The following is a 144,179-nucleotide window of genomic DNA, read 5'->3' on the forward strand; positions in this document are numbered from 1 at the left end:
CCCAACACTGTCACAGCAGTGAAATACAACATCAACCCTTTGGGTGACAGCGTCATATGCCATTGACCATGTATAAAATAAGTATTTTTGTTTATTTAGGAAAAGAGGGCACACAATGCCCAGGAGAGGTCACGTACTGGTGGCGGTGTCCCTACCCAGGCATTCCTCACCAGAATGGAGGGGGATGCCTTAATTATAGCAGGAGAGGAGGAGGACGCACCGTGGCAGATGGCAAGGCTGGTGGACCTGGGCATGAGAGTGAGTGATCCAGAATGTGGTGTAACACTTCATTATCATTATGGGTGGGGTGGGTGCCTAGGTGGTGAGGCTGCGCTACTGTACCAATGATTTGGTGAATGTCAAATGCACTGATTGTTGCCCTCAATTGTAACATCACCCAGATGTAACCATACTGGAGACGCAAACTTGTGCTTAAGTCTGGATTGATGATGAAACTGACAACAATGCTTTTCCCAACAGGTGAAACACAGCATGTGCCAGGAAGCGTTTCCGTTGCCCGACCATCCACCTCTGAGGAGGGTGCCTCAGTGGGTGCACAGTCACATCATCGCGACACACCATGTACCACAGCAGATACTGAGACTTCAGTTGGAATGACTGTGTCTAGGGAATCAATGTCACATACTGGTATGAGCACAGCACAGTTGGTGGGCCAGCCACCAGAGACAGAATCGGCCGATGCATCACACACTCGAAGGAGAGTGGGATGCCAGGCTAGTGCAGAGCTGCAAGCGGATGACGTACCTCTGAGATCATCCTTTCGTTGGGCGTTGTTGCAGGTGCAGAATGCGGTCCATGGAAGTCTGACGGAGTTGCATAGTACATAGTTAGTTAACTCAAGTTGTCTCAAATGTGAAGCCACACACTTGGGTCGCGTCCCTCATGATGTGATGGATTGGTTCGTTGCATTGTCTCACCCCTTAAAGGTTAGAGATTTTGCACCGTCAGATCCTCACAATGATTAATGTCATAAAGCAGTTTGAAAGTTGTGAAGATTTATCATTTCAATTGAAAAGCATTCCTATTAGAGAATCCCTTGTTTCTCTAGCACTTAGAGCCAAGTTACATTCAGCTTCCTCTCTATGGTCATCATTAGACTGATGCCCATCTTCCTCAACAGAAACGTCATCATCATCATCTGATGACACATCGCGTTGACATTGATCATCCTCTAGGGCATCTCCATGTTCAATCGCCAGGTTATGCAAGGCACAGCCGACGACAATGATTCTTGAAACCCTCGCCGGTGCGTACTGCAGTGATCCACTAGAGTGGTCAAGACACCTAAATCTCATCTTTAGGAGGCCTATAGTTTGCTCGATTGTCACTCTGGTGGCCGCATGGCTCCCATTGTATCGTTCCTCCGCCTCACCCCTTGGGTTCCTCACTGGTGTCATGAGCCATGTGTTCAGAGGATAACCCCTGTCGCCAAGTATCCATCCCTCCATTCTGTGTGGACTGAAAATTGCAGGCACCTGTGAGTTGTGGAGAATGAAAGAATCATGACAACTACCAGGGTAATGTGCACACACCTGCGTGATTCGCTTCCGATGATCATAGACGAGCTGAACGTTCATTGAATGGAATCCCTTGTGGTTCATGAATGCCCCACGACTGTCCAGCTGGTACTCTAAGGGCCACGCAAGTACAGTCTATTATGCCCTGTACCATTGGGAAGCCAGATATAATGCTGAAGCCTCTGGCTCTCTCAGCCCGAGTGGTGTTGTCCATCTTGAACGTGATGAAATGGTTAGCACGTTGAAACAATGCATCAGTCACAACCTTTATGCAACGGTGCTCTGCTGATTGTGAGACACCGCACAAGTCTGCAGCTGAGGCTTGGAAGGAGCCAGACACATAGAAGTTAAGAGTTATTGTAACCTTTAGAGCGACTGGCATTGGATGGCCACCGAGACAGTTTGATGCAACATCCAATGCCAGCATCTCACAGAGATGCGACTGTCTCCTGTGACAGCCGCAGTCTTCTTCTGCACTGGCGTTCTGACAGCTGCAGGTAGTTCAGACGCGTTCGGTATGCCCTTACTACTGGGTAGGCACGTCTCCTGACATTTGGTTGCTCCCGGGCGACTCTGCGAACTACTCTCCCTCCAGCAGCATGAGGATGCAATGCTGCAGCTTGCTGTACATTCCCCTGACCATTTGTACTTCTGTCACTCATTGAATCATTGTCCTCCTCGTCTGATGATCCACCTCCAAAGTGAACAATTGCCATTGTCGAACAGCAGAACAAATGCTTTGACCACAATAGCTTCCAGCTTCGGTGACTGGCTCACTTCAGGTACTTCCTTTCAGGCAATAACTAATATTAGATGGGTGCCAATCAGCAGTGCATAACATTCAGATTAAACCTTCTGCACAACCTGCAAGTTACACCCCTTGTTAGGGCACACAAATAACATCAGCATTAATAAAGTTCAATAAATACATTTTTGCCTCCAACTCCCTCATGATTCAACGCCTGCCGCCCTTTTGAACCTGCCGGGTTCCTGACACGCCCCACGACCCGATTAACGGCCATAAAATCAGATACGTAGTGTAAATTCTCTGTCAATTGGATTCTGAAATACCTCAAGTACTTCTCAATTGATGTTATTCAGGCAGCAAGCGCAAACTCTATCGCGCCCGACTTCCCACGCTGGTTAAATTGCGTCAGCACGTAATGACGCCGGGGACCCGGCCCGACGTCATCACACGCCATTTTTCCCTCCGCATGACCCCAACAGGACCAGATTCTTACTGGTAAAATTCCGGCCGTAATCTTTTACGTGGCACCTTATCAAATGCCTTCTGGAAATCCAAATACACTACATCTACCGGTTCCCCTTTATCAACCCTGCTTGTTATATCCTCAAAGAACTTTAGCAAACACTGTCAAACATGATTTCCCTTTCACAAATCCATGTTAACTTTGTTTGATTGCGTTAAGCTTTTCTAAATGTCCTACTTCTTCCTTAATAATGGACTCTAGCATTTTCCCAACGACCGATGTTAGGCTGACCGGCCTATAGTTTCCTGCTTTTTGTCTCCCTCCCTTCTTGAACAGGGGCGTCACATTAATGGTTTTCCAATCCACTGGGACCCTCCCAGAATCCAGTGAGTTCTGGAATATTTTGACCAATGCCTCCACTATCTCTGCAGTCACTTCCTTTAAAACCCTTGGATGTAGGCCATCAGGTCCTGGCAATTGTCTGCCTTTAGTGCCACTAGTTTGTCAAATACTTTGTCCCTCATGATACAGACTGTTACAAGATCCTTCCTCCCATTAGCTCTGATATCTGTAGGATATTTATAGTGTCCTCCAGCGTAAAGACCGGTGCAAAATATTGGTTTAAATTATCTGCCATTTCCCTGGAGGACGTGGTGTCACATGACCAGGGAGTTGTGGCTGTTGCCTGACAGAGTGAGAGGTGTTTAGATATGGCTCGTGCAGTAACTGTATGTATATGTTCTAGTTAAGTTATAATAAAAACCCACGTTTTCTTTGGATATTACCTGTAAGACTCACAGGCCTACGATAGTTCACACATCAAAAGAACAAGTAATATTACATTTCCCACATGCAATTTAAAATTTGATACACTCAGATTAGGGCAGGAAAGGAGTAGATAAGTCCCCCACACCCTCTCCTGTACCCTGGTCTCATTTCCGTCAGGCAAGGAAGTTAAAATTGAGGCCTCTGCTGCTTCTCACACTGTTTAAAACTGGTATTAGGTAGATTCAATTATTAATTTCTTTTAAAAATTGCAAACAATGAAATTACTTAGTAATTTATTGCTGGCTTTAACTCAGCTATGCAAGACTTCAATACAAAACATACATTACTAAATAAATCATGAGAAGTATATAATTTCACATTGTGGCAACAATTCATCACAATCATCGGCTTTCTTTAGTTTTCTAACATTAATTATTGGTGCACATATTTATGTCTGACAATGCAGAAAATGTGCTTTTATCTTAAAAACTCAGTTCATTTAACAATGATTTATTAGCAAATGTACACACGACACGGTCTGAAAGTTAAAATACAATTTTTCAGATGTGTACATCTATATATTCAAACAAACCAGAATATACAGCATTCATTTGTTCACATTTTTTTTGCCTGTTTACCTGATCACTTTATTACAGCAAACAATGTTATTTAATTTTTACAGTTGCCAAAATATACAAAAAATAGACTGAACAAAAGTGTTCACATTAAATATGATAACAACTGTACATGGTAAATGATGCTTGAAGACTCACGACAGCAACATTGACTGGAGATCTGGAACGAGACAAAAGAGGACAATTTTTGTGAAAAATCAATAGTTAAAAGGAATTTCAATGCAAAGGACAGTCACCACTGCATTGGAATTAGAATGTGGCTGGACAACAAATAATGATCAAAACTAGAGAGCAAGCTACAAAGCAATAATTTAATTGTGTTGCAGATGATGAAACAGAGACAAAGCCTGAATGGTTTATGATATCTGAATCCCAAGATACTATTACTGCATCTGTGTCAATCTCCAATATTCCATATAATGTAGATTGTATTCTTCAGTAATGCACATATTTTTTGTGGACAGTGGAGGTGCTGTGCTGCTGCTGGCTGTCTGAGAAGTATTAGTGTAGCAACGTGAAGGCCACCAACATGTGATGCTGAAACTTGAAGCATTCCCCACTGGCAGTTACTCCCGATGAGGCTCTGGTATGGAGAGGGGATTTAGCGGTGTTAGGGAGACAGGGCAGCTTTTTCAGAAGCCCAGACCTGACTCCAGAAAACTCCTCTCCAGAATCCCAATGGACCAAGCCATCTCCCATTCTATGGGGAGGGTGGGGATTGGGCTGGGGGGGGGCAAATTCATTCCCCTTCATGCTGTTTGAATGGATTCCTGTCAATCAAGCCCCTTTTCACTTATATTAATTCAGTGGGAGAAATTGTAAGCTTTGCGAGAAGTTAATTTTTTCTCTTGATATTGTACTGAATGACCGGAAGAAATCAATATGTGGTAGAAGATCTCCTGCAACATTAACTAAGGGGAGTAAGAGATTAATGGTTTTATAATGACAAGTGTTATGTAATGTCATGTACTATGCGTTAAATAAAATTGATCTGCAATAATCTTGATGGACCAAAAAAGATGGTTTCACTTTCTCAACTAAATAATGCAGTCCAACACTATTGCAGTACTAATGGAATGATGTATTACATTATTTTATGGAGTTTTTAAAAAGTGTTCTGGTGGTTCACATGAACATTAGAGATTCCATGGCACTATTCAACGAACAGGCAGCGTTTCTTCTGTTCTGGTCAACATTCACCCCTTAGCCAAGAGCACACCAAAAATGTTAACTGTTCATTCATTGGACTAGAGGGACATTGCTAGTGAATAGCTATGTTTGCTTAAATGGACTTCAATTCACACTTCCATTCCCCTGTTTCAAGCAAATACTCTTTCCCCTTCCCCATGCAAGCTTACATCCTTCTCCCCCTCTCCCTTCACTTCAGTCTCCTCCAAGCAGGTCCAAGTTATTATTCTTCTACTACCAGCTCCTCAATTTCATGCTTCCTCCCCCACCTCAAAGCACATTTCCCAGTTTCTCCCCTCCTCTATCCATTTCCCCATTCCTCCTGCTAATGGAAATGATTCTAGCCATTGCACACTATAGGCAGGAACTGCTGTTCTTGCTAGAATTCCTCCTTTCAGTAGGCAGCACCTGAATTCATTTCCAATAACACTCAGGTAGGAGCAGCACAATGGGGAGCAAGCCCAATGAAGTCACCAAATGCTGACATGCAAATCTGCATGCAGAATAAAGTGGGGATAAGATTTGGCAAGAGTAGATACAAAATCTGATCTACTAAATTCAGGGGGAAAAAAGTCCGAGAATATACATGCAAAGAGGATTATTTTGCCTCCATACAAACTGTCATTTAAAAGAGATGCAACAATAAATAAAAGGTTCCTCAAATTTGGATGATAATGTATTTGCCACAAAGTCCTGTGGAAATATACCTCATTATTTTCCTGGGAAACTATGCTCAGTAAAAATAATAGTTGATATGTGGAACTTAGCCCCATTTATGTGGAAGTGGTAGACTGAAATACCTTTAGGAATAGAATAGAGTAATTGCCCAATCAAACCTAATCATTTTCATCGATCAACACAATTATCTACCTTCTTACTATATCCCCTCAATCACCCCACTCTCCCATTTCTTGAAACACATCTTACTGTCTCAAACCAACTTTATACTATCCTTCTTAATGGTCTTCCCTTGTTCCACAACTCCATTATCTAGCTTGTGAAAAAATTCACTTCACTTACCTTCATATTCACAATTGTCTGATTTATTTTTTTAAAACTGTTCATTCCTGGTATTTGAGTCCTTTACTAATAAATAATTGTCAGCATCAAGTTTATCAATGACCTTCATAACTGTAAAAATTAAATAGTTGATTCTAAACCCTCTTTTCTAAAGAAAATAACCCCAGCTTCCTCAACCAAGGCTGGTTTCCTACAAAATTCTTGGAGGTAATCATTTACAAATTTACTGGGGTATCTAATGTTTTAGGTTAAGCAGTTTCATTTTGAGCTATAGATTTTCTTGGCAATAGGTTGAACAATAGTGAAAAGTCGAGGAGATTACTGTCTTCCAGATAGCCTTTTTAACAAGTTTTAGCCAGATTATAACAACCCGAATATTATAAAAGGTCCTGGCATGTCGCCTCAATAATAAACCTCCCCCCATCAAAGAGTGTACAGAGAGGGGGTCTTGGGTTTGAGATATAGAAGACTATATGAGACAATATATTTTCTAAATTATATACAAGTTTATTAAAGAACTGAACATGCAATTCACACTTTGATGGACACAACATTCGCAATGTTAATAGTTCTAGGAAAAAGAAAGTATAATCTTCTTCCTAATAGAGAATCCCAGTTTTAAGTCTAAACATTGTTACAGCAAAATATTTAAGATATCCATCAATATTTAAAGCAGCATTTACCTTAAATCCCCAAGTATAAAGCTAGAGTTGAGCAAGATACCTTTATCCTAATTAAGGGGAGAACGCCCCACATCAGCTGCACCTTTACCGTGAGAAAAGCTGGAATGATTCCAATGACTCTAAAGATCCACTGAGTGGTTCCAATATTTATAATGTTTCTAAGCTTCATAACTAATGTGTTTTTTAAACATATGGAGGAGGGGGGTTCCCCTCTTGCAACTAGGTTTGTCCTCTTCTATTTCCAAAATAAGACTGTATAACTGTCAATTTCTCATTGAAATCCACATTATTTCATTTTTAAGGAAAGGCTGAGCACGGATGGTGGTGGTCAGTATCCTTAAGGCTAGCAGGATGCTGAAGGTTGCACAATGGTACATTTCCTAGCTACACAATAGTGTTTTAAGATTATAACTCAGTTTCCCAGAATCAGTTAACAGGTGATTTAGGTGCATCCATAGAAAATAATGTCATCCATTGTTAGGTTGTGGTAAGTTACAATGATTACTTACAAGACTTGTACTATCAGTGCTTTACTGAAGTGAATATTTTCACGTTTTTCAGAGCAGGTTTCCTGTTTTTCCAGAGACTGCCTTTTGTGTTAGGGGTAAAGTTAACATGCCACAAGATGTTGGTGTCCTTGAATATGTCCTGGCATGTTTATGAGCCCCTTCTTCTCCATGGCAGATGAAGCTCTGCTTTTTATTTTTTTAAATCCCTAATTCATAGGAAAAGAACTCTCTTAACCTTATAACCCCTTATTATGGCCAGATTTCTTCACAAGTTAAGAGTTTTATCTCAATTACTCTATTTACATTGACAATATGCACACAAGAGGTTATTTTGTAAGTACAGTAACACTTTGTGAACAGGGAACAAATTGATGACATCTGCAATGGATTAAATATTCGTGCTTATGTGTTTAGTAGGCAAAATAAAATGATTGCTCAAAAAGTCTTGGATTTCAGAAGGTATTTCTTAGACAACCAAGGATTAATATCTAGCTGCATATAGTGAGCGCAAGTATTAATACAAGGGTATCTAATGAAGTTAAAGATTCAGTAAAAGCATACTTATACCAGTTTTATTGCCATGAAACACTTCCTATACATTCAAAGTCTCAACCTTTTGCTCTCCAATGAAAACATGTTCAATTATTTCAGTCTGTCCTGATAAGGTAATTTTAAATTCTGCCCCACTGATCCAGTTCCAATACATAAATGTATTTTTGATGGCCCAAATACATAAAATGGCATACAACATTCTAGAAGGGGCCTGACAAATTACGCAGGGTTAATGCATGTTTTTTGACTTGCTGCATCCTTTAGGTACTTAAATTAGTTTTGTTAACAAGCACATTGACTAGATACTTCCACAGAATGATCAGTATTTACAACTCAATCATATTCCCTTTCCTTTGATAATGCATTGTTTTGACATTTAAGGATACGGTTACATTGCAACTACTGAACACAGACCCATGACAGCCCCAAGAACCAGAAAGAGGGGCCATGGATGAAGCTAAGAGGGAAGGTGATTCCACAGATCAGGTACAACGTTCACACAGACCGGCTGCACAGAAGGATTTAAGCCTACATTGGAAACTGACAGGCATTTGGCCAGAAAATTAACTAAAAGACATAGGAAATGAACTGTTTTTGAACTTAGGCTTTCCAAATGTGTCAAAATAGCCTTTCTGGCCCTATACATTCCTATGTTCTCAAGTTATTATTGGAGTAAGATTAACTTTAATCTTTATGCATAGACAATTATTTTCTTCTCACTTTACCTTGTACTTCCTGCTGGATTTCATAACCACTTTCAGCAATCATCATCCACATTTCTTCTACTCACAGCTGGGGGAGGTTCAACCAAATAGCTGTATGATATTACCATCATTATCTAAAGTAGAAAACAAGGTTAGATGCGTTCAGTCAGTTCATTATCTTGTAAATCTTAACAGCACTGTATGCATAAAGATGATTAGGATGAATAGTACAGGTAAACTTGGCTTTCAAAAAAAAAAAAATTCATACAATGAGGGAGTTGCTGACAAGGCCAGCATTTATTGCCCTCGAGAAGGTGGTGGTGAGACACCCTTATTGAACCGCTGCAGTTCGTATGGTAAAGATAAGCTCACAGTGCTGTTAGATGGGGAGTTCCAGGATTCTGATCTAGCGACGGTGAAGGAAAGGCAATACATTTCCAAGTCAGAATGGTGCGTGACTTGGAGGAGAACTTGGAGGTGATGTTTCCATGCGTTCGCTGTCCTTGACCTTCTAAGTGGTAGAAGTCACAAGTTAGGGAGGCGATATCAAAGAAGAATTGGTGAGTTGCTGCAGTGTATCTAGTAGATGGTACATAGTGCAACCACACTGCATCAGTAGCGGATAGAATGAATGCTTAAGGTGGTGAACAGAGTGCCAATCTAACAGGGTGCTTTGTCCTGGATGGTGTTGGGGCTGCACCCATCCAGGCAAATGGACAAATGGTGCATCAAACGCCTGAGTTGTGTCTCATAGATGGTAGACATGCTTTGAGGAGTCAGGAAGGGAGTCACTTACCACAGAATATCCAGTCTCTGACCTGCTCTTGTAGGCAGTTAAGTTTCTGTTTAATGGTGACCTCCCCATCAGCCCTCCAACCCCATCCAGGATGTTGATCCTAGAGTATTTGACAATGGTTATGCTATTGAGTGTCAAGACTTTCTTGCTGAAGATGGTCATTGTCTGGCACTTGTGTGGCATGAATTGTTACTTGCCACTTATCAGCCCAAGCCTGAATATTGTCCAGATCTTCCTGCATGCAAGCATGGACTGCTTCATTATGAGAAGTTGTGAATGGAACAGAGCACTGTGCAATCATGAGTGAACATCCACACTTCTCACCTTATGTTGGAGGGAAGATCATTGGTGAAGCAGCTGAAGATGGTTGGGTCTAGGATACTACTCTGAGGAACTCCTACAGTGACGTCCTGGGACAGAGACGATTGATCTCCAACAACCACAACCATCTTCCTTTGTGCTAGGTACAACTCCAGCAATGGAGAGTTTTCCTGCTGGTACCCACTAACTTCAATTTTACAGGGGCTCCTTGATACCACACTGTCAAATGCTACCTTGCTGCAAAAAGGCAGTCACTCTCATCTCACCTCTGGAAATCAGCTCTTTTGTCCACATTTGGACCAAGGCTGTAATGATGTCTGGAGCTGGGCGGCACAGTGGCGCAGTGGTTAGCACCGCAGCCTCACAGCTCCAGGGACCCGGGTTCAATTCCGGGTACTGCCTGTGTGGAGTTTGCAAGTTCTCCCTGTGTCTGCGTGGGTTTTCTCTGGGTGCTCCGGTTTCCTCCCACAAGCCAAAAGACTTGCAGGTTGATAGGTAAATTGGCCATTATAAATTGTCACTAGTATAGGTAGGTGGTAGGGGAATATAGGGACAGGTGGGGATGTTTGGTAGGAATATGGGATTAGTGTAGGATTAGTATAAATGGGTGGTTGATGTTCGGCACAGACTCGGTGGGCTGAAGGGCCTGTTTCAGTGCTGTATCTCTAATCTAATCTAATCTAAGTCCTGGTGGAACTCAAATTGAGGAGCCATGAGTAGGTTATTGGTGATTAAGTGCCACTTGTCGACAACACCTTCCATCATTTTGCTGATGGTTGAGAGTAGACTGATGAGGTGGCAACTGGCCAGATTGGATTTATCTTTTTCGTGGACAGGATACTGGGCAAATTTCCGCTTTGTCAGGTAGATGCCAGTGTTGTCACTATACTGGAACAGCTTGGCTAGAGGTGTGGCTACATCGAAAGAAAAGTCTTCAGCTCTACAGCCAGGATGTTGTTGCGGCTGGATATCAGATGGAGTTGAACTGAATGGCTGTGTGATGGTGGGCACCTCAGGAGAAGGCCGAGATGGATCATCCACTTGGCATTTCTGGCTGACGATGGTTGCAAGCGCTTCAGCCTTGCCTTCTGAACTCACGTGCTGGGCTCTGCAATCATTGATGATGGGGATGTTCCCAGAGCCTCCTCCTCCCATTAGTTGTTTAATTGTCTACTACCATTCACAACTGGATGCATCAGGACTGCAGAGCTTTGATGTCATCCACTGGATGTGGGATTATTTAGCTCAGTCTATAGCATGCTGCTTCTATGGCTTAGCATGCATGTCGTCCTGTGCTGTAGCTACAACAGGTTGGCATCTCATTTTTTAGGTAAACATGGTGCTGCTCCTGGCATACTCTTCCACACTCCTCATTCAACCAGGATTGGTCCCCTGGCTTGATGGTAATATGAGAGATATGCCAGGCCATGAGGTTGCAGATGGTGGTGTAATACACTCTGCTACTACTGATATTTCACAGCGCCTCATGTATGTCCAGTTTTGAGCTGCTAGATCTGTTCTGAGTCTATGCCATTTAACATAGTTGTAGTGCTATGCAACACGATGGAGGATGTTCTCAGTACAAAGAGGGGATTTTGTCTCTACAAGGACTATGCGGTGATCACTGTTGCCAATGGTGTCATGGACAGATGCATCTGCGACAAGTAGATTGGGGAGGACGAGGTCAAGCAGGTTTTTCTCGTGTTGGTTTGCTCACCACCTGCAACAGGCCCAGCCTGGCAGCTATGTCCGTCAGGATTTATCCATCTTGGTCAGTAGTGGTGCTACTGAGCCATTCTTGGTGATGGACATGAAGACCCCTGATCAGAGCACATTTTGTGTCCTTGGAGTACCAATTCATTAGTTGAGGGAAGTGGTAATTAGGAGGTTTCCATGCTCTTAAATAAAAACAGAAAATGCTGAACTCAGCAGGTCAGAAAGCATCTGTGGAGACAGAAACAAAATTAATGTTTCATGTTGATGACCATTCACCAGAACTGGAAAAATTTAGAGATGCAATAAGTTTTAAGTACAGAGGTAGGAAAAGGGAATGGGGAGGTGGGGGAAGAGGGAGGAGAAAAGAACAAAAAGGAAGGTCTGTGATAGCATGGAAGGCAGGATTAGTTAAATGACAAAGGGAACTATGGTGCAAGGCAAAAGAAGATAATAATCAGAAAAGTAAAAAAAAAAATTGATCTAGACGAGGAGTAAATGTGAATAGCAGAACCAATAGCTGCCGTCTGAAAAAAATGAAGGAATAGGTTTTGATATGAAATTGTTGAGCACAATCTTGGATCCAGAAGGCTCTAAAGTGCCTAATTGCAAGATGAGGTGCAGTTGCTTGAGCTTACACTGAGCTTCACTGAAACAGTGTAGGAGGCCAAGGACAGTGGGGTCAGAACACAGTGGAGCAGAAAATTAAAACGACAGGTGACCAGAAGCTTGGTATCATACTTGCGGGCGGTACAGATGTTCCGCTAAGTGGTCACGCAATCTACATTTGGTCTCCCGAATGTAAGGCAACAAATATATTAAAATTGAAAATACAAGTAAATCGCTGTTTCACCTGGAAGGAGTGAGAAGGGAGGACGTAAAAGGGACAGACATTGCAACCCGTGTTTGTATGGCAAGGTGCCATGGGAAAGGGTGGGGGCATTTGGGGTGATTTAAGAGTGGAACAGAGTGCCACGGAGGAAAGGGTCCCTCCAGAATGCTGAAAGCGGAAGGAAGAGGAAGATGTGTGTCACGGTGGCACCACACTGGAAGTGCTGGAGGACGATCTTTGAATGTGGAGGCTAGTCGGTTGGAAGGAGAACCCTATCGTGGCTCTGGGAGGGATAAGAGCAGAAGTAGTGCGGGAAATGGAACAAACAGTCAATAGGCCTGTCAACCACGGTGGAAGGGAATCCTTCGTTGAGAAAAAAAAAAGACATATTAGAAGCACTGGTATAGAAGGCAGCATCGACAGAACAGATGCAATGGAAACGGAGAAACTGCGAGAATGGAATAGAGTTCTTACCATAAACTGGGTGGGAGGAAGTGTAGTCAAGGTAGTTGTGGAAGTCTGTGGGCTTATCTGGAGATAGGCTGAGAATTTGAGGAAGGGAAAAGTCAGAGATGGACCATATGAAGGCAAGGGAAGGATAGAAATTGGAAGCAAAGTTGATAAAAAGCTTCCAGTTCAGGGTAAGAGCAGGAAACGGCACCTATACAGTCATCAATGTGCCAGAAAAATAGAGGGTGGAGGGGACCTGAGTAGGAATGGAACAAAGAAGAAGGTTCCACATATCTGACGAAAAGGCAGGCATAGTTTAAAAGACTTTTAGGTCTAACCAGGACCCATATGCATTCCCATGACTGCATCTTTTATTTGGAGAAAGGTGAGTGGAATCAAAAGATGTTGTTCAGTGTGAGAACAAGTTCAGCCAAGTAAAAAAGGGGATGGCGGTGGATGGGGACTTGTTGGGCCTCTGTTCAAGGAAGAAGTGGAAAACTCTCAGGCAGTCCTGGTTGGGAGAATGGAGGTGTAGATGGTTTCCTTACCCATGTATGACTCCCTCCCAACTGTGTACCACTGTACCACCACCTTTGGTGGGTCTGTTCTGCCAGTGGGACAGGACATACCCAGGAATAGTTGATGGAGGAGTCTGAGACTTTGGCTGGAAAATATGATTGAGTATATGATTATGTCAAGCTATTGCTTGACTAGTCTGTGGGACAGCTCTCCCAATTTTAGCACAAATCCCCAGACGTTGGAGAGTTAGCTTACACACCCTTCAATCTTTTATAATAAACAGAAAAGTTGACAATGATGCATGCGAAGGAAATAGTTTATTTATCCTCTGACAAAATAACACAGGTCCTTTTAAAATTATCAATTTGTATTATGGATAGAAATGCATCCACAGGATTCTCCAATGGGTGGGGAAAGAAGCTGATCTATAATGGACCAGGAAGGTCGCAAGTTCTTTTATTTTGTATTGAGGGTGCAGTAGGGATTCAAAAATTAGCCTCATTACTCTGGACTGAAGGAAGAGGTTACAAAATCATCAGCCAGGGCTTCAAGCTCCCAGCAGCTATCCATTTAGCTCAGTTCAATTGAGAGGGGGCAGGATTACGTTTGGCTCCGATACTTCAGTCATGTTGCCTGACTATACAACGGCTTTGGAGCGGGATGCAGAGTCTATATATTATGATGCACAAGAGATTGGAGTTGAAAGAGACTGACTGGATGGACCAGAGGGACTTTTCCTGTCCATTATTGTTTGTATAACTATCAAGAATGATGAAATAGTCAATCTAAGGAAACTGCAGAATGTACGACTTGACAGACTATTTCCAACTTACAAGCCACAAATTACACCAAGTGCTAGAAACTGCAAAGTAATATTTATTTGAGATATATTAATTCCATTTTACTTACAGTCAGAAGTGTCAGAAGACCCATCATGACTCCTAACATTATGTAAAGGTTATTAATTAATCCTCCTGCCCACATGGGACCCAATATTGTGGCAATTCCTCCAATTGAACGACGAAATCCTTGACTGAATCCTGTAAAAGGAAAAGGAAGCACTTCAGAGCTAGACATCCATATATAGAAGTAATGCAAACCATACATTTCAGAGAAAGTCTGCATATTCTCACTTCATTGATCTTTGCTTAATGTTAGAAATATTAAAATTACGAGTCGAAACCGGTGTTTAAAATATCATAAAGCATGGTCTACTTATAATTAATTGACAAACCTTTTTCAGCCAAACTTCACACACAAACTACACTAAAAGTAGTGCTGCAAAAGGTTAGTGTCGTTAAAGGCTATGGGCCCTACAGAATACTTTAGGCTGTAAATTTATATTGACAGAAGCATGTGGGCTATGCAATTGCAGCCTCCAACTCGAGATATATTGGGGTGGGAGGGGCTAGGTGGTGGGGGGTGGGGGGAGAAACACGGGCTGAGAGTTTGGCCTCAACTCTGCCACAAAGAGAATTGTGACTGAAAATATCTTGAGGAGGAAATATAAAATCCACTACTCCTTAAAAACAGACAATAGCAGCACTGGAACAAGCAGACAAATTTGGAAAAAAGAACAAGAGGCGAATTAGGGAATTGAACCTTTATGTCCTTGTAACAGAAACCAGGAACATGTTTGGGTTGGGTGCCAGAGTTAAGTACATGCTTTGTGTAGGAAAGTTGCTACGGCAGCTCCTTGAAATCTGATATTGTGGGAAGTTTAATAATCTCACCAAGGAGGGCCATACATTTTCCCCTGGCCCTTCCTTCCAGTTTCTTAACACATATGGTACTCCTTCATTCATAACCCTTGTGGCACATGCCAAAGGCCCAGCAAGGCCTCGGGTCCCCCTTCTGGTCTCGTACGGAAAATCCTTGATCGGATCCCGGGAGAAGAAACTCCACATTGCGGCTACCATAGCACTGACACCCCCACCCCCCACCACCCCCTTCCTCCTCGCACTCCCTTCCCACCTCCCCTCTCCCTCCACGAAATCGCACAGTTTACTTGTTAGGGCCCCTGCTCAGCGATAGGAGCTAACAACCCCACTGCCTTGTGGACGTCTCGGGAGAGACCAAGGCCAAGGGAGTAAACCCTAACAGAAAATCCAGAGCAGAACCCCGAAGGCGTGTCACCTTTGGCATATTTCCGGCAGTTCCTGCAGCCAAACATTGTGCTGTGCACTCCTTTGGACCCCACTAGGAAGGCCGAGAGGGGGGTTTTGACGCTTGGGCAACTCACAACCTCCACCCATTCCTCCCAAGCATGCGCCATGGAGAGGTCACTCCATAGTCGCCTCACAGCGACCAAAACAACACGGAAGGCAGCAGTTACGGGTTATATGTCCAGCTCAATTGGCGTAGAGATTGGGTGCCACAAGTTGCCTTAGTCAGTGGGAGAGGTCATCGCATCTCACTGGACAGCTACCGCCCGCCTCAAACTGGGCAGCCCCCGGTCAGAAAGGTTCTGTTCCGCCACAGTCCACCTGCTTCACTGGGTGCTTGGAGCTCAGGGTCATTGCCCGAAAAGTGAACTGCAACACCGCACCAAAAAAAAAGGAAAGAAGGTTCCAGCCCTTTGTTTTGCAAGCTGGAACGTCAAAACTATGTGCCCTGGCCTGTCAGAAGACCTTACACAAATCAACGACTCTTGGAAGGCCGCCATCATTAACAACAAGCTCAGTAGACTCAAGGTGGACATTGCAGCACTTCAGGAGACACGCCTCCCTGCGAGCAGATCTCTAAGAGCAAAACTACACCTTCTACTGGCAGGGTTGGGATCCTGAAAAACCAAAACAGCATGGAGTGGGCTTCGCCATCAGAAACTCTTTGCTCAACATGATAGAGCAACCTTCAAATGGCTTGGAACGCATACTATTCATCCAACTGCTCACCGCCTCTGGTCCAGTACACCTACTCAGCATCTATGTTCCAATACTCTGCTCCCCACCTGAAGTTAAACACCAGTTCTACGAAGAATTCCAGAATATCATTAGTAGCATTCCGAATACTGAACATTTGTTCCTGCTGAAGGTCTTTAACGCCAGGGTTGGGGCCGACCATGATGCATGGCCCTCCTGCATTGGGCGCTATGGCATTGGAAGGATGAATGAGAATGGACAGAGTCTGCTGGAGTTGTGCACCTATCACAACCTCTGCATCACCAACTTGTTCTTTCATACTAAACCCTGTCACCAGGTTTCATGGAGACACCAAAGATCACGTCGTTGGCACCAGCTGGAACTCATCGTCACAAGGCGAGCCTCTATAAACAGTGTCCAAATCACACGCAGCTTCCAGTGCTGACTGCGACACCGACCACTCCCTGGTGTGCAGCAAAGTTAGACTCAGACCAAAGAAGCTCCAACACACCAAGCAGAACAGCCGCCCGCGCATCAACACAAACAGAATTTCTTATCCACAGCTGTTATATAAATTTCTAAATTCACTTGAAAAAACCCTTCAAAACACTCCTGCAGGGGATGCAGACACCAAGTGGACCCACATCAGAGACGCCATCAATGACTCAGCAACAACCACCTTTGGCAAACGTGAGAAGCAGAATAAAAGCAAAATACTGCGGATGCTGGAAATCTGAAATAAAAACAAGAACCACTCAGCAGGTCTGGCAGCATCTGTGGAAAGAGAAGCAGAGTTAACGTTTCGGGTCAGTGACCCTTCTTCGGAACGTAAGAAGCAGAATGCAGGTTTCAATCTCACTTTGAAGAGCTGGAACCTGTCATAGCCGCTAAGCGCAGTGCCAGAAGCGCTGCATAAAGAACAGCCATGCGTGGTGCAAATGACTACTGGCAACACCAATGCAGTCGTATTCAGCTGCCCTCCAACACCGGAAACATCAGAGGAATGTATGATGGCATTAAGAGAGCTTTTGGGCCAACCATCAAGATGATCGCCCCCCTCAAGTCTAAATCAGGGGAAACAATCACTGACCAATGCAAGCAAATAGACCACTGGGTGGAGCACTACCTAGAACTGTACTCCAGGGAAAATGTTGCCACTGATACTGCCCTCAATGCAGCCCAGTCTCTGCAAGTCATGGATGAGCTGGACGAACAGCCAACAAAATCGGAACTCATTGATGCCATTGATTCTCTAGCCAGTGGAAAAGTCCCTGGAAAGGACTGCACGACCCCTGAAATAATCAAGAGTGCCAAGTCTGCTATACTCAGCATTCCATGAACTGCTTTGCCTGTACTGGGATGAGGGAGCAGTACCACAGGACATGCGCGATGCCAATATCATCACCCTCTATAAGAACAAGGGTGACCACGGTGACTGCAACTACCGTGGAATCTCGCTGCTCAGCATAGTGGGGAAAGTCTTCGCTTGAGTCGTTTTAAACAGACTCCAGAAGCTGGCTGAGTGTGTCTATCCTGAAGCACAGTGCGGTTTTGAGCAGAGCAATCCATCATTGACATGCTGTTCTCCCTTCACCAGCTACAGAAGAAATGCCACGAACAGATGCCCCTCTACGTTGCTTTCACAGATCTCACCAAAGCCTTTGACCTAGTCAACAGACGTGGTCTCTTCAGACTACTAGCAAAGATCGGATGTCCACCAAAGCTAATAAGTATCATCACCTCATTCCATGACAATATGAAAGGCACAATTCAGCATAACGGTGCCTCATCAGATCCCTTTCCTATCCTGAGTGGCATGTAACAGGGCTGTGTTCTCGCACCTAAACTGTTTGGGATCTTTTTCTCCCTGCTGCTCTCACATGCATTCAAGTCTTCAGAAGAAGGAATTTTCCTCCACACAAAATCAGATGGCAGGTTGTTCAACCTTGCCAGTCTTAGAGCAAAGACCAAAGTACAGAAGGTCCTCACCAGGGAACTCCTCTTTGCTGACAATGCTGCATTAATATCCCACGCAGAAAAGTGCCTGCAGAGACTCATCGACAGGATTGCGGTTGCCTGCAATGAATATGGCCGAACCATCAGCCTCAAGAAAACGAACATCACGGGACAGGACGTCAGAAATGCTCCATCCATTAATATCGGCTTGGTTCAAGAGTTCACCTACCTAGGCTCAACTATCACCAGTAACCTGTCTCTTGATGCAGAAATCAACAAGCGCATGGGAAAGGCGTCTGCTGCTATGTCTAGACTGGCCAAGAGGGTGTGGGAAAATGGCGCACTGACACGGAACACAAAAGTCCAAGTGTTTCAAGCCTGTGTCCTCAGTACCTTGCTCTACGGCAGCGAGGCCTGGACAACGCATGTCAGCCAAGAGCGACATCTCATTCCATCTTCACTGTCTCCGGAAAATCCTTGGCATCTGGTGGCAGGACCGTATCTCCAACGCAGAAGTCCTCGAGGCGGCCAACATCCCCAGGATATACACCCTACTGAGCCAGCAGCGCTTGAGATGGCTTGGCCATGTGAGCCGCATGGAAGATGGCAGGATCCCCAAGGACGCATTGCAAGCTAGTCACTGGTATCAGACCCACCGGCCGTCCATGTCTCCGCTTTAAAGACGTCTGCAAACGCGACGTGAAGTCCTGTGACATTGACCACAAGTCGTGGGAGTCAGTTGCCGGTGATCGCCAGAGCTTGCGGACAGCTATAAAGGCGAGGCTAAAGAGTGGTGAGTCGAAGAGACTTAGCAGTTGGCAGGAAAAAAGACAGAAGCGCAAGGAGAGAACCAACTGTGTAACAGCCCCAACAACCAATTTTATCTGCAGCACCTGTGGAAGAGTCAGTCACTCTCGAATTGGCCTTTATAGCCACTCCAGGTGCTGCTCCACAAACCACTGACCACCCCTAGGCGCTTACCCATTGTCTCTCGAGACAAGAGGCCAAAGAAGAAGCAGAGGAGTCAGCAGAAAGCAAGAGAAAAAGTTAAAGTGAAATCTGATAGTGGAAAAATACAGCCCTGCAAGTCTGTTGCTGTCTCCTGGGCCTGCAGCTTCAAATTTCAGAGGATCTCAGGTGTCATCTTGTTGCAGCACTACGACAGGTTTAAGAACAGTTGACAGGACAAGGGCAGGCACAGCGGTAATAAGGTGCATTTGCTGTAAATATCCAACGTTTACAGACAATAAAACTACTGACATATCAGTGTATTGTTCATTGAATATGTAGTGTATTGTTCATTTGAGGCCACCGTACATGCTTGGTATAGTCGATAATAAAGTTGCAGTTTACAGCAACAATCCAGAAGGTCGTGCTGTGTGTTTCTTTCAGATATTTACAATGGATCTACAACGTGAGATCTTACAAAGGCAATGAGAATGGGATGTACATTTACTTTATAGCTAGGTATAACTTTGCACTTTCAGTCATGAACTCCATGTAATGCAGATGGTCAAATATGGACAGTGTTGGGGTTTGTGCACAGCAAGCCTTGTATTTTTGTGCAGCTAATACAGTACAGCCATTTTTGTCTCACACCAATGCAAGGGTAGTTTGGTCTGTCTAAACCTTAAAAGAAGAATTTATTGCAGGATTGTAGCACCCACGAAATGTGTATTTATTTCTTCCACCTGCCATTATTACTCTTGACAACGTCTGTGTGATTGAGTATCCAGGATAGCATTCCGGAAGCACAATCACGCACTATCGCTGCACTGACAATCAAGATGCCTATGGCTATGCCCAACCGATTAAATTTTGACGTGCACTCCGAGCCCTCATCTGTGTTCCCACGTTGGCAGAAGTGCCTACGACGATTCAAGGGTGCAATAGTGGGCTTTGTATTAAACGATGAGAAAAAAAGGCCTTATTTCTCCACTATAGAGGTGAAGAATTGGAAAATATTTTTGACACACTTATGCCAATACAAGACGACCAGGACTCAGCAAAAAATGCACTAACAACTTATTTCACACCCAAGACAATGCAATATACGCAACAATTATTTTCCAACAAACCAAGCAAGGAGCAAATGAGACAAGTGATCAATATTGCACATGATTGAGACAACTGGTAATCAAATGTGACTTTGATGACATCATACATGTCGAATGGGAAATCAAAACACAAATAATTGAAATAAAAACAAAGGGCTGGAAATACACAGCAGGTATAGCAGCATTTGTGGAGAGAGAAACGGTTAACTTTTCAGGTCTGTGACCTTCCATCAGAACTGACAAAGGTTAGAAATGTAATAGTATTTGAGCAAGTGAAAGGCGGGAGGGGGAGAAGGACAAAAGGGCAGGTCTGTGATAGAGCAGAGGGCAGGAGAGATTAAAAGACAAGGATGTCATGGAACAAAAGGGAAAGGGAGTAGTAATTGCCATAGTAAAAGACAAAAAGGAGACACACACACAGAAAAAGAGTGTTAACAGCAGAATAATGAACAGCTCTGTCCGACTAGCTCTCTAGTCAAATAGGTAGAAAAGCACTCGAGAAAGATGGAAAGCCGTCAGAGATGCTGGAGTTAACAAGATCACTATCCCTTTCAGAGTCCAGAGCTTCTGAGGTTGAGATTGCCAACACCAACGGCCAAACTTAAAGCTCAACTCTTGGGAGCAGTGTTCACCGCTCCGGTGTCAGACCTGCAAAGCAACAGCAAGCTCGCAAACAGGATCATGACTTATTCAAACAATACTTCCACTGTGGTGGTACGTATCTGCACCAGACAGTATGCCCTGTTAACAAGCAGTGTAAAGTTTGAGACAAACTCAACCATTTTGCTCACATTTGCCGCTCATCAGCAAAATCAACTGTTAAGACCAATACTACCAAAAGGGTAAGATAATGTAGCCAATATAAAGATAGAAAACTGTAATTATACTTTTATGTTCTCTTCCGGGCACAGCAACTAGTCATATATGACAGTGACCCATTGGTTGCTCTAAAGTGGATGATCTCAGATACAGGACCATATGTCAATATCATGGGAGATAAAACATTCAACAAACTTCAGGACTGCCCCATCCTTTGCAAACCAGGGAATACAAAAATCTTCCCCTACAACACTAACAAAGCACTGACAGTTCTTGGGAATTTTGAAATGCCAGTCACATTCAAAGACACTAGAATGAATGCTGTATTCTATGTCACATCTAGAAGTGACACACTCATCAGTTTCCACACAGCAACAGGTCTGCACATGACTGCAGTCATGTATGCAGTTCCTACGCGTACCAAAAACATTCTTGAACTGTAAGCTGACCGCTTCATGGTTATTGGCTAACTGAAGGGCAGGTGAGTGGCCTCAGCGAGCACCCAGAGGCTGACTTAGAACTGGTGCAGGCAGGGGAATCCAACTGCTGAATTAAAATTAAAATTTAATCCCAAGGTGCGTCCAGTTGTGTGTCAACGTAGAGAAATACTGTTCCATGTCAGAAAGCAGACAGAAAAGGTGCTTGCTTGACCTTGACATCACTGAGAATGTTAAGGATGAACCCATCCCTTAGGTCTCACCCAGACAAGTTGGCAGGAAACCCAACAGCAAGAACAAGATCAGAATCTGTGTCGCTATGCGGTCAACAAACCAAACAATATAACAAGAAAGATTGCATGAAAGCAAACACAAAGCAACCATAAAATTAAGAACTACACTACTACACTGCTAAAGTCAGGTGACAAAGTGCTTTTAAAACGTGATGGTTATGTTGGAAAGCAAACAACCCCCTAGGACATCCAGCCATTTGTTATGAACAACACAAAATGATCACTGACCACTGCGAAATGTGGTTCACAAATCATCACATGAAACATGCCATTCTTCAAAGTGTTGCAACACCATCTACAGGTGTGGAGCTCAGGAATAGGAAGGGTGCAGTCACGATGTTGGGGGTTTACTACAGGCCTCCCAACAGCCAGCGGGAGGTAGAGGAGCAGATATGTCGACAGATTTTGGAAAGATGTAAAGGTAACAGGGTTGTGGTGGTGGGTGATTTTAACTTCCCCTATATTGTCTGGGACTCACTTAGTGCTAGGGGCTTGGATGGGGCAGAATTTGTAAGGAGCATCCAGGAGGGCTTCTTGAAACAATACGTAGATAGTCCAACTAGGGATGGGGCCGTCCTGGACCTGGTATTGGGGAATGAGCCCAGCCAGGTGGTCGAAGTTTCAGTCGGGGAGCATTTCGGGAACAGTGACCATAATTCCATAAGTTTTAAGGTACTTGGGGATAAGGATAAGAATAGTCTTCGGGTGAAGGTGCTAAATTGGGGAAAGGCCAATTATAACAATATTAGGCAGGAACTGAAGAATTTAGATTGTGGGCGGCTGTTTGAGGGTAAATCAACATCTGACATGTGGGAGTCTTTCAAACGTCAGTTGATTAGAATCCAGGACCAGCATGTTCCTGTGAGGAAGAAGGATAAGTTTGGCAAGTTTCGGGAACCTTGGATAACGCGGGATATTGTGAGCCTCGTCAAAAAGAAAAAGGAAACATTCGTAAGGGCTGGAAGGCTAGGAACAGACGAATCCCTTGAGGAATATAAAGACAGCAGGAAGGAACTTAATCAAGGAGTCAGGAGGGCTAAAAGGGGTTATGAGAAGTCATTGGCAAACAGCATTAGGGAAAATCCCAAGGTTTTTTATATGTATATAAAGAGCAAGAGGGTAACCAGGGAAAGGGTAGGCCCACTCAAGGAAAGAGAAGGGAATCTATGTGTGGAGCCAGAGGAAATGGGCGAGGTACTAAATGAGTACTTTGCATCAGTATTCACCAAGGAGAAGGACTTGGTGGATGATGAGCCTAAGGAAGGGAGTGTAGATAGTCTCAGTCATCTCATTGTCAAAAAGGAGGTGGTGTTGGGTGTCTTGCAAAGCATTAAGGTAGATAAGTCCCCAGGGCCTGATGGGATCTACCCCAGAATACTGAAGGAGGCAAGGGAAGAAATTGCTGGGGCCTTGACAGAAATCTTTGCACCCTCATTGGCTACAGGTGAGGTCCCAGAGGACTGGAGAATAGCCAATGTTGTTCCTTTGTTTAAGAAGGGGAGCAAGGATGATCCAGGAAATTATAGGCCAGTGAGCCTTACGTCAGTGGTAGGGAAATTATTAGAGAGGATTCTTCGGGACAGGATTTACTCCCATTTGGAAATAAATGGACTTATTAGCGAGAGGCAGCATGGTTTTGTGAAGGGGAGGTCGTGTCTCACTAATTTGATTGAGTTTTTTGAGGAAGTGACGAAGATGATTGATGAAGGAAGGGCAGTGGATGTTATCTATATGGACTTCAGTAAAGCCTTTGACAAGGTCCCGCATGGCAGACTGATACAAAAGGTGAAGTCACACGGGATCAGAGGGGAGCTGGCAAGATGGATACAGAACTGGCTCGGTCATAGAAGACAGAGGGTAGCAGTGGAAGGGTGCTTTTCTGAATGGAGGGATGTGACTAGTGGTGTTCCGCAGGGATCAGTGCTGGGACCTTTGCTGTTTGTAGTATATATAAATGATTTGGAGGAAAATGTAGCTGGTCTGATTAGTAAGTTTGCGGATGACACAAAGGTTTGTGGAGTTGCGGACAGTGATGAGGATTGTCAGAGGATACAGATCGGTTGGAGACTTGGGCGGAGAAATGGCAGATGGAGTTTAATCCGGACAAATGTGAGGTAATGCATTTTGGAAGGTCTAATGCAGGTGGGAAGCATACAGTAAATGGCAGAACCCTTAGGAGTAATGACAGGCAGAGAGATCTGGGCGTACAGGTCCACAGATCACAAAGTGGCAACGCAGGTGGATAAGGTAGTCAAGAAGGCATACGGCATGCTTGCCTTCATCGGTCGGGGCATAGAGTATAAAAATTGGCAAGTCATGCTGCAGCTGTACAGAACTTTAGTTAGGCCACACTTAGAATATTGCATGCAATTCTGGTCGCCACACCACCAGAAGGACGTGGAGGTTTTGGAGAGGGTGCAGAAGAGGTTTACCAGGATGTTGCCTGGTCTGGAGGGCACTAGCTATGAGGAGAGGTTGGATAAACTCATTGTTTTCACTGGAACGACGGAGGTGAAGGGGCGACATGATAGAGGTTTACAAAGTTATAAGTGGCATGGACAGAGTGGATAGTCAGAAGCTTTTTCCCAGGGTGGAAGAGTCAGTTACTAGGGGACATAGGTTTAAGGTGAGAGGGGCAAAGTTTAGAGGGGATGTGCGAGGCAAATTCTTTACACAGAGGGTGGTGAGTGCCTGAAACTTGCTGCCGGGGGAGGTGGTGGAAGCAGGTACGATAGCGACGTTTAAGAGGCATCTTGACAAATACATGAATAGGATGGGAATAGAGGGATACGGACCCTGGAAGTGCAGAAGGTTTCAGTTTAGGCAGGCATCAAGATCGGCGCAGGGTTGGAGGGCCGAATGGCCTGTTCCTGTGCTGTACTGTTCTTTGTTCTTTGTTGCACCTGATCCAGATAAAGCTCGAGTTAAATGAGGCAACACCTGATGTTATGTGTCAATATCCTACTCGTAAGCGGAAATGTCCACCATACTTAAGTGACTATCTTACAGACTGAAGTAATGTCCAAACAGAACAATGTAAGCAAACCATCGAGACTCCCATTTACCAAGAAGGGGAGGGATGCCGTGTATTGTTCATTTGAGGCCACTGTACATGTTTGGTCTGGCATGCATAGTGTACCACTTGAGGGAGTCAATAATAAAGTTTCAGTTTACAGTAGCAATCCAGAGGTAGTGTTGTGTGTTTCTTCCAGATATTTATAATAGCATATCTGCAATGTGAGATCTTACACATGAACTTTAATCTCAAGTTAATCTGCTTGTTTTTTTGTGTTTGCAAGAATGCTTGGAGGTCGGTTTGTAACGAGGTACAGGAGTTTCTTCCACACTCTTACTGAACCACTGCTTCCTGAAACAGACCTTTTCCAAGCCTCTGAGTAGATTCTGGTGTAATCTTACCCTGTGTGTCTCATCATTTCCTCTTCCTCCTGCTTTTGTTCCACCTCTTTACAACGACACATATGCACAATACTGATACTGAACTGCACTGCAAGGGCTCCGTGACAGAAGAATGTGAAGCAAAAGGCTTCCCTGCCTGAAACTGCTGGAAGACAACTTCCAGGATCCTTTGTTACTTGCATAGCTGAGAAAACAATTTTCCAATTGCAGTTAAAGCCGATGTTTCAAACAAAATGTGTGGACATTCAAAGCCTGAACTCAACCACTTCCTGGTTTTGCAAGTCGTACAGGCAACTTACTCCATTTCTCTAACTTAAGTCAGGTAAAATTCTAGTGTAATTTTTTTAAATTTGTTCTCAGGATGCGGGTAATCTTGGAAAGTTGAATTTATCGCTTATCCCAAGTTGATCCGATATGATAATGGGCCTTTCCTTGAAATTCTGCAGTCTTTGTGGTGATGCTAGGTAGGAGTTCTAGGGTATTGACCGAGCAATGACGTAGAAATGGCAAGATACTTCTAACTTAGGATAACATGCAATTTGAAGGTGATGGTGATTCCATGGCACTGCTGCTCTTCTTGCTCAGAGGTTGCAGGAAAAGGAGTGGCTGTTGATGTAGCCTTGGTGAGTTGCTGCAAAGTATCCTGTAGATTAACCATGTTGCAGCCACAATATGCTAGTGATGGAGGGATGGATATTGAGTTTGGTAATGTGGGTGCCAAGTGAATTACTCTACCCTGGATGGCGTTGAATTTCATTAAAGTTGCTGCAGCTGTACCCAACCAAGCAAGTAAAGAGTTTTCAATCACAATCCTCCTGACTTGAGCTCTGTAGATATTAAGATAGGCTTTGAGGGGTCAGCAGTGAGTCACTTGTCACAGAGTACCCAGCTTCTACTCCACATTTACAGCCATGGTTTTGATATGGCTGGTTAAGCTTCTGGTAAATGGGTATCACCATGATGTATATGGTGGGGGACTCAATGATGGTGATACCATTGAAGGTTATGGGGTGTCACTGGGCTCTCTCTCTCATTCAAGACGCTCATAACTTATCACTTAGGTGCCACAAATGTTACTTGCCATATCAGGCCAGGCCCTGCTGTCAACTGGCATGGGCTACTGCATTGTTGGAGAAGTTGGGAATGTAGATGATCAGTTTGGAATCATCAGCGAACAGCCCTGCTCCTGATGATCTTCTTTGTCAGGTATGGCTTTCCTTGGTCTAATTAGTAAAACGACTGTGCAGTTTACAATTTCAAATTATATTGTTTGCATTGCAATCCTTCAAATACGTGCCTTAAACAACAGTGTTAAAAAGGATTTTGGAAATAACTGCTTAATAAAAATTATGTAAAATGCATAACAATTCCTCGTCCTGCATGCTAGAGCAAATTAGTTATGCTAAAAATTCTATGTAAAGCTGCATCGTAGATGGGACACATTAAAACCCACTTCCAATAGAAATACTTTTATCAAAAAAGTGGGGGTGGGGAAAGAAACCACACCCAACTGACCTTGTGTTTTCTCTGCTGTAACTTTTGAAAACAAAGATACTTGAGAAACGGCAACAAATGGCAACCCCAGAATTTGGAGAAACACACCTACCACAAACTCTGATAGCAAAATGGCAAAACTCCCTGCAAAGAAAAAAAGACAAGAGAATCACACTGTTAAAAACAGGAACTACTGAAATAAATGGACATTCATGGATAATTGGACACAAACTTTACTATTTATTGGTGTTTGGAGTACATTGTAAACAGTAGGTGAGAAGCTGGAGTTGTGGATGCATGAGCAAAAATATCGGTCTGGGAGCTGTGCCGCCAGAAGTGCAGCATGCAGGGATCATTGTCCTGATGACCCTGCTCCTATTCCGAGGGATGGATTCATTTGAATAATAGAGGCACTCATGAGAGCTACAGGGCAATGGAAATCTGGAGCAATGCCTCGCCAGTCACATCAGGGGACATGTACCTTTAAATAGTCATAATTGTGAAGCTTACCAACTATGTTCCACGGCAGTTACACTGAAAATTAGCACCTATATGCACTCATCAGGAATGTTTTAAATCAAAACAATTAGACAAAAATGGTTAGACATTTTTCATTAATTTATATAATGATACATGCAAAATCATCAGATACATTATTAAGGCTTATTCTGCGACCTACCTGATCGAATCACGTAGAACAGAAGCACTCATTTCATCTTGTTTGAGTTCACTTCAATTGTAAGGGCTATGCAAAATTAATTGATATGTAAATACTGTAGTTTCTAAATGTCAATTACCCAAGAATTAAATTTTTAACCTACTTGGAAGACTCAATGGGCATCTTAGAGAAATTACTTCTTTCTCTACCAGAAATTATACTTTGTACAAGAAATGTTTTATTCTAGAAAACCTAACGAAGGTCAAGTAATAAAAAAAAGACACAAATGCAATAGAATGGTTACCTTTTGGGTTTGCCAGGAATATTAAACACCAAATACAAGAAATGTTGCATATGATAAGACCCACTGCCAGGATTACTCGATCTGCAAACTTAGTGCTTAGCCACCTCACAACAAAGAATCCAACTATTACCTATAAAACAGAAAATTAAAATCTTCACAACGAAAAGAATTCTGAAGTGCTAATATAGTCTAATTTTAATTGCCACAAATAGACAATATCTATTTAGATTGTAATTTTGTTTCCTTTTCTCCCATCATTAGGTCATCTTCTGGAATTCCAAACAATGAGTACACAATAATGGGAATGTAGCCCATATTCAGATATGATTCTCAAAGTTTGTAACATCTGTTACTGCCACTACCAATAACTTTATTGAATTGTCTAATTTTAATTCAAAGTTGCTTAATGCAGTTGACTCTTACACGCCCTCTGAAATGGCCGAGCAAGCCACTCAGTTGTATCTAACCGCTACGAAGTCAATAAAAAGGAATAAAACCGGACGGACCACCCGGCATCGTCCTAGGCACCGGAAACGACAACAGCAAACCCAGTCCTGTCGATCGCCATTCCTTCACGGTCACTGGGTCAAAATCCTGGAACTCCCTTCCTAACAGCACTGTGGGTGTACCTACTCCACATGGACTGCAGCGGTTCAAGAAGGCAGCTCACCACCACCTTCTCAAGGGCAATTAGGGATGGGCAATAAATGCTGGCCTGGCCAGCGACGCCCACATCCCATGAAAGAATTTTTAAAAAATTCAAAGATCATATAAACCAAATATTTTTAAACACTACAGTGCCATTTTGCTGTGTTATCTATGTTGCTTAATTCAAATTAATGGATGATTTTTTTTTTAAGATAGAAAAATGATAGTATTGTTTCTTATTACAAGTATTTCTGTCTTTGAGTTCTTGTGTACAAGACTGCATGGTGTACATCATGGAGTCAAATAAATCTCTCAATCATGGCATCCAAGACTGCATTTAAAGTGCACCCAGTGATTTAAGAAGCTAGGGTGGTAGCATCTACATTGCCTACATATTTACATCAGTTCCAGGTAGGTTTAACAAGTGTTCTATTTGACAGAGTGTAGTTTCATAGTATAATACCATCTTTTCCAAGGAATAATTTCACTTCTCTTTACAGCCAGGTCACCTTGATATCAAGGTAGCATTTGACAGAGTATGGTATCAAGGAGCCCTAGCAAAACTGGAATCAATGGGAATCAGGGGAAAACTCTCTGCTGGTTAGAGGCATAAGTAGCACAAAGGAAGATAGTTGTGGTTGTTGGAGGTCAATCATTTCAGTCCCAGGACATCACTGCGGGAGTTGCTCAGGGTAGTGTCCTAGGCCCAACCATCTTCAGCTGCTTCATCAATGACCTTCCCTCCATCATAAGGTCAGAAATGGGGATATTCGATGATTGCACAATATTCAGCACCATCCACCACTCCTCAGATACTAAAGCAGCCCATGTTATTTGCAGCAAGATTTGGACAACATCCAGGCTTGGGCTGATAAGTGACAAGTAACATTTGCGCCACACAAGTGCCGGGCAATGACCATCTCAAACAAGAGAGAATCCAACCATCTCCCCTTGACATTCAATGACATTACCATCACTGAATTCCTCACTATCAACATAAGAACATAAGAACTAAGAGCAGGAGTAGGCAATTCAGTCCCTCGAGCCTGCTCCGCCATTCAATACCATCATGGCTGATCTCATCTCGGCCTCAACACCACTTTCCTGCCCTTTCTCCATAACCTTTCAACCCATGAATAATTAAAAATCTGTCTATCTCCTCCTTAGATTTATTCAATGTCCCGGCATCCACCTCACTCTGGGCTAGTGAATTCCACAGACTTACAACCCTTTGAGAGAAGTAATTTCTCCTCATCTGTTTTAAATCTGCTACCCCTTATCCTAAAACTATGACCTCTTGTTCTAGATTTCCCCACCAGAGGAAACATCCTCTCCATGTCTACTTTGTCAACGCCCTTAATCATCTTATATACCTCAATTAGATCTCCTCTCATTCTTCTAACCTCTAGAGAGTAAAGGCCTAAACTGCTCAATCTCTCTTCATAAGGCAAACCCCTCATCTCTGGAATCAATCTGGTGAACCTCCTCTGAACTGCCTTCAGTGCAACTACATCCCTCCTCAAGTAAGGGGACCAAAACTGTACGCAGTACTCCAGGTGAAATCTCACTAATGCCTTGTACAGTTGCAGCAACACTTCCCTACTTTTATACTCTATTCCTTTAGCAATAAATGCCAAAATTCCATTTGCCTTCCTTATTACCTGCTACACCAGCATACTAGTTTTCTGCGATTCATGCACGAAGACACCCAGATCCCTCTGCACCAAAGCATTCTGAAGTTTCTCTCCATTTAGATAACGATTTGCCTTTCTATTCTTCCGAATATCCAAAATGGATAACCTCACACTTAACCACGTTAAACTCCATCTGCCAAATTTTGGCCCTTTCACCTAACCTATCCATATCCATTTGTAAATTTCCTAATTGCAACTTACTATCTCACCTATTTTAGTGTCATCTGCAAATTTGGCTATAGTACCTTCTATCCCTGCATCCAAGTCATTTATAAAGATTGTAAATAATTGGGGCCCAGAGGACCGAACCCTGTGGCACCCCACTAGTTACATCCTGCCAACCAGAAAAGGACCCATTTATCCCGACTCTCTGTTTTCTGTTGGTTAGCCAATCCTCTATCCAAGCTAATAAATTTCCCCTAACCCCATGTGATCTTACCTTGTGTATTAACCTTTTGTGTGGTACCTTATCAAATGCCTTCTGGAAGTCCAGATATACTACATCTACAGAATCCTCATTATCCACTTTACTTGTTACATCTTCAAAGAACTCCAGCAAATTAGTCAAACACGACTTACCCTTCATAAAACCATGCTGACTCTGATGGATGGCGTTTTGACTTTCTAAATGTCCTGTTATTACTTCCTTAATAATGTATTCTAACAATTTCCCAATGACAGATGTTAAACTAACGGGTCTATAGTTTACTACTTTCTGCCTTTCTCCCTTTTTGAATAAGGGCGTTATATTAACTTTTTTTCAATCCACTGGAACCTTTCCCGCATCCAGGGAATTTTTGAATATTATAACCAATGGATCCACTATCTCTGCTGCCACTTCCTTTAAGACCCTAGGATGTAGGCCATCAGGCCCTGGGGACTTGTCAGCCTTCGATCCCAATAGTTTGCTCAGTATTTTTTCCCTAGTGATGATAATTGTTCGAAGTTCCTCCCTTTCCATAACATCTGCATTACCGGTTAGTATTGGGATGGTACTAGTGTCCTCCACCGTGAGAACTGAGGCAAAGTACTGATTTAGTGTCTCCGCCATTTCTGCGCTCCCCATTATTAACTCCCCAGTCATATCTTCCAAGGGACCAACATTCACTTTAGCTACTCTCTTACCTTTTATATACTTATAGAAGCTTTTGCTATCCATTTTTATATTTTGCACTAGTTTTCTTTCATAATTTACCTTTGCTCTTTTTATTATTTTTTTGGTAACCCTTTGTTGATCTTTAAAAGTTTCCCAATCTTCCAGCCTGCCACTGGCCTTTGCAATATGATATGCCTTAGTTTTTGTCTTATGTTATCCTTAACTTCCTTGCTTAGCCATGGATGTTTTCCCCCCTCTTACAATCTTTCTTCCGCTCTGGAATATATTTTAGTTGGAAGGAATTGAATATCTCCTTAAACATTTGCCACTGCTCATCAACTGTCCTACCTTTTAGTCTTCCTACCCAATCCGTTAGGGCCATATCTGTCCTCATGCCTCTGTAATTACTTTGGTAAACTCCAAAACGCTAGTGTCGGACTCCAGTTTTTCGCCCTCAAACTGAATTTGAAATTCTAGCATGCTATGATCACTCTTCCCTAAAGGATCCTTAACTATGAGATCATTAATTAATCCCACCTCATTACAGAATACCAAATCTAGAATAGCCTGCTCCCTGGTTGGCTACACAACATATTGCTATCCTTGCCAATTTGATTAATCCAGTCTATATGCATATTAAAATCACCCGTGATTATTGCTGTATCTTTCTTACAAGCCCCCAGTATCTCCTGGTTTATACTGTGCCCCACTGCGGAACTACTGTTTGGGGAGCTATAGATTACCTCCACCAGGGACTTCTTTCCCTTGCTATTTCTTATTTCTACCCAGACTGATTCCACGTTTTGATCTCCAGTGCCTATATCACTTCTCACTACAGCACTGATCTCTTCCTTTACTAACAAAGCTACACCACCTCCTTTTCCTTCCTGCCTATCCTTCCAAAATACTGAGTACACTTGGATATTCAATTCCCAAACCTGGTTTCCCTGCAACCACGTCTCAGTAATCGCCACTAAATCATACCTATTTGTCTCTAGTTGCGCTGTTTATTCATTAATTTTATTCTGAATGCTTCGTGCATTCAGATACAAAGCTTTTACGTTTGTTCTATTATCAAATTTCCCTACTCTTGTCCGATTCCTTGCTGCAATTGTACGTACGCCCATTCTGTCCCTACCTTTTATTTTCTGGTAACAATCAGCCTCATCACGAACCTGCACTCTTACCTTCTCCTTTAACTATGACTTCCTAATTTTCCATGCAACTGAACCCTCCCCCCCACTATTTAGTTTAAAGCCCTATCGACAGCCCTATTTATGCAATTTCACCAGGACTCTGGTCCCAGCATGATTCAGGTGGAGCCTGTCCCATCGGAATAGCTTCCTCCTTCCCCAGTACTGGTGTCAATGTCCCATGAATTCGAACCCATTTCTCCCACACCAATCTTTGAACCACACATTTACCTCTTTAATCTTATTGACCTGTGCCAATTTGCTCGTGGCTCAGGTAGTAATCCAGGAGATTACCACCTTTTTGGTTCTGCTTTTTAAATTTAGCCCCTAGCTGCTCATATTCCCTCAGCAGAATCTCTATCCTTGTTCTGCCTATATTGTTGGTACCTAAGTGGACCACGACAACTGAATCTTTCTCCTCCTACTCCAAGTTCCTCTGCAGCCCAGATGAGATATCCTGAACCCTGGCACCAAGTAGGCAACACAGCCTTCGGGACTCTCGATTCTGCCCACAGAGAACAGTGTCTATGCCCCTAACTATACTATCCCTGATCACGACTACATTTCTCTTTTCTCAACCCACTTGAATGGCTCCCTGTACAACGTTGCTATGGTCAGTTTGTTCATCCTCCCTACAGACCTTGCTCTCGTCCACGCAGGGAGCAAGAATCTCAAACCTGTTGGACAAGGACAAGGGCTGAGGCTCCCGCAACACTACCTCCTGGATCCCTCTACCTGCCTCACTCATAGTCACACCCTCCTGTCCCTGACCACTGGCCGAATTCAAGGTAGTTAATCTAAGGGGTGTGACTGTCTCCTTAAACACATTGTCCATCTCCCTGATGTGTCGCAGTGTCCAAAGCTCAGACTCCAGCTCATCCACTCTGAGCCGGAGTTCCTCGAGCAGCCAACACTTGCTACAGATGTGGTCACTAGGAACCACCATGAGGTCCACCAGCTCCCACATCATGCAGGTACAACACGTCACCTGGTCCTGCATCTCTATTTTATTTAATTAGATTTTAATTTTTTTTTTTAATTTCCGACTGGTCTTTAGTTTTTAATCTGTAAAATATTTCTCCTATTCACCTTTAATCTGAAATCAATTTAGAATAGGTAATTCAAATTAGCAATTACTTACCAACCAATGAAATTACGGTTTTTCTGTGCTGTCACTCTTTGTTTTGACTCCCTTAAAATACCCAAAAATTACATTATTTACACTAGGAACCTTGATTCCCTAAAAAAAACACACCTACTATATTAAAAAAAGAACTGTAGACCTTTCTCTTTACTTTAGTTACTTACCCAGCTATTTAGAGTTATTCCCTGGGGGTCGCCATTAACCAGAAACTGAACTGGACTAGTCACATAAATGCTGTGGCTACAAGAGCAGGTCAGAGGCTGGGAATTCTGTGGCAAGTAACTCACCTCCTCTCTCCCCAGTGCCTGTCCACCATATACAAGGCACAAGTCAGAAGTGTGATGGAATACTCTCCACTTGTCTGGATGAATGCAGATCCAACAACACTCAAAAAGCTGGACAGCATTCAGGACAAAGCAGCCCGCTTGATTGGCAACCCATCCACCACCAAACACACAGTGGCAGCAGTGTGTGCCATATACAAGATGAACTGCATCAACTCATCAAGGCTCCTTCAACAGCACCTTCCAAACCTGCAACCTCCAACACCTAGAAGGACAAGGGCAGCAAATGCGTGGGAACACCACCACCGCCAAGTTCCCCTCCAAATCATACACCAACCTGACTTGGAACTATAATGCCATTCCTTCATTGTTGCTGGGTCAAAATCCTAGAACTCCCTTCCTAACAGTTGGTGTACCTGCACTCAAACGACTGCAGCTCACCGCCAACTTCTCAAGGGCAATGTGGGATGGGCAATAAATGCTGACCTAGCCAGCGATGCCCACATCCCCTGAACGAATAAAAGAAAACAAATCTACTCTATTGGATTAGCTACAGATGACTGATTGTCAGAGGTTAAATCCACAGAACTTCATCATGACTTGAAATTGCAATTGTTACTTACCTCTACACCACATATACAGTACATTAAACTGTTCTCCAATTCTCCAAAGTTGAAATATTTTTGTGTAATAGGAGTGACCATTGTCTGAAATGAAAATTCAACATATTAAGCTTAAATACATTCAACATGTTTTATTTCAAAATGTGAGACCAACATTGGTAAAACTTCAACCAACTGAACAGAAAAAATTCAAATAATTGTGTATAGAAATTAGAAGCATGTTGCTTCAATTCTACAGATAAGATTTATATAATAGGCTAGTAATAATATACATAATTACTGCAGTAATTACATTAAAAGTGTTTTGGATAGCTTTGCAGTGAATCATTAGCCATTCAGTATCGACGTCATCACACAATGGTAGTCACTAATTGCACTGAGGGCTATTGCTGACACAAAAGCACAGCAAAGCGAAACACTACACCATGAAAAAAGTAAACAGCAACAGTCTAACTGGAGTGATAAAGCAATATCAAATCACAGTTTAAATTGGAGTGGTTGGGGGGAGGGGGGTAGGTGGTGATAGTCAAACAAAAAAAGGTATGATTTCTTTCATCCTTTGAGCAAGGTAAGACTGGCCTTGTGCTTCCAAGAAAATATTAATTTCATATTGGTTACCACAGCACCATGAGGAGCAGAGAACATAGTTTAATTGTCATAATGGGGCTTTATATGATTCTTGTGCTGTTCTAACCCTGCAGTACTGCGAATCCATGTGGTGATAAAATTTTCATATACGCACCAAGTGCATGATTTTCCCAGAACCAAACTACATTTTACTTATACAATGCATATAGGATGCTTAAAATGACTTTTGGGACAGAGCAAGTATTTTCAATCAAAAGTACACACTGCCCTTCCCAAATTCCAGAAGAAAATCTCCTTTAAAATGTAGCATCAGTAGCAACAAAACTCACTAGGAACTGTTTAAAATAAAAAATTCATCATCCACTCACACACTGATTTGCTGTATGGAATTAAAAATCGATAATTTCTAAAGAAAAAGTAAAAATGATAGATCACAAGTAGCTGATATATACAAGTGTAGTGAATTAAATGTCACTTCCACAACAGCTCTCCTATCAGTCATTGAGCTATGTCTACTTTACTAAAGCAGCCAACCCAGGAACGTGCAGAGCAACCCTTAAACTGCTAAGTACAGCTTTAAATGACAAATGTCACCTTAAACCTATGGAACAAATAGTTTGCATCCAATTCAAAATGAACAATCTTGTTAAATCTACTCGAGCGTTGCATACCTCTAAAGCAGTCTGGTTGAAGAGCGTAATGAATTGTGCAGTAAGGACAACCACCACTTCCTCTCGTAGGTACTCTGAAATGAAAAAAAAACACTGATTAAATATAGCATTTAAAATAATAAAAGGGGTACATTTTCATTTTCACCCTCTGGGCATAATTTCAATGAAATGAAAAATCAGGTGGGTTCCATAACGAATGGGTGACCAGCTCTGCCAAATTACTGCTCAGGCAGTAAAAGATGGAAATGCACCCCGACTAGTTTTGCAAATAAATTTTATGGTTGAATTCAGATTTTCAGAAAATCCAATATGCTTTTTCTTAAAAGAAACTTACTTTTTATTCCAAATTACTGACATTCATTTTAAATTAATACCAGGCTGACTGTCATCAAGCTGCTTTTAGTACACTGCAGCTTCACAATTTAATATCAATGTCATGGCAATTCATTTTACAAGAAGAGTTAATCAGCTAATTACTTAATCACATCTGTTACTTAACATGACCTGGAGACAGCAATCTTACTCATGAATAAGGAGATTGGGCACTATTATATTCATTTGGAAAGACAAAATTTAAGGAAAATATTCTGAGAACTGACTTGGAATTATATCATCCGTTCCTTTAAAAGAGACAATGTGAAGACCAAAATGCCTGGCAGCTTTATTTTATGGAAAATTACAAAAATAATTTCTACAAATGTTCACTATGTATTTATTTATATTAGGAAGATCTCTCATCATACACTTAGAAAAATCTTTTGGCCACAAGGTGGCACACTGAGACTGCCAAAAACACATGATCCCCAAGGACAATGGAATGTGATAAATGAAAACAAAGAATAAAACTGACATGCAATTAAGCACCACTAAGTCTAAAGGTTTCTTGGTGTACAAAAAGCCACAGGAAAGCTTTAGCTTATCCATTCACATTATAGTATAATGTCTGCAGCTTTTTCTGTGCTCTCAAATATCAGGGACAACTGAAATATCTTTCTCTTCAGTGAAGTCTCTGGCTACAATCAGCTATGATATTTGATATACAAAAGTGAAAAAAAATTCTCACTTTTAATATTAGTCTTTCATCTAAAGGAAAGGACATACATTTGCAATCAGCTAAATTAATCCATCTAGAGAAATGAAGATTCATATCTTGAAGACTAATCAGACTGAGGTCATGTAATTACCCCTTTGCTGCCCATAACAGCATTTTCGGGTAGTTATCGGAAGTTTTTTTTATACCATGCAGACATAAATGTGTCGGCTCAGCAAAGAACTCCCAACACAAGAAGCTAATCACCAAATTTTAAGCATTGGAAGTCAAATCAATTAACTTTTAAATACCGTAAGCCAGGTGGGCAACCAACAGTTTTAATGTGAAATTGTGTATAGGATTAGAGAAAGAGTTGTGCTTAAAAGGACAAGTACAAAAGGCCAAACCCAACTAAATTAGAAAACAGAAAGAGGAAAGAAAGCGTAAGTGTGAAAAAGAAACCTTTAATAATGTCGACTCTACTGGACAGTATTCTGTCTTCATTTATTACACTTTGTATACCGTGGTAACCTACCTAAAAGTTAAGCCTTTTTAAAAGCGTAGGGCTTATCTTGCTTTGAATTTACAGCAAAAACTATCTGCCTCTCATTTATAGTGTCAAAAACAATAATGTTTGGCAGAAGTATAAACGTTGCTTTATATGGCTATACCAGATATACCTTATAATACCAAAGAACAGCTTGTATACAGATGGTTGATCCGTTGAAGTATTCCTTTATGCCTAGTGGAATTGGACATTCACAGGATAGAGCTCTGTTGTAGAAACCACTACTTCTAAAGTGGCAGCCTCGAGTTTTTGCTCCAATGGTGGCAAAAATGCCCCTCTACGTTGCTTTCATTGATCTCACCAAAGCCTTTGACCTAGTCAGCAGATGAGGTCTCTTCAGACTACTAGCAAAGATCGGATGTCCAAAGTTACTAAGTATCATCACCTCATTCCATGACAATATGAAAGGCACAATTCAGCATAGTGGCACCTCATCAGAACCCCTTCCTATCCTGAGTGGTGTGAAACAGGGCCGTGTTCTCGTACCTACACTGTTTGGGACCTTCTTCTCACTGCTGCTGTCACATGCGTTCAAGTCTTCAGAAGAAGGAATTTTCCTCCACACAAGATCAGATGGCAGGTTGTTCAACCTTGCCCGTCTAAGAGCAAAGACTAAAGTACGGAAGGTCCTCGTCAGGGAACTCCGCTTTACTGACGATGCTGCATTAACATCCCACACAGAAGAGTGTCTGCAGAGACTCCGACAGGATTGCAGCTGCCTGCAACAAACTTGGCCTAACCAAGAAAACAAACATCATGGGACAGGACTTCAGAAATGCCCCATCCATCAATATTGGCGACCACGTTCTGGAAGCGGTTCAAGAGTTCACCTACCTAGGCTCAACTATCACCAGTAACCTGTCTCTCGATGCAGAAATCTTCAAGCGCATGGGAAAGGCTTCTACTGCTATGTCCAGACTGGCCAAAAGAGTGTGGGAAAATGGCACACTGACACGGAACACAAAAGTCCGAGTGCATCAAGCCTATGTCCTCAGTACCTTGCTCTACGGCAGCGAGGCCTGGACAATGCATGTCAGCCAAGAGCGACGTCGCAATTCATTCCATCTTCGCTGCCTCCAGAGAATCCTTGGCGTCATGAGGCAGGACCATATCGCCAACGCAGAAGTCCTCAAGGCGGCCAACATCCCCAGCATATACACCCTACTGAGCCAGCGGCGCTTGAGATGGCTTGGCCATGTGAGCCGCATGGAAGATGGCAGAATCCCCAAGGACACATTGTACAGCGAGCTCGTCACTGGTATCAGAACCACCGGCCATCCATGTCTCCGCTTTAAAGACATCTGCAAAAATGACATGAAGTCCTGTGACACTGATCACAAGTCGTGGGAGTCAGTTGCCAGTGATCGCCAGAGCTGGCAGACACTATAAAGGTGGGGCTAAAGTGTGGCGAGTCAAAGAGACTTAGCAGTTGGCAGGAAAAAAAGACAGAAGCACAAGGGGAGAGCCAACTGTGTAACAGCCCCGACAACCAATTTTATCTGCAGCACCTGTGGAAGAGTCGTTCACTCTAGAATTGGCCTTTATAGCCACTCCAGGCGCTGTTTCACAAACCACTGACCACCTCCAGGCGCTTACCCATGGTCTCTCGAGACAAGGAGGCCAAAGAAGAAGGTGGCAAACCAAAGCAGTTCTTTAAGGCTGCAGTCCTAAATGCAAGTTTATCCGTCATTTACTATGGACTGTCTGGCAAAGCTATTTACTGATTCAACGAGGAGATGTAAATTTGGTTACATTCAACTTGTGTTTCCCAATTTCTGCACAAAACAGGATTCCATGATAGTTACTGTCTTGTCCAAAAGCGGGATTGTGAATACTGAAAAATGAACTGTATTAAAGTAAAAATGACACAGTAAAGCTAAAATAGAAATGTAATCAAAGTTGAGAAAAATCATAATACAAGATTCAGTAAAATAATGGAAAACACACAATGCTACAATGCAACTAATAGGATTTTCAGATTTCTCATGGTGAAATGTTTGTATTCATATATTATTTATAATTCTAAGTATTTGCGTGAGCACCACAGGATGAAATACCTCAAGTCCTCTACTATTAAAGATCCATCAAGATTTTCAGAATTGCACAAATTTGAAACATACAATCTGCAATTGTTTCCTTTTTTTGTTAAAAAAAGGAATTTGACCACATGTTTCAGAAGATGATAATTATATTAATTGCTAAATGCAGTTCCTGGTAATAGTACTGAGCTATACAAGCTCAGATGGTGCCAGATTCAAGCTCCAAGTCTGTGTTGGTTAAGTAGATCTCAACTGCAGCATTAGATGTCACTACGAAGCATCAAGAGTTAGAGAAAATCCTACTACTAACTGATATCTAGCAGGCAGAAAAGCATGTGGGTTTTCTTTTTATTCATTCATGGGATGAGGGAGTCACTGGCCAGGCCAGCATTTATTGCCCATCCTTAATTGACTTTGAGGAGGTGGTGGTGAGCTGCCTTCTTGAACCGCTGCAGTCCATGTGGGGTAGGTACACCCACAGTGCTGTTAGGAAGGGAGTTGCAGGATTTTGACCCAGCGACAGTGAAGGAACGGCGATATAGTTCCAAGTCAGGATGGTGTGTGACTTGGAGGGGAACGTGCAGGTGGTGGTTCCCCCAAACATTTGCTGCCCTAATCTGTACTAATGCTTTGTCTTTCAACACACCATTAACATATTGTTTGCCTTTGCTCCGTGACCTTTTGGTCAGCTATGTGGCCTGGTCCAATCTGCACCTTCTCCTTTGTTATCTCTTGCCCAACCCCCACCTCACTTGTTTATAATCTGTGACTTTTCTAATATTTGTCAGTTCCGAAGAAGGGTCACTGACCCGAAACGTTAACTCTGCTTCTCTTTCCACAGATGCTGCCAGACCTGCTGAGTGAATCCAGCATTTCTTGTTTTTGTTTCAGATTTCCAGCATCCGCAGTATTTTGCTTTTATTTGCTGCCCTTGTCCTTCCAGTTGGTAGAGGTTATAGGTTTGGAAGGTGCTGTCTAAGGAGCCTTGCTGCAGTGCATCTTGTAGATGGTACACACTGCTGCCACTGTGCGTTAGTAGTGGACGGAGTGATTGTTTGTGGTGGGGTGCCAATCAAGCGGGCTGCTTTGTCCTAGATGTCGTCAAACTTCTTGAATGTTGTTGGAGCTGCACCCATGCAGGCAAGTGGAGAGTATTCCATCACACTCCTGACTTGTGCCTTGTAGATGGTGGACAGGCTTTAGGGAGTCAGAAGGTGAGTTACTCGCTGCAGGATTCCTAGCCTCTGACCTGCTCTTGCAGCCACTGTATTTATATGGCTACCCCAGTTCAGTTTCTGGTCAATGGTAGCCCCTAGGATGTTGATAGTGGGGAATTCAGCGATGGTAATGCCATTGAATGTCAAGGGGAGATGGTTAGATTCTCTCGTGTTGGAGATGGTCATTGCCTGGCACTTGTGTGTAGCGAATGTTACTTGCTACTTATCAGCCCAAACCTGAATATTGTCCAAGTCTTGCTGCAGTTCTACACGCACTGCTTCAGTATCTGAGGAGTCGCGAATGGTGCTGAGCATCGTGCAATCATCAGCGAACATCCCCACTTCTGACCTTATGACTGAAGGAAGGTCATTAATGAAGCAGCTGAAGATGGTTGGGCCTAGGACACTACCTTGAGGAACTCCTGCAGTGATGTCCTGCAGCTGAGACGATTGACCTCCAACAACCACAACCATCTTCCTTTGCGTTAGGTATGACTCCAACCAGTGGAGAGTTTTCCCCGATTCCCATTGACTTCAGTTTTGCTAGGGCTCCTTGATGCCATACTCGGTCAAATGCGGCCTTGCTGTCAAGGCCAGTCACTCTCACGTCACCTCAAGTTCAGCTCTTTTGTCCATGTTTGAACCAAGGCTATAATGAGGCCAGGAGCTGAGTGGCCCTGGCAGAACCCAAACTGAGAGTCACTGAGCAGGTTATTGCTAAGCAAGTGCCACTTGATGGCACTGTTGATGACACTTTCCATCACTTTACTGATGATTGAGAGCAGGTTGATGGGGCGGTAATTGGCCAGGTTGGACTTGTCCTGCTTTTTGCGTACAGGACATACTTGGGCAATTTTCCACATTGCAGGGTAGATTCCAGTGTTGTAGCTGTACTGGAACAGCTTGGCTAGTGGCGCGGCAAGTTCGGGAGCACAGGTCTCCAGTACTATTGACGGAATATTGTCAGGGCCCATAGCCTTTGCAGTATCCAGTGCCTTCAGTCGTTTCTTGATATCATGCGGAGTGAATCGAATTGGCTGAAGTCTGGCATCTGGGATGGGGGGGGGGCGGGGGGACTTCAGGAGGAGGCTGAGATGGATCAACTCTGCACTTCTGGCTGAAGATTCTTGCAAATGCTTCAGCCTTATCTGTTGCACTGATGTGCTGTGCTCCCCCATCATCGAGGATGGGGATATTTGTGGAGCCACCTCCTCCAGTTAGTTGTTTAATTGTCCACCATTCACGGCTGAATGTAGCAGGACTGCAGAGCTTAGATCTGATCCGTTGGTTATGGGATGCTTAGCGCTGTCTATCGCATACTGCTTACGCAATTTGGCACACAGATAATCCTGTGTTGTAGCTTCACCAGGTTGACACCTCATTTTAAAGGTACGTCTGGTGCTGCTTCTGGCACTCTTCATTGAACCAGAATTGGTCTCCTGGCTTGATGGTAATGGTAGAGTGGGGGATTTGCCGGGCCATGAGGTTACATATTGCGGTCGAGTACAATTCTGCTACTGCTGATGGCCCACAGCGCCTCATGGATGCCCAGTTTTGCATCGCTAGATCTGTTCCAAATCTATCCCATTTAGCATTGTGGTAGTGCCACACTACACGATGGAGGGTATCCTCAACGTGAAGGCGGGACTTCGTCTCCACAAGGACCGTGTGGTGATTACTCCTACCAATACTGTCATGGACAAATGCATCTGCGGCAGGCAGATTGGTGAGGACGAGGTAAAGTACGTTTTTCCCTCACCACCTGCTGCAGACTCAGCCTAGCAGCTATGTCCTTTAGGACTCGGCCAGGAGTGGTGCTACCGAGCCACTCTTGATGACAGACATTGAAGTCCCCCACCCAGAGTACATTCTGTGCCCTTGCCACCCTCAGTGCTTCCTCCAAGTGCTGTTCAACATGGAGGAGTACTGACTCATCAGCTGAGGGAGGGCGGTAGGTGGCAATCAGCAGGAGGTTTCCTTGTCCACGTTTGACCTGATGCCATGAGACTTCATGGGGTTCAGAGTAGATATTGAGAACTCCCAGGGGAACTCCCTCCCGACTTGTATACCACTGTGCCGCCACCTCTGCTGGGTCTGTCCTGCCGGTGGGAGAGGACATACCCGGGGATGGTGATGGCAGTGTCTGGGACACTGTCTGTCAGGTATGATTCCGTGAGTACAACTATGTCAGGCTGTTGCTTGACTAGTCTGTGGGACAGCTCTCCCAACTTTGGCACAAGCCCCCAGATGTTAGTCAGGAGGACTTTGCAGGTTCGACAGGGCTGGGTTTGCCGTTGTCATTTCCGGTGCCTAGGTTGATGCCGGCTGGTCCGTCCAGTTTCATTCTTTATTGACTTCGTAGCAGTTAGCTACGAATGAGTGGCTTGCTAGGCCATTTCAGAGGGCAGTTAAGAGTCAACCACATTGCTGTGGGTCTGGAGTCACATGTAGGCCACACCAGGTAAGAGCAGCAGATTTCCTTCCCTAAAGGACATTAGTGAACCAGATGGGTTTTTACAACAATCGACAATGGTTTCATGGCCATCATGAGACTAGCTATTTTTTTTTTTTTAATTCCAGATTTATTAATTGAATTCAAATTCCACCTTCTGCTGTGGTGGGATTTGAACCCATGTCCCCAGAACAATACCCTGGGTCTCTGGGTTACTAGTCCAGTGACAATACCACGACACCACCGCCTCCTGCATGTGAGCGAGAGCACACCCGTCCAAGGAGGACAGAATGGAGCTCCGATCACCTGTTCTATTGAATACAAGTACGAGGTTCACGATTCAGAATTACATGAGAATTTGTCCTTAGGTGCGGCTCTAGAGCACTGTGGAAGCAAACCATTTTTGGTACTACAGAACTCACATGAGTCAGTGCCTTTACAACTAAAAGAGGGGGGGGGCGCAGAGAAAAAGGAGGGAAAAAATTATAAAAAGATATGGATTTAACATTTTACATCACAAATATTAAATCATAAACTTCGCAGTTGGGACACAATGCCTAGTGAGTGGTTAGACATTTAGAGCAAGAGTTTCCCATGGGCTTCGGGACCCTGACACAGGACCAAATTGGGGCCCCTAGCCTGCACTTACCAGGAGCCAGAACTGGGGAGCTATTTTCCTGGAGGTGGCCTCCTACTTGACCGCATCCGAGCTTGGTGTTTAATTGTGGATGGCGGGTGGGCTCCCAATGCTGCCTGCCTCACCTAGACAGATGGGTGCTGCTGAGGCAGGTAGGAGAATGCAAGGGCGCCTCATAATGGAGGCGCCCTCGGAGGGGCCAAAATAATTAAACTTTTTAAAGAGGGGCCAAGCAGGCAGGGCCCTCCGATCGGAGGGGAAATCCCTCCAGTCTTCACTGCCAACAAACATTCTATGGAGGATGGAGGCTCCAGCTCTCGTGACCTCCTGGATTACCGTGGGAAGCCGCCTCCATTAAGCTGGTGGCGTCTGCACGCAGAGAGCTGCTCCGGCACTGGTAAAATGCCAGAGAGCTCTCTAAGGCCCCAAAAAGGAACCATTTAAACATGCAGATTGGCTGCCCTCCTTTGTGAGTGGGCAGCTGATTTGGATGGCAGCCTACCCCTAGCAAACCTCCCTGGTGGCAGGAATGCATCAGGGAGCTATCCTGTCACAATTCCCTGCTATATCCCTGTCCCCAACACCACCCCCTCCACTTCCGCACCACAGGGCCAGGGAAATTCTGCCCTTAGTTTGAAAATTTGATAAGATCTAATGCAATTTTTACTTTTACATGAAAACAGTTGACAAACCATGAGCAGGATACATGGATAATCCATAGCACACCCAGTTTTCAAAGAAATGGTATTCAATAAGCAAAGGATGCTCAAGTTTGGCCAAACATTGTGACGATTTGGTTTTCATGTACAAAATGATGAACAATGCCACAAAATAAGTTCGATGGGGCAGAAGGTTATAAATGGGTTACAGCTAACAATTTGCTAATACCCACCTTTAGCGGCACTAAAATTGTGGAACGGATTATCATTCGTTTTGTAATCTTCGTCAATGTGTCCATTGGGGATATATTGATACTCATCTACTGTGCTATTTTCACCATCCATTTCACTAGTTGGTGGAACACGTAATTTTTCATTTTCATTAATGCTACCATACCGATTATTCACTGCAGATGCATAATTCACATCATCATCATGAACCAAAGGTTCTTCCTCCTCCACAGTTGAAATTAGTGTTCTTTGAGAAAGGTGTTTGGGAACCAATGGAAGGTCATAATACATAAAAATAATAATCACTTGAAGAATGATCCACATAAGACACATGAACAACTGTAACAAAATGAACAGAAACACATTAGTGTGTGCAAGAAATTTCTGTGCATAGTTAACTCTGAATAGTTAGAAATTTTGGCCGGGATTTTATCCCGGCACCAGGCTGGAAGGCGGGCACAGTTTCAGACCCCCATTGCAATTTCACAGCAGGCAGCCAATTAACTAACCGCCATTGGGAACGCCATCCCTTTGAGGAACGAGCTCCTGCCTCCAGAGCTGCTGGCCAATTGGAGGACTGCCAGCTCTGCAATACCAGCAGCATCACAAGGAGTGTCAGCCACTGCCAGTATTGCAGGAGGCCTACGGTGAACAAGTTGTCGGATACCTGTTGGAGGCGGTTCAGAGGAGATTTACTAGATTGATACCTGGAATGAGCGGGTTGTCTTCTGAGGAAAGGTTGGACAGACTGGGCTTGTTTTCACTGCAGTTTAGAAGAGTGAGGGGAGACTTGATTGAAGTATATAAGATCCTGAACGGTCTTGACAAGGTGAATGTGGAGAGGATGTTTCCTCTTGTGGGTGAGTCCAGAACTAGGGGGGCACGGTTTTAAAATTAGGGGTTGCCCTTTTAGGACAGCGATGAGGAGAAAGATTTTCTTTCAGGAGGGTTATGCGACTTTGGAACTCTCTGCGGAGGTCGATAGATTCTTGTTAGGCAAGGGAATCAAGGGTGATCAGGGGTAGATGGGAGTGGGAAGACCATTATCTTGGCCTTGCCTTCCTCAGACAAAGTGGCAGGGGACCAGGACAACATTGGGCATACCACCCGATGCCACCCCTTGCCATTTTGTGTGACCTACCTGTCTCCTTTCCAATCTCCAAGGGTAGGATAAATGAGACAATTACCATGCAAAAATAACTATACATATTCTCTCTTGCAACTTAGCACATCACCCTAGTATGGTAAGCTGAAAGTTTTCAGGGAAAATTGGTACCTCAACATATTTGGACTTTAGGAAATCACTGTTTATTGTTACTTGTTTATACGATATTGCAAATTCTGTTTTCGTTACATCTGTAATTCATATCCTAACCAAGGTCACAAATTGCATCTTTCGTAACTCTGACCATGGTGCATTATCCTACCCTTCTCTGCACCTCCTGGCACAGCTAATTACACCAAAGTCTATCCTATATTGCCTAATGCCGTGGGACTGCCCGTGCTTGGTTCTACTAACCCATTAGGAGCCAGAGCATCACTAAATTTTTGTCTAAAATAAAAGCAAAATACTGCAGATGCTGGAAATCTGAAATAAAAACAAGAAATGTTGGAAATACTCAGCAGGTCTGGCAACATCTGTGGAAAGAGAAGCAGAGTTAATGTTTCAGGTCAGTGACCCTTCTTCAGAACTGATTTATTATAATAAATTTTTGTTAATTGCTTCTCCTTACTTTCTCAGTCACATCCAACATACCTCAGGGGTCCTTCCTTAGCTGCCACCACATTTAATCACCTACATGCTAGCTTTGACTACAGTATCTAGAAACATGGGGTCAGCTTCCACATATCTGTTTTTGGCATCCAGTTCTACTTCGCTGCTTCTTCCGCTGACCAAAAGTTAATGTCTGTTGAATAACCAGAACTGGATAATCCAAAATTTCCTCCAGCTGAATGGCAATACTAAATCATCCATTTCAGCTCTCATTAACAACTCTGACTTCAAGCTCAACCTCCCTGGTTACTACCTCAAGGGGAGTTAGAAGTGCATAACCTTGCTGATTAATGTCGACCCTAAACTCAGCTTCCTTCCTCACATGTACTCCCCATCAAAATCACTTTCTTCCACAAGCAAAATCTTGCCCACCTCTGCCTCCATCTTTTTCCTTCTGTTGCCAACACCCTTTATTACCCACCCCACACAAGCTTCGACTCATCAAAAATGCTACAGTCCATGTCCTCATCTACAATAACTTGCTATAATTTCATCAAACCTTTCCTCTCTAAACTCAACTGCTTCCCATTCCTCAGTTTGCTAATTATTAACTCTCTGCGCCCTCACCGTACCCGACTTTAATGATCTTCTTCTGCCCGACGTCCTTGTACACACACTATGCTCCTCTTTTCCTTGCTCCCTCGTCATCATCAGCAGCTACTTATTCAGCAGCTAAGAGTCAACCATCTTAATTGAAAAAAAAAATCTTCCTCCTTATTGTAAAGCAAGATGTATGCCTATATGCAGAGTGGTATATAAAGACAATTCAAGATTTTTCTTAAAAAAGTCTTACTCAAATTAAATATTTCTGGATTTCTTAGTATAATATATGTTTGAGTTTAAAATGCTTATGGTATTAGATAAATTTAAATGAAACACTATCCAGATTTTTTTAAAAATAGGCACAATCTTGTTGCCTTAGTATCTTTAATAACCAAAAAGTCATCAGCTTTGAGGAATCTTTCAAAAGTAGGTGCATCAGCATTTTATTAGTGGACCTTTACTCAGCTGCTTGCCTTTATGTTGATTGTGATTTATTTATTGTGACTGGTTTCTAGATATCTGGAACTGACACCAGTTTTTTATTTCACTTATTGCTCTTTATGTTGGTAACGAAGAGCAAATCCTATGAAAATCCTGATTATGTAAACTGATATTTGGGTACTTGGTATTTACCTGTTTATATTATGTAACCTCCACAGCCTAACATTTTATGAAGGTGCAACTGGTTATCATTACTGTTAAATTGTACATAAATTTACAAAGCAAAAAAGTTCAAAAGATAAACAGAGTAATTCTTACCCCAGGTGACGTGTATTTATTCACTTCAAATGGTCCCAGGTTGAAGTTACAAAGTCTCAGGAATAGATTAAATCCTGGTCCTAAAGGAAATACACGAAAACTAGCAATTTGAATCCACGTTTAACAGTATGGGAGAACAGGTATTAACAGTGCTGAATATTTGAAGATGTAAAAATGATTTCGCTGGAGGTAGAAGAGGAGTTACTGGACTCAAGATATAAATGAGATGAGGAGAAATTTCTTCACTCAGATCGTTGTGTATCTTTGAAATTCTCAATCCAGAGGGTTGTGGATGCTCCATTATTCAGTACATTCAAGGTTGAAATGAGTAGACTTTTGGTCTCTCAGGGAATCGAGGGATATGGGAGGCAGGCAGATAAGTGAAGTTGAGGCAGACGATCAGCCATAACTGTATTGAATGGTAGAGCAGGCTCGAGGGGCCGTGTGGTCTACTCCAGTTCCTATTTCTTAGGCTGTCAAAGCTCATACTGAAGTTAATTTCAAATAATGCGAGTTTAACTTTCTTATGGAATTATTAAATTCTCAAAATAATCACCCATTTTTAAACAAAGCCAAACAAGAATTTTATTTTTAAATGATACGCAAATTATTCCACGCAAATTCAGTTCTCAAAGTGACAGATGTAATTTTAGAATTGCAGCACTATTCCCAGTTCATGTTATCCACTGTCATTACCAAGAAATCCAAGTCTTCTACAGCCATAAGAGATTACACGGGCCCTTTCTGTACTGTCTTTATGATTCAAAGAAAATGATAGTTCAGGCATGACCATGAGCAAAAAAGAGCAAGACACAACCAGAACAGAGTGCACGCAAGAACAAGTACAACAGCGAACGTGTACAGCCAGAAAACACATTGGGGGAGGGACAGAAAAGCAAGCTGAAGGTTTGATCACAATGGAAATAACACGACTCACTATGTAGGTGATCAGGTTTGGAAAGTGGAGAAATACTGGCCTGGAGTTCGAAACATCATGCTATGATGTCGTAGCATGAACAGAGATCTGGCACAAAAAAAGGACTGAGACTGGATACGCAATATTCCTGGATACCAGGTGTTCAGGAAAGATAGGGAAGGAAAGATAGGAGGAGCGGTGGCAGTATCGATTAAAGAAAATATTACAGTGCTGGAGAGAAATGATGTCCTGGAGAGGTCAAGGACTACTGTGTTACAGCCAAGAAACAATAGAGGTACCATTACACTACGGGGTATATTCTATAGGCCACCAACTAATGGGAAAGATACAGAGGAACAAATTTGTAAGGAAATTACAGAGACGTGCAAGAATTATGCAACCATATGATAGAATTCTTCATCAAGATGGAGAGTGACGTAGTTGATTCTGAGACAAGGGTCCTGAATCTTAGTAAAGGAAACTACAAAAGGTATGAGGCACGAGCTGGCCATGACGGATTGGGAAACTTTACTTAAAGGGATGACGGTGGATAGGCAATGGCAAATATTTCAAGAGCGCATGGATGAACTGCAACAATTGTTTATCCCTGTCTGGCGCAAAAGTACAACAGGAAAGGTAGACAAACCATGGCTCACAAGGGAAATTAGAGATAGCATTAGATCCAAGGAAGAGGCATATAAATTTGCCAGGAAAAACAACAGACCTGAGGATTGGGAGCAGTTTAGAATTCAGCATAGGAGGACCAAGGGATTGATTAAGAAGGGGAAAAAGAGATTCCGAGAGCAAGCTTGCGGAGAACATAAAAACTGACTGTAAAAGTTTCTATAGGTATGTGAAGAGAAAAAAATTGGTGAAGACAAATGTAGGTCCCTTGCAGTCAGAAACAGGGGAATTTATTATGGGGAATAAAGAAATGGCTGACCAACTAAATGCATACTTTGGTTCTGTCTTCACAAATGAGGACACAAATATACCAGAAATCTTGGGGAACACAGGGCTTAATGAGAGAGAGGAACTGAAAGAAATCAGTATTAGTAGAGAAATGGTGTTGGGGAAATCGATGGGATTGAAGGCTAATAAATCCCCAGGGCCTGATGGTATGCATCCCAGAGTACTTAAGGAAGTGGCCCTAGAAATAGTGGTCATCTTCCAAGATTCTATAGACTCTGGAACAGTTCCTACAGATTGGAGGGTAGCTAATGTAACCCCACTATTTAAAAAGGGAGGTAGAGCGAAAGCAGGTAATTATAGATCAGTCAGCCTGATGTCAGTAGTGGGGAAAATTCTAGAGTCCATTATCAAAGATTTTATAGCAGAGCACTTGGAGAACAGTGGTAGAATCGGGCAGGGTCAGCATGGATTTACAAAAGGGAAATCAGGCTTGACAAATCTACTAGAATTCTAAGAGGATGTAACTAGTAGAGTTGACGAGGGACAGCCAGCGGATGTGGTTTATTTGGACTTTCAGAAGGCTTTCGACAAAGTCCTACATAAGAGATAAGCATGTAAAATTAAAGCACATGGGATTGGGGGTAGTGTATTGCGATGGATAGAAAATTGGTTGACGGACAGGAAACAAAGAGTAGGGATAAATGGTTCTTTTTCCAAATGGCAGGCAGTGACTAGTGGGGTATCGCAGGGATCGGTGCTAGGACCCCAGCTATTTACAATATATATTAATGATTTAGATGCGGGAACTAAATGTAATATCTCCAAATTTGCAGAAGACACAAAACTGGGTGGGAGGCTTCAGGGTGATTTGTGAGGAGGATACAGAGGCTTCAGGGTGATTTGGACAAGTTGAGCGAGTGGGCTAATGCATGGCAGATGCAGTATAATGTGGATAAATGTCAGGTTATCCACTTTGGTGGCAAAAACAGGAAGGCAGATTATCTGAACGGCTATAAACAGAGAGGGGAATATGCAGCAAGACCTGGGTGTTCTTGTACACCAGTCGTTGAAGGTAAGCATGCAGGTGCAACAGGTGGTAAAAAAGGCAAATGGTATATTGGCCTTCATAGCTAGAGGATTAGAGTACAGGAGCAGGGATGTCTTGCTGCAATTATACAGTGCCTTGGTGAGGCCACACCTGGAATATTGTGTGCAGTTTTGGTCTCCTCATCTGAGGAAGGATTTTCTTGCTACAGAGGGAGTGCAGCGAAGGTTTACCAGACTGATTCCTGGGATGGCGGGACTGATTGTATGAGGAGAGATCGAGTCAGTTAGGATTATATTCGCTGGAGTTCAGAAGAGTGAGCGGGAGGTGGGGGGGGGGGGGGCGGGGGGGAAATCTCATAGAAACCTATAAAATTCTAACAGGGCTTGACAGGGTAACTGCAGGAGGGATGTTCCCGATGGTTGGGGAGGTCCGAACCAGGGGTCATAGTCTAAGGATACGGGGTAAACCTTTCAGGACTGAGATGAGGAGAACTTTCTTCACCCAGAGAGTGGAGAGCCTGTGGAATTCGCTAGCACAGAAAGCAGTTGAGTCCAAAACACTATGTTTTCAAGAAGGAGTTAGATATAGCTCTTGGGCCTAAAGGGATCAAAGGGTATGGGGGGAAAGCAGGAACAGGCTACGGAGTTGGATGATCAGCCACGATCATAAAGAATGGTGAAGCAACCTGGAAGGGCCGAATACCTTACTCCTGCTCCTATTTTCTACGTTTCTATGTAATTATAGAGTAATGATAATGGGGGGGGGGGGGGGAACTTTCATTATCCTAATATAGACTGGGATAGTAACAGTGTAAAGGGCAGAGAGGGGGAAAGGTTTATGAAATGCACTCAGAAGAATTTTCTGGCCCAACGAGAAAGGAGGCATTGCTGAATCTGGTTGTGGGGATGAGGTGGGTCAAGTGGATTAAGTGCCGGTATGGAACATTTAAGGGACAGTAATCACAGCATAAGGTTTAGTGTGGCTATGGAAAAGGACAAGGAGCAATACAGCATAAAAAATAATTGACAGAGGGCCCACTTCAATGGGGGTGAGAACAGATCTGGCCCAAGTAAATTGGAGTCAAAGACTGGCAGACAAAACTGTAACAGTACAATGGGCTGCCCTTAAAGAAATGATAGTTCGGGTATTGCAGAGGTGTACCTCCCATAAGGAGGACAGGTAGGACAAAGAAAGCCTGACAAGAGATAGAGAGTAAGATGAAGCAAAAAAAAAATGTATATGGCAAATGTCAGGTGGATAATACAAGTGAGAACCTGGCTAAATACAGAAAGTTCAGAGGGGAAATTAAAAAGAAAGAAGAGAAGCAATGAGAGAGTATGAGACGAGAGGCAGCGGACATAAAAAGAATCCAAAAGTCTTCTCTAGACATATAAATAGTAAATGAGTGGTAAAGGGAGGAGTACGGCCAATGAGGAACCACAAAGGGGATTCATGCTCACAGGCAGAGGGCATGGCTGAGTGCTAAAGAATACTTTGCATCTGTTTTTAAACCATTGAAGATGATGCTGCCCAAGTAAAGAGGAGGTATTGGATAGGCTGGCTGTACTTAAAAGTTGACAAGACACGAGGACCAGATGAGATGCAATCAAGGATACTGAGGGAAGTAAGGCTAGAAATTGCAGAGGCACTGGCTATAATCTTCCAATCCTCTTTAGATATAGGGTTGAAGCCAGAGGACTGTAGAATTGCAAATGTTACACGCTTCTTCAAAAATGCGTTTAAAGATAAGCCCAGCAACCAAAGGCCAGTTTTTAACCACAGTGGTGGGAAAGCTTTTAGAAATGATAATCCAGGTCAAAATTAACAGTCACTTGGACAAATGTAGCTTAATTAAGGAAAGCGTCATGGATTTGTTAGGGGCAAATTGTGTTTAACTAGCTTGCTTGAGTTTTTTTGATGAGATAAGAGAGAAGGTTGATGAGGGTAATGTCATTGATATGGTGTACATAGACTGCCAAAAGGCATTTCATAAAGTGCCACATAACAGGCTTGTCAACAAAATTAAAGCCCAATGAATCAAAGGGATAGGGGCTGCATGGATATGGATATGAAGTTGGCTGAGTTACAGGAAACAGAGAGTAGTGGTGAATGATTCAGTTTTTTCGGACGGCAGGCATGTAGTTGGGTTCCTCAGTGGTCGGTATTAGGACCGCTTCTTTTCTTGATCTATATTAATGACCGAGACTTGTGAGTGCAGGGCACAATTACAAAATTTGTGGATGACACAAAACTTGGAAGAACTGAAAACTGTTAGCAGGACAGTGATCGACTTAGAGAGGGCATGAGAACATAAGAAATAGGAGTAGGCCATTCAGCCCTTCAAGCCTACCCCGCTAATCAATAAGATCATGGCCGATCTGTCCCAGGCCTCAACTCCTCTTTCAGGCCTGCTCCACATAACCCTCAACTCCCCGAGATTTCAAAAAAAATCTATCTCCTCTTTAAATACATAGGTAGGGTGGTGAAATGGATGGACATGTGGCAGATGAAATTTAATGCAGAGAAGTGTGAAGTGATACATTTTAGCTGTAAGAACAAGGAGAAGCAGTGTAAAATAAAGGATACGATTTTATAAAGGGATGCAGCAGCACATGGACCTGGGGGAGTATGTGCACAAATCATGGAAGTTGGCGCAGCAAGTTGAGAAAGTGGTGCATAAAGCAGATGGGATCCTGGGCTTTAAAAATAGTGGTGTAGAGTACAAAAGCAAGGAGGTTATGATGAGCCTTTATAAAACACTGGTTTGACCTAAAGTAGATTATTGTGTCCAATTCTGGGCACCACACTTTAGGAAGAATGTGAAGGCATCAGAGAGGGTACAGAAAAGATTTACGAGAATAGTTCCAGGGACGAGGGACTTCAGTTATGTGGACAGATTGAAGAAGCTAGGGCTGTTCTCCTTAGAACAAAGAGAAAGTCGAGAGGAGATTTGACAGAGGTGTTCAAAATCAGGAGGGGTCTGGACAGAGCAGATAGGAAGCAACCGTTCCTGTTGGCGGAAGGATTGAGAACCAGAGGACTCCGATTCAAAAGAAGCAATGGTTACATGAGGGAAAATGTTTTTGTTTTTGAAACACAGCAAGTGGTGAGGATCTGGAATGTACTGCCTGATACTGTGGTGAAGGCAGATTCAATTGTGGCTTTCAAAAAGGGAATTGGATAATTATCTGAAGAGAAAAAAAAAATTGTAGATCCACAGGGAAAAGGCAGGGGAGTAGGACTACATGAGTTGCTCTTGCAGACAGCCAGCACAGACAACATGCCGAATGACCCCCTTCTGTGCTGTAATCATTCTATGATCCTAGGATAAGTGGGGAGGGGAAAATTCACAAATCTTCTAAATTGCAAAGTTGGGCGGATGGGGGTGGCGGGTGGCGGTATTGGGGAGGCTTATTTAACATTTGAAACATGCTCGGCAGTGGTGGTGGGAGGGGAAGGGTCATTACTTTCTAGAGTTGTGAAGTGTGGGTTGACATTAATTTTTGAAGATTTCTCAGGATGGTGCGCAATACTGACGAGCCTACACTAATTTCTCACCCCTAGTGCGCTGAGAGGGCGGTGTGTCTTTGCCTTGAATCACTGCAGTTGTTGTGATGATGGTGCTCCATAGTAGCAATCAATGGGGAATTGCAGGATATTAATAGCAACAATGAAGGGACAGTGATATAAGTCTATGTCAGGATGGTGTGCAACTTGGAAGTAGTGGTGTCCCATATCATTGGTGCTCTTGCCCTTGTTGATGGTAGAGGTCACAAAAGAGGGTGGTACAACATTGGAAAGCTACTATAATGCATCTGGTATATCACACATATTGCAACCACTGTATGTCGGTGATGGGGTGGATATTGAACCTGGCTACATGGGAAGCCAATCAAATGAACTGTCCTTTCCTGGATGGTGTCTGGCTTCTTTATTGCAGTTTCCTGCACCCATGCAGACAAATTGCGAATATTCCATCGCAATCCTCACTTGAGCCTTGTAGACAGCAGATAGCCTTTGAGATGTCAAGAGTTGAGCTGTGCCAGAGCACCCTGCTCTACACTTTAAAAGGCATGGCTTTGATGGTAAGGGATTCGCCAATAGTGGCGCCATTAAATATTAGGAGAAACTGGCTGGACTTTCTCTTGATCAAGGTGGTCATTACCTGGCACTAGTGGCACAAGTAATACCTGCTGCCCGTCAGCCCAAGCCTGCATATTATCCCACTACTGCTGAAGGCTGTATTGACAGATTCATTATCAGAGTTGCGAACAGAACTGAAAAAACACTGTAGAATTAGTGAACAATCTCACTCCTGACATTCTGATGGAGCAGCTTAAGATTATTGAGAAAAAGATACTTCCCCGATGAACTCCTGAAGTGATATCCTAGGGATACAATCACTGGCCTCCAATAACCATAATCATTATCCTACGTGTCAGGTATGACTCCAGCTATCAAAGGTTCTTCCTATTTATCCTCATTGACCTCAGTTTTGTTATGGCTCCTTGGTACCACACAGTCAATGCGCCTTGATGCTCTTAATGTTGAGGATAGCTACTCCAGGTTGACAGGGGATGGGTGGAGAAAATGAGTAAAAGAAACACTATAACATTCATTGAATTGGGGGCGGTAAGGTGGAGGGAAATGTATTAAACTAGTCAGTCAATCTGGCTGAGGTCCTCAGTTGCAAAGACGCATATAGCATCAACAGCTACACTGTGTCATCGTGCTAATGTCTCATGTCAGCTACAAGTCAATGATCAGTGGATTCTGTCCATGGACATCTCCATGGCTCTGTTAAGCAACATTTTGGAATCAACTCCAAACTTTTCCACACTCTGTTCGCACTGATCTGGAGTGTGCCACTCCTAGAATCCATCGGGTTATGCTTCTACTCGAGTGGCAGACATTGTTTGAGCGGAGTCATGAATGCCATTCAATTTGGCAGTGTGACGATTACAGCCATCATTTCAGTAATAACATGGGCTTCTCTGATTTTTTTTTTTGCCGTGTTCCAGTTATTAGCGCTATAGTTCCATCTGGTAGTGGTTGTAAGGTACTGAGACTAGAAATAAATTCCTTGAATCAATGACAGCCATTTGATCTTAGATGCTGCCCCACCATACTCAATGTAGCACACACTGAAACATGCATCAGGTGCTTTTATTTAAATCTCTCTCGATTCTCAGCTAATTCAAATAATGTTAGTTTCTGCAATTCCAACTAAAGTTTTATCAAGAATAACACTGAGTCATGAAATATACAGTAGACTGGGTGGTTGGGTTCAGAAACTTAATTTTGAAAGTGCAATTTGACTATGGAGCATAATCAACTCTCTCAAAATTGGCATAACTAGAATTCATACAAGTAATTCAATCCAAATAAATGCCACTGGAGAAGGGTCCACATCCAAGATCCGGATCAGTATGAAGCGTACAAGCAAGACCACTGCAACAAGTCACTCATTATATTGTGGTTCTGATTGAGGGAGTTCAACTTCTCAATTGAAAATAGTAATAAGCATTCCATAGCTTAGCTGACACTTACTATACATTAACATTTACTTACCAATCAGCAGCCCAGCCTGCCGTGCAGCCATGACAACAGCAAATACTGTAGCCCGTTCCTGTGTTGTGGTGGAACGAGTAAGGTATCCAAAAATGCATGCACCAGCACCTGTACCTATACCTGAAAAGTAATAAGAATGTCTTTTCATGGGAGGAGCAAGATAATTAGAGCACCATTTATTCCAATTAATCAATCTTTAATACTGAATGAGTCTTGCCATATAGAGAACAAAAACTATTTGTGGGAGTGCGCAATTATTAGTCTTTTGCATAATAGTTAGACATGAACAGCATTTCACCAATGAAGATTACTTTTGTCTTGGCTTGAAACATTAAGAGTGTGTTTTCTTTTGCTGAAGGTTAAAGGCTGATCTGATGGCCAATTTCACAAATGATAAAGCAAACAGCAATGAGAATTTCTTCCATTGGTTCGTCAGATAATGAGAGCAAATATTTAAAAGTAATCAGACAAATAATTAAAAGGGAGGCTAGAAAAAAATGCCTTATATTTTCATAAAAGGTTATAAATTCCAAATTTTCTTCCACAACTACAGCCAAAGCAGAACTTTGAACAGTTTTAAAGGAGAATTAGATAGTTGGTTGAAGAGGAATATTAAAAAAGGACATTGAAAGCAAGCAGAATTGTGATCATAAACCTGGTTGTTCTTTTGAAGAGCAACACTGTAGAGACTCAATCAGAGGGCCAAAACAGTTTGTTTCTGTCCCATATACCATTAGTAATGCAGTCGTGTGTAAGACAAGTAAAGACCTCCTTTCAATCCATCTGGCTTGTCTGAGTTCAACAACAAAATACACAGTTCACTACCTATATCTCTCAATTGATTTTATGGCAAATTATCTAACAGCCTTGTAAAATTAGTGAGATGATCAGCTTCAATTGCCTCAATGAATGCTCATAAGCATTCAACACATTCTTTGTGAAATGGTTAAATGTGATGTGTCTATTATTTTCCCTCTTAAGCTTTATCCCATGGCACTTCATTCTTATTCATGGCAGTTTCTCCAGGTTGAATTTCTTGATGCCCAATATCAGATTGGTAGCTTTTCCCAGTGCCATGAAGTTCCTCCTGTAATATGGCAATCAGGTCTGTACAAAGTACTTCAGATGGCAATGACCAAACAAGCATGCTGTATAGGACGTGCTTGGCATCTTATTTGCACTATACAACTGAAGATCCAATTTGATTTTTTTTCAAACCACTGCCACAGTGAAAATGATTTCAACAATTTGTGCATCAATACCCCCAAATTCTTCTTTGTACTTTATCCAATATTCTGTCCATCAATAAGTGTTTTTCTTCTTGTGTAGTATGATGAAAACTAACACCATTAGTTTATAGCTTCAGTGTTTTCTTTCCTGGTCTTAGCACTTTGCACTTGTTGACACCAAATTTCATTTACCATTTCTCAGTCTAATCTATATGGATCCTGCTGTGCCCTATTGGTCTATTCTTAACTGCTGGCAACCTACATGTCTCCTCACCTTTATTATTGGAAAGTTTTGTCTCTACTCACACTTCCAAATCACTGATATATACATTCTATAATTCTAAGACCAGTTTGGCACTATATACTATTTGGTTCACCATTCCCTAGAAACTCAATTCCCAAGATGGATTCTATCCTTTCCCGGATTGCTTGCTCAGGTGCTCAGGCTGAACTCAACTGTGCTCAAACCTTGTTCAATTCTAAGTTTAGATCCAATATCATTGCCAAGAACACCTATCATTTCCAGAATATTAGTCATCTATGTCTCTATGCCAACCCTGCTCTTGTCAACACTTTGGTTTTCTACAGGTTCAACTGTTCCAAAGTGTTCCTAGCCAGCCTTCTGTGACTCATGCTATACGTATCATCAGACTTCTGTCACCTACATCTTATTCAATACTAAATCCAACTTATCCATCATCCCTCTCCTTGCTGCTCCCATGCCTCAGCACGTTAATTTCAAAATCCAAGTTGTCATCTTCTAGAAATCACAAGAACAGTGCTCAAATAAATAATTTAGGTTAAATACTTTCAGTACAATTTAGTGGCTTGAATGCAGCATAGTTTTAGGGCCAAACGCCACTTTTATCTTTCAGTGCTGTTAACAGAAGCCCAAACTTCCACAACAACATAGGGAGGGGCCAGTCCTGCCTCCAATAAGATGCCTCCAGGAGCTGTAACCAGTGACAATATCGATATTAGTGATGCAGTCATTTACTGTTAGCCTATAAAGTACCTTCCCCAGATAACGAAGCATTGCTTATTGAAGCAGTTTCGTGATAAAAATGGCAGTAAATGATACAGTACTGTTTGAAGAACTGTCTGCAATTATATTTTACTAAGCTCGCCACATCCAGAGTTATAAAGAGGTCAACATTATACACTATTACGACTGAGGTGGGAGGAGTGCACCAGGTTTTCTAGTTCCACTTCTCCAGAAGTCAAAACATATATTCAAAATCTTTACCCAGTTACCAATATAGTCAATCATATACTCTACTCTTTATCCCAGAATAAAATATACCAACCAGGTTTCCTTAATAAATAACAAAATTATCAGTTTATCAAACAAGACTTATCCAGTAAAGAAGCAAAGCATTAACACAGATTGAAATTTGAAAGTTCCCTTTTTAAATACTGCCCCACACCCACACAGGTTAAAGAAAAAATAAATAAATTTTCTCTGCGGAGCTCTTTTACAAAAATGAAGGCAATAAAGGAATACTTTGGTCAAATACTTGCTAATTCTTGAAGGAAAAAAGGATGTCAGTTGTCCCTTTTGATCTGGCGTCCAGGTATATGGAGATGGGTCACTGGGATCTTTTCAGAAGCAGTTTGTTCCGGAGATGTCGAGAAATAATCTGATAGGCTTTCCAGAAGAAATGTGGCACCAGGGCTTTCAGTTATCACACGCTGGATTCGCTGGGTTTTTTCAAAGAGGTAGAGAAACAGGAGCTCATGCACTGGATTTCTCCGGGTCTCAGAGGTCTAGGACAGATGAGCTGGGGGTTTCTTCACAGCAGGCTGCAGAACCAACTGCTTTTCAACACTGTCCACACCCCAACTGAACCAAAACAATAGCTCAGAAGCGAAAACACCTTCTGACCCTCATAAATCTTGACATGTCACTTCTCTGTAAACATCTCCCCCAAGTCACCAAGGTTTCTGTTGATAATTTATCTTAAGGCATGTGATATCCAGTAAAGGTCGTTTTCATACACATCTCAAATGTCCCTTCAGCGAACTATCAGCAACAAAACATAGTCCAGCATCTATGAAACCTTCAGCCTTCCAAAATGAATCCATTTCCACAATTTAAATAAGAGTCCTCAAAAATTTTTTTTAAATGGCAGCACTTTCATAACACACAGTCCCAAATTAATTACTTTATATTAAGTGGGTCCTGTGATCTGTTCATTTTTCTCCTACTTATTTAATTGTGATTATATTACTTTTTCCTGCCAATTCAATGACATTGCAATAACATGCTTCACTAGAGGGTGCAGAATATTCTGCAGGGGGGAAGGGATTGAGGCATAAGTTGTGGTACATGTCCATACCAAAGTCATAGCAAGGGCAGGTATTGTGGTCCTATGGTCAGATTTTCAAGAGCCAGGGAGGAAATTAAAGAGTAGGATCTCAAAAGGTACAAATCTCTGGATTACTCCCAGTGCTATGCACTAGCAGGAGTAGAAATAGGAAGAATAGGGATGCGTGGCATGAAGCATGGTGCAGGAGGGAGGGCTTCAGATTCTTAGGGCATGGGGACCAGAAGGCATCTATTTCAAAAGGGACAGGTTACACTTCAACAGGGCTGGGACCAATGTCCTCATGGGGTGGTTCACTAGTGTGATTGGGGAGGGTTTAAACTAAATTGGTTGGGGGAATGGGCACCAGCATAAAGAAATAGAGAAGAGGAATAAGGTGCATAATTTTATACTAGAGAAGGGAGTAGTTCCATATTAGATAGGAGCAGACTGAATAGGGCTACGAGGAATGCAAAGACAGGATTACAATGCATGTATGAAAACACACAAAGTGTGGTGAATAAGGTTAGTGAGCTACAAGCACAAAGAGAAGAATGGGAATATGATGTAGTGGCAATAATGGAAATGTATCTTAAAAGTGGTGAGGACTGGTTGCTTAATATACAAGGATATAAAGTGCTCAGAAAAAAGACAGAGATGGAAATAAGGGAGGTAGGTTGGTAGTACGGATTAGGGAAGATATTGCAGTGTTGGAAAGGGAGGATGCCCTTGATGGGGCAAGGACAGAATCTATTTGGTTACAGTTAAGAAGCAAAAAGGGTATGATCACACTACTAGGGTATACTATAGGCCTCCAAATAGTGAGAGAAAGAGATAGAACAGCAAATCTGCAGGGAAAATCACAGATGTGCAAGAACGAGAGTGATGATATTGGGGGACTTTAATCCAAAAGATGTTGCGATTCAGACCAACTATACATGATTAAATCTAAACATTATTTACAAGTGAGTAAATTTAACACTCTAAAACGTAGAGGAGATTTGCTTATTCGTCCCACTCTTGACTCCTGAGATTCTGGTGACTCAGAACTCTGGTTAGCATGTTCTTCCTCTGTGCTTGTAGCCTCTGTACATTCATCTTAAGACTTTGTCTTTAAACGTGTCCATGATGCCACAGGGTTGTGACATGTATTGTTGTCGTATACTCAGAGTTGACTTTGATTCCAAATGAGAATCGTACCATTGGGTGTCTGGACCTCGTACGATCTGGGCTGGTCGCATATCCTTGCAACCTCTGCAGGATACCAAGTTCCTGATGCAAGATGAGGACTCTGACCTTCCGTCCTACTTGTAATGGAGCTAAATTTGAGTCCTGCTTGCCTGTCATACGATGCCTTAATCTTCTTGTTTAGAAAGCTTAGAAAAATGACGACTGGCAACTTCATCGACACAATGCACCGCACCTGAACATTTTCTACCATCTTTGGTGCATTATAAATTCACGTACTGTGACAATTCGTATATCTTGGCACATTGGAAGTCCTGCGACAACTGGTCCAGTTGTCTCCACAAAATAAAACATTTGTAGTAGCCATTCGGAGCTCCCATAGCTGCACCATAAAGTTATTGTTCCGATGCACTTGATTGGAGAACAATTGTTCTCCAGTCAGCCTAGCTGTGGTGGGTTGCACCACAGACTCCCATTGCTTTAAGTACACATCCTTCAGTATATGGATAGGCAGAATATTTGCACTTTTTCGTTCTTCGTTCGGGTAATGTGGGCACCGGTGGCTAGGCCAGCGTTTATTGCCCATCCCCAACTGCCCTTGAGAAGGTGGTGGTGAGCCGCCTTCTTGAACCGCAGCAGTTCATTGTGGAGTAGGTACACCCACAGTGCTGTTAGGAAAGGGGCTCCAGGATTTTGACTTGCTCCGGTGTCGATTTTCTCCTCTGAGCTTATGCTGGTCACTCTTCAGCGGACATATAATCCCGATCATGGCAGATGCCTCAAATTGCGTGATAGCACTGACATGTTGATCCAAATTAACTATTTGGAATGCTTGCTCACAAGCGCACACTTCATCAGTGCCCTCCCAGCAACCTGTCTCTCTGCTGACCTGATGTACTGCTTGGACTTCTGTGTTGGCATACCTCTTGTTGCATTTGGCATTCTGTCTTGCAGACGTTCTCACCGCATGTGATCTGCCACCATTCCTCTGTGTAGTATTTGAGCTCAGCCTGCTGCACTGCCTTGTCCAATGTCCTTGCATGCCACAAGCTTTGCACAGGTCCTGGTACGCTGGACAGCTTCGAATTGGGTGAATCAGGTCACATTTGCCACAAGGCTTAGCAAACTTCTGAGCCTTGAGTACCATACCAATTGTCATAACTGCTTCCAATGCCTGTAACTGTCGGTGCCCAGCCATGATGCCTTTAAATTTCCTTCCGTCGTTGAGTAGTGCATTTGCGGTGTACTCCGTTTTTTAGCAGGTCTTTTTGGAAGGCCTCTCGTGGGGTAGATGTGATTACTAGTTGAATAGCCCATTCGGACGGTTCGATATCCGAGAAGTCACAATAGTGAGCTTTGTTTCTGCACCTTGTAACAAACTGGTCAATGGACTTATGTGCCTTTGCCAGTAGGTCATAAGCTCAAGCCTATGTACTTGGAAACTGGCCTTCACTTTCAATTCCTGCTCCAGGAATGCCCATAGCTTGCTAGGGTCCTTTTGCTTCTCAGATGACAATCCTGATGTATTGATTCATTGCAAGCGCTCGTTGCCTTGTGTGATCTAAATCTTGATAGCTGGTTACTCTGGTTCGTCCACTTCCTGATCTAAGGAACATAGTTTGATTCACTGTCGAAACAGTTTAAATTCAGATTCAATGTCCAACACCATCCAACCTATAACTGGAGCACGACGGAGTCTTCCACCGAATGCAACATCATTCTGACTGGTGCAACTCCATTACCTGCGTGCTGAAGATAGACAACAAATCTCAGGATTTGCTTAAACCTTCACAACTGAATTTAGCCCTCAAGAGATACCCCATAAAATTCCAACGCTGCAGGAATGGAATCCTAAGTTTACTGGTGCTAAATATTTTTCAAAGCTCGATGCAAAACATGGCTACTGGTCCATCCACTAGGCCAAGTCCCAGCTATTCACAATTTTGAGAACGCCATTCGGGAGATACTGTTTTGAACAGTTACCCTTTGGTCTGTACACCAGCCAGGACATTTTCCAACAATACATGGACAGGATAGCGGAAAATGTCCAGGGCTGTATCTGTATAGCCGACGATATTGCGGTGACAGGACGGAACAAGGCAGAGCATGACCGAAACTTGAATTTGCTAATGTTGGCTGCTCATCATGAGGGCCTTGTGTTGAATAGCAAGAGGTGCCAGGTCAACGTCAGGCACATCAAATTCTTTGGGTCAATAGATTCTACCACAAGAATACACCCAGAACCAGATAAGATCGAAGATGTCAGAGCCATGCTAACTGCTCAGGTCTGGGAAGACCTACAACTGTGTCTAGGACTGTTCAAGTTTTTGGCCCCGTATATCCCCAATTTTGCAGAGTGAGCAGCACTATGGAGGGAACTGCTGTGTAAAGATACCCCTTACTTGGTCCAGCAGGTGTTTGAGTCCTTAAAGTTAGCTCCGTCAGGTCTAGATAGTGTGCTACAGTATTATGACCCGACCAAAGAGACCACACTTGAGGTTGACCCGTCTCAGAAGGGATTAGGCACCTGCATCATGCAAGAAGGGAAGCCAATCGCCGTCGCGTCGAAGAGTGTCGCAAACTCAATCCAATTATTCTAACATAAAGCGTGAACCTTAGCTCTGGTTTTTGATATTGCTAGGTTTCACACCTACTCATTTGGAAAACATCTGACCATGGAGACTGACCACAAGCCACTTGAAACCATATGGCGCAAACCGCTCACGAGTGCTCCTCCTCAGTTGCAGAGACTTTTGGTGAAGGTCCAGGGCTACAATTGTGGCATCCGATATAAACGGGGCAGCAAGATGGTCACATCAGGCACCCTGAGCAGGTTGCCTAACTTGAATAAAGATGCAGATGTCTCGCCGGATTTGCACGTCCATGGTGTGGATACTTAAATTGAGGATGTCCTCCAGATCGACCTCATGAGTTTTGGATCTCACAAATGTGAGCAACTAACAGATGAGACAGCACATGACCCTACCCTATCGCTGTTGTAGAATTATGGCCTGGCACCATACAGGAAGTAACCGAACATCTACGCTGTTTCTGGCCATATCGAGACAAGCTCAGTACATCATAGGCAGTGATTTTTAAAGGGAAACAGGTCCTGAAACCCAAAGCTCTGCATTCTGATATCCTAGCCCAACTGCATCAAGGGCGTTTGGGACCACCAAACACCTTGCCAGAGAGACGGTCTACTGACCAGGAATCAACAGTGATGTTGATATGGTGGTGAAATCCTGTGAGTTACATGAAAATGATCAGCCAAATCAACAGAAGGAACCCTTGATCCCAAACTAAACACCTTCACATCCATGGGTGAAGATGAGCACAGATTCATTTCACGTTTGAGGTGATGAGTTACTCCTTGTCATGGATTAGTTTACCAAGTTTCTGATCATTAGGCAGCTACGGGATACGTCAAGTGCGGTTGTTGCTAACATGGTCAGTGCACTGTTCAGCCTATTTGGCGTGTCGGAAAAATTTATCTCCGATAACGGGCCGCAATGTGCGGCAAGACATGCGGGCCAGGTGGAAGTTCGTCATGTGACATCATTGCCGCATTATCCAAAGTCCAATGGCATAGCTGAATGCATGATGCGCACCATCAATTCACTAATTTTAAAAGTACAGGCAGATGGGACAGATCTCAACGTTGCAATGCTGCACCTCCGAGCTACTCCATAAGACACGGGCTTAACCGTCACCTGCAGAGTTGATGTTTGGAAGGCAGGTAAAAAGTACCCTGCCCAGTCAACATCTTTCGAAGTTTTCCACAGTAAAGGATATATTTCTGTCTAAACAAGAGAAGATGAAGGCATCACATGACTGGCACGCAGGACCAGAATTAGCTTGATTGTGAGTAGGATGCAGTGGGCCCACATCAGAGACGCCATCTATGACTCAGCTTTGACCACCTACGGCAAAAGTGCGAAGAGAAATGCAGACTGGTTTCAATCTCATAATGAAGAGCTGGAACCCGTCATAGCCGCTAAGCGCATTGCACTGTTGAACTACAAGAAAGCCCCCAGCGATTTAACATCCGCAGCACTTAAAGCAGCCAGAAGCGCTGCACAAACGACTACTGGCAACACCTATGCAGTCATATTCAGCTGGCCTCAGACACCAGAAACATCAGAGGAATGTATGATGGCATTAAGAGAGCTCTTGGGCCAACCATCAAGAAGATCACCCCCCTCAAACCTATATCAGGGGACATAATCACTGACCAACGCAAACAAATGGACCACTGGGTTGAGCACTACCTAGAACTGTACTCCAGGGAGAATGTTGTCACTGAGACTGCCCTCAATGCAGCCCAGCCTCTACCAGTCATGGATGAGCTGGACATACAGCCAACCAAATTGGAACTCAGTGATGCCATTGATTCTCTAGCCAGCGGAAAAGCCCCTGGGAAGGACAGCATTACCCCTGAAATAATCAAGAGTGCCAAGCCTGCTATACTCTCAGCACTACATGAACTGCTATGCCTGTGCTGGGACGAGGGAGCAGTACCCCAGGACATGCGCGACGCCAATATCATCACCCTCTATAAAAACAAAAGGTGACCGCGGTGACTGCAACAACTACTGTGGAATCTCCCTGCTCAGCATAGGGGGGAAAGTCTTTGCTCGAGTCGCTCTAAACAGGCTCCAGAAGCTGGCCAAGCGCGTCTACCCTGAGGCACAATGTGGCTTTCGTGCAGAGAGATCGACCGTTGACATGCTGTTCTCCCTTCGTCAGATACAGGAGAAATGCCGTGAACAACAGATGCCCTTCTACATTGCTTTCATTGATCTCACCAAAGCCTTTGACCTGGTCAGCAGACGTGGTCTCTTCAGACTACTAGAAAAGATTGGATGCCTACCAAAGCTACTAAGTATCATCACCTCATTCCATGACAATATGAAAGGCACAATTCAACATGGTGGCTCCTCATCAGAGCCCTTTCCTATCCTGAGTGGTGTGAAACAGGGCTGTGTTCTCGCACCCACACTGTTTGGGATTTTCTTCTCCCTGCTGCTTTCACATGCGTTCAAGTCCTCTGAAGAAGGAATTTTCCTCCACACAAGATCAGGGGGCAGGTTGTTCAACCTTGCCCGTCTAAGAGCGAAGTCCAAATTACGGAAAGTCCTCATCAGGGAACTCCTCTTTGCTGACTATGCTGCTTTAACATCTCACACTGAAGAGTGCCTGCAGAGTCTCATCGACAGGTTTGCGGCTGCCTGCAATGATTTTGGCCTAACCATCAGCCTCAAGAAAACAAACATCATGGGATAGGACGTCAGAAATGCTCCACCCATCAATATTGGCGACCACGCTCTGGAAGTGGTTCAAGAGTTCACCTATCTAGGCTCAACTATTACCAGTAACCTGTCTCTAGATGCAGAAATCAACAAGCGCATGGGAAAGGCTTCCACTGCTATGTCCAGACTGGCCAAGAGAGTGTGGGAAAATGGCGCACTGACACGGAACACAAAAGTCCGAGTGCATCAGGCCTGTGTCCTCAGTACCTTGCTCTATGGCAGCGAGGCCTGGACAACGTATGTCAGCCAAGAGCGACGTCGCAATTCATTCCATCTTCGCTGCCTCCGGAGAATACTTGGCATCAGGTGGCAGGATCGTATCTCCAACACAGAAGTCCTCGAGGCGGCCAACATCCCCAGCTTATACACACTACTGAGTCAGCGGCGCTTGAGATGGCTTGGCCATGTGAGCCACATGGAAGATGGCAGGATCCCCAAAGACACATTGTACAGCGAGCTTGCCACCGGTATCAGACCCATCGGCCGTCCATGTCTCCGCTTTAAAGACGTCTGCAAACGCGACATGAAATCCTGTGACATTGATCACAAGTCGTGGAAGTCAGTTGCCAGCGATCGCCAGAGCTGGCGGGCAGCCATAAAGGCGGGGCTAAAGTGTGGCAAGTCGAAGAGACTTAGTAGTTGGCAGGAAAAAAGATAGAGGCGCAAGGGGAGAGCCAACTGTGTAACAGCCCCGACAAACAAATTTTTCTGCAGCACCTGTGGAAGAGCCCGTCACTCTAGAATTGGCCTTCATAGCCACTCCAGGCGCTGCTTCACAAACCACTGACCATCTCCAGGCGCTTATTCATTGTCTCTCGAGATAAGGAAGCCAAAGAGAAGAAGAGTAGGACAGAAGGTCAGAGTCCTTAATCGTGCATCGGGAACTCGGCATCCTGCAGAGGTTGTGAGGATATACGACCAGCCCAGATCGTGCGAGGTCCAGCCACCCAATGGTATGATTCTCAGACGAAACCAAAAAGTCAACTCAGCAAGCTGTACGACAACGCTACATGTGACAACCCTGGAGCATCACGGACATGTTCAAAGTCAAAGTCAGAAGACGAACATACAGAGGTTAAGAGCACAGAGGAAGAACATGATAATCAGAGTTTAAATCAGAGGAGTCATCATGATGAGCTCAGTTCTGGGAAGAGGTTCACAATGACAAGATCAGGACAAATAAGCAGTCCTTTTCTACGTGTTAAATTTGCTTACCTATAAATAATGTTTTGTGTTAATCATGTATACAGTTATTCTAAATCGCAGCATTATTGTTTATTGTACATATACTTTTATCTTTGGGAAAAAAAGCGCTGGCGTGGGAGGACTTTAAGAAGGGACCATCTTAAGGAACTGTAAGTGGACGTCACTGGTGGGAGGAAGTGTTGTTTTGGTTGGAGCCCGATATAGCAAGATGTGTTTAGATGTAGCGTGTGCCGTAACTGTTTGTATATATATATGTTCTACTTAAAGTATAATAAAACTCATGTTTATTTTGGATATTACTTGTAGTCCTACGAGTCTTACAACAGATCACACATCAATGGATCAAGTAATATTACAGCCTGTTCTTCAGAAAAAAAAGTCACGATGTAATATTCGGTGGTCTTCAGAAAAAATATATCCTAAAAGGTTGCCACCATGTAATATTACTTGTTCCTTTGATATGTGAACTATTGTAAGATTCACAGGACTACAAGTAATATCCAAAGAAAACATGGGTTTTATTTTAACAACTAGAACACATATATGCAAATAGTTACTGCACGAGCACACCGACACACATCTCACAGTCAGGCTCCACCCACAACTCCCTGGTCACATGTGATGTGACATCACTTCCTTTGATGACCTTCACTTACAGCTCCTTAAGGTGGTCCACTCAAAGTGGTCCCATAAGTTTGTCCCACAACAGGAGGAAAGGCTGGCTATGCTTAGGGTAGATAAGTCACGATGGCCTGCATCCCAGGTTACGAAAATGAAATGGAGGTCGAGATAACAGAAGGGCTTGCCATAATCTTCCAATCTTCCCTAGATATAGGGGAGGTGCCAGAGGATTGGAGAGTGGCAAACGTAACACCCTTATTCAAGAAAGGGTGTAAGGACAGTCTTTACGACTAAAGACCATAGAACATTACAGCGCAGTACAGGCCCTTCGGCCCTCGATGTTGCGCCGACCTGTGAAACCATCTGACCTACACTATTCCATTTTCATCCATATGTCTATCCAATGACCACTTAAATGCCCTTAAAGTTAGCGAGTCTACTACTGTTGCAGGCAGGGCGTTCCATGCCCCTACTACTCTCTGTGTAAAGAAACTACCTCTAACATCTGTCCTATATCTATCACCCCTCAACTTAAAGCTACGTCCCCTCGTGCTTGCCATCACCATCCGAGGAAAAAGACTCTCACTATCCACCCTATCGAACCCTCTGATTATCTTATATGTCTCTATTAAGTCACCTCTCCTCCTCCTTCTCTCCAACGAAAACAACCTCAAGTCTCTCAGCCTTTCCTGTAAGACCTTCCCTCCATACCAGGCAACATCCTAGTAAATCTCCTCTGCACCCTTTCCAAAGCTTCCACATCCTTCCTATAATGCAGTGACCAGAACTGCACGCAATACTCCAGGTGCGGCCGCACCAGAGTTTTGTACAGCTGCAGCATGACCTCGTGGCTCCGAAACTCGATCCCCCTACTAATAAAAGCTAACACACCATATGCCTTCTTAACAGCCCTATTAACCTGGGTGGCAACTTTCAGGGATTTATGTACCTGGACACCAAGATCTCTCGGCTCATCTACACTACCAAGATTCTTCCCATTAGCCCAGTACTCTGCATTCCTGTTACTCCTTCCAAAGTGAATCACCTCACACTTTTCCGCATTAAACTCCATTTGCCATCTCTCAGCCCAGCTCTGCAGCCTATCTATGTCCCTCTGTAACCTACAACATCCTTCGGCACTATCCACAACTCCACCGACCTTCGTGTCATCCGCAAATTTACTAACCCACCCTTCTACACCCTCTTCCAGGTCATTTATAAAAATGACAAACAGCAGTAGCCCCAAAACAGATCCTTGCGGTACACCACTAATAACTAAACTCCAGGATGAGCATTTGCCATCAACCACCGCCCTCTGTCTTCTTTCAGCTAGCCAATTTCTGATCCAAAGCACTAAATCACCTTCAATCCCATACTTCCGTATTTTCTGCAATAGCCTACCGTGGGGAACCTTATCAAACGCCTTACTGAAATCCATATACAGTTAGTCTAACATCCCTGGTAGGTAAGGTTTTAGAAACAATAAATCAGGGAAAAAGAAATCAAAGGCACTTAGAGAAGTTTGAGTTATTTAAGAATACTCAACACAGATTTGTAAAAGGCAGATCATGCTTGACTAATCTAATGGAATGTTTTGATGAGGTAACAGAGAAGATTGATGAAGTGGTGTTGTCTATATGGATTTTAAGAAAGCATTTGATAAAGTATCACATAAAAGGCTAGTTAACATAATTGGGACTCATGGAATAAGAGGGTCAATGTCCAACAGGATAAAAAATTGGCTTCATGACAGAAAACACGAGTCATGGTAAATGGTTGTTTTCCAGATTGGAGGATGGTGGACAGTGGTGTTCCCTAAAGGTCAATGCTCGGACCATTGCTTTTTTTTCCCCTGTATTTAAGTGACTTGGATCTTGGAATACAGAGTAGAATTTTAAAATTCACCCATGATATCAAACCTGCAGGAGTGGCAAAACAGTGAGGATGATGCAGACTGCCGGCAACAGGACATAGATCGGCCAGCAGAACGGGCAAACAAGTGGCAGATGGAATTTAATACAGACAAGTGTGAGGTGATACATGTTGGCAGAAGGGATAGGGTGAGGCAATGTCAAGTTAATGGTGCAGTTCTAAAGATTTTGCAGAAACAGAGGTACTTAGGGGTGAATGTGCATCGATCTTTGAAGGTGACAGGACATATTGAGAGAGTGGTTAGCAAAGCATATGGGATCTTAGACTTCAGAAATAGAGGTATGGAGTACAAAAGCAGGAAAGTTGTGCTGAATCTTTATAAAGCTCTGGATAGGCCACAACTAGAGAATTACATCCAGTTCGGGTCACCAAACTTTAGCAAGGACCTGAGGGCAGATGAGTTTTACCAGAATGGCTCCAGGGATGGGGGATTTTAGTTACAAGGTTAGGTTGGAAAAGTTGGGGTTGTTCTCCCTGACGCAAAAGAGATAGAGGGGAGATTTGATAGAGGTGTACAAGATTATAAGTTAGACAAGGAGAAACTGTTCCCATTAACTGATGGTACATTAATTTTTGGCAGAAGGGATAGGGCAATTAAGTTTTGGGCAAGAGATGCAGGGGGAATGTGAAGAACTTATTTTATGCAGCAAGTGGTAATGACCTGTAACTAGCTACCTACGAGTATGGTGGAAGTGGAGAAAATCAATGATTTCAAAAGGAAACTGGATGGGTACTTGAAGGAAATAAACTTGCAGGGCTACGGGGATCGAGCGGGGGAATGGGACAGGCTGGAATACTCTGCAGAGAGTCGGCACTGACTAGATGGGATGAATGGCCTCCAATATGCCCTAAATGACTATCTCGTGCTTTTCTTCTCAAAAGAGGGAAAGGAGGCAATTAAGACACATATCACACTAACTTATTTCAAATAAAACGGAATCCCAAATTTTACTCTATCACAATGTCATTACTGTTTTAAAAAGGTAAAATAATTGGTTAATTATAAAGTGCCCCATAAAAATGTAATTTAAGAACAGTAAAACAAGGCCGAAAAGGAAGATGACTGAAGGAAAGTTTTCCTCAACAATAATACAACTGTTGATAACTTAACCTTACCTGCTATAAGCCGACTACCAAGTAGTAACCATTTTGAATATCCCATGAAGTACATAAAGTTGCCTAAAAACAAAGTTTTCTTTTTAATCCCAAAAAATGAATATTTTTTTAATATAAATCATCAAAATTGTCTTCATAAAATATAATATACCAGGTTGTCAGCATTAGAAAGAGAAAAGCATTGGTAAATGTTTCAAGTGCGATCCTTTCAGTATTCGCAACATCAGGACAGTCCTAGAATATTATTAAAGCAAAATACTGTGGATGCTGGAAATCAAATAAAAACAGAAAATGCTGGAAATACTCAGCAGGTCTGGCAGTATCTGTATAGAGAGAAACAGAGTTAACGTTTCAAGCTGGTGACCTTTCATCAGAGTTTCCAGCATATTCTGTTTTCATTTCAGTCCCAGATTATATCGGTCTGATAAAGGGTGTCACACAAAATGTTAACAAGTCATTCTCTTTTAAGTTACTAACTGGCCAGAGGTATATTTTTGGCATAAATGAAAACAGAGAATGCTAGAAATACTCAGCAGGTCTGGCAGCATCTGTGGAGAAAGAAACAGAGTTAACAATTCAAGTTGATGGCCTGTCATCAGAATCAAAAGGTCATCGACCTGAAATGTTAACTCTGTTTTTCTCTCCACAGACACTGCTAGATCAGAATATTTCCACTTTTCTGTTTTTATTTCAGATTTCCAGCATCCCCAATATTTTGTTTTTGTATATTTTTAGCCACCTGTTTTTAAAATAAGACTACAACATGGGATTCCACAGGAACCCGCTGGTTTCAGGTAAATTCCCACCTGCCAAGGGCAGAATGACGTCACTGCAATTTTAACCACCAGTCCTCATTAAAGTGCCGCCTGCCATCTTTCCATCTGGATTCAAGAGACACAGGCCTGGATATTAACAGGGACAGGTTACATAGGCGGAAAAAGGAGTTTTGTTGTCTGGGTGTACCCACATACTATGGAGTTTTAACTGCACAGCGTGCGTCATTTGGCTCGGACAGGTTTCTCTGCCTGGATGTCATCCTGATTGACAGGCTTGTCTTCCAGTCAGACAGGGAGCACTCGGCAGCACACCAGAGGACCCCAGGCAGGTCCCATCCACAATCCTGTGTGGGGTCGGGGCGTGGTTGATCCCCAACCCCGGGGGCCATCGTCCAGGGAGAGGGGGAGGAGGGGTGCAAAAAGGAGCTTATAACTCCTACTCTTCCTGGTCCACAAGCAATGCTACAAAAGCACTTACCTTCTCCCCGAAGCTGTCCCCCCCTCACATGAGCTGCCAGGTTTTCTAAAGCCTGGGAAACCCAACCACCCACTGTAAAACTTCAAACAAATTAAAATCAGAGGCAGTCAGCCTCACTAAAATATTTAAATAACCCACCTCTGAAAACCTGGCAGTAGTTAGGTTGGGGTCAGGGTTCATAATTTTTAAATTTTACCATCTGACCGGAACCCAACCCACCCATTTGTGAGTACTAAAATTCAACCCACTTGATCTTATCTCCCTCTTCCCCAGCACTTCCACATCCTTACATTTCTCATTCTGTACTTTTGAAAATTTCAACAGATTGCTCAATCACCACGAAATACCTGTTCTATAAGTTGCTGTTACACAAACTGGGTACAGATGGGACGAGAAGCAATACATTTAAAATGCCTGGTAAAATACAGTACAAACTTGCACAACCTTAATGCAAACAATCCAACTTTTGTCTTTCTCCGCATCCCCCCTCCCCCCACAAAAGCTTTCTCCTCTCCTGAAGAGTCACCACTATAATTACTATATATCCATCAATAGACAAACAAGGTAGGTAGAGCTGCCTTACCTGCAATCTCAAATAAATTAGCAAATAATATGATTGATTTTGTCCTCAGTGTTCTGTCCGATATACGTCCAAAGATGGGGCTTGCAATCAGTCCACTAAAACTGAATGCAGATAGTCCCAAACCCAGAAAATAAGGTTCAGCATGAAGAGTCTGAAGGTATGCCCAGATTGTTGGAAGTATTACAGCTGAAAGAAGTGATTTTTAAAAAAAAATTAGTTTCCATCTTAAAATTATGTCTGGTTACAACTGGATTACATTTTCACTACAGTCATTTAAATGTAGGAAATGCAAAGTACCTCTTGTGGTGTTGCTCATATTAAATCATTATATATAGTGTATTATTTTGTTGACAAGATGAAGCTGTGTTCATTCGAGGTCAAAGTCTGACTGCTTCTAAGTAAACACTGGTTGAACCCAAAGATAAATTGTCCTTCAGATTGCAATTTAGTATGTTTTATAAATCTAAGAAGCTTAACTTCCGAATGCAGAATTCAGTCAGGGGTGAGAGAGAGAGAAACAAAAAAGTCACCTTGTGAAGCATAAAACTGGAGCCAATCTTTCTATAACTCTAAATAAATGCTTATAAAAGTAAGACATTAAAATCATACCCCTCCTAACCCAACAACCAGTTTCAGTCTGTGTCTATTTGTAGGGGCACATGTGAATCTCCAGTTAGTGTCCACCACCTGCATACAATTAATATACTGTGACAAAAACCCCACATGCCAAATTGAAATAATAATTTCATTGTGAGGCACTTTGCCTAAGATTTTTCCTGGAAATTGCTACAAATAACTTTTAAAACAGAACAGCCAGCAGCCAAAATGGCCACACACAATTTGCATAGAAAAAAACCTAAGGATCAGGCTGGAGACAGATGTGATTAACTCAGCCTAGCCACTTATCTGGCATAGCCTTATCAATGTGGTCGTCAAATGCCATTGACACCCATTGACTCTGAAACAGCCAGTCCCCCCCCCCCCACCACCCCCAAGTATGTCTGAACAGCTTGAGGGGACAGTCTTGAATTTTAAAGACCATTCCAGAAGATTCTGATTCAAACACAAAGAGGTGGTCATATCACATGACTACTTGGGCCACTCTGGAGATTTGAGTGGTGACTCAGAAGGCAGACAGTAACAGATTCAGCAAGGGAACATAAGAAATAGGAGCAGAAGTAGACCATATGGCCCATCGAGCCTGCTCCGCCATTCAATACGATCATGGCTAATTTTGGGTTTCAATTCCACTTTCCTTCCCGCTCCCTATATCCTTTGATTCCCTGCGAGACCAAAAATCTACCTATCTATCCCAGCCTTAAATGTAGTCAATGATGAAGCATCCACAACCCTCTGGGTGAAGTAATTTCTCCTCATCTCAGTCCTGAATGATTGGCCCCTTATCCTGAGACTGTGTCCCCATGTTCTAGATTCTTTGACGAGTGGGAACAATCTCTCAGCTTCTACCCTATCAAGCCCTTTCAGAATCTTATATGTCTCAAATAGATCGCCTCATACTCTTCTAAACTCCAGAGAATATAGGCCCAATTTACTCAGCCTCTCATCATAGGACAATGCTTCATCCAAGGGACCAATTTAGTAAATCTTCACTGCACTGCCTCCAGTGCACATATATCCTTTCTTAAATGTGGAGACCAAAACTGCACACAGTATTCCAGGTGCGATCTCACCAAAGCCCTGTACAATTTTAGTAAGACTTCTTTATTCCTGTATTCCATTCCCCTTGCAATGAAGGCCAACATGCCATTTGCCTTTTTAATATGGAGCTGCATGTTAACTTTGTGCGTTCCCTGTATGAGTACCCCCTCTGAACATCAACACTTACTAGCTTCACACCTTTTAAAAAAATGAGATCCAGAGAAGCCTCAAGCTGCAGCTGGTGGAAGCCGTCTACAAATCCTTAGTCAGCAACTAGGGGACACAGAGAAAGCCCATCTGCCTTCCAGCACCTGAGAAGCAAGCCCGAACCAGTCACATGGACCAGCGAGGACTTCAGGACTACAACTTCAACTAAAGTCTCTGGGACTAAGCTTCAGTATTTAAATTCCACTATCATGACAGGTTCTCCTACAACCTCCCAACTCTGTTTTTCCCTTTGTAATCTATTTGTGTGCGTGCGAGTGTCTGTGTGTGACTCCTGCGTGAATGTGGGCGTAGGTGTGGGGCATATTTTAGTAATTTTAACCAGTTTAGAGTGATAAGGATAATAAACGTACATCTTTCTTGTTTAAACTCAAGAAAACCTGGCCAATTGGTTCATTTGCAATTATATTAGAGGAACAGGAGCAAGTGCTCACTGAGGTGGTAAGTTAAATCACTGTTAGAAGGATAAACCCTGTTGCGGTCAAACCAGAGAAGGGGCAAAAGGGGAGCCTGAGACCCCTTCCTCACCTGGTCGTAATAATAGATTCCCTTCTTTCCTTTTAAATAAAAATTAGTGTTTATATACCATACCAAATGCAACTAAAATTTCCAAACAAATTACATCAGAAATCACCATATACTGTACAAAGCATTACTTTGTAAGATGCCCCTCTTTCAGGACCTCTAACAAATTCTTAGTTTTATAAAAAGAAAGGCATGGACAATCATTTAATTTTAGAGATTTCCTTTCTCTCCAGCATTTATTGCAAGCTAGCAAGGTCAATCCATAGCCTTATCTCACTTACTTTTCCAGGTGTACATTATCCCACAAGGAACATTTATCTACATAACATTCAATGGGTATACGCTCTTCACAAAGGCTCATTGTACAGAATCGCACTTAAAATTTTTAAGATATAATCCCAAATCCACTGCCGCCAAAACAGCCAGTGTTTCAGCAGCCAAAGTATTTTTAACATTTTCTTTTTCTTAGCTTCCCAAGGTAAAGGATAACATTTCCCATTTTCACCTATCAGAAATATTCAGAAATTCTTCTTCTTCTTTGACCTCCTTGTCTCGAGAGACAATGGGTAAGCGCCTGGAGGTGGTCAGTGGTTTGTGGAGCAGCGCCTGGAGTGGCTATAAAGGCCAATATTAGAGTGACAGACTCTTCCACAGGTGCTGCAGAAAAAATTGTTTGTCGGGGCTGTTACACAGTTGGCTCTCCCCTTGCACTTGTCTTTTTTCCTACCAACTGCTACGTCTCTTCGACTCACCACAATTTAGCCCCGCCTTTATGGCTGCCCGCCAGCTCTGGCGATCGCTGGCAACTGACTCCCACGACTTGTGATCAATGTCACAGGACTTCATGTTGCGTTTGCAGACGTCTTTAAAGCGGAGACATGGACGGTACTAGAATATCCATCAGGAAAATTAGCATGTGAAGCATGATTAAAAATAACTAATTTCATGTTCTTTGGGTCACCCAAGGATGGGAATTTAAGTGCGCATTTCTCCACATTTAAATTTTTTTAATGTTTTATTTTCCCTTAAAACATCCTTTACTTTAGGGTGTTTCATCATAGTGCTTAACTTCAATACATCAAAACTAGCATCTGGTCTAGTCTGAGTGCCCAACCAGTTCAATTGACCAATCAAGCTTTGCAATTGTTCTTTCTTTAGATACATCATCATCTTTCTATGATGACCTATTACTTTTCATCAGGATAGGAATATAATAGGATTATGAATTTAATGTTATTCCAGACCTATGTTTTTAATATCTAAACAAATATTTTTCAAAGCCCCACATGCTTGACTTCCAATCTTAACAATTTCTCAAATTTTGCAGTATTGCCCCGTAATAAATCACATCATGAAGACACCTGAAAGTTTCCCTTTATGATACTAATAAAACATTGCCGGATCTTCTTTCAGTTGAACATAAGCCGTTTTCAGCAAAACGGATCTCATCGAAAAATACCATGCCCTGGAAGCATCATTCAGGTCACAAAAACATTTGTTCAGTTTCCATAGTTTTTCTTCTGCATCAGCTACCTCTTTGGTAGGGGGGTGGGGGGGGGGCGGGCGTTGGTGGTGTGCAGAAACACTTCTCTGAAAAAGTATCGCCCTGCAGAAATGCAGCCTTTGTATCGATTGACTTCATCTCTTATGAATATGTGGCTAAAAGAACTAAAAGATTATTTTTCCAGCTGTGGGAGAGTCCCCTCTAACATCTGTATCACCCAGTCAGTCTTCAAAACCCCTAACAACTGTCCTCAATTTAGCCTTAAGTCCCCTCCGCAAGCACTTTTATTTTGGTACAAATCCACCTTTGTGACAAAGCTGGTTGCCCCTTATTTGGGACCACAGAATAAACTGCAAACTCTAGCTACCTAATTCTCTTTGTTTTGCCGCTCTTAAGGTTTATTCCCAGGTTTATCGGCAGCTGCAAAACATTTACGATCATGAGGACTTCTGCTTCTAGTTCTATTCCAAGATTCTGCTGTAGTCTTTATTTCATCGGCTAATCTATTCAAGCTACGGATTCTACGTGCACCTTGTACTACTGCAAGGTATCTTACTTGCTCTACTGAAGGGTCTTCATCTGGTACGTGATCATTTTCTGATGCAAAACGCACTTCTGGACCCACTATCAGTACTTGCACTATATTTTAATATTTGTCACTCTTTCACACCATTCTGCCAGTGCATGGACCTCGCTTTGTGACCATTGTCCTAAACATTCAATCAATATTAAAATTTGTCAGTGACTTTTCCTGTACAATCCACAATTGTCACAACCTTCCATTGAGTCGACATCTCCATAATATGTCACCCACATACCCACACTTTGGATGGGATAGCTCTGTCACGATCACTTACATTACTGCTATCCAAGCTTTTGTCTGCCATATTGCATTCCGCAGGACCTTCATCTCAAAACACATGAGCATTTGCGGTATAAGGAGCCTTATGTACCTTTATCAGCTCCTCACAGTCAGAGATTTTGAAATTAAACCTATTTAATCATGAGGATCGAACCTTAAAAAGGTTTGATTGCCATGTTTGATAAGTACTGTCTTACCATTCCTCATGATCCTCTCTTTTATAATAAACCAAATCTCCTGAATTAGAGTCTCAGATGGTCTTATACACTGCTTCAACACTCTCCGAATTTTCTCGGTGACCTCAGCCTTGATGAAAGCCCGTCTCTCTGCATGTAAAGTATTCAAATGTGCAGCAGAAAAATTGAACTAAATGCAGTGCCTTCAAATAGGAGGAGTATTGCACAGCACAAGACAGTAATTTGGGATTTCACCCAGACTAATTGATAGGGACTATATCCTTCAACCATCAGGAATGAATTATTTGCATGAACTGCCTATGCCAGGGCAGTTGATCAGCTAAACTTTTATGCATCATTTCATCAATCACCATATGATTCCTTTCAGAGTCCAATGCGGAAAGGACTTTCAACTGCGGTACTCATGACCATGATGTTCATATTTTTAAACACGTCTCGTGTGATGGAGTCCGTGGTTTGAGAGACTAATGGAGGACCGTGTGCAGACTATTGTCTGAATAGATGACTTGTTGAGTTCTGTTAAGTTCACTGGGTCTGGTTGCAAAGCTCGTTTTTTGAGACAGTCCCCAACTTAAAAGTGAAACTAAAAACTTTAGGTTTCTGGGGAAACTGAAACTGGTTCAAACCAGATAAGACAGTCATTTGACAAGAGGCATGTGACTAGAGCTATCCAACTCAGATTAGAAGACTGTAGAGTTGAAGCAGGCTGCAGGCTGTTTTGCAGACAAGCTGCTGAAACTGGAACCTGATTCTGGGAGCTAGCCAATGGCAAATATGAGTTGTGGCAGCTGCTTTCATTGCTGGTGTAATCATGTCGTCAAGATTATCGTGAGTAGGTTCAAGAGGCGACAAGACCGAATCATTAAAACGGAAGACTGCAACGCTCACTAGCAACGAGTAGTCATTAAATCGGGGACTGCATCTTAGAGGACAGAAGCTGGAAATCTACCTGAAGTTCAGAGTTCTGAAGAACATTGTGGTTGTTCGGAGCCATGTTTGCTGAGTGGACTGCCCAGTAAATCGGAGAGATCTTTCACTAGACACTGAATGTGGAACAAGCCAGCATTCCGTTCCCCATCACCACCACCCCCACCCCCCACACTGCGGGTGTCTGCTAAGATAAAAAGGAATACACAAAAATGCAGGAGGGTTTATTAAAAAAAACAACTAGCCACATGACTAACCTGCTGGCCCAGGTTTCGTTTTGAACTGCTCACAGAATAGTTTGAGTCAGACTGCAAGTGAACTTGAAGAAAGAGCCTCTTTCCTGCCTGGCTCTCTCTCATGAATTTCCAGATCCACTGAAGACACTTAAACCTTGAGAGAAGATTCCTACATCGAAGCAAATTTGAAAGAGTCCACTGGGCCCCAACGAAACGGCAAGATTTACCTGCAATCAAAGACTCTACATCAAACTAAAGGACAGTAAATAAACTCCAGCTATTGCTTCAAACTATTCCCCTCTATTCTTTCTACTTTTCTGTCTCTAACTGCATGTGTGTTTATCACTTATGCATGCTAGCGTGGTCGTGTCGCGTATTCGTAGTAGCTTTAACCAAATTAGCGTTTTACGGTTAATAGATTTAAACGAGAAAGGTTTAAGTTTAAGAAAACCTCTCTGGTTGACTTCTTTGCCTTACAATTGGACAGCAGTAAACAAGGAGCTAAAAACACTGCTTTAAAAATTAACCCGGTTACAGACAAACATGGCAAAGGCTGAGTGGGAACCCCAAGCCCCTTTCTCACCTGGTCGTAACAGAAATTTGGGGGCTAGCTTCCGGATTTGACCCACAGACAAATGAGAAGTTGGAAGTGGGAAGTCAAATGGATCCCAATTTTCAGAAAAGATTTCAAACAGGTTTTCTTGTGGTTGTGTGTGCTTGAATGCCAACATGTCTGTGACTGAAGTCAGTAACTCTCCAAGCCAGGGTGAAGTAACTTGGGATAAGTTCAAAGCACTGTCTATGGAAGAGTTGAGAAAAATGGCTAAGCAGTCTGGGATCACTGTCCATGTCAAGGCTAGAAAGTCTGAACACCTAAGACTAATGGCCAACCACTTTTTCCTCGAATCTGAAGCAGCAGAAATAGGGTTAGAAATAGACTCCGACAGGGCATTGCTTGCAAAGCGACAACTGGAACAGAGGAAAGAGAAAGAGACAGGAAAAAGAGAAAAAAAAAAGAAAGAAAAAGCAGGAGAAAGAGAAAGAACCTTCCGGAAGGAATGCGGAGAGCTGAGGTGGCTTGAGTTAACTAGGGGGCGAAAGAGTACCCCCAGTGAAAGCATGGCCAATATGGAGGATCCTAATGCAGGGCTGGGTACTGAGTTGTTAAAATCTTCCCAATTGATTCCAAATATTCAATGAGGGAGATGTGGAAGCATATTTTGTATCTTTTGAAAAACTTGCAAGGCAGTTAAGGTTTGGACTCTCCTGCTACAAAGCAAGCTAAAAGGAAAAGGTCATGAGGTTTATTCCCTGTTGCTAGATGAGAGTACATCAAATTATGAACGGACAAAAATGCTATCCTCGGGGCATATGAGTTAATACCGGAAGCCTATCACCAAAGGTTTAGAACCCTCAAAAAGCAAGCTGATCAAATGTACCTGGAGTTTGAGAGTAATAAGCAGCTGGCTTTTGATCAGTGGCTGAGGGCTCTTAAAGTGCAGCCCAGCTATGAACATCTCGGAGAGGTAATTTTGCTCGAGGAATTTAAAAACTCTCTCCCACTCTACATAAAGACACATGTAGAGGAACAGGAAGTTCATAGAGCCCAGCAAGCTGCAGTTCTAGCTGATGAGTTTGCTCTCCTTTATAAGTCAGTTCCCCAGGGGAAAACCTTTCCTGATCACCCCCACAAATCCAAAAAGGACAAAGGGTGGGAAGGTGATAGAAGCCCAAGCAATCCAGAGAGACAAAGAAACACAGGAAACATAGGGGGCCCTCCTCCAGTCAAAAAGGATAGTGTCGTAAGTAGAAGTCAGACCCAGAGACCTGTGTGCTTCCATTGTAATAAAGCAGGGCATCTAAGAGCTGACTGGTGGAAACTACGGGGAAAGCCTGTAGGGTTAATCAGGACACACCCGCTCGGTGAAGTAGAAGGGATCCTGAAGGAAAGCACAGCTGAACAAGATGTGGCTTTAACTGCAGTAATAGTAAGACCCAGGAAGCCTACTGCTGCGCGTACAGGAAAATTTAATAGGGTTCCTGAAGGTTATCAGGACTTTGTGTCTGAAGGGAGAGTAACCAGATACCCCTTGAGTGGGGCAAGCAAGCCCATAGTAATCCTCAGGGACACAGGGGCCATTAGATCCTTTTACTGGGAAAAGGCCTGACCTTTCCCCCAGACAGTGCAGTAAATACCAGAATGGTGGTAACAGGTATTGGAAGAGAGCAGTGTATGCCTGTAACTTTACACCGGGTGCACTTGGAGTGCGACCTGGTTTCGGGACCAGTGACCGTAGGGATTGTCCCTAGTTTGCCTGTGGACGGGGTTGATCTGCTCCTAGGTAATGATCTGGCAGCAGCGAAGGTGGTAGCTTCCTCAGTAGTGAAAGAGACCCCGCAGGAGGTCAGAGAGACAAGGCAGTGGCGGGAGACGGTCCCCTGAAGTTTCCCTGAATGTGTAGTGAATCAGGCCATGATCAAACCAGCTCCACCAGAGGAGACTGAACTGGCACTGCAGGCAGATGACCATGACATCCGTCTGTCTGAGACTTTCTTTGGAATCTTACAAGACCCAGGAAATGAATTAAATGAATCTTCCCTAGCTGAGTCTCAGCGAGCCGACCCAGTATTGAGAGGGTTAGCACAGGCTGCCCAGTCTGAAATTGAAGCAGAGGGAGTCCCTGATTGCTACTATTTAAAGAATGAGGTAGTGGAGTTCTCCTCACAGATCCAAGGGCAAAGAAAGGACAGTAGTTCACCAGTTAGTGGTGCCGCAGAGGTAGCGGATGGAAATATTAAGAGTGGCTCCTGAAATTACAGCGGCTATACATGTCGGTATATGAAAAACCAAAGCCCACATAAGACAGCAGTTTGACTGGCCAAAACTCCACAAAAATACAAACTGGGTGGTTTTATTTTAATTTTAAAAAGTCAACAGATGAAACTCTCCGCCGAACAAAGGCGGTGGAGGTGGAGTACTGTAGGAGTTGCCACATGTGCCAGGTTGAGAGGAAACCCCAACCTGCAGTGAAATCTGAACCCCTATATCAGTGTTTGGAGGACCCTCCAGCAAAGGGCTGGTGAACTGTAAGGGACTGCTGCAGAGAACAAAAGGGGCCAGACAGGCACAAGACTTTCGAAAAGTTAGAGAGGAAAGGGGAAAAATGGACAAAGGACAGGTTAAAGGAATTCCTGGAGGATTCCCAAAATGGAACCCCCTACTGTCCAGTCAGCCAACCCCGAAATGTTTGAGAAGTTAGACCCCACATCCTCCAATGTAAATGCAGACACTGGAAGCACCCCACCAGAGTTTTTAACAGCATTTACAGGAACCTGCAGAGACAAAGGAAGTCAAGAGGGCAGTGAAACCATGAGGGTGATGCCTCACCTAGTCAAAGTGTATCAAAGAAGTGCAGTAGAACCTGGACAAATACCTGCAAGCAGGAGTGTCCCAGAGGACAAAGGGAAGACTAGCAAAGAATCCTCCCCCACAGTCAGGAAAAATGGGAACCAACCATCCCCTAAGGTGAGAAGGCTTTACATGACTCATTAAAGCATTGTAAGAGAGTTCAGAGTGGATCCACCCACTGCCGACGCCCATGAACAGAACTCCAACCTAGGGCTAATTAGTGGTTAGCACTGCAGCCTCACAGCTCCAGCGACCCAGGTTCAATTCTGGGTACTGCCTGTGTGGAGTTTGCAAGTTCTCCCTGTGTCTGTGTGGGTTTTCTCCGGGTGCGGTTTCCTCCCACAAGCCAAAAGACTTGCAGGTTGGTAGGTAAATTGGCCATTATAAATTGCCACTAGTATAGGTATGTGGTAGGGAAATATAGGGGCAGGTGGGGATGTTTGGTAGGAATATGGCATTAGTGTAGGATTAGTATAAATGGGTGGTTGATGGTCGGCACAGACTCGGTGGGCCGAAGGGCCTGTTTCAGTGCTGTATCTCTAAACTCCCTCTGCAGACCTCAACAAGAACAAAGACACCTTAGGCAGTCATGTGCAAACTGAAAAAAAAACTTCCCCAAAAATCACATGTTTATTGGGATGACAAAAAGGGCAGTTCAAAGCAGCACTGCTGCCAAGACAAGACAGGCTGTAACAATTTTTAGGATTTCTGAATGAATGAGTGAGATGCATGTGTGTTTTCTTGTTGCTACTCTTCTCACCCTCACCCTATTAATGAAATGCTCTAAAAATATCACATTTCATTCCGCTGGGTGTGGAGAGGTCATGAAGACCCCACCTACCAAGAATGAGGCATATTAATTTCATCATACGAAACATTAATTTTAAACTGTTGCTGGACTGAACAGATGAGTTGGTTAAAGACATCAGCAGTGGCTGGAAAATTTTGCATACTAAGTAACAGTTGCCTGGAGAGACAATAGAACGGCTTCCTGATCCAATTAACCCAAACGGATTTTGACCACCATTGAATGTGGAACAAGCCAGCATTCCATTCCTCCCACCCCCCAACTGCATTGCGGGTGTCTACTACGATGAAAGGAATACAGAAAAACACAGGACGGTTTGTTTAAAAAAAAAAACTAGCCACATGACTAACCTGCTGGCCCAGGTTTGATTTTGAACTGCTCACAGAATCGTTTGGGTCAGACTGCAACTAAACTTGAAGAAAGAGCCTCTCGCCTGCCTGGCTCTCTCTCATGAATTTCCAGATCCAACAAAGACACTTAAATCTTGAGAGAGAAGATTCCTACATCGAAACAAGTTTGAAAGCATCCACTGGGCCCCAACAAAACAGCAAGATTTACCTGCAATCAAAGACACTACATCAAACTCAAAGGACAGTAAATAAACCCCAGCTATTGCTTTAAACTTTTCCCCTTTATTCTTTCTACTTTGCTGTCTCTATCTACGTGTGTGTTTATCGTGTATGCATTCTGGCATGGTTGGGTTGCATATTCATAGTAGCTTTAACCAAATTAGAGTTTTAAGGTTAATAGATTTAAACAAGAAAGGTATAAGTTTAAGAAAACATTGCTGTTGATTTCTTTGCCTTACAATTGGAGAGCAATGAACAAAGATTCATTGAGGGGGTGCTAAAAACACAGCTTTAAAGTTAAACCCTGTGAGGGGGAACCTCCAGCCCCTTTCTCACCTGGTTGTAACATATACGAGTGTTAATTCATATTTAATTTATGTTGAATTTTGTTTGATGGTTTGATTGTTAAAGTAAAATGTATTTAGTGAAATCTTGTTTATTTGGTTTTTCTATGGGGTCAGTTGGTAAATTTGATTCCTTTGAATTGTTCATCCCCATGGGGATCATAACACTCTGAACTCCTCACTGGTAATGGAAGGGAATTTGCCAGTCAGAAACTTCACTGGTGCCCCAAGTCCAGTTTCTATCTATTTCTCCATGATTTTGTTTATAGTAGCCTGTAAATGTAGAATGAAAATCATCTTCTTAGGCAGTCCCTCGGGATCGAGAATGACTTGCTTCCACTCCAGTTCGATGAGTTCGGAGATGACTGATCATTCCAATGTATGATCTGCAGTCTCTGCTACGAAGGGCAGGTGGTGCTTGAAGGGTCAGGTAGCTGAGTAGTTTGGAGGTTTGTGCACTCCCTCCGACACCCATTTCTGTCTTTGTCCCATACTTTTAGATCCATGGTAACTACCTTGTTAAAGTCATATGCCAATGAAGGCTTACAATAGGACATGGCAGCATCCTCTGATACTTTTTACAGATTTCACACCTCTCACTAATCTCTTCTATTAGCTGCATAAACTCATCAATCACACCTGCATCCTTTGGTAGGAATTTTAATCTTTGACAAGTTGGGTGGGCAGATTATCTCTAACTTTAAGAAAATGTGTTTTTTTTCTCTCATTCTCATCACCCTTAATATTCATCTAACACTCTGCTGAGAAACATCAGGTTTTGTTATGGGGATACAGTAATGTCCTGACTGGGTAAACTGCAGATCCACTGACTTCCCTAAAATAATTGCCTCATCATGCTCCATGCCAATTTTCTTTACTGCTTTTTTCATAGAAGGGCGGCACAGTGGTTAGCACCGCAGCCTCACAGCTCCAGTGACCCGGAATCGATTCTGGGTACTACCTGTGCGGAGTTTGCAAGTTCCCCCTGTGACCGCGTGGGTTTCCGCCAGGTGCTCCGGTTTCCTCCCACATCCAAAGACTTGCAGGTTGATAGGTAAATTGGCCATTGTAAATTGCCCCTCGTGTAGGTAGGTGGTAGGGGAATTAAGGGGATGTGGTAGGAATATGGGATTAATGTAGGATTAGTATAAATGGGTGGTTGATGGTCGGCACAGACTTGGTGGGCCGAAGGGCCTGTTTCAGTGCTGTATCACTAAATAAACAAACAATCATTGGTATCTCACTAGAGACTACATCAGTACTTATAAAATGGTTTACACCAACTAATTTACATGGAAATACAACTAGTTAGTGACCTCAATATATTGTCATTACCAAAGCAAGGAGTACTTTTATATTGCTTAACCTTGCATTGATTCTCACTACTTAATCAATTAACATTTTAGCCAATCGATTCAACATACCGTTGAAGTGCAAGCGCCATCTAGAACTGCAGGAGTCTGCGACTAGCACATTCATCACAGGACTAAAACTCCTTGTGACCAGTATAATTTGTTCAGATGCATCATATCTGATCTTTACCTACTTCCTCAGAATTATCTTTGTCGTGTGTCATTTCAAGAACCCTGCCATTCCGCTTTGGGTAGTTCACCTCAATGATATTTTGAGTCACAGCTGAAACACCTATTAACTATTCCTTGGGCATTCCTGGGATTCGTTCGCCTATTACAGCTGTTCCAAATCTGCCTTCTGCTCTAATAGTCAGATCTGCTAAAGGTTCTTTCATCCTCATTCCACTTGCCTCGAATCCTTCCATTGTATTGGCTCCTGCGTCCAGTATCTGGACCATTTTGAAATCTGGCAATCATGGAGTCTTCCATTCTTTGCGTCACCACAGAATGTCCCATTTGTTCCGTGAGGCTGAAGGAAATGACTGTTCCCCAGGAATTTAAGACAGCAGACATTTGACCCAACGACCGATCAGCTAAAAACAATAGCCTGTCCATACGAGACACCTTAGCACAATCCACAATGTAAACGCTAGTACAAAACGGTAAGTACTGTGGATGCTGGAAATCCGAAATGAACAACAGCATGCTGGGAAGTACTCTGACAACAGACAACCTTCCTTTCATCAGAATTCTCCCAGTTTTGATGAAAGGTCATCAACCTGAAACATTAACTGAGACTGTTTCTCTCTCCACATATGCTGCCTGATCTGCTGAGCACTTCCAGCATTTTAGGTTTTTAATTTTAATGCTAGTACAGATCCAGGGATCCCCAATTGAATTGTCAATCTTTTATACAATCAGTTCAAGTCCATGATTTTTCTTTCATGGAATGACCATTTGTTTTCCAAAATCTATCAAAGTCTGACCATGCCTCATAGGCAATTTGTTAAATGCCTTTCTTATAGATTTCATCCACGAACTCGAGTAGAAAGTCGAAACCTTCACCACTATCCAACTGATGGACATCTATCTCACAAAATACTTCAATTCTGATTTTCCTTCTTGTAGGTAGTGACAATGCCATGGCCATACCTTGTTTCATTTTTTGGTAGGAATGTAATCCGCATCCATATATTCACTTCATTTTTCCACTGGTCATATGGTTCAGACTCTGAGAACATCAGAGGGTAATCACACCCCCACAATTTACACTTGCCAGTTTCCACAATAGCCACTATGATTGTAGTTTCCTGTCTGAAAATTTATTTCCTAGTTTCCAACCCTCACCATTGGGCAACCGTCCTTTGCTACAATGTTCTACTCCAGAAAGTCAGTTGGTGAAGAATAGAACTGGAGCCAATCTTTTACACACTTTTTTATTCATTTACAGAGTTACACATTACAAGTATACACCTGCTAATCCAACAAAGTTTCAGTTTGTGTCTATTGAAAGGGGTACAAGTGAATCCCCAGTTAATGCCCACCACCTGCATACAATTAAATTACAATTAATATGCAATTAACAGCGAGCGGACAAGAGAGAGAAAGAGCGAGGAAAAGCAGGTGGGTGAGAGAAAGAGTGAGCTCGAGGGCAAGAGCAAGAAAGAGGGAGCAGATGAGAGGGAACAAGAGCACATGGGTGAGAGTGAAAGAGTGGGGAGAGTAGACAGGAAAGGCTGAGAACAGGTGAGAAGGAGCGCAAGAAAGAGCGAGCAGGAGAGAATAGGCTAGCAGAGGCAAGCATGAGCACACTAGCGGCAGGGGGGGGGAAAGAAAAGAAGAGAGAGAGAGAGGGAGAGAGAGAGAGAGAGAGAGAGAGAGAGAGAGAGAGAGAGAGAGAGAGAGAGAGAGAGAGAGAGAGAGAGAGAGAGAGAGAGAGAGAGAGAGAGAGAGAGAGAGAGAGAGAGAAAAAGAGAACGCGCAGGCAGGCAAGAGAGGAGAAAGAGCAGGCAGGCAAGAGAGGAGAAAGAGCAGGCAGGTGTGAGCGATCAGGCTAGCAGGCAGGCAGGAGATAGAGAAAAGAGCACGAGCCAGGATGAGAGAGCAGATGTTTGAGAGAGAGAAAGCAAAAAAAAAAAAAAGAACACAAGCAGGCAATAGAGAAAAAGAGCAAAAAACAGTGGGCAGTAGAATGCACGAGGGGCGCTCGAGAGGCATATGGGAGTTCTCACTTGCATACAAATGGAAAAGCTCTAGAGACAAAAAAAAGGCAAACAGACGCAGGCAGCAATGTTTTGTTCATAAATAAAAGCAACTAATACATCTTAGCCCATTCATTAAAATAAGCAACTACTTATATATTTCAATAAACATGTAAAATATTTAAGTTTCATATACAGTGCAATGCATGCATGTTCTATACCAAAGCAGTCTGTAAATGGAGAATAATTACAAAAAGGCTTTAAAGAATGAATGTGTAATCTCCTCAATATACTGATTAAAGTAACCAGATGATATTTTATAATAAAGCTTTATTGTGGTAAATCTCCAAAAATAAAGAACTGGTATCAACATAAGAGCAGTCACAGGATACCACAGACTTTCAAGTTCTGAGTCACTACCTTCATTACAGTTCCATCCAAGCTGCAATGATTCCTATGTTGCACAAGAGCCTATTTTAAAACAAGTGTGTGGCAGTGAAATAAAGCTAGTTATTTAATCACCATTCGTCAATATTCATAAACCAGAAACTGTATCTGAGGTATACAAACACTGGCGTATGAAAAAAAAATCACACAATTAAACTCTGGCTTTTAGACCAAGAATATCTGCATTTAAAAATTGGCTAATCAATTTTGAGATTAGCTGTTAATATTTACCTCAACTGGAGTAAACCATTCAACAACAGTTAGAAAAGTGTTACTTTGTTACGTCAAAGTAGTAGTTAATGATTGTCAATACTCTCTGAATCAGTTCTTCACCTTCAGACGCTTTAAAATAACTATGGCCACTTTGCTGGTTAAAAATGCTGTTTGTTGGGTATTCTATCACATTTCAGTGATGTTTATACAAGCTCATTAGGGTGTGATTTCAAATATATAAATGGCATTAGCTGGAAAATTCAACTGTCACTCTGGCAAAAATGCAGCATTTATAATATGTACTCTTTGCAAAGGCCCACAGTTTAAGCTCAATGCCAATCCTTCCTCTGAAGGTTCAATAGTTCAGTTAAACTTTTTTTAAATCCATTTTGGTGAATATTTACACAGTAACCTGCTGCTATACCATCTGTACAAAACACCAGTGATTGTAGAATATTAGGCTTGCATAGCCTTGTACTATACTTTATATGTTTTCACTCTATTTTGTACAAGTGATAACTGTTTTGAATGTGAATTAGCATAGTTAAAAAACCCTTAGGCATCAGTAATAACTGAAAATTGAATGTGATATAAAATTACTTGCACATTGATTTTCTTTTTAAAAAGCCAATGCAAAATACTTTTTAAAATTCAAAAAATCACAAAAAAGCTGATATTGTTGTAGTGTGCCTACAACATTGCCAATTGGTCCATTGTAGTGTAAACCAATAATATCTTAACATTAGGCCTTGCTCATCAAATTACATCATGAATCAATCTAATCTTTTGGGGGGCAAAAAAAACACGTTTGTCATTACTGGCTGCAATTCATGCTTAGTGCACAAGCTCATCAAGAATTCATATAGAAATATCTGTGAGGGAACATCTGATTATGCCTAGCTGTCAAAACACACTTCAATACTTAATTGAGGTTTAAGATTTCAATGAAGTTCCTACAACAAGCCAGTAAAAAATGTTACATTCAAGGATCCTTTCAAAGTGGGGACATTAATCAAGTTTTATTGTAAACTGATGCCTTTTTCTCAGTAGCTGCAGCAGTATCAGTTATTCAGCGATTTAGTCTGTTCCAAATCAGGTTACAGAATACTATATACATCAGATTGTGTTATTTAAAACTGATTTGAGAAAGTCTTGTATCCTTTATTAAGCTGGAAATGCAGAAAATGCCAACAAATGATGCAGTTTATAACATCTTGATCAGTACCAGGACTAAAGATATAATATAATGAATCAAGTACAGTACAGGCATGTCCTATTCATAACTTTAAACATGGACCATATTCAACATAGCATCTTCTGGAACTGAATTTTCCTTTATTTTTAAATGAACCACAATGGACATTAAGTGTGGACATGGGCTACAAAGATGGCCACCGAAGGTCAGCTGACCTTTGGCCCATGTATTCAAGAACTAACTCACTGTCTGAGAGGACAAAAGAATACTTTGCAGGCTGAGAGGTGTCATCAATGCCCATCCTGAAGCCATCAGAAGATATTCCTGAATTGAATGGCTTTCTCCTGAAAGTAAGGAGGTGATTGTCTTAACCCTCTTCAGGGTGAATGTCTTACAACAATAAACCAGGATGGAGCTAATCAACCAAGACACCCACCCCACCCCACCCCCCCCCCACCACCATATTTGGAAAAGGAACTTTGAAAAGTCACATGGTGGGGCAGCCATGTTGGTCTCCTTTTAAAAATCTTTTAAAATACAGGAAAAAGCAGCAAGCAGACCAGGCAGTACCATCGTGCCTTAAAAGAACAGGAGGCTGTAACAGCTTAAGGTTTCCAAACCTGATCCTTTTCAAGTCCACCAGTACAGAAAACCAACCTCCTATTGATGAGACCACAAGCAACTAACTTCATGACCTGCTGAAAATCCACCTCTTCAAGAAAATCCTGCAATGACTTCAATATACAACTCCGGCTCTTGAATCCACCTAAGTACACTTCAGGAGTGAAAACACCTTCACCTGGCCCACAATGCATACCTTTTCCCCAAGACAAGCCAAATCACGTGACTTACGAACTATTCCTTTGTTTGCAATTTGTAAAAGCACACTATCCTTTTAACAGCTTTCTTTCTCAAGTGAGTGAGAATGTGAGACAGTGAGACAGCATTAGACTTTCAGGTTGAATGTACAAATAAAAATAATCCTCTAATTAAACCCATAAAAATGGTGCTGCTGGTTATTCGAATCGGCCATACACACAGGGGTTAAGAAAGGCACACATCTTCCTTTTCAAAAATACACTGATTGCACATAGTAGAAGGAAAAGGACTGGGGTTTCAGGTCTCAATTCTGTCCAGAACAATTTTCTGAAATGAGGTGTGGACACCCCTTTGGAGAATGTAAAGGATTATGAACAACTTTATGTAGTATTATTCCAAAAGAGATTTTTTTTCCCCCTCATTACTGCAATACTTTTTACATTGAAAAAAGTGTTTGAGGATATGGCTGCTTTTACATTGGTCATTAACCTGATGAATCCATTTTCAGAATTGATTGTTACGATCAGGTGAGATGGGTCAAAGGGCTCCCCTCTTGTCCATCTCCTTGTTTGACTGCAATAGGGTTTATTTCTTTTTAAAAGTGGATATACTTGCCAATTCAGTGAGTGTTTAACTATTTACATGCAATGATCATAAAAAGAATTAACTGAACAGGTTTTCTCAAGTTTAAGAGGTTAGCTTTATTGTACTGAAACCGATCTAAGTAAAATAATAAAATATGCTCCAACTTTCAGACACACACTCTCGAACTTCACACACAGACACAAATAGGTAACAGAGTGGGGAAGGATATCTTGGTCGGATTAGAGTCTGGTGCAATAAAAGGGGTACAGAGTGTGTGGACTTTGGTGACTCAGTTGTCTTCCAGATGAACTCAGTGGTCATGAGGCTTCTGGCCTGCAGATGTAACCAGCTGATTCGGGTTTTTCCTGGAGACAACGATGCAGATGGTTTCCTTCACCGGGTCTCCGTCAGCAGCAGTGATAGGCCTAGGCTGTTACAGACAGCAGGCAGGGTTTGAAACTTGCAAGGTGGACTGGAGAGAGAGACACAAAGAGAGAGAGAGAGAGACCCCACTTGGGTCTTCTCTGGTCAGTGTCTCATTACCTGTCTGGTCTCGAGAGACAGAGAGAGAAACCAGCTTAATCACAGATGGCCTGCCTGTCATATGATCATCACCCAGGTGTGATTACAACTTAAATCGGTTCATGTCTAGGAATTCCCCTTCTCTCAACCAGGGTCCCATTATTCAAGTGATTAGGTCTGAGTGGTTCCTCTCCACCACTTCAATGTCCTAAGTGATTGCTTTAATGTCTTGTTAATGGGGACAGGACAGGTAGTTCACTCAAAATTTCCAGGTCATTGTTCTTGCTGGAGACTGGCCAGACAATTCGTCTCCATCTCAATGCATTGCAATAGTGATACAAATTGCGGTGGCCATTTTAGCTGCTAGCAGTCACCTTTTTTCCTTCTTTAAAATTTAATTTAGGTTTCCAGCCAGTGGAATAAAAAAAAAAATCACCATTCAGCATAGCACGCTTTAGTGACCACTTTCGTGGATTGGCTACTTATGACTAGATTTGTAGAGAATGGATTAACAGATCAAAAAGATACCCCAGCTCAAGGCACCATGTCATAAAATATTAACCTATAGCATGACTTGATTTCATCTGCTGATTGCTCCTTCAGCTTTACTAGCCAAATCAAGTATTTTCCCATACTACCAGATGAAGGCCAAATGGTTAATGGCCAGAGCACAGTAACCAACAATTAAGTTATACAAACAACTTGACGTACTGCTTCAGTGCCCATGTTTCAAACTCTGTTTAAGTCCCCAAATTATACACACTTGGATTTGACTTCCAAGAACACTACCATGAGTTAAAAAGTAACTTTTTTCAGTTACGTAGTCACATTATAGCATTGTGATAAAAGTTAAGTTAGATACCCGTAATCTTAGTACCATAAACCATTCCAGCACACCACACTCTTTTTATTTATTTAGAGATACAGCACTGAAACAGGCCCTTCGGCCCACCGAGTCTGTGCCAACCAACAACCATCCATTTATACGAACCCAACAGTAATCCCATATTCCCTATACTAGGGGCAATTTACAACGGCCAATTTACCCATCACCTGCAAGTCTTTGGATGTGGGAGGAAACCGGAGCACCCGGCGAAATCCCACGCAGACACAGGGAGAACTTGCAAACTCCACACAGGCAGTACCCAGAATCGAACCTGGGTCCCTGGAGCTGTGAGGCTGCGGTGCTAACCACTGCGCCACCCATACTCTTCTTCCATCTTCCTCCTAAGCTCAAGGGTGGCACGTACAGTGCAAAAGAATTATGCCTAATGAGTTGAAATAATAATCTGGGGGTTGATACAGCTAAAGCTGGCAGAATTTAGAATAAATAAAATTGTTCATTATACTACTGTGATGCTTTTAGACTGACTCCAGTCTCAGTTGTGTGAAAGCACTTCCCCACAATTAGCATAGTGACTTGCACTGCATGCCGTCTTTAGCGGAAAAGTGGCTCACGCTGTTTCAAATGTGTAATCAGTTAACATTGGCCTGTAACACCATTATTTGCAGGAGCCTTCAGTACTTCTTAGATCTGTTTCAGTATTTGAATAAAAAACATGGTGATCCTCAGCATATATTTCATGTTGATTTATCCTGGCAACTAGCCACCACCACAATCAGTAAAGCAATTATGCACTTTTAAACACTTAAAAAATTACAATTAAGAACACTGGAGAGAAATCAACAAATAAACCATTAAAACTCATTCGAAATTTAACACTTTCTGCTGTAACACTTAGATTTTCCATGTAATTTTAGTCAACTGTGGGACATAATGATCTTGTGAAACAAAAATACAGCCAGTGATGGATTCTAATTAGGTGTGTTGAAATTTGTCTAAAAATATTTGCTCAGAATTAAATCCCGGAGGAATGTTTATTTAATTTTGTGGATGTTCAGAGCTTGGAGTTATCCTTTAAATTAAAAAAATGGTCAAATGAGTTAAGCAAGGCAGAATGAAAAAAGTAGCACTAATCTGGAGTCAGAAGCTGGCCAGAATAAGGCTGGACAAGAGTCCCTTTTTTTTTTTTAGGGAATCTCAGTCCACTTCAGGTCAAGTACTGACCTTGACTTTTACAAAGCAAAACATCTTCTGATTTGTATTCTACTGGTTTGGCCTTATTTTCAAAGCAGTTTGTTGTGCTATCCTCTAGCCAGAGAGGAAAATACAAGAATACCGTTATGTGGAACTGTTCATGTGTACGGTACCTAAAATATGGTTTTCGCATTTAAGCTTCGATAGCAGTTTTGCAATATGACAGGGCAACCAAAGCAACTTTTAGACTGAAGACCCCTGACTAGTGCCCTCATAGTCTGACACTGTATCTGACATTAGCCTTCTGCCCTTTGGAACATGTACACTGTATTATCACTCATTCTACTTCAGCCTTAATGATACCATTTTCATTCCACTCAAATAAATAAGCTTTTAAAAAATGAAATTATAGTAAAACACCACTGAAAATGTGCATGTATGACTTGCTTTTCAAGATAAAGATACAGATACATTCCCTTAAAGGAGGGTCTATTTCAGTGGTCCTCAAAGTGTGGTCTGAGGATCCTACACGTAGTCCATGGGCTGGTCTAAAATGCAAGTCACAGATGCAACGCCACAGTCGAGACCATGAGAGAACAGGCCAGAACCTTCATCCTTGCCACTTGCGTGACGTCACACAACCAAACTGGCTCCTGCATGTGCAGCACAAGTCGTCATAAGCGCAAGCAACAACAATGGCATTTTAATAGCAAGATTTATGTTACTGCTAATTTTGTTTGAGCAATATAGATGTAATATATAAGCATTAGTTTCACAGTAAAGTATTATTGTGATGTTATAACAGACATTAGAATGTTTCTAATAAATGTGTTCTCTTGTAGTATTAATGTTCATAATGTGAAGATGTCAAAACTTGTGTTTCTGGTATGAATTATCAAATTTACTTACATATAGCAAAAAAATTAATGCACATGAATTACATTTAATAGCAAAAAAGAGCAGTGAAATATTACTAGTCTCCATAAGTGTATACGCTATGGCCAGTTGGGTTGTGTGACATCAGCTATGTCAGGAGTCCAGCCTGTTCTCTCATATAGCCTCGCCAAGGCTTGGATAATATGTCTGAACATGCTTGCGGCACCAACACTTCCACTTGGTCGCAATAAACTGTTTAGTCTATGGGCTGAATTTTACACCCCCCCCCCCCCCCCCACCAAAGAGCCCAAAGGGGTGGCATAAAATGGAGGGGGAGGCTCTGGGAGCCCTTCCCGACCCGCCACTTTATGCAGGGTGGCGGTGGTGAAAAACGGCCCCCCCCAGGCCAATCAAAGCCCTTAAGTGGACAGTTAACGGCCACTTAAGGGCCTTCACTCGCCTCCACATGGATTTTAACCACGGCTAATCAGGCGGCCGAGGCCAGAGAGAAGCCGCCTGACAAAAGCAGGCGGCTCTCTGACAGCCTTGGGGGGGGGGCGGGCGGTGCCTTTGTGATCGGGCACCCTGTGCCCGATGGTGGACCACCCCTGCTGCCCCAATCATCCCCAACACGCACCCCCCAAATCGACCACTCTTGCCTCGCCGGGACCAATCATCAAGCTGGGTGGTAGTCCCAGCAATGGCTGCTGCTCCGGGTGGCACTGCTGGCCCGCTGATTGGCCGGCAGCTCTATTAGGTGGGACTCTCCACCTCAAGCGGGTGGAAGTCCCACCTCACACCAATTAAAGCCCGGCGACCCGCAAAATACGGTCGGATCCCCAGGCGAGGCGGAAGCGGGTTCGCCACAGACCTTTCAGTTGGTGGCCGGCTCCTGTCTGCCCAGGGTTAAATCCCAGCCTATGGTTTTGACTGTGTTTGGACAGTTGTAAATTTATTGTGCAAATTAAATACTTTGATTGCTACTCTTGGAATGTCCAGGTTTGAAGCTTTAAAAAAAAAAATTTAACCAAAAAAAATTCAGCATTAAGAGGATTAATATAGATCAGTTACTTAAATCTCGTACTCTGAAGTGCAAATCCAGTGAGGTTGTGATAGTGAGAGTGTGAGCAAGGTGCAAAGTATTGGTGATAAGGAGAGCGAGGTGATTTGTGAACCACAACCATGCTACTGATTCTGATGTCAATAATGCAGTATACAATGAAGTGGATGGGGTGTTAGATGCAAGTGACCTGCCTAGTTACGGGTCCGAAAAGAACAGATTGTCAGAAAAAAAAAATAGTGATCAAAACCAAAACCGAGTAACCAAAAGAGCAAGAACAAAGTAAAAAGGAAGTTTAAACACGGACTACCTGAAAATGGGATTTTTCTAGGTGGACAATAAATAAGGAAGATCCCAACCCTCATTGTGTTTTGCGTTACAAAACTTCGGCTAAATGAAGCAATGAAACCCTCTGCATTCAAAATGGCATTTATGCTTAAACACAAGGAATACACTGGAAAGTCCCTTGAGTTTTTTTTTTAAAAAAGAACAAATGCAAAGAACTGATCCACAAAAAGAACACTATGCATTTCATTTCTACTAGTGGCAAAAACCTAACACTACAGAGGCTTCATACAAGGTATCACTGCTAGTAGCAAAGACTGGGAAAGATCATACTGCAGCAGAGAACTTGATCAAGCCTACTGCAAAAATAATGCAAACATCATCCTTGGGGAAAAGGCAAAGAATGCCACTGACAAGGCACCCCTTTCAAATAACACTGTTCAGCATCAAATAACATTAGTGGCTGAAAACGTGGAATACCAGCTGTTGCTGCACCTGCATCAGAAACAGTACTTCTCCCTTCAACTTGACAAGTTCACCAATATAGTAACGCTAACCTTCTGGTGTATGTCAGGTATGAATATTCAGGGGAAGTACTGCCAATCTCTGCCTACCAACATGACAGAAGCCATTTTCAAGATACTGAACAATTTTTTCGTGAAAAATAACATGGATTAGACACTATGTTGTTACTTGCATTGATGGTGCTTTAGCAACAACTGGCAGGATAAAGGGTCTATCTGCACATGTCCAAGCAGTTGCACCACTGGCAAAGGTAATTCACTGTTGCATTCATTGTGAACAACTTGCTGTGAAGATGATTCCCACTGCCCTTAAAACAGGTCTTGAGGTGGCAGTAAAAATTGCAAATGTTATCCAAGAACACCCTCTGAACATGCGCATTGTTAAAGCCCTGCATGAAGAGATGGGGAGCTGCAGGACAAAGTACTCACCTGCATCTTTGAACTGTGCAAGGAAGTCAAAACCTATTTGCTCGATAGTGACTGTTGAGGGTGTCACCTTCCAGAGTGCATGTATTATTTCTTGTGGCTTGCCCAACTAGCATACTTGGCTGATATTTTCAGCATCTTGAACAGGCTGAACCTCGCCTTGCAGGGAAAAGCTGTCACTATCTTTAATGTCCAGGACAAAGTACGAAGATGGAGCTGTGGCATGGCCGCCTTGACTGCCGTGAATTTGACTCAATTCTTACCGATTGCCTGCTTACATCTGAGGAAGAAATTGATGGGCAGATTGTTGAAGACTTCAAAGTGCGCCTAAGGGCCCTCCACAAGCAATTTCCAAAACCAGAGACAGGATTTGAGCAGATCAGAAATCCATTTGCAAACATGGGTCGCATTGAAGAGATCAATGTCAAGCTTCCAACAAAAAATAGATGGAGAACCCTGTAGAGCTTGCATCGGATGGGTTACTGAAGCTGACATTTGGTGAGAAATGTTTGACGGGCATCTGGCTCCACCTATGAAGCGAGTATCCTGGATTCGCTAATGCAGCTCTGAAGCACATGCTGCCATTCCCAACAATATACAGCTGCGAGATTAGCTTTTCAATACTTGTGAGGCTGAAAACAAAGAGGAACTGGCTGAACATAGAGCCTGGAACCAGACATCACCTCATCGGTGTCTCTTCAAAAGCAGCACCATTCTTCCCATTAATTCTGATGAAATTTTTTTCTTTGCGATGGCAAGCGAAAGCAGGTGGGGTTGGACTGATAGGTGGTCTGCCGAGTCTTTTGCCCCTCTTAAGCTGTCCGAGGACGAATAAGTTTGAGAACCACTAGCCACTTTTATGTTGATCAGGTGCTTGAAATTGGACTTCTAAGCCATATCAGTTCATAAATTACACTTTCACTAAAAAAGACTTATAACCCCCAGTAGGTTCTTCACTTGACATTCAAAAGATGACCATCTTCAGCAGCCCTTACACTGGTGGTGTTGGTTTCAATTCAGATTTAGTGAATTACAAACTCTGATAATCAACGTGGTTACTCTGGCCTTATGCAACAGCCTCAGTTCCTCCCTTAGAAAAGTGAACCAGAATTACACCTTTCAGGGATTCCATCAGTGGTTCAGTTGCCGAATACGCTTCATGCTGTGCTACAGTGATAGATACCTAGTCTAATTCCTGATCTGTGCTGAATTATCTGGCATCAACTGGAAAACAAAATAAGGCAGGGTTCCATTCATGATGGTTATCCAGTGATCCCTGCGATAAATGGCATAAGTGTGGATGTGAGTAGAGGACAGGATCAGTTTCAGCAGTCAAATAAGTTGTCAACACTTAACGGCTGAAGCTCACATGAAGAATGGCCACTTTGGCAAGATACTGGAAGGCAGCCAGTACCGCCAGAATGATAATCCAGCATGGGTCATCTGCTCGAAGAAAACAAACTTGCAATAGAAGGGGTAAAAATACCAACCAATCCTCTACCACACTTGCCTAACATACCCTTCCCAAGATATTTAACAAGTCTATGAAATTACAGTACAAAAATATTATTTCACATTTTTACATAAAACATTATATTAGCAAAATCCTACATCTACATAACTTCATTTCCCATTGTCATATGGTGGAATTTCCTGTAAGGACATTGTCAGACAAGCCCACCACCTACCAAGACTGAGGCACACATTATCTCGCCACACGAACATTAAAACTTAAAATTGCAAGCCCCTGACTGGAAGGACATTTGCACAGTAACAGATGTGTTGGAACCAGTCTCGGCCCCAATACACAGAAGAGACCTGTCAAACCAGTCGGTCACGTGACCACCTGCTGGCCAACTAGGGGAGTTTTAAATTGGAAAAACAGAATTTGAACTCAAAGCCATGTGCTCCTGGAACTGAAGCAGATCCTCTTCAGTCCTGACTGCCTCCATCTCTCTCCCACAGAACTGAATCTTGTGAAAACAAGTGAACCTCAGAGAGAAAAGTCTCCTACGTGAACATGGTTTAAGAAGAACACTAAGCCCTGACAAACAGCAAGACTACCTACAATCAAGTGAGCTCGAAGCACAGTAAACAAGAAACTCATCTGATATTGCCTCAAACCCCTCTCTACTATATTTTCCTCTCCTCTTTTCTGTCCCTATTTGCATGTGTGTATCGCGTGTGCATGCTAGCATGGGCGCTTTGTATATCTAATATGGTCAACGCCTGCAGAGTTTAAGTTTAAGGTTTAATAAATTTCATTTTTCTTCTTTAAACCTGAGAAAACCTGGTGTGTTGGTTTCATTGCCTTATAACTGGAAAGCTGTGAACAAGGATTCACAAAAGGGGAGTTCAAAACACAGTGTGTTTAAAAATAAAACCCTGTTATGCTAAGACCAGGTAAAGACAGAAGACCCCAAGACACCTTTCTCACGTGGTCGTAACATATTTGGGAAGTTGCACCCAAAATTAGATCCATTTACACATAAATGTCCTGTCAATCTCATTAACATAGCAGGAAGGTAAAAATGGGCGTAAACAAGCGGAAATCAGGATTAACAATCTGGGTCAAAGGAACATGCCAAACTCAACATATATTCCTTTTTTTTTTAAAAAAATTAAAGTTTCAAGTCCAATTAACTAATATTCATGTGCAATAGACACAGCATGTTTAAGCACCTGCAATGACAGAAGCATTTCAATGTCATAAAAATGCATTCAAACAAACAGATAATACAGTAAAGTTCTGTATGATAATTGTTTCTAAAAGTTTCAATAAGGTGCCAGGAAATGACTGTTACATCATAAAATTCTAAGCTTAATTTTAGACTCATTTCAAACTGTGAAATTGCAGGAAATTCACACATATGGCACTTAAGCCTGGGAACAGAGACTTATAATGAATCAAGATGCATTCAGGCACAGGGATCAACAGATGGGCATAAAAGAGCAAGAAAAATTGGGTATTAGATATCTTTCTATGCATAAATAGACAGAAAATTTCACCACAGACAGGAAATAATCATGAAACATCAAATTCAGTGTTTACAATAATTCCATAGAAAATCACAAACTAGTGCTATGACATGGAATTCCACCAAAAGAATGCAATCAAGCCCATACATTGCCATACCATCACTTCTGAGAAAGACCAGGAATGCACCAATGAACCATAGTTCATTCAGACCCCAGATGTGCCAAACCTAGGCTGCACCTTCCATAGGTCGATCAAACTTCAGGTTCTCTCTTCGCTGTATTGCCCAGTTAAAAGATTCTCCATGCTGCCAAGCTCCAGTAGTTGTACTGCAGTTTTGTCAAATTCCAGGACCCCCAACCCAGCTCTGCCAAATCCCACGATTATTCCCAGTGAACCAAAGCCCAAGACTCAAGTGTAGCTAAAACCCATTTCCCTTCCAAGTACTGCTAAATATCCGATTAGTGCATTTTGCATATTACCTTGCTATGTATTATCAGCTTTCAAAATGGAAAGGGATAAAAAGTAAATATATTGTTAAAGCAGAATGTATGTGTCATGCGGGCCCCCACCAGCCAAGAATGAGGTATATTAGAGTCATAGAATTATACAGCACAGAAACAGACCCTTCGGCCCATCGTGTCTGTGCTGGCCATCAAGCACCTATCTATTCTAATCCTATTTTCCAGCACTTGGCCCATAGCCTTGTATGCTATGGCGTTTCAAGTGCTCATCTAAATACTTCTTGAATGTTGTGAGGGTTCCTGCCTCTACCACCCCTTCAGGCAGTGTGTTCCAGATTTCAACCACTCTCTGGGTGAAAAAATGTTTCCTCAAACCCCCTCGAAACCTCCTGTCCCTTACATCTTTGCCCCCTGGTTATTGATCCCTCCACTAAAGGAAAAAGTTTCTTCCTACCTATCCTATCAATGCCCCTCAATTTTATATACCTCAATCAAGTCCCCCCTCAGCCTTCTCTGCTCTAAGGAAAACAACCCCAGCCTTTTCAGTCTCTCTACATAGCTGAAATGCTCCAGCCCAGGCAACATCCTGGTGAATCTCCTCTGCACCCTCTCCAGTGGAATCACATACTTCCTATAGTGTGATGCCCAGAACTGTACACAGTACTCCAGCTGTGGCCTAACTAGCATCTTATGCAGCCCCATCATAACCTTTCTGCTCTTATATTCTATGCCTCAGCTAATAAAGGCAAGTATTCCATATGCCTTCCTAGCCACCTTATCTACCTGTGCTGCTGCCTTCAGTGATCTATGGACAAGTACACCAAGGTCCCTCTGACCCTCTGTACTTCCTAGGGTCCTACCATCCATTGAATATTCCCTTGCCTTGTCAGTCCTCCCAAAATGCATCACCTCACACTTCTCAGGATTAAATTCCATTTGCCACTGCTCTGCCCATCTTACCAGTCCATCTAGATCATCCTATAATCTAAGGCTTTCCTCCTCGCTATTTACTACACCACCAATTTTTGTGTCATCTGCAAACTTACTGATCATACCTCCTATATGCACGTCTAAATCATTAATGTAGACTACAAACAGCAAGGGTCCCAACACTGATCCCTGTGGTACACCACTGGTAACAGGCTTCCAATCGCAGAAACAACCCTCAACCATCACCCTCTGCCTCCTGCCACTAAGCCAATTATGGATCCAATTTGCCAAATTGCCCTGGATCCCATGGGCTCTTATCTTCTTAATCAATCCCCCATGTGGGACCTTATCAAAAGCCTTACTGAAGTCCACACAGACTACATCAACTGCCTTACCCTCCTCTACACATCTAGTCACCTCCTCGAAAAATTCAATCAGGTTTGTTAGTCACGATCTACCCCTGACAAAGCCATGCTGACTATCCTGGATTAATCGCTGCCTCTCCAAGTGGAAATTAATCCTGTCCCTCAGAATTTTTTCCAGTAGTGTCCCTACCGCTGATGTTAGACTCACTGGCCTGTAATTACCTGGTTTATCCCTGCTACCCTTCTTGCATAATGGTACCACATTCGCTGTCCTCCAGTCCTCTGGTACCTCTCCTGTGGCCATGGACAGTTTCTCACATGGACATTAAATTTCAAATTGTTTCTGGGAAGAAGAGAAGGCCTGTTACAAGGACTGCCAGACCTTGGCTGGCAAAAACACATTTACATACTAACAGACATTGAAGGCAGGGAAGCACATTCCATTCCCTAAGATGATACAATATGCAGAACCAAGATGTGGTCAGACCAGTTAGTCACGTGACTAACCTGCTTGGCAACCTGGGGGTTTCTGAATTGTACAGTTTGAACTGAGAGTCAGCAAAAAGCGGTTTGCTCCTGGATTGAAAAGACCTCTCCTGGCTGGCTCGCCACAGCCTCTGCTGTCTGCTCCCATCTCTTTCTCACAAACCTCTGAATCCATTGAAGACACATGAACCCCAAGAGAGAAAAGTCACATGTTACATGTGCTGAGGATGAAGGGAAACCAGTGGATGTATTGTACTTAGTTTTCCAGAAGGCATTTGATAAGGTGCCACATCAAAGGTTACTGCAGAAAATAAAAGCTCGTGGTGTAGGGGGGAACATATTGGCATGGATAGAAGATTGGTTAGCTAACAAGAAACAGAGAGTAAGCATAAATGGGTCATTTTCTGGTTGACAAAATGTAACAAGTAGTGTGCCACAGGGATCTGTGCTGGGGCCTCAACTTTTTAAAATTTCTACAAATGACTTAGATGAAGTGACCAAAGGTATGGTTGCTAAATTTGCAGATGACACCAAAGATAGGTAGGAAAGTAACTTGTGAAGAGGACATAAGGAAGCTACTTAGGGATATAGACAGGTTAAGTGAGTGGGCAAAGACCTGGTAAATGGAGTACAAAGTGGGAAAGTGGGAAATTGTCCACTTGGCAGGAAGAATAAAAATGCATATTATCTAAATGGAGAGAGATTGCGAAGGTCTAAGATGCAGAGGGATCTGGGTGTCCTAGTGCATGAATCGCAGGTACAGCACGTAATTAGGAAAGCTAATAGAATGTTATCATTTATCACGAGGGGAATTGAATACAAAAGTAGGGAGGTTATACTTCAGTTATACAGGGCATTGGTGAGACCACATCTGGAGTACTGTGTACAGTACTGGTCTCCTTATTTAAGGAAGGATGCAAATGCGTTGGAAGCAGTACAGAGGTGGTTTACTAGACTAATACCTGGAATGGGTGGCCTGTCTTACGAGGAAAGATTGGACAGGCTAGGCTTGTATTTGCTGGAATTTAGAAGAGTAAGGGGCAACTTGATTGAAACATAAGATCCTGACGGGTTTGACAGGGTGGATATGGAATTCTCTTCCTCAAAAGGCTGTGGAAGCAGAGTCTTTGAATATTTTTAAGGCAGGGGTAGATAGATTCTTGATAAGCAAGGGGTGGAAGGTTATCGGGGGTAGGTGGAAATGTGGAGTAATCAGTTCAGCCATGAACTTATTGAATGGCAGAGCAGGCTCGAGGGGTCGAGTGGCCTACTCCTGCTCCTAATTTGTATGTTCGTATGTCTCCTGCAGCGAACAAGGTTTAAGAAGAATACTGGGCCCCAACAAAAAGCAAGATCTACCTACCTATCTACAGTGAGCTCGAAGACCCGTAATAAAAACTCTTCAATATTGCCTCAAACTTTTCCACTGTATTTCTTCTGCTCTTTTCTGTCTCTATTTGCATGTATCGCATATGCATGCTAGCTTGGGCGTGTCTTGTATCCATAGGCGTTAATAAAGTTTCACTTTTCTTCTTTAAACCTAAGAAAGCCTGTTTGTGCTGGTTTCTTTGCCTTATAATTGGAAAGTGGTGACCAAGAATTCACCAAGGGGGGAGCTAAAAAGTGTTTAAAATTAAATCCTGTTATAGTAAGACCAGGTGAAGGCTGAAAGGAAACCCTAGACCTCTTTCTCACCTGGTCATAACAGTATGTTATAAAGGGCAGTCTTTCCAGTTATCATAGTAATGGACAGAGTTGTGAAATTCAATCTGAAAGCACAAGTAAAAATCCCAAAATACCTTTAATAAAAATAGAATTTGTTATTCAGTCACGGTAAATCATCCATTCCAAATTATTCCCTACATGACATGAACAACCCTACTATAAAACAAATTTTCTGACTCAACAATAGACTTATAAGTATATTTTTTTAAAAAGCCATTCATGACAGAATAAACACATCATCAATCTTTCTCAGTCATTCTCCATATCATCTCATTACCAAAACAATAAATGTTCTCCGCTGTTGCACAGCTGGTTAAAATCCTATATTAAAATGATCATAAATGCAATATTTAAGTCATATATTGAAAAGTAGCACTGCTAGATAATTATAATGAGTGGGAACGATAACATGAAATCACTCTCACTTAAAATTAAGTTGCATCACTATTTTAAAAAAGGACAGACCGAGTAGTTACAGGGCAGTCAGCCAAACCTGGCCATGCGGTTGATAGCGAGGGAGAAAGCTATAGACTGCAGGAAGATGTCAACGGACTGGGCAGGCAGGCAGAAAAGTGGCAAATGGAATTCAATCTAGAGATGTGTGAGGTAATGCATTTGGGGAGGATAAAAAAGGCAAGAAAATACACAGAAAATGGTAGGATAAGGAGATCAGAGACACCAACAGCAGTGGCAAAATACAAAAGAGAGCGAGCACAGGGACCTGATCAAGGAACAGAAGATAAAAGTGGGGGGGAGAAAGAGAACAGCATAAACCCGATTGGAGACACCAGCAGCAGCAGCAGAGGATAAAACAGAGGGAGAACAGTGCGGATATGATCAGTGTATTTCCAAAAAAGCAAGGAGTAACAGAAGACAGTAGGTAAGTGATTGGTTGGTGATTATTAGTTTTTTTTTTAATAAAAACTAAGGCAGTGGCTTAAACTAGGACCAGGAACCATAAAGTGCTGTATAAATTTATAGCTTAACTGGTTAAACTAATTAATAAAATTCCAATCGGGGAAATTACAACAATAAGGGAATCAGTAATAAAAGTATTAGCACAGAGCAGGTCTAGAAGCATTAATTAAAATTAATAATTTATACAAGGTACTAACTAGATAATAAAAGAGGGAATTTTTTTTTCTTAGACCGTGGATGAGCAGCTGAGACCTGTTGCTTGCAATCTCTGTGATATGTGGGAACTGCAGAACACTTCATGTGTCTTCGGGGACGTGTGTAGGAAGTGTCACCAGCTGTTTGAGCTCATGATTTCCAAGCTTGAGGGGTTGCTGGAGGCACTGTGGAGCATCAGGGAGGATGAGAGTTTTCTGGACCATAAGTTCCAGAAGCTGGTCACCCCACAGGCAGAGAGTGCTCAGGACAGTAGGTGGGTGGTCATGCGGATGAGTAGGAAGAGGCAGGAGGTACAGGAGTCTTCAGGGTGCATGCCAATCTCAAACCTGTACTCAGCATTGGAGACTGCTAGGAATGACGGCACCATGAAGGAGTGCAGTCCAGACCATGGCACCAATGAGCAAGGAACTGCACAGGAGGGAACACCAAAGGGCAGAAATGCAGTCCTCATAGGAGATTCCATAAAGGGTAACATTTAGGCAGCAACTGTCAACATGAATTCCTCATGGTGCGTTGCCTCCCTGGTACCAGGGTAAAGGACATCCCAAAGAAGGTGCAGAATATTCTGCAGGGGGGAGGGAGTGAGCCAGAAGATGTAGTACAGAATGACAGAGAGCAGATATTGAGGTCCTATGGTCAGAAGGAAGTAGTACCAGATTAGACAGATGCAAACTCAGAACGACTGAGGAATATAAAGACAGGTTTAGAATACAAGAATGTAAATGCAAAAAATGTGGTAAGGTTAGTGAGCTATAAGCACAAATAATAGTGTGTGAACATGATGACACAGCAACAACAGAAATGTGGCTTTAAAATGGTGAGAAGTGGGCTTAATATTCAAGGATACAAAGAGTTCAGAAAAGATAGGAAGGAAAAAGGGAGGTGTGGTAGCAGTACTGATCAGGGAAGACATTGTAGTGTTGGAAAGAGGGTATGTCCTTGAGGGAGCAAGGATAGAATCCATTTGGTCAGAGTTGAGAAACAAAAAGGATATGATCATGCTACTGGGGTATCCTATAGGCCTCCAAATAACGAGAGGGAGATAGAGGAGTAAATCTGCAAGGAAATCACAGATGTACAAGAGCTATAGATGAACTATATTGGGGAACTTCAATTACCCAAATATCAACTGGAATAACATTAGAGAAAAGGGTAATGATGGGGAGGAATTTCTAAAATATGTTCAAGAGAACTTCCTTGAGCAGTATGTTCTCTGTCCAACTAGGAAGGAGGCATTATTGGATCTAGTGCTGGGGAATGAGGCAGGGATAAAGGGACCAAGTGTCTGTGGGTGAATACTTGGGTTGAGTGATCATTGTATCATAAAGTTTAGATTTGTAATAGAGAAGAGCAAGAAACAATCTAAAGTAAAACGTCTAAATTGGAAGAGGGCTAATTTCAATGGGATGAGAGGAGTTCTAGCCAGGTAAAAATGGAACAAAAGATTGACAGAAAAAATTGCGACTGAACAATGGGTGATCTTTAAGGAGTTTCAGGCTAGGTATATTCCAACAAGGGCGAAAGGTAAGGGAACCAAATCCAGGGCTCCTTGGATGACAAGGGAGATAGAGAATATGCTGAAACAAAAGAGGGCGTTTGATGTATGTCAGGCAAATTCTTCTAGTGATAACTAGGCTAAATACATATTTCTTGATTTAAGTGTAATCAGTTACACTACTGTCCTTACTTTTAACATTTCCACATAAAGTGTCCAAGTGACCGTTGCACTATCCCTGGTGCTGAATGAGACACTCCTAAAGTTTAACAGAAAGTATCATGTGTACATATAGAACTACAAATTAACTTAGAGCTGCCATTCGTTTCATTTTTTGCCTCTGTATATTTTCTTTTAGCTCATCCAAATGCCTTCATTTCAAAAATGTTGGTGGCCAATATGATTTGACAGCAGACAGAATTTAGTATCATTGTTCAGGAAAATGTAGGGGCCCCAAACCTCATCTTTGCCTGAGATCCCCGAGTGTTATAACCTTACAGGTTTGTTACGTGATGAAATGGTTAAGTGAATAAAGCAAAACCTGAATTAGTCCTCGACTATAACGAATGTTTAACCCATGGAATCGCTTCATTATAAATGAAATCTTTAACTGATGAAACAGAACTTGGTCCCCTAGAGAGTCCGATATCACTTACTCCTCTAACCCTGTTGCTGCTACAAACCTTCCAGGAGAGCAGCGGACCTGAGGGAAGAACACAGAGCGGGGAGCAGATAAACAGAGCCTGAGGATCGCGGCCTACAGAACTTGCCTTCCAGGAGAGCAGCGAAGAGGAGTAGACCTGCAGAAAGAACACGGAGCGGGATGCAGATAAATAGAGCCCAAGGATTGTGTCCTAGAGCACTTATCTTCCAGGAGAGCAGTGGAGAGCAGTCTCAGCTTGCCGGAATTTTAAAAACAAAGTGAGCAGTGAGGTCACAGGAAAGCTGCAAGGTGACTGGCTGGTAACTGCTGTTAGGGAATAACCCTAAATAGCTGAGTTAGTACACGACTGTTAGGGCGCGTGTGTAAATAGCTGTTTTTTTCTTTGAGTATGGTTTATTTTTCTGAGTGAACAGTATTGATTTTTAATAGATTTATCAGTACTAGTAAGGTTTATTAATAATTCTAAGCTGATGTAGTATTGGTAAGTTTTTTTTTAGCAGTAGCAAAGGGTCAACTAATAAATAAAGGAATGGCAGGTTGCTTCAACCTCCAGAGTGCACTTCCTGTGCTCTGAGAGCTCCAAGACGCTTCCTGTATCCTGGAGAACCATTTGTGCAGGAAGCGTTGTCAATTGAAGCAGCTTGAGCTCAAGGTTTTGGAACTCGAGCGGCAGCTGGCAACACTGCGGTGCATTTATGAGGATGAGAGCTACGTGGATAGCACGTTTACAGATGTGGTCACCCCACAGCTAAGAATATGCAGTGAGAGGGGGAATGGATGACCACCAGACAGTCAAAAAGAATCAGGCAGGTAGTGCAGGAGACCCCCCCGAGTGTGATTCACTCTCCAAGAGGTATTCAATTCTGAATACTGTGGAAAATGATGCTTCACCTGGGGAGTGCAGCCAGAGACAAGTCCATGGCACCAGAGGTGGCTCAGCTGCACAGGGGGCTACAGGGAAGACTGGAAGAGCCATAACAATAGGTGATTCAACAGACAGGGGAACAGACAGGCGTTTCTGTGGCCGCAAACATGAATCCAGGTTGGTGTGTTGCCTCCCTGGTGCTAGGGTCAAGGATGTCACTGAGCGGCTGCAGAGCATTCTGAAGGGGGAAGAGTGAACAGCCAGCAGTCATGGTCCACCTCACCTGTCCTTGTCTTTTGGGGCGGCACAGTGGTTAGCACCGCAGCCTCACAGCTCCAGGGACCCGGGTTCGATTCTGGGTACTGCCTGTGTGGAGTTTGCAAGTTCTCCCTGTGTCTGCGTGGGTTTTCTCCGGGTGCTCCGGTTTCCTCCCACATCCAAAGACTTGCAGGGGATAGGTAAATTGGCTGTTATGAATTGCCCCTAGTGTAGGTAGGGAATATGGGATTACTGTAGGGTTAGCATAAATGGGTGGTTGTTGGTTGGCACAGACTCGGTGGGCCGAAGGGCCTGTTTCAGTGCTGTATCTCTAAATAAAAGAACCAATGACGTAGGTAGAAAGAGGGATGAGGCCTTGCAGTCAGAATTTAGGGAGCTAGGCAAGAAATTAGCAAGCAGTACCTCAAAAGTAGTAATCTCTGGAATACGCCCAGTGCCACGCACAAGTGAGTATAGAAATAGAAGGATAAGACAGATGAATGCGTGGCTGGAAAGATGGTGCAGGAGGGAGGGCTTCAGATTCCTAAGACATTGGGACTGGCTCTGGGGGAGATGGGACCTGTACAGGCCAGATGGGTTGCACCTGAACAAACCAGGACTGAGTTCCTTGCCAGACATTTTGCTGGTGTTGATGGGGAGGGTGTAAACTAGTTTGGCAGGGGGATGGGGACCTGAGGATAGACTCAGCTGGGACAAAAATCACAAATTAAAATGGAAGGCAGAAAATTAATGGATCAGTCTGGAAGACAGAGGAAACAAAGGTTAGAAAATAAAGAGTTTGGCAATGCTCAAGGTTATCTATTTCAATGCAAGGAGTATAATAAAACAGATGAGCTGAGGGAACAGATAGACACGTGGAAGTATAATATAGCTATTACAGAAACATGGCTTAAGGAGGGACAGGAATGGCAGCACAACGTTCCTGGTTACTGGGTTTTCATAGGCGATAGAGAGGGGGATAAGCAATTATGGTCAAGGAAACTATTTCAGCTGTGAGGAGGGATATGATATGTTGAAAGGTTCATCAAATGAGGCCATATGGATTTAGCTAAGGAACAAAAAAGGGGCAATCATACTGCTGGGAGTGTACCATTGACCTCCAAACAGTCAGAGGGAGAAAGAAGAGCAGATATGTAGGCAAATCTCAGAAGTGCAAGAACAATAGAGCAGTAATAGTAAGGGATTTTAATTACCACAATATTAACTGGGATAGTTTGAGTGTGAAAGGAATTGAGGGAGCAGAATTCTTGAGGTGCATTCAGGAGATCTTTTTTGCCCAGTATGTAGCAGTCCAACAAGAGAGGGCACAGTTTTAGCCTTAGTTTTAGGAAAAGAAGATAGGCAGGTGGAAGGAGTGGCAGTGGGAGAGCATTTTGGTGGTCGTGATCATAATTCAGTCAGTTTTAACATAATTATGGAAAAGGACAGAGATAGAACAGGAGTTAGGGTTCTTAACTGGGGCAAGGCCAATTTTACTAAACTGAGCAGTGATTTAGCAAAAGCGGACTGGAAACAGCTACTTGAAGGTAAATCAGTGTCAGAACAGTGGGAGGTATTCAAAGGGGAAATTCAAGGGGTTCAAGGTAAACATGTACCCACAAAGAAAAAGGCGAGGCGGCCAAATCTACAGCCCCATGGACGTCAAGGAGCCTACAGGGCAAGATAAGGCAGAAAAGGAAAGCTTCTGTCCGACGCCGAGAACTCAATACTACAGAAAACAGACAGTACAGCAAGTGGAGGGATGAAATCAAAAAGGAAATTAGGAAAGCAAAGAGAGGAATGAAAGAATATTGGTAAGCAAAGTCAAGGTGAACCCAAAGATGTTTTATCCATACATTAAGAGCAAGAGGATAACGAAGGAGAGAGTACGGCCCGTAAAAAACCAAAAAGGTAACCTGTGTGTAGGAGCCGAAGATATTGGTTTGGTTCTTAATGAATAGTGTGTGTCTGTCTTCACAAAAGAGGGGAACAATGCAGATATTGTAGTTAAAGGAGGAAGAGTGTGAAGAATTGGATGTGATAAACATAGGGAGAGAGGAAGTATTAATGTGATTAGCATCCTTGAAAGTCAATACATCACCAGGGCCAGATGAAATGTATCCTAGGCTGTTAAAAGCAGCAAGAGAGGAAATAGCAGAGGGTCTGACCAGCATTTTCCAGTCCTCACTGGAATTAGGTGTGGTGCCAGAGGATTGGAGAATTGCTAACATTGTACCTCTGTTTAAAAAGGGAGCGAAGGGTAGACCGAATAATTACAGGCCAATCAGTTTAAGCTCAGTAGTGGGCAAATTATTGGAATTTATTCTGAGACAGGATAAACTGTCACTTAGAAAGACACAGGTTAATCAAGGATAGTCAGCATGCATTTGGTAAGGGAAGATCTTGTTTGACCAACTTGATCGAACTTTTGAAGAAGTAACAAGGAAGATAGATGAGGGTAGTGCAGTTGATGTGGTCTACATGGATTTTTGCAAGGCTTTTGACAAGGTCCCACATGGCAGACTGGTTAAAAAAATAAAATCCCTTGGGATCTGGGGAAATGCAGCAAGGGTAGATACAAAATTGGCTCAGTGGCAGGAAACAAAGGGTAATTGTTGATGGCCTTTTTAGCGACTGGAGGGCTGTTTCCAGTGGCGTTCCACAGCGATCAGTACATGTTCCCCTCTTTTTGTGGTGTATATTAACACTTTGGACAAAAATGTAGGGGGCATGATAAAGTAGTTTGCAGATGACACAACAATTGGCCGTGTGGTCGAAAGCATGGAGGATAGCTGTCGGCTGCAGGAAGATATTGATGATCTGGTCAGATGGGCAAAAAAGTGGCAAATGGAATTCAACCTGGAGAAGTGTGAGGTGATGTATTTGGGGAGATTAAACAAGGCAAAGGAATACGCATTTAATGGGAAAATACTGACAAGTATAGAGGAAGTAAGGGACGTTGCAGTGAATGTCCACAGATCCCTGAAGGTAGCAGGACAGGTCGATAAGGTGGTTAAGAAGGCATTTGGAATCCTTTCCTTTATTAGCCGAGGTATAGAATACAAGAGCAGGGAGGTTATGCTGGAACTGTATAACTCATTGGTTAGGCCACAACTTGAGTACTGTGTGCAGTTCTGGTCATCTCATTACAGAACAAATGTAACTACACTAGACAGGCTACAGAGGAGATTTACAAGGACGTTGCCAGGACTGGAAAAATGCAGCTATGAGGAAAGAGTGGATAGGCTGGGATTGTTCTCCTTGGAACAGAGAAGGCTGATTAAAATGTACAAAATTTTGAGGAGCCTGGATAGTGAAGGATCTATTCACCTTAGCAGAGAGGTCAGTGACCAGGGGACATAGATTTAAAGTGATTGGCAGAAAAGTTACAGGGGAGATGAGGAAAAACTTTTTCCACCCAGAGGGTGGTGATGGTCTGGAATTCACTGCCTGAAGGGTAGCTGAGGCAGAGACCTTCAACTCATTCAAAAGGAGTCTGGATATGTACCTCAAGTGCTGTAATCTGCAGGGCTACAGACCAAATGCTGGAAGGTGGGATTACAGCCAGCCCAGACACGATGGGCCAAGTGGCCTCTTTCTGTGCTTTAAACTTTGTGATTCTATGAACAGCCTGCACATCAAGCTTGCACGGCCAGACTTGAAAACACCAGATGTGAGTGTTCACAGCTGCTTCACGCATTTAATGCTCACTCATCACAATTCTTCGCTATGTAATGATGTAGACGGTGCCGGGCGGTGCTCCTTGCTTACCGTACTCGATGCCGCTGAACAGGAAAAGGAGCCCAATGGTGATGTTGGTGAGCCTGCGCTTAGTTCGGGGCTCCATTGCAATAGCTGCTGCTACTGCCGAATGGAGAAGGTAGCGTCTCCTGCTTTTAAAATTGGCAGATGTCAGACTCGTCAGCTCCCCTCCCCGCCAGGTGACGATGCCGAAGACGCAGACGCAAATTGAGGCCGGATTGAACTGAACGACCTTCAGCTGCCAGCTACGGTCGGATCAGATTTGCCAGCTGCGGCGCCTCTTTTATTTCACTCAAGTGGAGACAAGTTACCAGCGACCACGGCGCGCGTTACCTGCGCGTGCTGCTCACGGTCAGTGCTCGTCATGGCCTTGGCCCGCCCCCGTCCCCCTCTAGGTCACGCCTCTCTTTGCTCCTCCTGCCGCGTGCTGCTTACGGTACAGTCCCGTCACGGCATTAGCCCCGCCCCTCTCTTTCCCACCCACCCGCGTGCTGTTTACGGTTCAGTTCCAATCGATGGCATTAGCCGAGTTTTTTCTCCCGCCTCGTGCAGCGGCCGTTTCTTTGACTTTAAACGCGCCCGCGTAACTTTACTAGCGCCGACGCTAGTGGACCACATCAACTGCACTACCATCATCTATGTTCCTGCTTTATTATTTTCCTTTTTTTCCAAAAAGATACTTTAATCATAAAAATTTGTGGAAAAAATGCATGACAGAAGTTCAAAGAAGTTCAAATTTCACATTCCAGAAAGTACAGCAGCGATCAGATACCTTCAATTCAGAACGTGAGTTGCCTCATAACTCCATTCCATTTTATATGCAATGTACATTTTGCATTACACAGCAAAAACATACTTGGTGCATACAGCCCGAGGGGTTTTACACAGGTTCCAGCCCATCAGTTCACTATGGCAGGAGGACCTTACACAGTGGTCTTTCCCCGTTGAGCCTTTGCGACGGCTGCCCCAAGCTTTAATGCATCCCTCAGCAGGTAGTCCTGGACCTTCGAATATGGCAGTCTGCAACACTCGGTCATAACTAACTCTTTGTACTGGAAAACCAGCAGGTTTCGGGCAGACCAAAGAGCGTCTTTCACCAAATCGATAGTCCTCCAGCAGCAGTTGATGTTTATCTTGGTGTGCGTCCGTGGGAACAGCCCGTAGAGTACAGACTCCTGTGTTACAGAGCTGCTTGGGATGAACCTCGACCAAAACCACTGCATCTCTTTCCACGCCTGCTTTGCAAAGACACATTCCAGAAGGAGGTGGACGACGGTCTATTCCCCACCACAGCTACCTTGAGGGCAGCGTGCGGAGGCGGTGAGTCTCCAGGAATGCAGGAAGGATCTGACAGGGAGGGCCCTTCTCACCACCAGCTGAGCTACGTCTTGGTGCTTGTTTGAAAGTTCTGGCGATGAGACATTCTGCCAAATGACTTTGGCAGTCTGCTCAGGGAATCATCCAACAGGATCCACCATTGCCTTTTCTCGTAGGGCCTTGAGGACATTCTGTGCAGACCACTGACTGATGGATTTGTGGTCAAAGGTGTTTTTTCTTCTCTTTCCAAGCTCATCTTGTTATGAGACCCACTTCAACAGTTGTTCACTAAAATAAAAGCAAAATACTGCAGATGCTGGAAATCTGAAATAAAAACAAGGAATGCTGGAAATACTCAGCAGGTCTGGCAGCATCTGTGGAGAGAGAGAAGCAGAGTTAACGTTTCAGGTCAGTGACCCTTCTTCAGAACTAGCAGAAATGTGAAAGGTTTTAAGCAAGTAAACCGGGGGTGGGGCAAGAGATAACAAAGGAGAAGGTTCGGTCATAGAAGACAGAGGGTAGCAGTGGAAGGGTGCTTTTCTGAATGGAGGGATGTGACTAGTGGTGTTCCGTAGGGATCAGTGCTGGGACCTTTGCTGCTTGTAGTATATATAAATGATTTGGAGGAAAATGTAGCTAGTCTGATTGGTAAGTTTGCGGACGACACAAAGGTTGGTGGAGTTGCGGACAATGATGAGGATTGTCAGAGGATACAGCAGGATATAGATCGGTTGGAGACTTGGGCGGAGAAATGGCAGATGGAGTTTAATCCGGACAAATGTGAGGTAATGCATTTTGGAAGGTCTAATGCAGGTGGGAAGTATACAGATAATGGCAGAACCCTTAGGAGTATTGACAGGCAGAGAGATCTGGGCGTACAGGTCCACGGGTCACTGAAAGTGGCAACGCAGGTGGATAAGGTAGTCAAGAAGGCATGCGGCATGCTTGCCTTCATCGGTCGGGGCATTGAGTATAAAAATAGGCAAGTCATGCTGCAGCTGTACAGAACTTTAGTTAGGCCACATTTATAATATTGCGTGCAATTCTGGTCGCCACAGTACCAGAAGGACGTGGAGGCTTTGGAGAGGGTACAGAAGAGGTTTACCAGGATGTTGCCTGGTCTGGAGGGCATTAGCTATGAGGAGAGGTTGTAAAAACTCGGATTGTTTTCACTGGAACGACGGAGGTGGAGGGGCAACATGATAGAGGTTTACAAAGTTATAAGCGGCATGGACAGAGTGGATAGTCAGAAGCTTTTTCCCAGGGTGGAAAAGTCAGTTACTCGGGGACATAGGTTTAAGGTGCGAGGGGCAAAGTTTAGAGGGGATGTGAGAGGCAAGTTTTTTACACAGAGGGTGGTGAGTGCCTGGAACTTGCTGCCAGGGGAGGTGGTGGAAGCAGATACCATAGCGACGTTTAAGAGGCATCTTGACAAATACATGAATAGGATGGGAATAGAGGGATACGGATCCCGGAAGTGCAGAAGGTTTTAGTTTAGGCAGGCATCAAGATCGGCGCAGGCTTGGAGGGCCAAATGGCCTGTCCCTGTGCTGTACTGTTCTTTGTCCTTTGTAGATAGGACAAGGTCACAGAGAATAACCGACCAGAAGGTCATGGAGCAAAAGCAAACAATATGTTAATGGTGTGTTGAAAGTTCTACTCAGGCCCTCTTCCCCCAACTCTTTTTCCGGTACATCGATGACTGTATTGGTGCCGTTTCCTGCTCCTGCCCCGAACTGGAAAACTTTATCAACTTTGCTTCTAATTTCCACCCTTCTCTCACCTTTACATGGTCCATCTCCAACCCTTCCCTTCCTCAACTTCTCTGTCTCCATCTCCGGGGATTGGCTGTCTACTAATATCCATTATAAGCCCACTGACTCCCACAGCTACCTCGACTACACTTCTTCACACCCTGCCTCCTGTAAGGACTCCATTCCATTCTCCCAGTTTCTCCGTCTCCGACGCATCTGCTCTGATGATGCTACCTTCCATGACGGTGCTTCTGATATGTCTTCCTTTTTCCTCAACTGAGGATTCCCCCCCCACTGTGGTTGACAGGGCCCTCAACCGTGTCCGACCCATTCCCCGCACCTCTACCCTCACCCCTTCCCCTCCCTCCCAGAACCGTGACAGTGTTCCCCTTGTCCTCACTTTCCACCCCATCAGCCTCCATATCCAAAGGATCATCCTCCGCCATTTCCGCCACCTCCAGCGTGATGCCACTACCAAACGCATCTTCCCTTCCCTTCCCCTGTCAGCATTCCGAAGGGATTGTTCCTTCCGCGACACCCTGGTCCACTCCTCCATTACCCCCACCGCCTCGTCCCCTTCTCACGGCACCTTCCCCTGGAATCGCAGGAGGTGTAATACCTGTCCATTTACCTCCTCTCTCCTCACTATCCCAGGCCCCAAACACTCCTTTCAGGTGAAGCAACGATTTACTTGTACTTTCAATGTAGTATACTGTATTCGCTGCTCACAATGTGGTCTCCTCTACATTGGGGAGACCAAAAGCAGACTGAGTGACCGCTCAGTCCAAAAGCAAGACCCTGAGCTTCCGGTTGCTTGCCATTTCAATGCTCCCTCCTGCTCTCATGCTCACATCTCTGTCCTGGGATTGCCGCAGTGTTCCAGTGAACATCAACGCAAGCTCGAGGAACAGCATCTCATTTACCGATCAGGCACACTTCAGCCTGCTGGACTGAACATTGAGTTCAATAATTTCAGCGCATGATGGGCCCCCCATTTTACTTTTGTTTTTATTTTTAGTTTTTTTTTTCTTTTTTATATTTTTTTTGTGTTTATTTTATTTTATCTTAGTTTGTCCAGTTTGCCTACCCACTGTTTTTTTCATGCTTGTACTTGTGGCTGTTCAGTTTTCAGTCCGTTAACACCCGATCTGTACTAATGCTTTGTCTTTCAACACACCATTAACATATTGTTTGCCTTTGCTCCATGACCTTCTGGTTGGTTATTCTCTGTGACCTTGTCCTATCTACACCTCCTTTATTATCTCTTGCCTCACCCCTGCTTTACTTGCTTAAAATCTTTCACATTTCTAATGTCTGCTAGTTCTTAAGAAGGGTCACTGACCTGAAACATTAATTCTGCTTCTCTCTCCACAGATGTTGCCAGACCTGCTGAGTATTTCCGGCATTTCTTGTTTTTATTCCACAGTTGTCCAGCTGGTTGGGAGTGTTCTCATCTGGTTCTATTCCTGTCTTAATAATGGCAGCCAGCCTAGCAATGGCTTATCTTCCTGCTTCTGCCTGTTACCTACATCAAGGGTCTATCCTTGGCCCCTTCCTATTTCTCATCTACGTGCTGCCCTGCGGCGACATCATCCGAAAGCACTGCATTAGCTTTCACAGAAAGGAGGCACTGCTAGACCTGGATCTTGGGAATGAGGTGGGACATGTGGATCAAGTGACAGTAGGGGAGCATTTAGGGAACAGTGATCATTGTATCTTAAAGTTTAAATTGTCTATGGAAAAGGACAAAGAAGAATCCAGATTAAGAATAATTAACTGGGGGAAAGACAATTTAAATGGGGTAAGAATGGATCTGGGCCAGATAAGTTGGAAGCAAAGATTGGCAAGCATAACGGTAACTGAACAATGGTCTACCTTCAAAGAAGAGATAGTTCATGCACAGCCAGGGTACATTCCCACAAAGGGGAAAGGTAGGGCAAACAAATCCAGAGCTCCCTGGATGACGAAAGAGATAGAGATCAAGATGAAGAAAAAATGTGCTTATGACAGATGTCAGGTAGGTAACACAACCAGGAACTGGGCTGAATATAGAAGGTTCAGACGAGAAGTGGAAAAGCAAATAAGCGAAGCATGGAGAGAGTATGAAAAGAGATTGGCAGCTAACATAAAAGAGAATCCAAAAGTCTTGTCTAGACATATAAATGGTAAAAGGATGGTCAAAGGAGGAGTGGGGCTGATTAGGGACCAGAAAGGGGATTTACGCATGGAAGCAGGGGGGCATGGCTGAGCTATCAAATGAATAATTTACATCGGTCTTCACCAAAGGAGAAGATGCTGCACAGGTCATGGTGAAAAAGGAGGTAATTCAGACACTTGAAGGGTTTAAAATTTATAACGAGGAGGTATTAGATAAGCTGTCCATACTTAAGGTTAATAAGGCATCAGGACTGGATGGAATGCATCCAAGGATACTGAGGGAAATGAGAGTGGAAATTGTGGAGGCACTGGCCATAATTTTCCAGTCTTCGTTGGACTCAGGAGTGGTGCCAGAAAACTGGAGAATCGCAAATTTTCCACCTTTGTTCAAAAAAGGGTGTAAAGATGAGCCCAGCAACTTCAGGCCAGTCAGTTTAACCTCGGTAGTGGGGGAACTTATGATAGTTCAGGACAAAATTAATAGTCACTTGGCCAAATGCAGGTTAATTAAGGAAAGCCAGCAGGAATTTGTTAAGGGCAAATTTGCTGGTGTTGCTGGTGTTTTTTGATGAGGTAACAAGGTTGATGAGGTTATGCTGTTGATGTGGTGTACATGGACTTCCAAAAGGCATTTGATAAAATGCCACACAACAGACTTGTGATCAAAGTTACAGCTCATGGAATAAAATGGACAGTAGCAACATGGATACGAAATTGGCTGAGTGACAGCAAACAGAGAGTAGTGGTTAATGCATCTTTTTCGGACTGGAGGAAGGTTTGTAATGGAGTTCCCCAAGGGTTGGTGTTAGGACCCTTGCTCTTCCTGATATATATTAATGACCTAGACCTTGGTGTACAGGGCACAATTTCAAAATTTGCAGATGATACAAAACTTGGAAGCATTGAGAACTGTGAGGAGGATAGTGTAGAACTTCAAAGGACTTAGACAAGTTGGTGGAATGGGCGGAAATTTAATGGAGAGAAGTGTGAAATGATTCATTTTGGTAAGAAGAATGTGATGAGACAATATAAAATAAAGGGTACATTTCTAAAGAGGGTACTGTAGCAAAGGGACTTGGATGTATATGTGCATAAATCATTGAAGGTGGCAGGATAGGTTGACAGCATGGTTAATAAAGCATACAGCATCCTAGACTTTATTAATGGGGGAATAGAGTACAAAAGCAAGGAAGTCATGTCAAACTTGAATAGAACACTGGTTCAGCCTCAACTGGAGTATTGCACCCAATTCTGGGCACCACATTCTAGGAAAGATGTAAACACATTAGAGACCAGTGCAGAAAAGATTCACAAGAATGGTTCCAGGGATGAGCAACTTCAGTTACATAGATAGATGGGAGAAGTTGGGACTGTTTTCCTTGAAAAGGTTGAGAGGAGATTTGATAGAGGTATTCAAAATCACGAGGGGTGTAGTCAGGGTAGATAGGGAAAAGCTGTTCCCATTAGTGGAAGGATTGAGAACAAGAGGGCAACGATTTAAGGTAATTGGCAAAAGAAGCAATGGCAACATGTGGAAAAACTTTTTCAAGCAGTGAATGGTTACGATCTGGAATGCACTGTCAGAGAGTGTGGTGGAGGCAGGTTCAATCGAGGCATTCAAGAGGGAATTGGATTGTTATCTGAAAAGGAAGCATGTGCAGGGCTATGGGGAGAAGACAGGCGAATGGGACTAGGTAAATTGCTCAATTGGACAGCCAGCGCAGACACGACGAGCCAAATGGTCACCTTCTGTGCTGTAACAATTCTATGATTCTGTGATGTACGCTGATGACACCCAGCTCTCTCTCACCTCCACTTCTCTTGATTCCTCCACTGTTGCTAAATTATCAGACTGTTTGTCTGACATCCAGTACTGGATGAGCACAAATTTCCTCCAATTAAATATTGGGAATGCTGAAGCCATTGTTTTCAGACCTGACTCCAAACTTCATTCCCTAGCTACCGACTCCAACCCTCTCCCTAGCAACTGTCTGAGACTAAACCAGACTGCAGTTGCTGGGCTTATCTTTACACCCTTTTTTGAACAAAGGTGTAAAATTTGCAATTCTCCAGTCTTCTGGCACCACCCCTGCATCCAAGGAAGGCTGGAAAATTATGGCCAGTGCCTCCACAATTTCCACTCTCATTTCCCTCAGTATCCTTGGATGTATCTCATCCGGTCCTGGTGCCTTCTCAACTTTAAGTATGGACAGCTTATCCAATACCTCCTCGTTATCAATTTTAAACCCTTGGTGTGATACTTGGCCCTAAGATGAGTCTCCAACCACATATCCGGCCATCACTAAGACCGCCTACTTTCGCCATCACCAAACTTTGCCCCGCCTCAGCTCATCTGCTGCTGAAACCATCATTCATACCTTAGTTACTTCTAGAGTTGACTATTCCAATGCACTCCTCCCTGGTTTCCGTAAACTTGAGGTCATTCAAAATGCTGCTGCCCATGTCCTAACTTGCACCAAATCCCATTCACCTATCACCCTGTGCTACATTGGATCCCATTCTTGTTTCAAATCCCTCCATGACCTCACCCGTCCCTTTCTCTGTAGTCTCCCTCCAGGCCCACAACCCTCCGTGATACCTGTGCTCCTCTAATTCTGGCCTCTTGAGCATTCCTAATTTTAATCGCTCCACCGTTGGTGGCCGTGCCTTCAGCTTTGGAACTCCCTCCTTACATCTCTCTGTGTCCCTACTTCAAATTCCTCCTTTAAGGCACTTCTTAACATCAACCTCTTTGACTAAGCTTTTGGTCATCTGCCGTAATATTCCCTTTATGACTTAGTGTCATATTTTGTTTTATAATGCTCATGTGAAGCACCTTGGGACATTTTATTGCATTAAAGGCACGATATAAAAATAGGTTATTTTACCAATATTAACTAAGTGCAACTGGAAATATTCTTTTTCAACAGTGAAAGCTTGCCATGGTGCATACCTGGACATGCACCTAAAATGCTGTAACCTGCAAGGCTATGGACCTGGTGCTGGAAGATGGGATTAGATTGGGCAGCTAGTTTTTTCAGCCGGCACGGACACGACGGGCTGAATGGCCTCCTTCTGTGCTGTAATTTTTCTGTTGTTCCATGGTAGTTCTTTTCCATATCAGTTCATGTTGAAACAGAACATTATATTGCGACATATAAAAGGGGTCGTCCCTTTTTGCCAAGTCCAAAACACAACAGTGGATGAGAAGGTGGGGAATGGCACTGACAATCATTGTGATTCAGTCACCAGACACCACGGAGCTGTCAGCAGTTTGAAAACAAACCAACACAGTACCTATATTCATAAAGGGCAACATACACTCATTAGTCTTACTTCAATCCCATGTAACAGAATGGAATCAATGATTAGGAATAAATTTAAAGACTAACTGTATTATAATACAAAGTGATTACCGACAACGCAGATGGCAGCCGACGTCATCAGACTGCGCCAATCTGCGCACATGCACAGATTGGCTCCTACTCTCTGCGCATGCGCTGCGTTACGCATTGCCAGGTTGGTGCATGCGCAGATTACGTCATCGAGTAGCGCGTGCAGAGAGCGGGGGTGGGGGAAGCGGGGAGAGAGCGGGGGTGGCGGAAGCAGGGAGAGCCCGGCCGAAGACCCTGGTGGTGGCGGGTGCACTCTCCTCCTTCCCCCGCGCTCTCTTCCCCCCGGCCCGCCCGTTCACTCACTCTCAGCCACCACCACCACCCCCCACCCCGCTCCCTCCTGCTATTGTGTGCTGCCATGTGTTTAGGTTGCCTTCGTGTGATTATTTGAGCAGTGCCATCTTTAGCCCTGGCAGCTGCTGACGTCGCAGACTGTGACGTTTTAGTGGCACAGGCTGCATTTGCGCATGTGCCACTGCAGCGCCACCTAGTGCTAGCATTGTCAGCAAACGCAGCCATTATAATAACCGAGTAAACAGTAGCCCTTCACGCTCGACACTCTGGACGGACAAGAGTTTCCCGCCGGCTCCGGAGCAGCGACCTTGTTCCTTCATCTTTCAGGCGTTCACAAGCTTACAAACCATTAAAAACAGATATCGACCTCCCATTTTCAGTACCCATGAAATCCAATCGAGTTGCTGTGCTGGGAATCCCCCCCTTCCCCCCACCCCCTCCCCAACTCCCCCCTCGCACCAACTTCCCCTCACACCCCCTCACCCTGCACTCCCCCCCCCCCCACACCCCCTTCCCTCCAACTCCTCCCATCGGCATCTACCTACCCCTGAGCAGGGGCCCGAACAACCCCACTGCCTTGTGGGTGTCTCAGGAGAGACCAAGGCTAAGGGAGTAAACCCTAACAGAAAATCCAGAGCGGAACCCCGAAGGCGGTCATATGTCACCTTTGGCATGTTTCCGGCAGTTCCTGCAGGCATACCGGTGCCAAACGTTGTGCTCTGCACTCCTTTGGACCCCACCAGAAAGGCTGAGAGGGGGGTTTTGGCACTTAGGCAACTCACAACCTCCATACATTCGCCCAGGCATGCGCCATGGAGAGGTCACTCCATAGTCGCCTCACAGCAACCGAAACAACACGGAAGGCAGCAGTTACGGTTTATAAGTCCAGCTCAATTGGCGTAGAGATTGGGCGCCACGGGTTGCCTTTGTAGGTGGGAGAGGTCATCGCATCTCACTGGATAGCTACCGCCCGCCTCAAACCGGGCAGCCCCTGGTCAGTAAGGTTCTGTCCTGCCACAGTCCACCTGCTTCAATGGGTGCTTGGAGCTCAGGGTCGTTGCCCGACAAATAGACTGTAACACCGCACCAAACAGCACGACAAAAAAAGGAAAGAAGGTACCAGCCCTTCGTTTTGCAAGCTGCAACATCAGAACTATGTGTCCTGGTCTGTCAGAAGACCTTACACAAATCAACGATTCTCAGAAGACCGCCATCATTAACAACGAGCTCAGCAGACTCAATGTGGACATTGCAGCACTTCAGAAGACACGCCTCCCTGATAGCGGATCTCTAAGAGAGCAAGACTACACCATCTGGCAGGGTAGGGATCCTGAAGAACCAAGACAGCATGGAGTGGGCTTCGCCATCAGAAACTCTTTGCTCAGCATGATAGAGCCACCCCCAAATGGCTCGGAACGCATACTGTCCATCCGACTGTTCACCACCTCGGGTCCAGTACACCTACTCAGCATCTATGCTCCAACACTGTGCTCCCCACCTGAAGCTAAAGACCAGTTCTACGAGGAACTCCATAATATCATTAGTAGCATCCCCAATACCGAACACCTGTTCCTGCTGGGGATTTTAATGCCAGGGTTGGGGCCGACCATGACTCATGGCCCTCCGGCCTTGGGCACTATGGCATTGGAAGGATGAATGAGAATGGACAGAGACTGCTTGAGTTGTGTATCTATCATAACCTCTGCATCACCAACTCGTTGCTTCGTACTAAACCCTGTCACCAGGTTTCTTGGAGGCACCCAAGATCACGTCGTTGGCACCAGCTGGACCTCATCGTCACAAGGCGAGCCTCTATAAACAGCGTTCAAATCACACGCAGCTTCCACAGTGCGGACTGCGACACCGACTACTCCCTGGTGTGCAGAAGGGCCACCCGCGCATCAACACGAGCAGAATCTCTCATCCACAGCTGTTACATGGGTTTCTAAATTCACTTGAAAAAGCCCTTCAGAATACTCTTACAGGGGATGCAGAGACCAAGTGGGTCCACATCAGAGACGCCATCTATGACTCAGCAATGACCACCTATGGCAAACGTGTGAAGCGGAATATCGACTGGTTTCAATCTCACTTTGAAGAGCTGGAACCTGTCATAGCCGCTAAGCGCATTGCACTGCTGGACTACAAGAAAGCCCCCAGCGAGTTAGCATCCGTAGCACTTAAAGCAGCCAGAAGTGCTGCACAAAAGAACAGCCAGGCGCTGCGCAAATGACTACTGGCAACACCTATGCAGTCATATTCAGCTGGCCTCTGGCACCGGAAACATCAGAGGAATGTATGATGGCATTAAGAGAGCCTTTGGGCCAACCATCAAGAAGATCACCCCCCTCAAATCTAAATCAGGGGACACAATCACTGACCAACGCAAGTAAATGGACCGCTGGGTGGAGCTCTACATAGAACTATACTACAGGGAAAATGTTGTCACTGAGACCGCCCTCAATGCAGCCCAGTCTCTGCCAGTCATGGACGAGCTGGACGGACAGCCAACAAAATCGGAACTCAGTGATGCCATTGATTCTCTAACCAATGGAAAAGCCCCTGGGAAGGACGGCATTACCCCTGAAATAATCAAGAGTGCCAAGCCTGCTATACTTTCAGCACTCTACAACCTGCTTTGCCTGTGCTGGGATGAGGGAGCAGTACCACAGGACATGCGCGATGCCAATATCATCACCCTCTATAAGAACAAGGGTGACCGCGGTGACTGCAACAACTACCGTGGAATCTCCCTGCTCAGCATAGTGGGGAAAGTCTTCGCTCGAGTCGCTTTAAACAGGCTCCAGAAGCTGGCTGAGCGAGTCTACCCTGAGGCATTGACATACTGTTCTCCCTTCGCCAGCTACAGGAGAAATGCTGTGAACAACAGATGCCCCTCCAGTTCCGATGAAGGGTCACTGACCCGAAACGTTAACTCTGCTTCTCTTTCCACAGATGCTGCCAGACCTGCTGAGTGGTTCCAGCATTTCTTGTTTTTAATACAGATGCCCCTCTACGTTGCTTTCATTGATCTCACCAAAGCCTTTGACCTCGTCAGCAGGCGTGGTCTCTTCAGACTACTAGAAAAGATCGGATGTCCACCAAAGCTACTAAGTATCATCACCTCATTCCATGACAATATGAAAGGCACAATTCAGCATAGCGGCGCCTCATCAGACCCCTTTCCTATCCTGAGTGGCGTGAAACAGGGCTGTGTTCTCGCACCTACACTGTTTGGGATCTTCTTCTCCCTGCTGCTGTCACATGCGTTCAAGTCTTCAGAAGAAGGAATTTTCCTCCACACAAGTTCTGGTGGCAGGTTGTTCAACCTTGCCCGTCTAAGAGCGAAGTCCAAAGTACGGAAAGGCCTCATCAGGGAACTCCTCTTTGCTGATGATGCTGCATTAACATCTCACACTGAAGAGTGTCTGCAGAGACTCATCGACAAGATTGTGGCTGCCTGCAACGAATTTGGCCTAACCATCAGCCACAAGAAAATGAACATCATGGAACAGGACATCAGAAATGCTCCATCCATCAATATCGGCGACCACGCTCTGGAAGTGGTTCAAGAGTTCACCTACCTAGGCTCAACTACCTGTCTCTCGATGCAGAAATCAACAAGCATGGGAAAGGCTTCCACTGCTATGTCCAGACTGGCCTAGAGAGTGTGGGAAAATGGCGCACTGACACGGAACACAAAAGTCCGAGTGTATCAAGCCTGTGTCCTCAGTACCTTGCTTTACCGCAGCGAGGCCTGGACAACGTATGTCAGCCAAGAGCGACGTCTCAATTCATTCCATCTTCGCTGCCTCCGGAGAATTCTTGGCATCAGGTGGCAGGACCGTATCTCCAACACAGAAGTCCTCGAGGCGGCCAACATCCCCAGCATATACACCCTACTGGGCCAGCGGCGCTTGAGATAGCTTGGCCATGTGAGCCGCATGGAAGATGGCAGGATCTCCAAGGACACATTGTACAGCGAGCTCGCCACTGGTATCAGACCCACTGGCCGTCCATGTCTCCGCTTTAAAGACATCTGCAAACACGGCATGAAGTCCTGTGACATTGATCCAAGTCGTGGGAGTCAGTTGCCAGCGATCGCCAGAGCTGGCGGGCAGCCATAAAGGCGGGGCTAAAGTGTGGCGAGTCAAAGAGACTTAGCAGTTGGCAGGAAAAAAGACAGAAGCGCAAGGGGAGAGCCAACTGTGTAACAGCCCCGACAACCAATTTTATCTGCAGCACCTGTGGAAGAGCCTGTCACTCTAGTATTGGCCTTTATAGCCACTCCAGGCGCTGTTTCACAAACCACTGACCACCTCCAGGCGCTTACCCATTGTCTCTCGAGACAAGGAGGCCAAAGAAGAAAAAAACAGTTGTCAATTGGGGGTTCTGAAGAAGATCCCACCTGTTTCTTTGACTTTGAGGAACTAACATTCCAAGTGGACTCGAGACCATCTTCCAACATGCTGTAGTTAGATTTCCACGTCTATGCCCATCAAGCCTTTCCATGTAGTGGATTGAAGGTTGCATGTCGCACCATTGTACGCTCAGTTCCTATCAATCAAGACTTTGCCTTGGCATCAGCTACTCCATCATGAATCATTTGTTCCAATTTAAAAGAATCCAGAATGAACATCGACAGCACTAGGTTTAGTCATTCCTAAGCTCATATTTGGTTTGACTTTTCCTCATTTTAAAACCAATATGCAAATAGAACACTGGATTTGCTAATTCCACTTTATTCTGGAAAGGTATACTGTACTTGCATTTGAGGTTCGTACATAAACTATCAAATTCCATAAAACATGGCTTATAAATGACATTCATAACCTAATCTCACAACCCATTCTCTAAATTCTTAAATTCAGTAGAGTTATGTTAGATATTTAACCTATATAGTAATCCCTAGAAAGAAAGCCAAGTTAATTTGCTGTTAAACATCAAACTGGCTACTTTGTTTTGATATTATGGAAATACTGGAATATATTTTAATCATGATGTCTTCCTGCATGTTAAAAAAAATAACATTTAGCCCATTTCCTACATTAACAGATCAATACAGTAAGTAGGTTTGTTTTAATTTCTGATGACGCTTGTTCAGATACAAGGTAGAGCATAATAATTTATTTAAATTGTTTATGTTAAAAAGCATTAAATATAGTGTATGCCTTCACAATTTCTAGCTAAATCCATGGAAAATAATTCATGCTTTACAGACAGCAAACAAATGACAATATTTTTAACTTTTATGAACGCGTTTTTTAAAATCAAGTTAAAGGAATGCTTCACAACAAAATCTTAAAACATCTGATATTTTTGGTTGATCAAGAAAAGATAATGGGGAGAATAGAAGTCTTTCTATTTCCTTTCAGTTTGAATTGCTCCCGTTTTATTTTTAAATCTGGGTATTTTAAGTTTTTAACTATTTGCGCATAAATAGTGAGACTTTCCTAATATCGTGATCCGTGTATCTGTGTACTCTTTATGAACATCATACAGTAGCTCGATCTGCAATGCCTCATATTTCCTTTCAAGCACTCTATGAGCTGGATTTTGTTGTCCTGCTGCTAAGTACAAAAAATGGTTGCCTGGATCCCACCAAATTAGCATATTCACAGCAGCTGCCCCACCAATCACGGCGTTACCTGATGTCGAAGCAAGTGCTAGTGCCATTTTTTAAAAGGCTACCAGCCCTCCAGATAGTTCAACAAAGTGCAGAGTTGACCCCTTCCCTATATCAAAATGCAGAGTTGACCCCTTCCCCACCCCTCCCCCCACCTTCCTATACAAAAATGCTGAGTTGACCCCTTCCCCACACAAATATTGCAGAGCTGAACCCTTCCCCACCTCAGTGGCATCAGCTTTCCTTGGACGGGAAAGTGAAGGCGTGAGAATGCCGCACGTCATGCTTAAGATCAAGAACTGAAGATTAGATCGCTGCGGGTTACATTTAAATTAATGCAAACATCTAATTAGCTTATGGAAAGCAGGGTCCTGTCGCAGAGCGGTGGAGGGGCTGCCACGGAGCTTCCCTGCCCCTAGGAAGATCAGGTCAAGCAATCCTAACGTTGAGTTCCGTGGCAGCCGCTGCTACTGCAATGCTCCAACACTCCACTACCACCACCAGCAACCCCCACCCGCCCACACACACAGAACCCAACATTGGGCTGGGAACAAAATCCAGCCCCATGTTTTGAATCCATCAAGATAAAGAATTTCAACAAGTGGAAGAAAACTCTTATTTCAGCACTCCCATATTGAGGGAGAAGGGAATAGAGGGTAATGCCGATAGAGTTAAATGAGGAAAGAAGGAAGGATGATCAAGTGGAGCATCAATGTCAGTATCAACTGGTTAGGCAGAATGGCCTGTTTCTGTGTTGTATAGCCTATGTAATAATAAAAAAATGTCTGCATTACTTTCTCATTTTTGAATTTCAGCCCCCATGAGATAAAGCCCAACATTAGAATCATAAAATCATCGTTTTTGATTATTTTTTGCTCCTATGCACTAGCTTTTTGTGATTTGTGTACATGGACATGTGTTACAAAGAGCAGTGTTCCATCACATCAGTCAACCCACATCTCAAAGTGGTAGGACAATATACAAATACTACAATCTCCCAGTTAAATTACAATTCTGCTGCCCATATAGCCAAATACCAGGTTCTTCAGTTCGCCCCTCCATGCTCTTAAGAAATTCTGGTCTGTCCATAGACTCCCCACACCTGATACAAAGCAACTAATCCCTTTTCTCAGATCAGATTTATTTAAAAATAAAACAATATATTGTATATGGCATACTGAATCATCAAAATAGTGTTTTATTATTGGTCAAGCACATTTTTATTTGGGCACTGAAGAGTTCAATTACATCCATTTTGTACACTTATTTCAAAATGTACACTTTGTTTTTACTTAATAGCAACTTAAAATTTTCTTCAGTTTCAAATGATGAGGCAACTAATTTCTTTAAATCGTTACTTTCCTACATAATCTCCTTTAAAACAGGGAAACTGGAAATGTAGGGCAGCATTTACACATTTGGTGTGATAAATGATTTGTTGACATATATAGCAACAAACTTGATTTCATGGATAAGCTAAGCAATTTAGAATTGCCATGATTTTTGTCTATGTATCTTAAAAAGCAAGCTTCTTCATTAGCAGGTACACTCTGGAATCCACCTCAAAGCCATGTAAATTATTTGCATCCCCTTGAAGCCTCATAAGTAGACCTCCATAGGATACATAGGCCGATCTGAAAAGAGTGAAAATCTACTATGAGTATTTCTGCAACATTTTCAGCACACAACAAAATTGAAATTTAAAATATTGCCTCTGTTGTGTTATTGGTTCTTAACACAAATGTACCAAACTCTATAACAATGATTGGTTAACTAAACAAAGGTTCTTTATTGAAGAATAACAGGATTCTAGGAGAGCTCTACAATACATGTGCTACCTAATGACAAACCCTGCTCCAACTACTCTATCATGTTAACTTGCATCACTTCCTGTGATGTATACTAAACTATTTACATATTCAGTAGTGTCTTAATCAGTCTTAAAAGAATTTAAAGCAATTTCACAACAGCCTCTGCTGCCACTATGTCCAAGCAATACTTCCAATCCTAGTTTCATACAGGATGTATTAACAAACTGAGCCTAAATATCCACCATCTCCACCACCAGAATACTGTGGCTGCAGTGTGTACCATCTACAGGAATCATTTCAGCAACTTGCCCAGGCTTCTTCAGCAGCAACACCCATGCACCTGGAAGAGCAAAGACAGCAGGTGCATGGGAACACCATCACCTCTAAGTTCCCCATTATCCTGATTTGGGCACATATCACAGGGTCTGAATCCTGGAACTCCAGAGTTAACAGTAATGTGGTGCATATTGACTGCAGTGGTTCAAGGCAGCCCACCATTACCTTCTCAAGCGCAACTAGGATAATAAATACCAACCTGCCAGTGATGTCCACATCATGAGAATTAACAAAATGCACAATCATGACACAAAAATTATTCCTCCAAATATAAAAGCTGAGTTGAAAGGTCCATTTCTAGGGTCTGTTCTAACATCCATCCAGATTCTTCCTTTTCATCATAAATCAACTGCTCTGGCATTATAGTGGTTTAAATGTAATATATATTTCTCTAAAAACATACACTTTTCTAGAAGTATTCATTTTCCCCTGAACTCCTTCCTAAATCAGCATACTGTATGATATCAATCAAAGATTAATCAATAGAAAGATTGCTCCAGAACAGCAGCATACAAAGTCTAGTTTTAAAATTTATATTGGCCTGGTGCCAACCCAGATTGGTGGCAAAAGATTATACCAAATTATCTCCATGAACATTTGCAGCATCTACTTTTGTCATACAATCCACCATATAATAAATGTAAAACCAATTTCAGTTAGCTTTCATATTGCAATAGTTCACATCATTTCATACTCACAGTCTGGTGGCTGCTTCAGTCGAGCTCTCGTCACCTTCTATTCTATAAACTTTTCCATACATAACATACTCAAATTGGTCAGCCCTGTTGCAAAATAGGAAAGAAATAACATTTAGGAAAGTGATAAAATAAATTCTTAGAAATGAAACATTCTTATTTTTGGACCTGGATGAACAATGTCCACTAATTACCAGTCTATTTGCATTCAACACACTCAGCAATAATTAGTTTCTTAATACAGAAAACAAGTGTTTTCAATTATTTTTGTACTGGAATAAGACATTCAGCAACCAAGTCAAAAGTGCCTTTGATACTGCCATCTGAACTATTCTAACCAAGGCCCAGTTTGTTACAAGGTATGTCTGGGATGGCAGCAGCCTTGATTAGGGAAGTGAAAATCAGCCAGACCTCATGCTCTTGATGATAATCCAGTAACCTCTGTTGGAAGTAGAAGCATGCAAGGATACACATACATGTGTGTGAATATTGGACAAGGATAAGATTGGGCTGTGCCAACCTCTGTAGTCAAATCACGTGTCAAAGCTCACCACCCTAGCTCGCACATAAATAATGAACATTTAGGCAAGATACCAGTGGAATTTATCGCTATGTAACCATACCACAGTGTTCTAGAGAGATTGGAAGAAAATTGTAAAAAAAAAAAATGTACATAAAAGATTGGCACTGATTTGCATGGAAAAATAAGCAACAGAATAGAGGCAATTCAAATAATAACTGAAGTTTAAATGTTGATTGATCAGAGGCATAATCCAGGATAAGATCCTACAATAGTTGTATTCTTGAGTATTATTCAAACTAAAATACCTTTGTTAAAAATCTCACATCTTAACAGTTGGTGGTAGGCATTAATTGGGGCTTTACTTGGACTCCTATAACTAGGAACAGACTGAAACTGTGGTTGTTGGGTTAGGAGGTGCATGTTTGTAATGCGTGTCTCTGTAAATAAAAGCCTTTAAGTGTATAAAGATTATGCTCCAGTTCTATCTTTCACTGCCTAGCTATCTGGAAAAAAAGACTTGCATTTATATAGCGCCTTTCATAACCACCAGACGTCTCAAAGAGCTTTACAGACAATGAAGTACTTTTGAACTGTAGTCACTGTTGTAATGTGGAATAGAACAGCCTATCGACAATTCTAATTCATTCATTATTTCAAATGTCTTCAAATTCTACACTTTTCTGGAGTAAAAAGACACAGTTCTCTAAGCCCAACATGGTAGCTAAGGACCTTTAAGCTAGTGGCTGTTTTCTGAATCTCATATAAGGAAACTAAAACTAATCACAGTATTCTAGATGAGGCCTAACAAAGGTCTTATACAAGGACACTATAGTGTTTTTCTTTTGTAACAGTCTTAGTAAAAGATCCTAATGGTGTTAGTTAGTGAATTCTAGATTATTGACCCAGCGATGATGGTAGAGCAGCGATATATGTCCAAGTCAGAAGATGTGTAACTTGGAAGGGAGCTTGTAGGTGGTGATGTTCTTACAACATTGTTGTCTTTGTCCTTCTCCATGGTAGACATTACAGCGGAGAGTGGTGCTGTGGAAGTAACCTTGGTGAGTTGCTGCAACGAAATTATAACTAGTGCAACAACCAGGGTTTTAGTAATGGAGGAGTTCGATACTGTGTCCAGTGATAAAAGCACTGATCAAGCAAACTGTGGTCTTGGATGGTATCAAGCAATGTTTTTTAATATACACGTGTTGTTCTGGCTGCACCCATTCAGGTGAATGGTAAGCATTTCATCACACCCTTGACTTGAGCTTTATGGATGATGAAGTGGCTTTGAGGGGTCAGGAAGAGAGCTGCCTTTCACAGAATAGCCAGCATCTGCCCTAGTATCGTAGCCACAGGACTGATAAAGGCTGGTCCAGCCTCTGATCCATGTGACTCCAAAGATGTTAATGGTGCAGGACTTCGCAATGGTGGGATTATTAAAAGACATGGGGAAATAGTTGGGTATTCTCTTGTTCGAGATGATCATTACTTGGCATCTATGCAGCATGAATGTTACTTGCCATTTGTCAACCCAGACATGCATAATATCCAGGTCCTGCTTTCAGCTAACGGGACTGCTTCATTATCAGAGGAATTATGAACAGAACATAAACACTGTGGAATTGTCCACAAACAAACCCACTCCTGGCTGTATGATAGTCACTGATGAAGGAGCACAAGAGCCAAGGTTGCTTGCCTGAGGAACTTCTACCGCAGGGTTGTCCAACCTTTTTGTGTGGCGGGCCACATTACAATTTTTGTCTTACATAGGGAGCTGGTGAGACAATTTTAGGAGGATAAAGGCATTAAAAATTTATCTTACTATTAATCAAAACAACAAATGTGTATTTTTGTGAAGAAGCTTTAAATGAGAAGATTAATTTATTGACTTGCTTCCTCATCACTATATTGGACACTGATTTAGTGAGACACCTGGCAATTTTTGCTTGCACAAGTAGTCAATGTCTGCCCGCACATTTGTTGTAGCGATGCAGAGTATTCCAAATAGATATCCATCTGTCAGGAGTGCCCTTGATCACTCCCTCTCCCTCTGTCTGTCTCTCCCTGTGTTCCCCACCCCCCCACTCTGTGCCACCCCCTTCGTTCTCTTTGCTCTCTCTCTGTCTCTGCACCCCACCCCCTCCAAACCCTGACAGTCACAGGGAACGGAAGCATTCAGCACAGAAACTTTGGGTTGGTCAGTTTTTTAAAAAATCACAATGAGTTTCACAGCTGACAGCTGCTGACACTGGGAACAGCGGTTTCCCAACTTCGGACAGATCGGGGTTTTCCAGCGTGCTTTTTAAAAAAAAGTCAGAATCTACCGGAAAATCCTGAATTGGACCGAAGATCAGAAAACGCTGTTCCCACTCCCAGCACCTGTCAGCTGTGAAACTGACAGGGTGATGTTTAAAAAGCCAGTATGAAAGAGGAGGACAATTGAAAATTTCTCATCTCTAAAATACATCCACAGGCCAGATGGATACCGTTGGCGGGCCAGATCTTGGCCCGCGGGCTGTACATTGGACAACCCTGTTATACAGCAATGTCCTGCGACTGTGTTAATCGGCCTCTGGCAACCTCAACTTCCTTACATCAGGTGTAACCAGCCACTGGAGAGTTTCTCTTTGACCCTAATTTTTCAGGCTCTTTAGTGCCATACTTGGTAGAAAGCTGCCTTGATGTCAAAAGTAGCTACTCGCACCTCTCCTCTGACATTCATCTCTTGCATCCATGTCTGGATCAAGACTGTGAAGAGGTCTGGAGTCTAGATGGTATGGCAGAACCTGAAATGAGCATCAATTATCAAGGTTGTTAGTGAGTACGTGTTACTTGATGATGATTCCTTCCATCATATAACTGATAATTGGGAGGAGGCAGGCATTTATAAAGTTTAATGAACAATATATCAAACAAATCTGCCTTTGCAGCATTATAGGCAAACAGGAACATGATAGACCAGATCCAATATCACATATATCACAGTAATGTTTGATATATTTTCTTTAGCACTTTTGTCCATTGGTCTGCCCAGAATATGCAATGCAAAATTATGCAATTTTAAAGGGGGCTTGGGGGTTTACATACAGAAATCTTTGTTGATGGTAGGACATGTAGATGTGGCTGTTACAAAAAGATACAGATCCTTGGCTTTACAAGTAGAGGCATAGAGTACAAAAGCAAGAAAGTTATGCTGAACCTTTATAAATCACTAGTTAGGCCTCAGCAGGAGTAGTGTGTCCAATTCTGGGCACCACACTTTAGGAAGGATGACAAGGCCTAGAATGGTACCAAGGATGAGAGCCTTCAATTGCCTAGAAAGATTAAAGTATCTGAGATTGTTCTCCTTAGAGCAGTGAAGGTTAAGGGGAGATTTAATAAAGGAGAAGGGTTTTGATAGTTTGTTTCCAATGCCAGAGAATACGGATTTAAGACAATCGGCAACAAAAAAAGAGGTGAGATAGAAGGAATGTTTTCATGCAGCGAGTTATGATGATCTGGAATGCGCTGCCTGAAGATGATTCAATAGTAACTTACAACTTTCAAAAGGGAATTGGATAAATACATGAAGGGGGAGAAAACTGCAAGGCTTTGGGAAAACAGCAGGGAGTGGGACTAACTGGGTAGCTGTTTCACAGGGCCAACATTGGCACAATGGGCTGAATGGCCTCCTTCTATGTTGTATGATTCTATCATTCTATAAGTACCTTGATGGCCGGTCATCTGTGGGGTTGTATTCTCCATCGTCTGGGGTTCCATCTTCATACAAAGTACTTGCTATTACAAGTCGAAACTTGTCACCTGAAGAAAAATGGGGGAAAAACAAGCTTTCAATATGACAAGGTAATGATATAGGGTCTCACACCTCCTTCCCTGGTCTATTGTATACCCCCATCCAAAACTTGAATAAATTCAAAACATATTTTCCTCATCTAGTGTCGACTATTATTTTACCTCCTTTCAAGAGTGGTGTAATTGAATCAATGAGTTAACTGATATTCTCCACTTCAAACCCACTTCAAATCTATGCAGCACTGGTATGTAAAACAAAAAGTGCAAACTGTCACATTACATCTGAAGAAAACAATACTATAAAAAACACTTTGGCCAAGCAAGGCATCTCTACACGTCCTTATATTACACTGGAGACTTTTGAGTCCTCATAAACTAAACATTTCTGCAAGTCCAATGTAATAAAAATGGAAGAATTTTGTTTCATTCGTTCATGGGACGTGGGCATCACTGGCTCGGCCTGCATTTATTACCCATCCGTAATTGACCTCGAGAAGGTGGTGGTGAGCCGCCTAATTGAACTGCTGCAGTCCTTGGGGTGTAGGTACACCAACAGTGCTGTTAAGGAGGGGGTTCCAGGATTTTGACCCAGTGACAGTGAAGGAATGGCAATATAGTTCCAAGTCAGGATGATGTGTGGCTTGGCGGGGAAATTGTAGGTGGCGGTGTAACCATGCATCTGCTGCCCTTGTCCTTCTAGGTGGTAGAGATCACAGGTTTGGAAGGTACTGTCGAAGGAGCACACTATAAACCTCCTTTACATTCTAACACACCACTGTTGATTGTCAAATTATGTCCAAGCTGCATGCCACTGAACTCAATTCATAAAATCAAGATCAGAATTATTAAAAGTAATTTTGGAGTCATCAGTTTGGCTTTTAAGAAACTGAATGTTACTTCAGCATTTTGCATTGGATGTATGAACACCAATGTAGTCTCAAATAACTTAGACATCACAATAACCAGAATTGCCACAAAACCATCTTTTTAATTTTTTCTAACATTAAAATTTCACTGGCAATGAAAGCCTGGTAAACATGTGTTTAAGTGTTCATGTGCAGAAAGGAATAAAACCAGGCAGTAGAACTGGATGTTGCCCACGCTAACCACTTCAAAAATATTACAGTTGTCAAACTGCAAGATCTTTCAACTCTTCCATAGTAACATTACTGATTCAGCTTAACAGTAACTGAACCCATGAGGTCTAAAATACAGAAATAAATGTTAATTGAAAATCTTACCAAGTTCAACAGGGTAAATCTGAATGTTTACATCAAGTATCAGGTCCATTTTAAAGGATTCACTCTCACAGTGTAGGCGTGAAACTGTAAAGACAACATAAGCGTCCTGTTATCTGCCCAAAGATACCTAAATATTGCTTTCATTAGTCATCTTGTCTGGATTCCAGAACTGCCATTTAACATTAACATATGGATTTCTCATGCACAATTAAATATATTAGCAGCTTGTTAAATATTCATAGTAGTATTTTATTAGATAGCCCATTTATATCAGTTAAAACTTCTTTGCACTAAAGTATATTCTCCCTCATTAAAAACTGGCCATTTATTGCTCCCTTGTATAAAATACAAAAGAGCCCAATGCAGACAAAACCAATTCAATTAAAAAATGACAGCAGTAGCGAGAGTACATTTCAATCATTATATTTTAAAATCCTTCAATATTATGGAAATTAGAGTAGGAAGAGACTAGTATAAACACTGACACACATCTGTTGAGCCAAAAGGCTTGTTTCTGTGCTGTTGATTCTATGTAATTATACCTTGTAGGATTCTTCGAAAAGTAATGGACATGATAGTTGGGGAAAATGCAATGTATATAGTGTGCATGTACCTTAAGAAAGTATTTGACTGGACACCACATGGAAGATTGCTAAAGAAGATTCAGTAGAATGGAATGGGGGGGAAAATAGCAAACTGGATTTATAATTGGTTAGAAGGGAGAAAACAGGAGGACTTGGGCAGTTTTTCAGAATGGTTGAAAGGCATAGCGGTGTACCTCGGGGTACAGTTCTGGAGCCACTCATCAATGAACAGGTTAGGCCAAGAGGGAGCAGAATCAACATTTTTTATTTTTTTTTATTCATTCATGGGATGTGGGCATCGCTGGCCAGGCCAGCATTTGTTGCCCATCCCTAATTGCCCTTCAGAAGGCTGTGGTGAGCTGCCTTCTTGGACCGCTGCAGTCCATTCGGGGTAGGTACACCCACAGTGCTGTTAGGAAGGGAGTTCCAGGATTTTGACCCAGCGACAGTAAAGGAACAGATGGTGTGTGACTTGGAGGGTAACTTGCAGGTGGTGGTGTTCCCATGCATTTGCTGCCCTTGTCCTTCTAGTTGGTAGAGATCGTGGTTTTGGAAGGTGCTGTCTATGTGCATTGCTGCAGTGCATCTTGTAGATGGTACACACTGCTGCCACTGTGCATCAGTGGTGGAGGGAGTGAATGTTTGTAGATGGGGTGCCAATCAAGCGGGCTGCTTTGTCCTGGATGGTGTCGAGCTTCTTGAGTGTTGTTGGAGCTGCACCCATCCAGGCAAGTGGAGAGTATTCCACTACACTCCTGACTTGTGCCTTGTAGATGGTGGACAGGCTTTGGGGAGTCAGGAGGTGAGTTACTCGCCTCAGGATTACTAGCCTCTGACCTGCTGTTGTAGCCACGGTATTTATATGGCTACTCCAGTTCAGTTTCTGGTCAATGGTAGCCCCTAGGATGTTGATAGTGGGGGATTCAGCGATGCTAATGCCATTGAATGTCAAGGGGAGATGGTTAGATTCTCTCTTGTTGGAGATGTGGCACGAATGTTACTTGCCACTTATCAGCCCAAGCCTGGATATTGTCCAGGTCTTGCTGCATCTTTGCAAATGTTATCAAAAATATGAGATATAATTAACTCTTTAACAGATGAAAGGAAGCTATTAAGGGATGTTGATAAGTTGGAGAATGAGCTAAAAAAAAGGCAGGTGGAATTCAACAACTTGTATTTATGTAGTACCTTTAATGTAATAAAACATCCTAAGGTGTTTCACAGGAGTATTAAAATTTGACACTGAGCCAACATAAGGCGATATTTGGGTAGATGATCAAAAGCTTGGTCAAAGAACTAGGTTTTAAGAAGTGTGTTAAAGGATGAAAGAGAGGTAGAGAGGTGGAGAGGTTTAGTGAGGGAATTCCAGAGCTTCGGGCCTATGCAACTGAAGGCATGGCCCTGCAATAGTGAAGCGATTAAAATCAGGAATGCTCAAGAGGGCAGAATTGAAGGAGTGCAAGTATCACTGAGGCTTGTCGGGCTGGAAGAGATTAGAGAGATCGGGAGGGGCAAGACCATGGAGGGATTTCAAAACAAGAATGGGAATTTTAAAATTGAGGCGTTGCTGGAACCAGGAGCTAACATTGGTGAGTGAGCATAGGGTTCATGGGGTGAACTGGAGTTCAGACACAGGCAGCAGAATTTTGGATGACCTCAAGTTTACAGAGGGTAGAACGTGGGAGACTGGCCAGGAATTTGTTCAAATAGACAAGTTTAAAGGTAAAAAAGGCATGAATAAGGGTTTCAACAGCAGATGAGCTGAGGCAGGGGTTCAGATAGTGTGGGTGATGTGTTCTGATTAAACAAAGTAACTATACTCAGAATGGAAGTAGGCTCAGTGCTGTGAAAGGGCAGATTTAGTGGTACATGTTCAGAATGTATAAAAGGCAGCACCACAGGTTGGCAAGACTGTAAAAAAAGCTAATGGAAATCCAGGCTTTATCACTAAAGGTATAGAATATAAAAGCCAAGAGGTAAGGATAACTATATAAATCCTCAATAAGATCATACTTACAGCACTGTGTATTGGGCTCCACACTATAGGCAGGATATTGAAAGTTTAGAGAAGGTACAATGCAGATTCACGAGGATACTGACCGCAATAGGAAGATTTCAATATTTGGGTATTTGTTTGATAGAATGCAGATGATGGGGCAATAGGATATTCATTTAAAACTATGGAAGAGTGGGGCAAGGCAGATAGAAGCTGAAGGTTTCCAGTAATTGAATGTTTAATATACTCTGTGCCTGTTTTCTGTTGCAACAGGTGATTTACACATTGACCCCTCTACCTACCTCGAATAAAATCAAGACCTAAATGTAAAACATATAGAATAGAAGGCAGGAGAAACTTCTTTGGCGTATGAGGCTCTGGAATTCACTTCCAGGATACATGTCTGGGGAAGAAGATTCAAGATTAGATTGGATAGGTGAATGGCAAAAATGTGATGTAGGAACAGGGTGGGTAAAGGTGATCAGAACTGAAGCAGAGTCTTTGAATATTTTTAAGGCGGAGGTAGATAGATTCTTGATAAGCAAGGGGTGAAAGGCTATCAGGGGTCGGTGGAAATGTGGAGTAATCACTTTAGCCATGAACTTATTGAATGGCGGAACAGGGTAGAGGGCCGAGTGGCCTACTCCTGCTCCAAATTCGTACGTTCATATTTTCTGATATGGAAGATGAACTGAATCTTTTCCAACCTTCCATAACGACAGAAAAACACATGTGCAATATTATAGGAACTGGTTATGTGAGCAAATTGTTTAAATGCATACTAAGCAATAAAAGAAGCTTTGCAAGATTGTCAGGGATGTTGGTGACAAGCTGGAAATGAAGCAGAGTCGCTCCATTCGCTTCCCTACAGAAGATGCTGTGTTGAAGCTGCCTGATCCCATTCATCGGAACAGCCCCGTGCTCCAGGGGAAGCGCAGGCAGTGGTATACGGCTCCTTTCCTTACCTCTGTCAAATTTTATACCTTCCGGGTCAATATCTTTCACATCAAAAATATCCTCAAATAAAATCCCCGCCATCCTTCTACAAACAAAACAAACTTCCAATAAACTCAAACAGAAATTCCAACTACAGCCAAGCAGGCCGCCCAGTCCGGGTACGACGACTTTCTCAAGGTATGCCGGGATACTAGCAGAGCCGCCGTGTCTCCCAGCAGCGCAGTGTAAGCATCTGGCTGCAGCTCCGCCATCTTTCATCAAGGCATTGCTTTAACTGTGAATATTTTCAGGGTTTTTTTACTGTATATGGAGACAGCTTGATAGCTTTATAGGTGTGCCTATTTTTCATTGTTTCCTAAACATTTAATGGAAATCTATAACAAAACAAATTTATAATGACACAAATGCAAAAGCAAAATACTGCAGATGCTGGAAATCAGAAACAATAAAAGAATATGCTGGAAATCAGAAACAATAAAAGAATATGCTGGAAATACTCAGCAGGTCTGGCAGGATCTGTGGAGAGAGAAACACAGTTAACAGGCTGGATTTTCCTGTGGGTTTCGAGATCCCGACTTTGGGACCAAATGGGGGACCCGATCCCACACTTGCCGGCAGCAAGATTGGCTCAGCGATCTTCCGGGAGGTAGTCTCCTAATTAGCCACCTCTGCATTCGCCATCCTTCATAGGATGGCAGACGGGCTCTCGATGCTACAGGCTCAATCAGAAAGCTGGTAGCTATGGAGCCCCAGCCGTCCCACCTGGAGAGGTGGGTGCTGCGGATCAGATTCGGAACACGAGAGCCCCTCAACATGGAAGCCATCATTGCAGAGGGAGTGCCCTTGCAGCCCAGTGGATCCATGCTGGAATGCTTTGCAGGATGTGCCTCTGGCCCACTGACCTGCTGCCAGGGGCCACCAGCCTTCCAGTTATGGCCTGCAGCCACATCAGGCAGCTTGTCCACTATCTGGAAAATCCAGACAGCGTGTGAAGAGTGCCCTCAATTGGCGCTTTAATTGGCCTAATTGGCTACCTGTTGCAGGCAAGCTAGTAGATGTCACCACCACCACGCCCCCACAAGCCCCCCCCCCCCCACACACCCGACGCCACAGAAACCAGCTCCCTGAAAATAGGCCAGAAGCGGGAACATGGTGGCAGATTGGCACGACAGTTGGTAGCGAGCAATTGCCACCCCACCAACCTCCAAACCTGCCTCCGTAGCAAAATCCAGCCCAACGTTTCAGGTTGATGACTGATGGGTTCTGATGAAAGATCATCCACCTGAAAGTTAACCCTGTTTCTCTCTGTCTGACCTCCTGAGTATTTCCAGCATTTTCTATTTTTATTTATAATGACAAATCTCTGGTAGATATTTACTGCTGGCAATAAATTACTTTGAAATGCTCTTCTAGTTAAAAAGAAAGACTACCATTTATAGGGTACCTTCCATAGCATCAGTGTCTGGTCTAGAATTTCCAGCGTGAGCGCAATATGGAACTTACACTCAAAATTATGCCCATTCCACCGTTATCAAATTATGCTCAAATTTCATGCCAAACTCAAAAGCATATGACCAAATGTAAAATGAGCATAAATCAACAAAGCTAGCCAAAGAGGTGTGAACGTAATTGGAACTAAAATGTGGGGCCTCAAGGTTTTGGGCTAATGCCTATTAAAGTTGGGGTCATGGGGAATTCCTTCTGAGTGAAGTGTGGTACTGTAAAGTAAGTGTCACATCTCTCAATCATAAAGATTTTAATTAATTATTTAAGTTGCTCTAAGTCTCTATTGTTTTAAGTCAGTGCTCTACAGGCTGTTCCCAGGGACGCACACCGAGATTTTTAGATTTTTTAGATTTAGAGATACAGCACTGAAACAGGCCCTTCGGCCCACCGAGTCTGTGCCGACCATTAACCACCCATTTATACTAATCCTACACTAATCCCATATTCCTACCACATCCCCACCTGTCCCTATATATTTCCCTACCACCTACCTATACTAGGGGCAATTTGTAATGGCCAATTAACCTATCAACCTGCAAGTCTTTGGCGTGTGGGAGGAAACCGGAGCACCCGGAGGAAACCCACACAGACACAGGGAGAACTTGCAAACTCCGCACAGGCAGTACCCAGAATCGAACCCGGGTCCCTGGAGCTGTGAGGCTGCGGTGCTAACCACTGCGCCACTGTGCCGCCCCTGCTGCTGGAGGACTATCAATTCGGTGAAAGACGCCCTTTGGTCTGCCCAAAACTTGCCGGTCTTCCAGCCCAAAGAGTTGTCCACGACCGAATATTGCAGACTGGCACATTCCAAGGTCCAGGACTACGTGCTGAGGGATGCACTAAAGCTCGGCTGCCGCGGCGATGGCTCAATAGGGAAAGACCACAGTGTAAGTTACCCCCACCAAGGTGAACTGAGGGACTGGATTCATGGAAAACCCCTCGGGCTGTATCCAGAAAATATTTGTTTGCTGCAAAAAGTACATGGCAGGTAAAATGAAATGGAAGGGTTGTGAGGCAACTCACTCCTGTATTGAAGGAAACTGATCTCCTTTGCACTCTTTGTATTGTTGTCTTGGTGCTGTTTTTGAACTTCTTTGTAATGTATTTTTTACAGTTTTTTACGAATAAAATATATTTTGGAAATAAAGACTTAAGTCTTAAGTCATTCCCTTCTCACTGATGACTGATTCACAGGAGAAGGCTGCCAGGAAGACGGTCTTAAACTTCACAAAGAGTCACCTGGCCGAGATAGAGTGAAGGTGGGAGCTGCTTCTCAGCTTCCCCACATCCCAGCCTTCATGTGGTCAGGAAGCAAATGTGGATGGAGGTAACAGAGGTGCTGAGTGCCATATAGTACCCTGGATGGTAGAGCAATGCCACAAGACATTTAATGACCTGAACATAGCAGGAAAGTTAAGGCACTCACCATGTTGTCCCTTTCTTTCTTGCTCACAGTGGGCACCAAACTCAAGTCTCTGAGTCAGACAAGATAATCAGTGAGTTTGCAGTGAAAAGCCCCCAGAAAGATGCAAATCAGTAGCACCTTTAATTGTTGTACACATTAAAACCACTGAAGGCCTAATTTTTCTCTTGTGTTTGCAGGGCAAGATAGTGCACAATGCTTGGAAGGCACCGTTAGAATCTCAAATCTCTACTCTGTGATCCTTCATGATGAGAAACAGATGGAGCTCCTAGGTTGGTGAGTACTTCTCTGTTTGCTATCTCCCAATGTTTCAGGGCAGGGGCTCAAGAATCCCCTACTGAGCCCCCAATGAGGCATCTCAGCACTGGCAAAGGCAACCATTCTAACCCTCTGCATTTTCTTCACACTAGTCATTCAAGACAGCAGAAGGCAGTTGCTGGAGAAGAGGCGGTGACTGGAAAATTGAGCATGTCACGTTGCTATTTAAGAAAGGTGGGAGAGGAAACCAGGGAATTATATCAATTAGTTTAACATCTATTGTTGGGAAATTACTAGAGTCTATAATTAAGGGTAGGGTGGCTGAACACCTCAAAAATTTTCAGCTGATCAGAGAGAGCCAGCATGGATTTGTAAAGGGAAGATTATGCCAGACGAACCTGATTGAATTTTTTGAAAAGGTGACTAAAGTTGTGGACAGGGGAATGTCAATGTGTGTTATTTATCTGGATTTTCAGAAGACATCTGATAAAGTCCCTCATAATAAAATGTTGCCTGAAGTTGAAGGTCATGGAATTGAAGGCAAATTATTGACCTGGTTCGGAAATTAGTTGAGCATCAAGAGACAGAGAGTAGGGATAAAGTACTCGAATTGGTAGGATCTGACTAGTGGTGTCCCACAAGGATCTGTGTTGAGGCCTAAACTATTCACCGTATTTATTAATGATTTAGATGATGGGATGGAAAGCCACATACCCAAATTTGCCGATGACACAAAGATAGGTGGCAATGTAAGCAGTGTAGATGGAAACTTAAAACTACAAAGAGTTATTCATAGATTAAGTGAAAGGGCAAACCTGTAGCAAATAGATTTCAATGTAGGCAAATGTGAGGTGATCCACTTTGGATCTTAAAAAGGATAGAAAAGGGTACTTTCTAACTGGTGAAAAGCTAGAAACAGTGGAGGTCCAAAGAGACTTGGTGTTCTAGGTACAAAGATCATTAAAATGCCAGGAACATGTACAGAAAATAATCAAAAAGGTGAATTGCATGCTGGTCTTTCTGTCTAGAGGTGTAGAAGTCATGATTCAGCTATACAAAGCCCTGTTAGACAACACCGGAAATACCCTAAGCAGCTCTGGGTGCCACACCTTAGCTGAGGTATATTACCCTTAGAGGGAGTGCAGCATCGCTATATGAATGATAACTGGACTTCAAAGGATTACACAAACTGTGGTTGCGTTCCCTGAAATTTGGCAGCTTAAATGTGATTTGATCAAATTTTTCAAGATACGGAGCGGGGAGATAGAGAGAAACAATTTCCATTGGTTGGGGAGTTTTCTTTTTATTAATTTATGAGATGTCAGCATCACGAGCAAGGCCAGCATTTATTATCCATCATTAATTGCCCTTGAGAAGGTGGTGGTGAGCCAACTTCTTGAACTGTTGCGATGCATAAGGTATGGATACTCCCATAGTGCTGTTAGGGAGTATTTAACCCAGCGACAGTGAAGGAACAACAATATATTTCCAAGTCAGGATGGTGTGTGAACTTGCAAGTGGTGGTGATCTCATGTTACTGTTCCCTTGTCTTTCTAGGTGGTAGAGGATTTGGAAGGTGCTGTTGAAGGAGCCTTGGCAAGTTGCTGCAGTGCATCTTGTAGATGCTACATACTGCTGCCATGTGCATCGGTGGTGGAGGGGGTGAATGTTTCAGGTGCTGGAGGGAGTGCTTTGTCCTAGATGATGTTGAGATTTGTGAGTGTTGTTGGAGCCACACTCATCCAGGCAAGTGGAGAGAATTCTATCACACTCCTGACTTGTGCCTTGTAGATACCGGACAGGTTTTGGGAGCCAGGAGATGAATTACTCACCGCGGAATTCTCAGCCTCTGACCTGCTCTTGTAGCCACAGCATTTATGTGCCTGCTCCAGTTAGTTTCCTGGTCAATGGTAACCCCCGGGATGTTGATGGTGGGATGTTTCAGCGATGGTAATGCCATTGATCATCAAGGGCAGATGGTTAGATTCTCTCTTGTTGGAGATAGTCATTGTCTGGCAAATGTGTGATGCGAATGACATTTACCACTTATCGACCCAAGTCTGAATGTTGTCCAGGTCTTGCTGCATTATGACATGGACTGATTCAGTATCTGAGGAGTTGCAAATGGTACTGAACATTGCACAATCATCAGAAAACATCCCCACTGCTGACCTTATGATGGAGGGAAGGTCATTGATGAAACAGCTGAAAATTGTTGGGCCAAGGACACTACCCTGAGGAACACCTGTAGCGATGCCCTGAGGCTATGTTTGGCCTCCAACAACCACAGCCAACTTCCTTTGTGCTAGGTATGACTCCAACCAGTGAAGGGTTTTGCCCCCCATTCCCATTGACTTCAATTTGGCTAGGGCTGCTTGATGCCATCGTCAGTAAAATTCTGCCTTGATGTCAAGGGCAGTCGCTCTCACCTCACCTCTTGAGTTCAGCTCATTTTTCCATGTTTAGACCAAGGCTGTAATGAGGTCAGGAGCTGAGTGGCCCTGGCGGAACCCAAACTGAGAACGGTAAGCAGGTTATTGCTGTGTAAATGCTGCTTGATAGCACTGTCGATGATACCTTCTATCACTTTGCTGATGATTGAGAGTAGACTGGAAGGGCGGTAATTGGCCGGATTGGACCTGTCCTGCTTTTTGTAGACAGGACATACCTGGGCAATTTTCCACATTGTCAGGTAGATGCCAGTGTTGTAGCTGTACTGCAACAGCTTGGCTAGGCGCACAACTAGTTCTGGAGCACAAGTCTTCAGTACTACTGCCAGGATGTTGTCAGGGCCCATAGCCT

The 144,179-nt window shown here is 43.2% G+C and overlaps 3 protein-coding genes across 5 annotated transcripts in view; 1 reads left to right on the plus strand and 2 right to left on the minus strand.

Annotated features, from left to right (window-relative positions):
• Nucleotides 1–3,820: 3,820 nt before the first annotated feature.
• Nucleotides 3,821–112,088, minus strand: LOC137375306 (major facilitator superfamily domain-containing protein 8-like). Of its 3 annotated transcripts, XM_068042266.1 has the most exons (14): nucleotides 111,722–111,811; nucleotides 101,546–101,666; nucleotides 72,780–72,965; nucleotides 70,943–71,005; nucleotides 56,033–56,152; nucleotides 47,586–47,665; nucleotides 44,512–44,848; nucleotides 35,677–35,750; nucleotides 34,418–34,501; nucleotides 27,736–27,865; nucleotides 26,795–26,917; nucleotides 14,349–14,479; nucleotides 8,830–8,942; nucleotides 3,821–4,312 (listed from the first exon to the last, which is right to left on the minus strand). In XM_068042266.1, the coding sequence occupies exons 2-13, from the start codon at nucleotides 101,625–101,627 to the stop codon at nucleotides 8,862–8,864; spliced, it is 1,491 nt and encodes a 496-aa protein (XP_067898367.1). In that variant the 5' UTR covers nucleotides 101,628–101,666; nucleotides 111,722–111,811; the 3' UTR covers nucleotides 3,821–4,312; nucleotides 8,830–8,861. The 3 variants fall into 3 exon arrangements, with proteins under 3 accessions (XP_067898367.1, XP_067898368.1, XP_067898369.1); XM_068042267.1 differs by lacking the exon at nucleotides 101,546–101,666 and having other exon boundaries at nucleotides 111,722–112,087; XM_068042268.1 differs by lacking the exons at nucleotides 70,943–71,005; nucleotides 72,780–72,965; nucleotides 101,546–101,666 and having other exon boundaries at nucleotides 111,722–112,088.
• Nucleotides 112,089–127,432: 15,344 nt separating this feature from the next.
• polr2h (RNA polymerase II, I and III subunit H) lies at nucleotides 127,433–138,386 on the minus strand. Its single transcript, XM_068041478.1, has 5 exons — nucleotides 138,199–138,386; nucleotides 134,654–134,737; nucleotides 133,328–133,421; nucleotides 129,101–129,184; nucleotides 127,433–127,889 (listed from the first exon to the last, which is right to left on the minus strand). Exons 1-5 carry the CDS (start codon nucleotides 138,269–138,271, stop codon nucleotides 127,772–127,774), a joined length of 453 nt encoding a protein of 150 aa, XP_067897579.1. The 5' UTR covers nucleotides 138,272–138,386; the 3' UTR covers nucleotides 127,433–127,771.
• Nucleotides 138,387–141,359: 2,973 nt separating this feature from the next.
• plaat1 (phospholipase A and acyltransferase 1) overlaps nucleotides 141,360–144,179 on the plus strand; it is a 28,443-nt gene continuing 25,623 nt past the window's right edge. The window contains exon 1 of the mRNA XM_068041482.1: nucleotides 141,360–141,395. The gene's annotated coding sequence lies outside the window, so the exon portion shown is untranslated. The remainder of the gene's footprint in view (nucleotides 141,396–144,179) is intronic.

This window comes from Heterodontus francisci, chromosome 11 (assembly GCF_036365525.1).
Source record: "Heterodontus francisci isolate sHetFra1 chromosome 11, sHetFra1.hap1, whole genome shotgun sequence".
In the NCBI taxonomy this organism is placed as follows: Eukaryota; Metazoa; Chordata; class Chondrichthyes; order Heterodontiformes; family Heterodontidae; genus Heterodontus; species Heterodontus francisci.

Bases quoted from the DNA above. Each gene is read 5' to 3' on its own strand.
- LOC137375306 (XM_068042266.1), bottom strand. From the start codon at position 101,627: ATGGCCACAGGAGAGGTACCAGAGGACTGGAGGACAGCGAATGTGGTA. The intron at 35,751-44,511 runs GTGGGTATTAGC...TTTTCATTTCAG, and splicing joins CAATTTTAGTGCCGCTAAAG to AGTACCTACGAGAGGAAGTG. The intron at 27,866-34,417 runs GTAAGTAACAAT...TCTGTTTTATAG, and splicing joins ACTGTATATGTGGTGTAGAG to GTAATAGTTGGATTCTTTGT.
- polr2h (XM_068041478.1), bottom strand. From the start codon at position 138,271: ATGGCGGGGATTTTATTTGAGGATATTTTTGATGTGAAAGATATTGAC. The intron at 133,422-134,653 runs GTAAGATTTTCA...ATTTTTCTTCAG, and splicing joins GATTTACCCTGTTGAACTTG to GTGACAAGTTTCGACTTGTA. The intron at 129,185-133,327 runs GTACTTATAGAA...ATTTTGCAACAG, and splicing joins ACAGATGACCGGCCATCAAG to GGCTGACCAATTTGAGTATG.